The following is a 128022-nucleotide window of genomic DNA, read 5'->3' on the forward strand; positions in this document are numbered from 1 at the left end:
TTTGGGAGATGTCAGACTGAGCCTTTGACCGGAGTGAAAACATCGAGCCCAAAAGCGAAGAAAACATCAGAATAGAAGTAGAAAAAAAACCCACCTCGGCAGTCTCCAAAGACAAAGATCCCCCCACCCCGTGTAGCCTTAACAGACTGTTGGGGCAAGTGCTGTTAGCGAGCACCTATGAATAGCCGGCACGGCACACGAGGGAATAGGTGTCCAGCACCACCTTTGTCTCCCTCGTGGAAATGTTTACACACCACTGCACCAAGCCCTCATTTGAAGTCAGCCTCCTCCCCCCATTCCACCCACATGCCACTTGCCGCCTGCCCGAACAGCAAAACACATAAACAAAAAATACACCTGAAACAAAAGAAAGTGATGACAAAAATGGGTCCAATTTATCCGAGCCCGCAGAGATGACTTCTCCCGTGCTCGGCACGGTCATTTGCCGAGCAGTACACAGAACAACAACACAGGGAACAACAACACGGGGTATTACAACACAGATCAACAACACGTGGAACCACAACACACGGAACAACACGGGGCATAACAACACACAGATCAACAACACGCGGAACAACACCACGTGGAACAACACGCGGCATAACAACACACAGATCGACAGCACGCAGAACAACAATACATGGAACAATAACACAGAACAAGACACGGAACCAACAGCGTTCAGAACAACAACACACAGAACACACACACACCGGGGATTCTTGCAGCACGGCTACTAAAAGCCGGAGATTACGACGCGAATTTGCATGCGAACGCAAATTTGTCTGAAGGTTTGAGCAGTGTTCACAGACTTCCCCCCCCACCCCTCCCCGCACCGCACCTGCAGCCCTCGGTGATACAACGGCTCATCGATTCGCGTTGTCGCTACATTTATTTGCACTGAACACAGCAACGTCCAAGGGGGTTTCATGTCACCCGCACACAGCGTGCCCACAGCAGCCTCAACAGCCGCAGCCCCGTCGCCAGTGGACCGCGACCAGCAAGGAGAAGAGCTCCGACTGCCTCACGTTGGTTCCAAAAGAGGTCCCCCCCCCCCCAAGTCCGCCCCATCTCTCTCTCTCGTGTCTCTCTGGTGGCACGCCTCGCCAAATTCCGACACAAAAGCACGCGGCAGTGGCGCACGTGGAGGATGCGGTTGGGTGGCCGGTGCCGAACCAGGCTCGCCGCGACCACGCGCACGCCACCTTCGACGTGACGACGGCCTACTCGGAAAATATTCAAACTATTGAAACAATGCGCGGAGGGCGCGTAAGTCGTCGCCTCATTCATTAAACCCAGCGGCGCGTTTGGCTATTTTCATCGCGCGTCGGAAAGCCGAACGCCACCCGGCCGAGACCGACGGGGATTTGCGAGCCCGCGAGACGAGTGGACACGACAATGGGAGCTTCTGATCTCTGCGACGACGGTCTCGAAACAGTGTCGGCGAAGTGTTTTCGCTTCGCTCAGTTTTTTCACGTTACTATTTGTTTTGTTGTTATTATATTTATCATATTTCGAGGTAGTTTCCATGGCCGTGTCACTCGTGATAGCGGCTTTCAGGTGTTATGTTGAACCCCCGAGAATGTGAAAGGTGCCTCCTGAATATTTGAACCACCTCTATTCTTCTGCGATAAACCACTCAACCATTTCTTTGCAGTCAATTCTCCGTGCATTTTCAACTTAAACCCTGTGAAACAGTCGCTCAGTTTTATTCCAGTAAAATTTTAAATGTCCATACCATCCGTTATGCATCCTAGGTGCTGACCAACGCGGTGCTTAACTCACACCCATCGGCGTAGCTGCCGAGTGTGCATGTGGCTGCGATTGCACAAGGGCCCGGGGGCTGGAGGGGTCCAAGCGTCGGGCCCGGACAAAAGGGAGCTCAGTTTAAATCCTTGTACCATGGCCAATGCCAACCACATATGTATTTGTGCGTGTACGTTGAACTTCTTTCGCACCGTGCGTAGCCATCCGTGCTAATCGGAGGTGGAGGGGAAGGACAACACACTTATGCACAAAAAAGCCAGCACCGATCGCCCGAACTATAACTATGGGTTTGGGGGATTGGGTAAAAATCGTACGCACGCATGCAGAACTCCCCCGCGTGTCTCAAAATATAAATGAAAACATGTTTTGAGTCCGTCAGCCAATCGGCATTCCAGACCAATATTGTTCAAAAGTGCGTTTTTAAACGAGCAAAATACCGGACCGGTTTCCACATTCTGGGTCACGTCAACAGAGTCAGGCTGGCTAAACAGCCTGGGGCTCGCTCTGGCCGTGGCAGAGGCAGGCGGTTAAGATGGAAGAGGGGAGCGTGAATAGCTGGGGACTGCAAAGCCAATAGATATGAGCAGCCTTGGTCGAGGGGCAGAGTGGTGCAGTGGTAACCGTTGCGCCTCACAACAAGAATCGCCTGGGTTCCACTCCTCTCTGCGCTGAATGTGTGTATTCTCCGAGATCCCAGGTTTCCATCCGTAGCTGTGAAAACATTATAATGTCATTTGATTGTCGACCCAACATCCCAATGCAACAGGGCCCTCCTGGTGAATAAGATAGTTTTCAGACTCAGTGGTGGCTTTCCCTGGGTAATTAAGTAAATAAGTAGGAGTAAAACAGTTATAATAATAAAAAAAATATGCGAGACACTGGGGCTTGGCGGATCGCAGCTGTGCGCGCCGGCCCCTGAGAGCTTGAAGTTCTTCAGTGACCCTCGAGGGATTCCGTCTCTAATGAAGATGAAAGATCAGTCTGATCCTTTAGTTAGAAGGCACTCGGCTCCCCGCCACGCCTTATATCAAAGCGCCTCGGCCCCGAATACTCAAGGCTCCACCAAAGCCGAAGATTACTTTTTCGAAGGCTTCAAAGCCTCCCATGGGCAGTAATTACAATAAATAGGTGTTTCTGGTATCAAGTGCATTGTACGGTAATAGCTTGTTTCATTTTTTCGGAATGTCGTTTCATCAGCGAGAAATGTAAGAATATGCCACGATGGATGATGACATTGTTTAATTACTGGAGGCTCAGCAGATTTGTAAACATGTCGCGGATTGCACCTTGGGTTTTACGTGACCACAGCTTCGCGAAAAGAAAACGTAAGCGCGTATAATATACATCCTCTCACCAACATGTAAAACTATGTTTTGATCGGCACTCTGTAAGCATAGAAGTAGACAATATATTTTGTATATATTTTTTTTACAAACAATGCCTTTCCATCTTTTTGTTGTTGTATAGGTTTAATATCCGTCCTTTCGCTGCCAGCGCGCGGAGTTCACAAAAGTTCCCCAAACAAGCCGCCAGCACCCGATGCGAAACGTCGGACTCCGTGTTGTCGAACGACGCGGCCAGACACCGCCAGCAGGCGCTTGAACCCTCCCGGCGGTTCTCCCCCCCCCCCCCCCCCCCGCGGCGGTCACGTGGGATTTTCTCCGGGTCCTCCGGGCTTTTTTCCCCTCCGCATTTAGAAACAACGTCACGCGTTTAGAGCGTTTGGCTGCTGCGACAAAGTTCCACGTGATGATGATGATGACGATGACGATAAGCCACTTCGTTGAAGCTGTCATCTGTGGCCAGGTCGCTTCTCAAATAGAGCTACATAGCTCAGTGGGGCCTTACCTGTTAAGATAAAAATAGTGAATAACGTTTTGCGAAGAATGAAAACAGATACAAAGCTACACCTCAGCTCAAGTGAGAAAAGAAATACTTGCGGTTACAATGATCTGACAATTCTGACAGACGTCGAGTGGGTTCAGCTGAATTAGGACAATAGCCACTGCAATGAAACGTGCGAGGAGGATGTGGCGGTGGTGGTGGTGGTAAGCAGCGCACGATCAGCACGATCCCCAGCTCAGCAATGCAACATGCGCTGCAGTGCACAGGGGAGGGGCGAGCAATGGGGTGTGGAATGACAGCAGAGACTAAACTAAAAACATGTGTTTTTTTATTTTACCAGGTAAGGGCCCCCACTGAGCTACGTGGCTCTTTTTCAGAAGCGACCTGGCCACAGATGACAGCTTCAACGGAGTGGCTTATCGCGTGGAAATGTATCGCAGCTAAACACTCGAAACGCGTGTTTCTAAACGTGGAAGGAAAAATCATAGATCGCGGAAAATTCCACCCGACCACGGGAAGAACGTACAAACGCCACTTATACAGCAGGCAGTCAGGGTCGAGATCAAACCCACCACCTCCTGCATACCTGGCGAGGTAGTTAACATATCACCACCGTGGCATCCACAAACCACCGACATTTTTTTAAAATTTAATATGGATTATATTTGTGCCCTGATTTCGATTCTTTCTGTAGCGTGTTTTTTTCTGTCTTCTAGTTTGTTATTTTGTTTCTTGTCTCTTGAGTTCTCACTCAGTTAAGCAAAATAAACTTGAAACCTAAACTATACAGGCGAAACCACGACCTCCTGCATACCAGGCGAGGAAGTTAACATCTCTCCACCGCGACACCCAGTGTAGCAACAGCCCCACACTCTGCTGTGGTGTGAGGTATGGGACCAGGGCTAATATTCCTCGATCTTCACGCACCTGCACTGTGGAGTGGTGGAGCAGTTGTTAACGCACTTGGCTATGAACATGCATCAACTCACAAGACTGTCACGGCGTGGAGATTCTCTCATCCAGCAGTGGATTGACAAAAGGACTGTACATCTGTATTCTTAATGCATCCGTTGGCCTTCGTGTAAACACAAACACGCTCGTGGTGTTTACGAACGGCACTTGCCCGAACAGTCTGTTAAAAGGCTACATGGGGATATTTGTCTTGAGGGAGCGGTCGTGTAGCGGTTAGCGCCACGCTGCGCTACAAATCCGGCGACCCAAGTCCGACACCGGTGACGATTATCTGAACCGGTACTGGGCCTCCCCTAGATCGACTCAGCCTCAAATGAGTACCTGGTGCGGTGTGTAAACATGAGCACTGGGGAGACAAAGGCGGCCAGGAGTGGTTGCTGGCCACCCACCCCCCCGTATGCCGTGCCGCACCTGTGTAGGTGCTCGCTAACAGCCCTTGCCCCAACAGTCTGTTAGAGGCTATAGGGGAATCGTTGTCTTTGTATGTGTGTATATAGAAACACACAGTTATGTTAGGGAGTATAAAATAAATAAGTACTTGCCGAAGCGTGCCGGTCAGACAGATGCTCTGGATAGCAGCCAGCACCTCTTTCTTATACCACAGCAGGTGGAGAGAGAGGGAGAGAGAGAGAGATGAATTAAATATAAAATATAAAAGATGGAGCTTTCAGCAGGTGGGAAAAAAACATTTTTTGACGTGACGCTGGAAATGGGCCACGACGCTTTCACCGAATAAAAACACGGCCGGCAGAGACTCGGCCCCAAATGTCCAGCGCCGTGGCGAGGCCCTTGGCGAGAGGGAACCCCGCGGCCACCATTCTCTCGGTACCGAACGCGGCAAGCTGGTTGCTCGAAGCTGCCACTATAAATGCTCTCCGTCGTAAAGGAGGTTACTATTACGGTGGGGGTGAGAGAGAGGAGGGTGGGGGGGTGGTTGGCAGGGCGGAGCTGGTGGCGCGGGAATAACCAAAAAAAAATTACAAACAAAAAATCCATCGACAAAAAACCTCGACGCGGTGACGTCTCATTTCGGAGGCATGAGTCTGCACGCGGTGGCGGTGGTGCGTGCCACCCCTTGTGGTATTTTGGCTCGACTCTGCGTCGCAATGGGCAAACCAAGGGCATTAATTTACATCGGCCGCTTCGCGTGGGCGACGTTTGACGGAATTAATAAAGAAGTGAGACGTCTTTAATTATCCGCTCTCTCTTTGGTTGTTTTTGTTGTAGCTCACCTTGAGAGCCCCCCGCCGCCCCCCCCCGCCCCGGTGCGTCCATCCACCGGGTGTTCGCTGTCACAGCTTTAGCACTCGCCCGTTTAACATTACAGGGACCTTCATGCTAAACTTGCTAAAGTGTTCATAATATACGTACAGACCGAACAAGTGAAAGTGCTTTTACTTGTAAACTGACACAACCTGCAACGCTACTTCGGACAGACGGTGCCAGAGCCAAATCAGATGTCCGCATTGGCGCGGGAATTTAATTTCGAGCACCAGAATCGCAACGCAGATTCGGCTACACCGCTCACTGTTATAACACCCCCCCCCCTCCAAAATGCACATGTGAAACAGTGGTGGTAATGGCTTTGCTGTTTGACAAGTGTGGGGTGTGTTCCGCCGCAGAGGTGGCCTGTCAGCAAACGGCGGCTGACAGAACCAGCAGAGTGGGATTTCACAAATAATGTTTACAGCTCTATTTGTCAATCCACTGCTGGATGGAGGCCTCCCGACACCGTGCACGTCACGTGCACCTCCGACGAGCACGGTTGGCTACGTACGGTGCGAAAGAAGTTCAACGTGCATGCATGCGGGTATTTGACCATACCTCACCACACCAATGAGTGTGGGTTGTTTGTGAAGGTTGGGGAGCACACAGATTGGGGCTTAGTACAGTATAACGAAGGATGCGTGCTCTACTGCCCTCACTTGACGACGTATACCCAGAAGCACACCTACAGCGCCAATGCAAAGCACTTTTTTCAGACGCAATCACACGTAGCTTTCGAAATCTGGGGAGATCAGTGCATTGGGGGCGATTTGGTAACGGACACCGGGACGGACACTCTGTTGGGGTTTGTGAAAGATCGCAGCGAGCAGGCTAACGGAGCGATCACTTAAATAGCCACGCTTTAATCTGGCGTGAGCATTTCAGGAGACGTGGGTATTCACGTATGAACTCATTAATGCAGTCACACTCAGCCACAACCGAACGGTATTATTGTGACTTTCTGCAAATTTATGCAACGTATACATTGGTAAAACGTTAAAACAATTGACAGTACCGTTTTTTTTGGGCTGGGGGGGGGTGGGTTAGATTGTGTAAATATATAAATGTGTCGTTAAACCCGCCACCACCCGACACAGCCAATTAGTTAGGTTTGTCACGTAAACAGAACGTGCCGATTCATACCGGCATCATCAGGCGGCAGACAGAATGTAATTACTGGCGAAACGTCGTACTGGGATTGTAAATGTTGTGGATTTGCTCTCCAACACACCGGTGTGCTGTACTAGTAACGAATTGTCATGTTAGGTGATAAACCTTACTAATCGTCTGTGACGGGTGGTGGCGGGTTTAACGACACATTTATATATTTACGCGATCTAACACAAAATAACCTGTCTTATAAATGCCATTGGTCGCGAAAGCTTACTACGTGTTAAACATAGAACCAATGATATGTAAAGCTGAATGGCATACCAGCATAATAAAAGCACATACTTGTTACGCGTTGTCAGAGGCAAATTACCAGCAGATTACTCGCTACTTCAGCTTCAGAACATCGCCCGGGTTCCCTTGCTACTTCTCAAACAATTGACAAATATTTTGGCGGTTTTAATTTCAATGAAGAATCAGGGCAAAGGAGTGGGTTGGGGTGGGGGGGGGCGAGTGGCGGGTGGGGGGCGAGGGGGTCTGCGTGTTGGGTGTTCGGGCGTTCCATTCGCAAAGCCCTTGGAAGTGCGGCACTGTTAAAATGCTAATCCCGGGTCCCAATCGCTTCAATTACGCGGTGCAAGAGTAACGAGCCGGTGGATCTTGGCAGGGACGGAGCGCTCCCGCCGAGAGGCACCGAGGCAACCTCATACATTATTCAGCGTTGGCGCCTTTGGAAACACAAAACAGCGAAAATAAATCTCTGGTTAAAATGTGAGATTACAAGGACAATCCTCGCCCCTGTTCCCAGCGCCTCAATTCGGCTTTTTTTCTTCACCCCTACTGAAATGCATCGGCTTTTCCGTTCTGCTGCCGACACACAACATCTCCATAGCAGCCCCCCCCCCCCTCCCAGATCTGGTCGGGATATTTTTTTTGGTGGGGGGGGGGGGGGGGAGAACGGTGCTCAGGGATTAAACCAATAAAGTCGCCGAAAGAAGGAGAAAGCATGAACGACGAGAGTTTTCCGTGTCCCTACCCAACTGGATGCTCGGCGAAGAAAAGCCGCCCTCTGACCCCCAGCCCCCCCCCCCCCCTCCGGCAAATCCCACATTGGTGATTACTCGCCGCGTCTTGCGGTGCCGCGAGAATGGATGATCGTGTAACGATTTTAATGTCGACCGACGCCGCTGTGGGCCGCCACCCACGCCCTCCTCCTCTGCCACCGCCGCTACCTCACTCCAATGCCACCCCCATCGTCCACACTCACAACGTTCCCAAATACGGTAACGTGCAGGCCCCCCCCCCCCACCCCCTCCGTGCTTACCCCTGTGTGGGATCGTGATGGGTTGGCGGGGCGGCGGGAAGAGAAAGACATCAAATTGTGTGGAGCACCGATGTTCAACTGGGTGATGGAGGTTCTGTTCATTAATGTCAGACTCACCATCATCATCATCATCGTCATCAGCTTTGTCGATCCACTGCTGGATGGAAGCCTGCCCAAGCTGCTGCCACCTGCCACGATCCAGTGCCTTGCACACAATGCAACAATCCATCCAGCGCCTGCAAAATCAACAGATTTCCATCGCTCCATCTCCCCCGGTGCGCATCCTCTTGGACGCGTTCCTGGCCGTCACTGCGTCATTATCTCGTCTGGTGGCGTGCCCGACCCAAACCCACGTACTTACAGTGAGGGAAAAAAGTATTTGATCCCCTGCTGATTTTGTACGTTTACCCACTGACAAAGAAATTATCAGTCTATAATTTTAATGGTAGGTTTATTTGAACAGTGAGAGACAGAATAACAAAAAAAATCCAGAAAAACGCATGTCAAAAATGTTATAACTTGATTTGCATTTTAATGAGGGAAATAAGTATTTGACCCCTCTGCAAAACATGACTTAGTACTTGGTGGAAAAACCCTTGTTGGCAATCACAGAGGTCAGACGTTTCTTGTAGTTGGCAACCAGGTTTGCACACATCTCAGGAGGGATTTTGTCCCACTCCTCTTTGCAGATCTTATTCAAGTCATTAAGGTTTCGAGGCTGACGTTTGGCAACTCGAACCTTCAGCTCCCTCCACAGATATTCTATGGGATTAAGGTCTGGAGACTGGCTAGGCCACTCCAGGACCTTAATGTGCTTCTTCTTGAGCCACTCCTTTGTTGCCTTGGCCGTGTGTTTTGGGTCATTGTCATGCTGGAATACCCATCCACGACCCATTTTCAATGCCCTGGCTGAGGGAAGGAGGTTCTCACCCAAGATTTGACGGTACATGGCCCCGTCCATCGTCCCTTTGATGCGGTGAAGTTGTCCTGTCCCCTTAGCAGAAAAACACCCCCAAAGCATGTTTCCACCTCCATGTTTGACGGTGGGGATGGTGTTCTTGGGGTCATAGGCAGCATTCCTCCTCCTCCTCCAAACAAGGCGAGTTGAGTTGATGCCAAAGAGCTCCATTTTGGTTTCATCTGACCAAAACACTTTCACCCAGTTGTCCTCTGAACCATTCAGATGTTCATTGGCAAACTTCAGACGGGCATGTATATGTGCTTTCTTGAGCAGTGGGACCTTGCGGGTGCTGCAGGATTTCAGTCCTTCACGGCGTAGTGTGTTACCAATTGTTTTCTTGGTGACTATGGTCTCAGCTGCATTGAGATCATTGACAAGATCCTCCCGTGTAGTTCTGGGCTGATTCCTCACCGTTCTCATGATCATTGCAACTCCACGAGGTGAGATCTTGCATGGAGCCCCAGGCCGAGGGAGATTGACAGTTATTTTATGTTTCTTCCATTTGCGAATAATCGCACCAACTGTTGTCACTTTCTCACCAAGCTGCTTGGCAATGGTCTTGTAGCCCATTCCAGCCCTGTGTAGGTATACAATCTTGTCCCTGACATCCTTGGAGAGCTCTTTGGTCTTGGTCATGGTGGAGAGTTTGGAATTTTGATTGATTGATTGCTTCTGTGGACAGGTGTCTTTATACAGGTAACAAGCTGAGATTGGGAGCACTCCCTTTAAGAGTGTGCTCCTAATCTCAGCTCGCTACCTGTATAAAAGACACCTGGGAGCCAGAAATCTTTCTGATTGAGAGGGGGTCAAATACTTATTTCCCTAATTAAAATGCAAATTAATTTATAACATTTTTGACATGCGTTTTTCTGGATTTTTGTTGTTGTTATTCTGTCTCTCACTGTTCAAATAAACCTACCATTAAAATTATAGACTGATCATTTCTTTGTCAGTGGGCAACCGTACAAAATCAGCAGGGGATCAAATATTTTTTCCCTCACTGTATCTTGATACTTTGGATGATGCTACTTGTATTGAAAACGCCCGATGTCTCGGGAAAAGCACCGAGTCCAAAGTCTCCTTTTTTTCACGAGTGTCCTCCATGGGCACGTTTGGTCAATTGACCGACACATGTTCTCTAATCCATGTGCTTCTCTTTCCATCTCTCAAATCATCATCGCCATCGCCATACGGTACACCTCGAGGCGCTGAAACAAAGGAAGGGGTGGGGGTGGGGGGTATTTGAGATGGTACCAGGGTTCATCACTCAGCAAGGGAGATCGATTGCAGACAACAATTACACGATGCAAAAGCAAAACAAACAAAACTGCAAAGCGAAGACCGTGCTCGAGACGATCCTCTCGCTGTCGTTCTCTTCGTTCGAGTTATCCGTACGCGATCGGATTTGAGGATATAAACACGAGGGCGATATGGGGAGCAGGAAACAAATGTTGTGCTGCGGTAAATAAACTATGAACTGAGCCATTTTTATTTTACCAGGCATGGCCCCACTGAGCTGTGTGGCACTTTTTTTTAGAAGCGACCTGGCCGCAAATTATAGCTCAACGAAGTGGCTTATCACGTGGAAATTTAGATCAGCCAATTACTCGAACCGCGGGATGTTGATTCCGAATGTGTAGAGAGAAAAAAAATCGGAGGACCCGGAGAAAATCTACGCGACCACAGGGAGAGACACACGCAAATCTGCAAATATGCAGTTTTGCGTCAGGGTCGGGATCGTACCCACGACCTCCTATATATCGGTCGAGGTAGTTAACGTCTTGCCACCGTGATTCTTCTACAGCGGGCAAAGCTTTTGTCAGCAGCACCCACACAGGTGTTGATACTAAATACAATGTTGTCGAAAAGCCATCTAGTCCCTATGCACACACAGCTCACAGAGCGATGCCAGAAGAGTATAACGAGACACCGGCAACTTAATACAAGCAAATGAAATTATTCTGAACACTTATACGCAATGAAACAAAATAATAATAATAAAAACATACGCCACCGACTATTACTGGTACTTTACTGGTAGATCGTACCAAACAGCCACTGACCAAATCATGTCGTGTCTCGTCTGATCTCAAAAGCTAAGCAGGTTTGACCCTGGATAGTGCTTGGATGGGTGACTAACCGAGCGTTAAGCCAGGAGCTGCGGGCAGCCAGCCAGCGGGGCGATGTGCGGGCAGTAGGGGGCATCGTTGAACTCCACTAGCACGCACCCACGTGCGCGCTCACACTACCGCACACCCACTACCGCACACCCACTACCGCGCTACCACGGCTATGGTCCCCCCCGCCATCTACCATCCCCGCACCTCTACCAACCCCCTAGGGCCTCGTGGCCGTGCCAGCGGCCACGTCCGCACGTTGCGCGGCGCAGGGCGCGTTCACGCGCACGAGCAAATGAGCACTGAGACGTGGGTCTCCTTCATTTTGGCGTTGTCGAATTTGGAAATGATCGCGAGACGAAGGTGGCACCACTCGGAGGTCCGCGATGGCCACGTAACCCTCGAACCGACGGCAGAGGCACAAGGGTACACCACCAACAACAACAACCGCCATTCGCCACTAAGTGGCGGTGACGTCAACACGACGCTTGTGCCAGGCCATGTGCACGTTGAGGCCAGGTGAAGTGTCAAACGCCCGCTAGCAGGAGGTCACGGGGCAGACCCAGGTGCCACGGGTCGACTGACTGAGATGACCGGCAGATGCACGACCTGTGCCCCCTACTGTGCTAACTTGCTGTGCTTTAGACACCCGGCGCTCCGCTCGTTGTTGTGAGCGTCGCTCCTCCGCCCTCCGTTGTTGTTGGAAGGCGACTGCCTCCAACTTCCCAGTAGCGTCCTTCACGAGCCTCCTCCACAGAGGCCGATCTTGACACCGCTGGTACCAGTCATCGTCAAGTCCACTCAGCTCCACATCCTTCTGCACCACATCACTCCATCTCTTCTCTAGCCCGTGCCACACCCGTTAGCCCCCTCTATCCTCTGCTGTCAAACCGGAGCCGGTCATGAGCACACTGCCCAGGTATGGGAAACTCTCCAAAACTGCCACATCGCCAATTGGGAGTTGTGGGAGTGGAGTGTCCGATGGTACAAAATACCCAGGCAGGTGCTTAGTTTTGGTGGGGCTGATGGTAAGGCCCCACTTCTTAGTGGCACGCTCCAGGTTCAGCAGCAGCGCCTCCAACTCCTCCTCTGAGTGAGCGGCAATAACCAGACCATCGGCATACATAACGTGGTTGACGAATAGGGAGCCATCCCGGGCATCGATCAGCCTCCCATTGTATCTGTACCAGATGGAAATTTCTCCAGTACAGCAATCTAAGGCTTCACGAACTACGTGGTCGAAAAAGATGTTAAATAATGTGGGAGCCAGAGGACATCCCTGTCGCACCCAAAGGTGAACAGAGAATGGCTCTGACTCCCGGCCACGTAGTTTTACCCGGGCCCGCTCACCATCATGAAGGTCCTTAATGATCGTGAGCAGAGGGTCAGGAACTCCGAAAGCACGAAGAATAACCCAGAGCCCAAGCCAGCTGATGGTATCATAGGCCTTGACCCGGTCACTAAAGCAGAGATGTAGGTTTTGTTGGAATCCCCTACACCTCTGCTGTAGCAGACGGACATAAAATGTGGCATCTGTGAATGACTGCCCTTTTCTGAAACCGTATTGGGGCTCCGCAAGCCTCTCCTCAGCGTGCCTGGCAAGGCGATGTTGAATAATCCTTGCCAGAACCTTTCCCGGCACACTGATGAGTGAAATGCCCCTGTAGTTGTTACAGTCCGTGCGGTTCCCCTTCTTAAAGAGGGGGACCACCAGGGCATCCTTCCAATCTTGCGGAACCCGTCCAGTGGTCCAGACTATTGGTATGATGTCATGTAGGGCAGTCTGTGCACAAACGCCACCCTCCCTCAGCATTTCGCTTGGGATATCATCTCTGCCCGGTGCCTTTCCTCGTCTCAGACTTTGGATCGCCTTTAGTACTTCCTCAACAGATGGCACCTCAGCCAGCCCATCGTAGGGGGTGACGTCTTCTTCCAATATTTGAGACACCACCACCACGACCACCACCACCGCCGCCACCACCACCACCCTCCTCCTCCACGCAGGGCATCAATCCATTTCCTACTCGCCTTTGTACGGCCTGTAACAGATTAACTCTTTTATTTTAAGTTTTTGTTTTATTGTTCACTTATTTATTTATTTATTCAACCGCTGCATGAGAACCGCACGGAGTCTAGAAAACGGGAGGGACTTCATTGCAAATACACACCGATAGCAACAAGCTTCACGTCCGATTAACTCTGAATGAGGCGGGGAGATTTATGTGGAGCTGGAATCATCTCCCGGACAAAGACAAGCATATTATAGCTGACAACCCATTCCGCTAACTCCAGGGCTCCGTCTCGTTGCCTTTGTTTGCCCGACATAAGTAATGCTTGATTCGGAGCCAGCTCGTGATAAATAGACATTCACGTCTCATTCGTACACAGATTACACATTTTCTCGCCTGCCTGCTAATGGTTCGTGCACTTCCGCAGGCCCATAATGTTTTTTTTCTTTCGGGAAAGGGGTGGGTGACGGTGGTGGTGTGGGTGGGGGGTTAGCCAAAGTATTCTAAGACTTGGCTGAGAGAGAGAGAGGAGAGAACAGAGTGAGAAGTTGAGGAGTGGGGGGTGGTTGTTGTGGTGGTTGGTGGTGGTGGTGGTTGGTGGAGACGATGTTGCAGAGACTAAGTCACTGCCGCACTGTGTGAGGCCCGCGTGTTGACCTCATTAGTGCTGGCCCAGTGGCGCACAATGAGCACGACGCTCCGTGATGGACTTGTGACACAAGAACTGGGGGGTCGGAACGGGGGGAAAGGTTTCTTTTTTTCCCAAAATTAAAAAATATATTTCTTACCAATCGCCGGCGGCGGGGGCATGAATTTGTGCGGCCTCATCTCCGTGCCACCCACAGGGCCAGACGATCCTGCTGCAACTGCTGCCACTGCTGCAACTGCTGCAACTGCTGCCACTGCTGCAACTGCTGCAACTGCTGCCACTGCTGCAACTGCTGCCACTGCTGCCACTGCTGCAACTGCTGCCACTGCTGCAACTGCTGCAACTGCTGCCACTGCTGCTACTGCTGCCACTGCTGCCACTGCTGCAACTGCTGCCACTGCTGCCACTGCTGCAACTGCTGCCACTGCTGCTACTGCTGAAACTGGTGAAACTGCTGCCACTGCTGCCACTGCCTAAATTGCTGCCACTGCTCAAATTGCTGACACTGCTGCCACTGCTGCTACTGCTGCCACTGCTGCCACTGCTGCCACTGCTGCCACTGCTGCCACTGCTGCCACTGCTGCCACTGCTGAAACTGCTGCCACTGCTGCAACTGCTGCCACTGCTGCAACTGCTGTCACTGCTGCAACTGCTGCCACTGCTGCCACTGCTGCTACTGCTGCCACTGCTGCCACTGCTGCCACTGCTGCAACTGCTGCCACTGCTGCAACTGCTGTCACTGCTGCCACTGCTGCCACTGCTGCAACTGCTGTCACTGCTGCCACTGCTGCAACTGCTGCAACTGCTGCCACTGCTGCCACTGCTGCTACTGCTGCCACTGCTGTCACTGCTGCAACTGCTGCCACTGCTGCCACTGCTGCAACTGCTGCCACTGCTGCTACTGCTGCAACTGCTGTCACTGCTGCCACTGCTGCAACTTCTGTCACTGCTGCCACTGCTCCAACTGCTGTTACTGCTGCCACTGCTTGTCTGCTGCCACTGCTGCTGAGAGACAAGACAGCAAGCAATCGCAGGACCAGCAGCAAGCGGTAGACGACGAGGACGCCAGCGGCCCGTGGCTTTAGCGGTAGCAGTCGCGCGAGCGCCTGGGTGGTGTGTGGTGAGCGAGGGGTCTGGGTGGTGTGTGGTGAGCGGGCGGTCTGGGTGGTGTGTGGTGAGCGAGGGGTCTGGGTGGTGTGTGGTGAGCGGGCGCCTGGGTGGTGTGTGGTGAGCGAGCGGGCTGGGTGGTGTGTGGTGAGCGAGGGGTCTGGGTGGTGTGTGGTGAGCGAGCGGTCTGGGTGGTGTGTGGTGAGCGAGCGAGCTGGGTGGTGTGTGGTGAGCGAGGGGTCTGGGTGGTGTGTGGTGAGCGGGCGGGCTGGGTGGTGTGTGGTGAGCGAGCGGGCTGGGTGGTGTGTGGTGAGCGAGCGGTCTGGGTGGTGTGTGGTGAGCGGGCGGGCTGGGTGGTGTGTGGTGAGCGAGCGGGCTGGGTGGTGTGTGGTGAGCGAGCGGGCTGGGTGGTGTGTGGTGAGCGAGGGGTCTGGGTGGTGTGTGGTGAGCGGGCGGTCTGGGTGGTGTGTGGTGAGCGGGCGCCTGGGTGGTGTGTGGTGAGCGAGCGGGCTGGGTGGTGTGTGGTGAGCGAGGGGTCTGGGTGGTGTGTGGTGAGCGAGCGGTCTGGGTGGTGTGTGGTGAGCGAGCGGTCTGGGTGGTGTGTGGTGAGCGAGCGGGCTGGGTGGTGTGTGGTGAGCGAGGGGTCTGGGTGGTGTGTGGTGAGCGGGCGGTCTGGGTGGTGTGTGGTGAGCGAGCGGGCTGGGTGGTGTGTGGTGAGCGAGCGGGCTGGGTGGTGTGTGGTGAGCGAGGGGTCTGGGTGGTGTGTGGTGAGCGGGCGGTCTGGGTGGTGTGTGGTGAGCGGGCGCCTGGGTGGTGTGTGGTGAGCGAGCGGGCTGGGTGGTGTGTGGTGAGCGAGGGGTCTGGGTGGTGTGTGGTGAGCGAGCGGTCTGGGTGGTGTGTGGTGAGCGAGCGGTCTGGGTGGTGTGTGGTGAGCGAGCGGGCTGGGTGGTGTGTGGTGAGCGAGGGGTCTGGGTGGTGTGTGGTGAGCGGGCGGTCTGGGTGGTGTGTGGTGAGCGGGCGGGCTGGGTGGTGTGTGGTGAGCGAGCGGGCTGGGTGGTGTGTGGTGAGCGGGCGCCTGGGTGGTGTGTGGTGAGCGAGCGGTCTGGGTGGTGTGTGGTGAGCGGGCGGTCTGGGTGGTGTGTGGTGAGCGAGCGGTCTGGGTGGTGTGTGGTGAGCGGGCGGTCTGGGTGGTGTGTGGTGAGCGGGCGGTCTGGGTGATGTGTGGTGAGCGGGCGCCTGGGTGGTGTGTGGTGAGCGAGCGGTCTGGGTGGTGTGTGGTGAGCGGGCGGTCTGGGTGGTGTGTGGTGAGCGAGCGGTCTGGGTGGTGTGTGGTGAGCGAGCGGTCTGGGTGGTGTGTGGTGAGCGGGCGGTCTGGGTGGTGTGTGGTGAGCGGGCGCCTGGGTGGTGTGTGGTGAGCGAGCGGTCTGGGTGGTGTGTGGTGAGCGGGCGGTCTGGGTGGTGTGTGGTGAGCGAGCGGTCTGGGTGGTGTATGGTGAGCGAGCGGTCTGGGTGGTGTGTGGTGAGCGGGCGGTCTGGGTGGTGTGTGGTGAGCGAGCGGTCTGGGTGGTGTGTGGTGAGCGAGCGGTCTGGATGGTGTGTGGTGAGCGGGCGGTCTGGGTGGTGTGTGGTGAGCAAGCGGCCAGGCATCCTTTATTGTAGTGGCAGTCGAGTTGACGACATGCGGCGGCAGTTTTAGCACTGCGGATTTCGTCTTCTAAGTCAATCTCGTATGCTGTTCAACTAAAGCAGACTTCCTGTGGAATGTTAGCGAAGTCTTAATCTGTGGATGTCATTCATTCATCCATTCCCTTGTTCTATTCGGCGAAATCAGTCAAAAGTTTAGTGAAACACTCTCAGCTATTTAAATGTCGGTGTGAGGGATGAGGAATTTTGTCGCCACCGATATAATGTAACAAAGCCAGTCAACTCACTGAATATGATTCTGCACGTATTAGTTCAGTGACTTAATCCTCTTCATTCCCCATCTGAGTCGCCGTCTCTCAGCTATTTAAATGTCGCTATATATATTTTAAAAGCCAGCGAAGTCACTGAATACGATTGTGCACGTACTGTCGCTACATTAACATCGACGCTCCCCCACAGCCGCAGCGGTTTCTGATAACGTCCACTGCGATCTGACGTCAGTCAGCAGCAGCCTCATGCAGACGCGTTCACGTCCTCTCATCACTTTCAATCGCGTCTGGGTGTTTTGGTGGCAGGCAGACAGGCAGATAGATATATCGTATTTACTTCAGCAGGAAGGGCTGTTCGGCGGCCACGGTACAGATTATATCCAGCACGGTTGTTCAGTAGTAGTTGGACAGTACAGCATTCGCCCGATCTACGTTCCCCCCTTTAACGTCGTTTCGCCAACGCGTAGTCACTTCCCACCACCTGGAATTGCGTCGCCTCAACCCCGCACGTTGCGTCGCTGACGGCATCGTCGTCCGTCCTGTCTCGTTATCCGTCGCCTCTCAGCCTTTCGCCTCCGCCACCTTCCCCCGTACACCGCTTCGGCTCACGTCGTTTCGATATTTGACGTCGCATCTTTCAGGAGAGCATCCCCAACGTCAGCCGGGCTTCTTGCTGTGGTCGCAATCATCGTCACGCTCGAAGGTTTTCCACCGCTCGGTAGTCACCGTTGACTAAAATTATTATTTTTTTAAACCAAAGGTGGAAAAAAAAGAAAAAACCCGCCCACGACGCGGATGAATATTGCCGTCACCGACTCCGCCAGCCACATTGGCACCGCCCGCAGAGACGACGCGATGTGTGCCCGGTGTGCGGGCGAGCGAGCCAGCGATTCGGCGTGGCCAGAGTGACCGCTGAGCCAGCCAACTTCGTCAGGGGTGGGGTGTCGGGTGTGTGTGTGTGTGGGGGGGGGGGAGACAACCTCCCACCCACCCAGCCCACCCCGGCTCCCGCTGTCGGCGTGAAGCGCTCGGGTCGCGACGCACGGCACTAAATTAGCCTGACAGCGGTGCCCGCGTGTAACGCTGGCGGACTCTGCCAAGTCAATTACCCGGGGGAGCGCTGGCACTGCGCAAGCTATCGCTTTCACACGCCCTGCACTCGTTGTGCCGAGTCGTGCGTTCTGCGTTGCTATAACACGACGCGATTGTTCATAGGCCCTCGCCATGGAGAGCGGTGTGCCCCCGAAAACAAACGTTTTCAATCGGTGTGTTATTTACGCTGCTCTACTATAAAGGCGCTTATTTAGTCAAGCTTTTTAAATTATTATTATTATTGTTATTCAAGGGGTTGTCTGTTACTCGACAGCTATTTTTAGGTAAGTGTTCGTGTGCCAACTAAAAAAGAAAACTAGTCATTGGAAAACATATTTTGACATTTTATTCTCATCGAGCCCAAGGGTGCTGAGTGCAGTCTCCGACTCTTATTACATCTCTATTTACGTGCTTTGAAGGAGGGCCATTGCGATCACGTATATTTTTTCTTTAAAGACCACAGAGTGTCATTGATGAATATAATGAGTGTCTTGATTATTTGTGCTAGTGCACCCCTGCCAAAGCAGCAGCAGCAGAATCACCAAATAATACGTGTAATTTCATGACACATGGGTCAGAACCATGGACATTGGCAAAACAAAACGGAACAAAGGCTGAAAAGTCTCCAAAGCGGAACCGCGGGGAGGCGCATGCTTTGGAAAGACACCGGGAGACAGGAAGAGGGAACTTGGGCGCATTGGCCGTTTGAGCAAAGCGAGTTGATGGTTCTGTAAGTGCTGATGGGTCCCCATGGTGTGGAAGCGACGTCTCGCAATGTACGAGATGCCCAGAGGTAGACTTGGCGGGCGGTGAGCATTGGTGGCAGTTTCTCTACTGATGAGTCCTAAATAAGGGTGAAAGCGGTGTGAAAGTTGTCTCTTTATCTCACTGCTGCCCGTCGGTTGATCAAATTCTGCTCAATTTGTCACTCGTGACGAGGTGACCAACAACGCAGTTCCGCAGGAGTCGGTGGTTTTGCATAAAGCATCGGCTGAAGAGCTCCCGGATGTGCGTCACACGCTTCTGTGCGTTGGTGAAGCCAACAATAATGTGGGATTGGGTCAGGACGTGTCACGAGAAGGGATGATGACCGGTGGTCAAACCTAACGATGGAGTGGCAGCCAAGGGATCAACTCTAACTAACAGGACGTCCACCACGCAGATAGCTCGCGTGTTAGATGGATTTTTTCGTTTGCATCTTTGGAACTGCTTGAGATGGCGACAGCTAATTGGGAAAGGCTTGATCTAGCAGTGGATAGATCACGTGTTAACGATGATGTACATGGAGCTGCGTCACTTGGCAGCCACCCAGCCCCCCCCGTTCGTGGTGTCCAATTGGGGCATGACGATTCACCCCCGATGGCGATTGGATTGATCGTCGTAATTCACGGCCACGATTGATTTCGACAATAGACTAGAGGCTTTTTGTTGTTGGCACTTTACTAACATTGTAATGAATGCAGCGGCCGCAGCAGGTGACGGTACACTGACATTTATTCTCCCTCGTTCTCAGAAGTCAAATGAGCATTGAGGCACTAAAGCTGCTGCTCATCTCCTATTCACAGCCTAATTTACAGCAAGTGCGAGAAAATCCCACATGCATATGGCGGGGATGGGTCTAGCCATAGGACAACCATTGCATTCTTGATTTGAAGCTTTCGTGACTGCAGGAATCCATACTCTTTGGTTCTTTCGGTAACGTCACGTAGATAGAAAATAAAATAAATTCACCTACGTGACTTTACCGAAAGAACGAAAGAGTAACCATTGCATTGTCGACTTTACCACAAAGTGGTTCCCCCAATGTATCGACCCCGGAGGGATGATGGGGCTGAAGTAACCCCCAAGCAGGATTGGAATTTACGGACCTTCCCATTGCGGGCCCCTCACCCAACCACTGAGTGACCTAACTGGTTAACGGATGGTAGATACCATTTACTTACAGGCATTGTAGTTGCTATTTCATCTCGTTTTGAAGCATTCTACGAATGAGCCTTCTAAAGTCCATTGTTTACTATTTCAAAGGATTCCCCGGACTCTGGAACTCAATCCCACGAGATTTCAGGATCTCCGAATCTGTGGACATTTGTAAATCTTGTCTTGAATCAAATCTATCCATTTCAGATTCTGCAACATTTTGCCGATTCAGCGAATTTGCCGTTAGTATTAATTTAATCCTTTGGACGTGTCTCAGTTTCTAGTTTCATGAGCTATCGTCACGCTAAGTGTCTGCTGATGTGTCTTGGGCAGCGCATTGAGGTACTTCATAAAAGCACTTCGGAAATATAGTAAGCGCTATTATTATTATGATTCAACCGAACGTTATTTCATTAAAGAGTTGACGGTATATTTTTTATTACGCTGCGGTAATTAGAGAAGCATCTAGTGCCAACATGTCGGTCACGTGAACCCATTAACTACAACGTATAAAAATAACGATTCCTCCACGCACGATTCGATGACGCACGTGTCGTTTAACTTTATAATTAGCATTAAGCAATTCAAATGATGTTTCGTCACACGCGTATTTATATATAGGCATTGTGGTCGCAACTCATTGCACACAAAGTGCTTGCAACAAATGAACCGCAAAAATCCTCGCTGATCTCGCCAAGGAGCATAAACCATCGGCACGCAAACTCCGCAACATCCTCGCAGCAGCAGCGGCTCTGGGCTCGCCATCGAACAAAGACGGTCACCGCATCGTGCGATCTCAGATGCGCTACTGTGGCCGTCTGGAACGCTCTTCCTTCCGCTATTAGGAAGCCACTGGAGCTGTGCACTTTGAAATCTCGATTGAAAACTCATTTGATTTAGGACTGCGTTTTGTCTTTAGCTTGTTGTCTCTCCCCAACGCACCTCCGATGAGCACGGTTGGCTATGTAGGGTGCGAAAAAGTTCAACAAACGTACATACTTAAAACAAAACACATTTTTTTATTTTACCGGGTAAGGTCAACTGAGCTATGTAGCTCTTTTACAGAAGCGACCTGGCCACAACTGATAGCTCAACGAAGTCGCTTATCACGTGGAAAAGTATGGCAGCCAAATACTCTAAAACCCGGGGCGCACCCGGAGAAAAACTCCACGTGACCACGGGGAGAGAAGATGCAAACTCCAAATATGCAGGCGTCATGATCGAACCCCACGACCTCCTGCATACACCAGGCGAGGGAGCTAACATTTCGCCACTGCGGCGTCTACGTAAACCTAACGAGCACGGGTGGACCACCCGAAAAGTAGCCGGAGCGGTCGCGATGGCACGAATCGCCGTCGCCTTTTCTGTTGACGCCGCTAACGCAAAGAGCATCGCGTGACACGAAATAAAGAGAAAGGAGGCGTACGCGCAAAATGACCACTCGCAAAGACCGCTCGGCTGAAGTCTTCAGTGGGGAATAACAGAACGCACGCACGCACACACGCACACACGCACACACACACGCACACACACGCACACACTCTCTCGCAACACTGCCTCTCTGAGCGTCAAATAAGATCACCGGATGAAATTATCAAGCAGAACAAAAAAAATTGCTCCAATGTCCTGAACCGCATTGGGAGGCGCACAATCCAGAGGCATTTCTTACCTAATCACCCATGAGGATCATGCCAGGGACAAAAAAAAAGGGCTCAGTCATGCAAACAAAGTCGATTGTCAGATGCGACCAGTCGTAGGTCACGCCCTCCAGTGACCTGAATGAAGGAGGAGGCCAGCTGAGAGGCCTCAATAAAAGCTGTCACCTTTGATTTTCCCTCGAATCTCCCAATCCGTCTCGGGCCAAATACCTCTCGCTTCGTCTCGGTGATGCGCGTGAGGTTGCGATGACATGCGTCCGTCGGTCCGTCCGTCAAGACGGGGCTAAATGTCGCGTAAAGGCCACGATTATAATGGGCACCTTCGCGCTCGACACGAGGGCGAAACTTCTGATTTACGCTCTCGCTTCGGCACTGCACCTTCACTCGTTTCGCTTTTGTGATATCGGCGAGCCGCGTTCATCACGCTTGCAAATGATTCTATCCCGGGGCCTCGAATGTTCACCTGGTTAGGCAAATTAACTTGAAACCTGAAACCGGTCCCTGCAATTCTCACTCAATCGCTTTCTCCACCGTTTTTCAGTGACCACATTAAAACCTTTTAGGTTTTTTTTTTTTACAATCATAATAGCAATCGTTAATTTGTACAGCCCCTGGCCGATCCACTGCTGGATGGATGAACCTTCCCCCACGCTGTGTTGGTCGCGGGGGGTCTCCCACGCCCCGTGCGAGAGTATTTGAGGCATTACTGGGGAAGAAAAGTCGAGGTTGTTTCCCCATGCCTTCCTCAACTCTGGTATGTTGGTATGTACGTATGCTGAACTTCTTTCGCACCGTACGCAGACAACCGTGCTAATCGGAGGTGCGGGGGTAAGGACAGCAAACTAAACACAAAGTGCATTTCTAAAGAAATGAGTTTTCAATTTAGATGTAAAAGTGCATCGCTCCGGTTGAGTTCCCAATATCGGAAGAGCGTTCCAGACGACAGCAGAAGCGCGTCTGACAGCGCGCGATGCAGTGACCACCTTTGATCGATGGTTAGCCTAAACCGCTGCGAGGATGACCGGAGTTTGCGTGATGGTTTGTGCTCCTTGACGAGATCGGCGAAGTAAAAACTGTCACTGGGTGCAGTTGAATGCCACACCCTTAATTCCTTGCCAGTCCACTGCTGGATGAAGGTTGTAAGTGATGGGGGTTATTTTGTACCGCAATTCACTGTGCTGGCCACTGTGAGTTGCTAAATGGGTGGTGTGGTGAGGATATCACTCGCCACTGATGTCAGCAGCAGCCAGGAATCGAACTCGGGCCGCTGTGTCCCTCGTGCCGTGCGTCAACGACTGCCCTACTGCTCCACTCTTAAGAATGACGATGCAAACATATTGAACAAATAAAAGCGTATCATTGTCAAATGGACACATAACAAACTACAGGATGTGTATATGTACACCACATAGAGTGTATGTATTCAAATCGTATGCACACACGAAACAAGTTGGATCTTGAATAATACTGTAATAATAATAATGTTATTAGATCGTGCAGGTTTTTCTGAGTCTCACGACTTTTTTTTCTGGAGGGTCCCGCATTGGGATGTTTGGCCGGTTCCGTTTTGCTGGACATGTGTGACATCTGTGAAAAATAGCTTCATAGCTTATCGGATTTCTCCAGGCTAAATGAAGATAGAGAAATCAATATTAGTTGTCATGAGTGTTACGCGAGCGTGGAGAAAATAAGAGTACCCGCACTTAAAGAGAGGTCCAAGCGGATGGGAAGCGCGCAGGCCAGCGATATGTTAACTACCTCGCCTGGTATACAGGAGGTCGTGGGTTCGATGCCTCTCTCTCCGTGGTCGCATGGTTGTTTTCTCCGGCTCCTCCGGTTTTTCTCTCCACCTTTAGAATCAGCACGCGTTTCGAGCATTTGGCTGATAAAAATGTACACGTGACAAGCAACTTCGTTGAGTTATCATTTGTGGCTGGGTCGCTTCTGAAAAAGAGAGCTATATAGCTCAGTGGGCCTTACCTGGTAAAATACAAAATAAAAACTGCACGATCCATCAACCATCGCCTCTGTGGTGCTGGGTTACATCCAAGTGTCGCTGTGCCTGGCTGACCAAACAGATGATTTTTTATGCACCAGGACCAGGTGAGAACCCATTTTCAGGTCTCCTCCTTGTTTTTCTTCCAGAGGTAGGCACGGTTAAATAGGTGCTGCAACACAGAACGCACATTCCACGCGTGCAAACTTTCGAACATCCTCAATAGGAAACTAATTGTGGGATCTCTGATGGTACACGTGTGGAATGCACCTCTAAACCCCGACTCATCCTCACATTAAACTTTATTGTCACTGACTGAGTGGAAGATGTGATCATTGAAGAAGTGCCCGCTTGCAAAGTAAAGGCAAAGCCCTGCAATTTCTTTCTCATGTCAATATTATTTGACAAGGGCCTCCCCTCTCCTGGTGGGATCTCTATGCAGCCCCTCTCGAAGATATGTTTGGTCTATTCCTCCACGCTTGCAAGACGTCTTGGAAGAGGTGGGTGTACCCACACTTTCCCATACCACAAGCGACCTTAAGATTGACTGCGGTGCATGCCGTTCACACTTGTGCGCCAGATCTTATTTATTCACGATGTACTTACAGAAAAATCCGCAGACTACCTACTGGATCTCCTCTCTGTATCAAGAACAAATTTGACCTCAGGTCTTCGCTCATCTACCAGCTTCACATTCCCTATTGCCGTACAACAACCGGAGGAAGGGCCTTTGCTATTGATGCCCCCAGGGTCTGGAATGCTATTGCCAATAAACTGCAACTTGAATCATTACCTATGAGATCTTCACTCAAAACTGCTCTAGAGGAGTTGTACACCCCTAGCTGCCACTGCTATTCAGTGGCCTAAAATATGGCTCTAGATTTTGGTGTTATAATTTATTAATGTAGTTTATTGCAAAAAATTTGGTCACAGTCCCTATGATCACTGTTACATTGCATTTATGGCTTTTATTTTGGTGATTTCGATAAACTTTTTTTTGTTTTGGCCGTGTTTTTGTTTATTGTATACGGAGTTAGACTGATGTCCTCATCTTAGTTGTCTTGTGGTTGTTGTTGCTATTTTGATTTGCATCCCACTGTGATTTTTTGCACACAGGGTTGGTGCACGGTGCTATTTCAGGAATATTTGTAAAAAATTTTCCTGGATTTTCTGTTTGCACAGTCACATAATCACTTTAAAATGTTTTCTTGTTCATGTTTTTTTTGTTTGTTGCGGTTGCACCCGATTCAAGAGCCAAATGGCTCACAGGGCTATACCAAATAAATGAACTATGAACTATTAACTCAGCGGGCAGAGCTGGGTGAATTTGTGAACATTTGCGCCGACGCAGATTTGTACCGGAATGGCGCCAGATTGTTTAAGGAAATAATAGAATTGACTCGACCTGACCGATTTATTTTTCAACCGCCACGCCGTTGCGATTGAACTGAAGCAGCGGCACTGCGGATCGCAAGCCCAATGCGCTCCAACCATTGCACATCAGCAGCCCTCCCTGTTGTGCGGAAGGATGCTTACGGATGAACGTAAACAACAACAACAAATACCTCCCCCCCCCTCCCCCAGTCTTTTCCGAGATTAAAAAAGTGAACTTTGGCGGACGGCGCTGTTGGGTACGCAATGTCCGGAACATGGAGACACTCGCGGCGAGCAAGTGAGCGGGTGGTCGGGCGGTCGCGATGAACTCACGACTCTCGCCAGCAACTCGAAGCGTAGCTGGAAGCACGCGCCCACTGCCGTGACACCGTGGGGGGTGGGTGAGTGGGGGGGGGGTCACCCCCATCCATCGCTCATCCACTCGCTCGCTCACAACCGCAGCGCCACTTCTCAGAGTCACGCCCAGCGGGGGGCGAGGGAGGTGGCGGTGCAAAATGAGCACCCGTGACCTCTCACCCACCTCGAAATATTCAGACGGTCGCCGTTCGTCAGCGGTTACATTCTGAGACATTTCGTGGCTCGAAGGGTTGAAAAGCAAATAATTCAGGATTCTTCACTCATTGTGTCATGCAATGTTTGTGATTTGCATGTACGGGTCTGAATTTAAGATTGATTCTCCCGAAATGAACCACTCTGTCCACCCCGGAGTTGCAGCGCTCCCCGCGGTAGGTGCCAGCTAGGTCGACACATTGTCGGAACCCGTCGGGGATGGCGGACGGCTCTCGGGGGAACGGGCCTTCGTCCAGCGGTGGAAAGATCACGGCTGGCGATGTGTAAACCGACAGAGGCGCGACCTCAACAAACGCCGTGTCAAGCGGGCGGGCCGGGGAGCGTCACTGTGGGAGCTGGCCGAGGGATTTTCGTAAACATTTCTTTACAAAAAAAAAAATCTGCTCGTGTGTGACAGGAACACTTGTCTCGGCTGACAATGGGCCCTGTACCGGCTACAAGAGACAGGGGGTTTATCTGATCAGGTCCAGGAGCCTCGGACATAGTAATATGCTGGCAGAGCCAGAGGGACATCCCAAAACACACCTTCACAATTAAGACCGATCCGATAGTGCCTGACCTGTGTACGACCCCACCGCACACGAACCACCGCCGCCACCGCCGCCACCACGGCAGCCCCCCACCCACAACCACTTTCATGCCGAATAAACCCTAAATTAGGGCCCTAAATACTTAAAGTGCGTCACCGAAATGATAAGTGTTCTCTCCTGAACGACAAGAATGCTGGGGTATCGCGTGCCAGTCCCCTGGAAAATTTATCCCAAGTCGTCTTTGCCTGCGGCGTCCACTTAGGTTGGCTAACGGGTCGCTGGGCAGCTCGCGGAATGATATAGATTTATCACACGCCAGGTTAGGGTGATTTTGAAACGATAATAATAATAAAGCAGCACTGTGCCACGATGAAAGACGGAGATGGAGCGATGAAGTGGGATCACGTGCAGTGTGGGACAACCGATAGGAGACTAGCCAGCCGCCAGCCACGATTGCGACGTGAAGGCTTGACTTTGATGTGAACAAGCAAACACGGCTGAGCGAAAATGTGTCTTGAAAAAAATTCCTGCCTGAGAACGGAAAGATGCAGCGAGAGCCAGGTGAAGCACTGGAGCCATGGGTGAGTCGAGTGTCAAGTTGGGGGTGCCCTACTCGCAAAAGAGTCCCAGTGGTTATTCGATTAGGAGGTAGGATCTGGGTGAAGCGGTGGTGAGGTGTTAACTACCTCGCTTGGTATGCAGGAGGTCGTGGGTTCGATACCGACCCTGACGCCTGCTGTATATTTGGAGTTTGCGTGTTCTCCCCGTGGTCGTGTGGGTTTTTTTTCTGGGTCCTTTTTTCCCCTTTCACATGGGTCTCGAGTCTTTGGTTGCCATAAATGTCCACACGACAAGCCACTTCGTTGAGCTGTCATTTGTCGCCAGGTCACTTCTGAAAAAGAACTGCATAGCTCAGTGGGCCTAACCTTGTAAAAGAAAGAAATAAAAAGCCGTCGTAAACAGTAATCTGTAAAGTGTTCCACAATCGCCCCACTTTGTATTGTTTCGGATAAGATGAGTTCTATAATTACGGCTTAATTTCAGCTGCAGCTGTCAGGGGCTGAGCTCCAGAAAAAAAAATCCTGGCTCCCTCCCCCCGCCACAAGTGGAGAGGGAGGGAGTCCGGATTGTTCGTGGTTGGGGGGGGCATAAAGATATTAAATGATAAATTAAGGCCTGCCTATTACTTTACTAACTCGACACCGCTAATGGCTACCAACTCAGTTGCCGAGCCTGCTGTTCATGCGCCGTTGTGTTATTGGAAGGTCCCCTTGTCATCACAATCAGCCCTTTGTCAACAGGTTGAAGGGAATAAAAAAAAACGTGGACTCAAAAAAAGACCACGAGTGTTTTTGTTCAACGTCTTGATGCTGTCTCTAAGCCCCATGTAAGCATTATGAGTTTGTTTACCGTATTGCTTTTTCTCCCCCCATTGAACAATACCCCACGTTTTACGTGGATCGCCCTTAACAATAACATCTGTTCATCCAGCGGAATTTGTTTTGCATCAATAACAAATCCGGCTCTGCTGATGGGATCCAGAATGCCAAAAACCGGTCCAGAGTTTGGTCGCTTATATGAATGCTGCTGTATTTATATATACGCATTGACCCAGAAAGCAAATAGGCTGATGGTTCGTGAACGAGAACATTTGTATTTTGTATGCTGAGACGTAACGGGAGATATTCTCTTCAACGAATGTGGCGATGTTTTCGGAGACCCACGGCACCGGCAGTGGCTGAGCTTCTGGTGCCATGCCTTGCTCGGAGAAGGGGGCCTATCCCAGCTGATCTGCATTTTCCGCTTGGGCGACCAACTGTGCTCGCTCGCCCAGCACGGCAGCCCAAAAGACATCTTGTTCATCAGCGCCGCCAGATAAAGGTGCGGCGAGGAGAGAGAGAGGGGGGGGGGGGGAGACAGAGAGGGAGAAAGAGAGAGGACAAGGGGGGAAGGCAAAAAAATAAATGTGAAAAAAATCCGCAGGCAGACTTTGGTGTGTTTTGCGAAACGCTTACATTAATAGTTCACGAGCCGCTCGTGTCCGAGATGGGAGAGGCCTGGCAAAGTTGTGTGCTTAGGAGAAAAGTGCTCCTCTCACAGAATGCAAAAGATAACCGAATTCTTCTCTACCAATTCCACTGAAGCGCGCCAACGAAAAGTTTGTTCTAGATTTATCGAGCCGCACATAGACGAGACGAGTCCGCATTGATGACAGTTCGCGTCGCCCACCGAAGCCAAAAACACCGCGGCGCACTTCCAGCGCCGCGTGCCAAGAGGGGCGAAACTGGCAAAGGCGCAGGCCCTGCAATTACTCGCTGGCGCCAAATGCTGGCGGAAGCGGTTCCAACTGCAGAGGGAGCTCAAGAGAACCACCCCCACCCCTGTTCTCTCTAGGATACGTTGGCCTACTCCTCCACACTTCCGTAAAATCAACATGGATCGTTGCATCGGCCATGAGAATCCTAAGTGGAGGGCACACCGGCCGGGCGGTGCAGCGGCAGAGCGAGCGGCTCGCAGTCGGAAGGGTGCGAGTTCACATCCCGTTTGGGGCGGAGGGGGGGGGGGTGTTGGTTGACTCAGCCCATCATCCCTCCGGGGGTGGATAACATAATTACCGCTTTATCTGAAAATCGACAGTGGTTGTCCTACGGGGGGATAGTCGCTCACCCCCTCCGCCACAGCAATGTGGAATTCCCACCACGTGGCTCAGGGCTGTAAATGGGAGACACACGCCGCCACCACCGCCGCCACCACCGCCACCACCGCCGCCGCATCAATACTCACTGGGAGGAGGAAATCCGTGCCGACTCGGCGGAGACGCGTGGCCACGCGTGTGATCATACGCGTGGCCACACGAGTGGCCACGCGTATGATCACGAGTGGCCACGCGTGTGATCTCACGAGTGGCCACACGAGTGGCCACGCGTGTGATCACGAGTGGCCACGCGTGTGATCTCACGAGTGGCCACGCGTGTGATCACGAGTGGCCACGCGTGTGATCTCACGAGTGGCCACACGAGTGGCCACGCGTGTGATCACGAGTGGCCACGCGTGTGATCTCACGAGTGGCCACGCGTGTGATCTCACGAGTGGCCACACGAGTGGCCACGCGTGTGATCTCACGAGTGGCCACGCGTGTGATCTCACGAGTGGCCACGCGTGTGATCTCACGAGTGGCCACGCGTGTGATCACACGAGTGGCCACGCGTGTGATCTCACGAGTGGCCAAGCGTGTGATCTCACGAGTGGCCACGCGTGTGATCACGAGTCGGCGACGAGAACCCTCACGTCGCTGCGGCCTCTCGCGAAATGACGGCTGGCGACGGCGGCATTGTGCGCGGCGGAGCGGCGTCGCGCGGACAATGCTTGTTTGGTTTCGAGGTCAAGGGTTTATGACTGGCCCTGGCTCGCCCTTTCTCTTTGTTTCGGATGTACAGGCAGCAAGAAAGAAAAACACATCTTTGCACGAGTGGGGAGGGGGGACGTGGTGGTGGGGGTGGGAGGGCACCGGTGTTGCGGTTGCACCCTCGAACGCAACCCGTGAACCCGGACGAGGAAACCTGCCCCCTGCCGTGCGTCGCACTCCTCTCGCGGGAGCAGAGAGAGAGAGAGAGACAGAGAGAGAGACAGAAAGAGAGAGAGAGAAGACGCGGAGAAGGGGCAAGAGAGCAAACACACACACGCAAAAAAGCGGTTCCATCCCAACATCTATTTGTGTGGAAAAAAATCTCGAGCGTAAGCCTGTGGTTTATTTATTTTTTTGACCCAGGTGAGCTCCACCTGCAAGCACGCCAGCAATGTTGCAATCGTTTGTTAATATTTTGCCACGACAGCCGAGTACAGGATTCCGTGGGTGGTCTATCCCCCCCCCCCCCCCCACGGGAGGGGCCACTTTGGAGAAGATCTTAGCCGATAAATGAACTACTGCTGGGCGCGCACACAGCGAGGGAACACAGGGAGCCGCAGGCAGCATCAGCAGCAGCAGCAACGGCATGGGCCCCTACCCACGCCCCAACCACCCTGGCGTGAGATTATCGTGGAGGGGGGGGGAGAGAGACAACGAGCGAGGGAGCGAGGGAGGGGAGCGAGAGTGAGTGAGTGAGGGATAGTGGTGGTGGTGGTCGAGAGAGAGAGAGAGAGAGAATGAGGGAGAGAGTTGGAATGGAGGGGTGGGATTTAGAAAGAGGGAGGGAAAGATTTAGAAAGGCGGAGAGGGGGAAGAAAGGTGGTGAGAGTGAGGGAGTGAAGGAGTGGGGGTGTAAAGGTGGTGAGGGTGAGGGAGTGAAGGAGTGGGGGGGGGGGGGAAGGTGGTGAGGGTGAGGGAGTGAATTAGAGGGGTGAGTGAGAAAGGCAGAACGAAGGGGATGGAAGTGGTGAAAGTGAGGGAGAGATTGAGGCACAATGACGGAGCCAGGAAGGTAGAACGATGCCGAGAGAGAGAGAGAGAGTGCGGCAGGGAGGTAAGGTGATATCGAGAGGCAGGGAGGTCGAGGGAGAGAAGGTGGAAGGCAGACTGAGAGAGGGAGGGATGTAGAGTGAGGGATGGAGGTAGGGGGAGGGAGAGTGATACCAGCATAGAAACAGAGGGGCCCTTACCTAAAACGAGTGTCAGTGCAGTGCATTCACAGAACAATGCTGGGGCAAGCAGCCATGCAATAATATTCCCCGAGTAATCCCAATATCTGATCGGCACCACTTAACACACGCACGCACACGCCGGCAGCAGCAGCGGCTCCAACAACAACAACAGCAGCAGCAGCAGCGATAAACAATTCAGGTGTGGGGTGGGGTGGAGGGCTCGAACATTATTTTCGTGGGACGATTTCCAAGCGCGTGTGTTTTTTTAAAAGTGTGTTTTTTTTTAACGCGTAATTGGCCGCATCACTTCGCCGCGCGACTGAGACGGAGTTGATCTCGTGTCGAACGCGAGCAGCAAGCAAAAGCAAACGAGCTACTGCGACACCAGAGATACGGCTCGGGTCTCTTTGAAAGTCTGCCTCTTGGCGAAGAGCGGGCGGCGCTGACAATTCCTGTCTCTGCCTCCACACTAACCGTGCACCACCCCCCTCTCTCTGTGTCTCTCATCCACACTCTCTGGGAGAGCTCGCAGAATCGGGGCTTCTCTCTGTAAGATCACCCCCCCCCCCCCACCACGAATCGCTCCATCCTGCTTCTTAGCCGCTGCACTTCAAAGTCGAGGGACAATGGAAACCTTTGAGGTGGCGCACCGAATGTTTGGGGGTGTGGGGGGGGGGTAAAAAAGTTCGGCGTGGGAATTATCTAACTGGAAAATGAGACCCGGAGAAACGTATTGCGTGAGCGGTGTGTGGGTTCGTGTGTGTGTGTCTACATATGTGTGTGTCTACATATGTGTGTGTGTCTACATATGTGTGTGTGTCTACATATGTGTGTATATGCGTGTGGAGAGCGATAGTGTAGCGGTTATCGCGCTGCGCTATGAACCCGGCGACACGGGTTCGATTCCCGCTCACGGCCAACACCAGTGACGATTATCTGAACCGGCATCCCCTAGGTCGACTCAGCCTCAAATGAGTACCTGGTGCGGTGTGTAAACATTGCCACTAGGGAGACAAAGGCAGCCGGGCGTGGTGCTGACCACCCACCCCGTTCGGGCCTTCATAGGTGCTCGCTCACAGCACTTGCCCCTACAGTCTGTTAAGGCTATACGGGGGATCTTTGTCTTTGTATATGCATGGGCAGTCGTAGTGTAGTGGTTAACGCACTGCGCTACGAACTCGATCACCCGAGTTGAATTCCCGCTCAGTGCCAACATGGGTGGAAAATATCTGAACCGGTAACTGAGCCTCCTCTAGGTCAATTCAGCCTTAATTGAGTACCTGGTGCGGTGCGTCACCCACCTCCTCGTATCGTGATGGACACGTGGGAACTGTGGTAACACGTGGAGGCGGTGGGGACACGTGGGGACGGTGGTGACACGTGGGAACGGTGGTGACACGTGTGAACGGTGGTGACACGTGGTGACACGTGTGAACGGTGGTGACATGGGGACCGTGGTGACACGGAGAACGATGGGGAGATATTTAAAGCTCAATTATTTGAACGCTCTCCGGTTAGTCGAGTAATTGGACCGACGCTCCGCGCAGTAACCGATCACTTATGAATCGGATAGCCCAGATCTAGACACGATAATCGTACGTTCGCAAACCGGCAGCTACCGCCTAAGCTCGTGGTGGCGTGAACCTTGCGTAAAGGAGGGTGGCCTGGAGGTCACGGCACAGTCAATGTTAACCAAATTAACGTTAAAGCAATGTTAAGCGCTAAACAGAATGAGTATCGTATGGTATTCACTCTTATAATCATAAGCCGCACGACCCCCTCCTATATTTTGAAGTAAAAGTTAGTGTGACCAAATGTGTATGTGACCAAAATGTGTATAACTTAATTGACACACCGGGCCCATGATAATTTGTGGGTGCGTCTTACTTTCCAAAATATTCTGACAATCTGGAGATTGCCGTTGGTGTACGACCAACACTTTTTCGACTTCGCTTGCGGATTTGCAGCAACAACAAAAACGAAGAAGCCCCGTGCATTCATTCACTCAACTCGGCTCGCCCATCCTGTCCCTACTTGCTTCGCACCGCACAGCCAGACCTGTCTGTGGCGGGTGTCAAGAGAGAGGGGGGAGAGGCGAGGCAAACCGAACATCACCTAGGGGGCAGAGAAACTACGCTCCAGACTGCCAAGTGCCGTGGGACATTACCGTAACGAGTGCCACTCAAACGTTGCTGCCATTGCCGAGATGCGGAATTTAAAACCGACATCGCTGCCTCTACTGGAAATCTCACGGGTTAATGGGAGACGTGGTGATCATTTAGTACTTTTGGTATTGGCGCTATCAAGGAAGACACTGCTGTTTTACCGACACAGCCTGCGGTGGGTTTTCAAAAGGCGGGCGATGTTGCTGCTGTCTGAAATCCCATTTGAGTGGCTCGTGGTGTAAATTTTCTGCAAATTCGGAAAGTTTTGCAAATTTGGAACGGCGCACACAGTGGCCTTCCTAGTTTTTGAATGCCATCGGGAGATCATTGACGTCCACCGAGAGTGAGTAACAAAAAAAAAATAGCCCTGATATCGTTTGTGTTTATACGTGGCGCGCGCACCGGCCGCATTCACCAGGGTGGCCTAGAGGAATCCATCCGCGAACCTCTGCGGCAAAGCGGCGAACGCGGCTGCCCCTGGGCCGTGTCACCGCCCGACCAGTGAAACGTGAATGAATGTGGAGGTGATGACGTCAGATGCGGCGAGCGATCGTGCCATGACTTGCACCTACAGCTCGAGGCCACCTCAAATGTGACCGGTTACCAGAGTTCGATTTCCAGCAAAGGTTAACATCAATGGCGAGTGGTATCCGAGCCGGTCCTGGGGGCCTCCCTCGTGCACTGACCAGGGTGGTGAAGTAAGGTCACCCCCCCTCCCCCACCAGCCCGCCCCCCCCCCACGCTTCTTTCGCAACGTACGGGGAGGCCTTCGTCCAGCAGTGGATTGCAAATGCACACCCACACTTTACAGACACCAACACTTTATGTCCACACGCACGCAGACAAACCACACGCAGACGCAATTAGGCACACAGAGACCCACCACATATACAAAGACAAAGAAACCCCGTATAGCCTCAGCATATTTTGGGGCAAGTCCTGTAAGCGAGCATGTCTGAAGGCCGGGACGGCACACAAAGGGGGTGGGTTAGCACCACGCCGGGCCGCCTTTTGTCTAACCAGGTACTCATTTGAGTCTGAGTTGACCTACGGGAGGCCCAGGACCGGTTCAAATAATCGTCACTGGTGTTGACCATTTGCGGTGAATCGAACTCGGGTCGCCGGGTTCGTAGCCAAGCGCGTCAACCACAAAGCCATCGCTCCCCACCATCGCCACGTATACAAGACGAAGACACACACACACAATCACCAAACAACCCCACTGCTGTGTAACCATTCCGCCGCCGAGTGCACGCAGAGACGAATGAAAATATCCGAACGTTTCAACTCTGTCAAAATGTACCGTATAATAAGACGGGGAGGAGAAGTGTCTACATGTTATGTACGGGTGAGTGTCCTCCTCATGCCTTCAATTACACTGCGCCCTCCTGGATGGCTTGCCCTGCAAGTCACACGAGTCGCCGGTTGTAATGTAAGAGCGCTTGTACATGAGCGAGTACAAGGGAAAGTTACGTACTTGCAAGTGACTGATTATAGGGCGGGGCGGGAGGGGGGGGATGGGGGGGGGATGGGGGGGGGATGGGGGTGGGAGGTGTGGGGGATAGGTGGGGGGGATGGGGTGGGGGGTGTGGGGGATGGGGGTGGGATGAGCCCACGGATGTGTCATCTCCAGGTCAGAGTACCGGTCAACCGAGAACAAAGCTCCCCCGTATAGCCTTAACGGACCGTTGGGGCAAGTGCTATAAGCGAGCAGCTATGAAGGCCAAAACGACACACGAGGGGGTGGATGGCCAGCACCACGTCCGACCGCCTTTGTCTCCCCAGTTGCGATGTTTAGACATCGCACCAGGTACTCGTCTTTGAGGCTTAGTAGACCAAGATAGAGGCCCAGGACCGGTTCAGATTATTGTCACCGTTAGTGGCCGTGAACGGGAATTTAAACCGGGTCACCGGATTCGTAACGCAGCGCGCTAACCGCTACACTACCGCTCCCCACAAACACACACGGACCCACATACATACACGTGCATACATAAACTTACATATTCTGTATACAAAGATCCCCTGTACAGCCTTTAGCATACATACATGCGGACCCACACATACGCACAGACCCACAACGTCACTTACACATTAATTCACTCACACACATACACACACACAAACACAGCATGCAGCACAAACCCACAAAGGTAGAGATCGTCCATACAATCTTAGACTGTTGGGGCCGGCAAGGCACACGCGGGGGTGGATGGCGTGCACCACGCCCGGCCGCCTTTGTCTCTCCAGTGTCGGTGTTTGCACATTGAGACTGACTTATTCAGATAATCGTCACGGGTGTTGGAATCGAACTCGGGTCGCCGGGTTCTTAGTGCAGTCCGTTAACCGCTCCCCATGTCCACCCACACACACACCTCTATCCCACGTGCTGACAGCACAGAGGGGTGGCAACACGTGTTAGAGGATGGAGAGGGGTTGGCTCTCAGGCAAAGCATAGATTGTTCATTGCACGTGCCACCTGTTTGTGTTGCTGCTTTACTTAATTTGTTTTACATTGCCGATGCGATCGCCGTCCCGCGATCTCTTTCTTAGTCGCCGACTCCTCGACGAGTGAGGAGCAGCGAAATGTGCGGGCAGTGCGGCGTTTCCCCCGTTTGTTTGCGTCGCTCGCACTCGCTCGCACTCGCTCGCGCCGATAACCCGGAGAGGGCAGCCCCGGCAACAGACAAACCCTCGAGTGAGAGACGAAACGCCAGCGCTGCGCCTCTATCTTTTGCCTGAGATGGATTGACTTTCAGTTGTGACGGCGGGGTGAGCGAGCGCGGGTTTACGTCCAAGGAATGCGGCAAAGAGCCTGCGAGGCGAACTCGCAAGTGCGAACTCGACTCTTCCACTCGGCTCGCGCAGCCCAGGAATTGCCCTTAAACCAAAATGTGTAAACTCCGTGTTCAAACTCGAGAGGACACAGTCGCGCCTTCTGCATCTGCCGCGCGCTGTGTGCCAAACTTCGGTGGCTATAAACACGTTTGCGATGTGCTATGAAGAAATGTAATTTCCCAAATTGTCGCCTATTGTATATATGTGTGTGTGTGTTTGTATTCCTCTTAGGGTCCGACTGTTATTGAGGACTGTTATATATTTCTTTGTGTGTGCCTGTGCATCACTGTCAACGTAGTGTCATACAATAAAAACAAAACTTGACTTGTTTGGTTGGCTGGCCTGTGTGGTGAGCGAATCTTTATAAAGACAAAATATAATTAGAATCCTGTGAAATTTCTGGACTCCGCTTCAAAATATGTTCCAGAATCAATATTATCAAGCAGCTTTTGTTTGAAGCAAGTAAACTCTCGTCTGGTTTTGACCTACTGGGTGTCATCGGCAGAGCCAGGGTCGCAAGATTAATGCCGCTGAATTATTAGATGTCATTGGATATATCCACTCCATTTAAACTATGGGACCCCTGCCCAACGCTAAAAAGCAAGAGCGTGCAACACGGGCTCGTTATGCGCTACCGTGGTAGCATGGAATTAACATTCGTAAGAGCAACAATTAAAGCATTATAATTGGTCACGCAAAGATCTCCCCTGTAAGTTTAACAACGGATGAGGGGTGGGGGGGAGAGGGATTCGTCCAAGTGGCGTTCTGCACAACGTCGTTTTGTTGTTTATTCCAAATGCCCCCACATATACCCTGGGACGAGAAAGTATGTCTCACAACATGCCACGTCGCGTGGAATGCAGCCGCAATTCATCATCTCTTCCCCCACTTGCTCCTCGGGGCGCATTTCCAGTCGGAAACGATAGCGGCGGCACATTGCAGACATCCCCGCCCGCTCGTGAATAGGCGTTGGGCATTAATTACGAATTGGATGCGCAATGATGAACGCTGTTCAAGCGTTCTCTTGAGAAGCACACATCGTTCTTTCCAAGGCCACTGTGGATTTGCGGTCGAGTTGGTCGCGGGAGGGGGGGGTTGTGGTTTTGTTTTCCCTCTAAGCATCGACCATACTTCACCACGCTGGTCAGTGCGAGTTGGTACGGGGGGGGGGTGGGGTGGGGGGGGGGCACCCGGGAACGGTTCAAATATAATTCCTTCACCGATGTCAGTCGTGACCGGGAATGCAACGCAAGTCGCCAGGTTGATTGCGCCGTTGCGCTAACCACACTGCCACCGCCACACCCACTTATGATTGAGTGCAATGCATAATACCGAATACGCGTGATAGCGTAGCGTGAATTCGTCTAGTAAATAGGTGGACCACCGACATTGCATTCAATACGATGTCTCGAAGTGTTACATTCGGTCCTCCGACCCACGTGCTTCTCTCTGTTGTCTCGGTGTATTTGTTTTAAAGAACCGTTGCGCCATAGCACCACTGGAGAATCAATGCCACTTTTCTCTCTGGGTATTCAGGTTTATTCTGACATTCAACAACAACAACTACAAGGGCGATACACATCTCGAAACGGAATTGGCCAAACATCCCAAGCCGTAACCTTTCTTGTGTAACAGAATAGATAAGCAGACGATCCGTCTCCTCCGTTATCATCTTCGTGTCTTCACTTATAAAGAAAATGTACACAACCCAACGGCCCTACTTCCTTCCGGGAGTGCATAATTTCTGCAGCGTTGATTCAACCCAGGCAAAACTCTAGACCCGGTTCGACACACAGTGTCTCATCAGCAGTCAAGCTCGCTTGATTCAACGCTGGTGAACTGCCCAAAGGTCCTAGTTCGACACAAGATGATATAGTAATAAGTGACTCATAATAACTATGAATGCCGTCGTTATGACTATGACACAATTCATTACATCCTGGGTGACAAAGCGTCTAAGTGCATTGTGTCTGATGCCGACAAACTTACAGTTTTTATGATTTGCAACTAAGATGAAAAGCATGTGTACATTACTTCTTGCTGTGCTTCCGCTATGAGGACGGTAATTATAATGATGCAAGTTATAAGACGCACAATATTCCACGGACATAAATGAAGGTGACTTCAGTAAAACACCTGTCAAATTTATCAACGCATTCGCGTGCTCTTCCAATGTCTGTCTCTCTGTCGGAGGTGGAGAGGGGGGGTCCACATGATAACTCTCTTAAAAGTGTATCCAATTTATATTTTTTTTTAAACTGTGCTATGAACCTGTGTAGCGAGTAGACACTGACCCAATTCAAAAGCGGACACTTTGATCAAACTGTTACCCAAAACTTGACGACGCAAAACATAATTACTTAAAGTACCGTACTATTTGTAAAAATGCAAAGAGATTTTTTTTTCTCCTTGACAGCTGTCCCGTCAACTTCCGTCCTGCATAATTAAATACTTCCCATCGACAAGTGCACGTTGGAGAGCGTTGCATAACAAGAATCATCATCATCATCATCCATGTGGCGTGTGCGTAAAATGTCAAACTTTTTTTTCATTTTTGGCCCTCTTCGCTTTTAATTAATAGCTCGTTGCGTCGTCCGCTCCGAAAACCCTGTACCGACAGGACCGAAGAATGCACGCAATGCCGGCCGCTGGCACGGAGACAGCGAGTTCAAGGTCAGCGAGCATAACAAAAGCGCGTCTGCGCTGCCTGTGGCAGTTCACGGGGGAGGCCCAAAGCCGTGAAAGTTTGAGACACCCAGGGGCTAACATCATCCGGAGCTGTCCGAGGCTAAGCTCCGGAAACTAACCACCCCAACCCCAGTGCCGGATTAAGCTAGTGCTGGGCCTGTAGCATATGCTATAAAGGGGTCCTAAATATAATACAAAAAAAACATACATATAAAAAAAACATACATGTTTTACTTGTATAGTAAAGTAATTATATTTTTTAAACACCCAGTCGTTCATAAAAGTCCAAGGTAGTAGAGTACTATAGTAATAGAGCAAGTGAAGAATCACTGAACCGGAATTGATAGCTTGAAAGCATTTAGCGCGGGGCCCTTGAAAGTGCGGGGCCCGTAGCATACGTAGCTACTTTTGCTACTCGGATAAACCGGCGCTGCTGCCACCCCACACGCTGCAGTGCCCCCCCCAATCCCCCCCCCCCCCCACCCCCTAAGCCTAGGGTCGGCAACCTGCGGCTCCGGAGCCGCATGAGGCTCTATAACGACTGCTTCGTGACTCGTTATTTATTAAGAAATGTCTCGTATTCACCACAGAAGTGAAATGCTGAGTTTTGTTTTACCGAATTCGATTAAACACTTTTTATTTTACCAGGTAAGGCCCACTGAGCTACGTAGTTTTTTTTTTCAAAAGCGACCAGTCCACAAGTGACCGCTCAACGAAGTGGCTTATCACGTGGACATTTATTGCAGCCACATGCTCTAAACGCACGTTTCTAAATGTGGAGGGGGAAACCAGAGGGCCTGGAGAAAAATTCACACGACCAAATATACAAGTGTGCCTCCAACTTGTTTTATTAATTTGGTAATAGCATGTGCGTCCAATATTTGATTCCAATTGGAATCTCATTTTTACGTGTTGGAACATTATACACAGGGCAACGTATCAGTTGGAGCTGTCCATGGCTGAGTGCTGGAAAGTGTCTCCCCCCCTTCCCCCAACCGTCGCGATATTTTTTTGTTTTCTTGGTTCTTTCGGTAAAGTCAAGTAGAAGGGAAATAATAAAATAATAAAAAATAACATTTTCTTGCTGTGGTTTTCACATCTGATGATGATTGCTTGTGTTGCAATCGAATTTTATTGTTCTATTTTTATCATTTTATTATTTCCCTTCTACGTGACTTTACCGAAAGAACCACGAAAGCTTTAAATCGAAATGTTTTTGTTTACTACTTTAAACTAAGGTATTGAGGTGTAACATTATACACAGGGCCTATAATTCCATTGGAGGTGTCTGCGGCTGAACTCCAGAAAATGTCTCCGCGCCCTTCCTCCCAGGGGTTGGAAAATAATCCATGGAGACCTCAAGCCCAGGCATACTGGGATTGGAGCGGCAGACAAGTGAGGCTTGGCAGAGCGAGCAGGAACGTGGAGGGACACGCGAAGGCAAAGTCTGTCCCCGCCCTGCCACGTTTACCCTGCGCGTTCCAGTGGCGCGTGGCGCGTGGCGCACGCCTGTCGAGCCAAGCGCCTCGCGGGCAAGGGTTGGTGGATCACACGGAGATTTGTGAATGAACTCCCAGACTCGCTGGGCTGCGGTGGAAGTATAAGCACTGCACGGCGATTGATTCGTGAATCTGCCCGTGTGGATCCTTGAGCGCTATCCCTTGAAAAGATTTCGTGGTGAACGTGTTTCCCCCTCCTAGGACTCTTACGTTTCCTCTGCCCCGAAGCAAAATGCTCGTTTAAAATAATTGGTCAAGATTCCCCAATGCAGGACCCTCCTAAACACGAGCCTTGAGACTCATCGAAACTGTTATGGCTAAATGGCAAGTACTGAGACTCAGTGAAGCTTTGCTGGATAAAAAAAATGCCATTCCAATGATTTTAAAGAGAAATGGTCAAACAGCCTAAGACACGATCCTGTTGAAAATGCGTCTTGAGACGTAGTGAGGTTTTCATCGACAAAAAAACCGATCACGTTAACTACCATCAGCTTGCACCAGGCGACCAGATTGCGCGCGCGTTGCTGTTTGTTAAGTTGTAAAAAGGTCGACTACGCAGCTGGAGAATCACGTGAATTCGCGAACACACTCACGTTCGAGACAGCATATTGACCGTCCAGAAGAGTCGCCAGAAGGGATGATGGCCGGCCGTCGAGACTAACTTGGGAGTGGCAGCCAAAAGGAGGGCAGGTGGAGATCCACAGCGGACACCCAGAGAGGAAATCAGCTCGCGTGCAGGTGCTGGACGAATCGTCGCATCGCGGGACCGTGAGAGATGGCGGCGGCTTGGGAAAGCCTTCATCACAGCAGTGGATAGAACATGGCTGATGAGAATGATGACGACGACGATTGTGACTATGCATAGCGGACTTGACTCGGAGTCGAGGAGCGCTGTAAATGATCACCGTGGAGAGTTCCCAAGCTGGGGGGCTCGTGCACTGCCAGCGGTCGATCTGGGACAGCGTCGCAATCGTCGTCGTCATCATCGTCATCATGGTGGCCGTGCACGTGGCCTATAATGAATGCATAAATATGTTGAACTTCTTTCGCACCGTACGCGCCCAACCGTGCTAATGGGAGGTGCGGCGGGGTCGAGTTGCAAGTTGAGCCAGCGCTGTGGAGGCAGCAGCGAGGGTTATTGGATCACACAAATGCGTGAAACTCCCTTCGCGTAGGCATCTAGGTGTGCGATACCCTGGCTTGTCTGGGGGAGAAGGCAGTACAGCAAATGTGTACGCCACTGGCTCCATAGGGAGAGAATACAGTGCTCTCACCTCGCACACGTGGGTTTTCTGCGGGTGCCTCGGTTACCTCCGATGTGTAAAAACTCATGAATTGACTGATAACACCTTAATATATAGAGGATCGCAGAGCTTTGGGGGGAGTGGCAGGGGCGATGAGGGGGAATGTGGTGCCGGCTTTCTGCGTGGCTGCTGCTGCCATCCCGCTCGGAATCAGAACCAGAATATTTGTTTGATGAGCTTCGAAGCTTTTTTTTCTTCCCACAAATGTCCAGTAGCCCATAATAGAGGGTTTTTTTTGGGGTTAGATGGATATTGGTCGCGAAAGTCTACGTGTTCAACTGACTCACGTCCAGTAGTCGCCCGTAGTTTTCCTTGCTCCTCCGAGTCGCCCTCTATCTCTCCAGAATCGACGAGCGGACACGGTGTGTGGCAGCGGTGGTGGAACCGCAGCTTTTCAAGTCGACGTTATTGTTATTTTTTTATTATTATTATTATTGTTTTGTATCATTGGCCAAAAAGCACGGGGGCTCGAAGCATGCCTCCGCAGGGGTTGTGAGTCGAGCTCCAGACAAACTCTTCTCAAGTCGCCCTTTGTGTTCCCAAAAAACCACCACGTACTTCTGGAGCACAGGTAAACGTTAGAGGGTGTTGGGGGGGGGGGAGGGAGGAAGTGTCTGTTAATATTTTTTATTTTTTGTTCAACAATCCGCGGTGTAATTTAATGAGATGAAGGATCGCCGGCTCCGGGTCTTGAGTCTCAGGGCATGCTGCCTCGAACAGCGCCCATCAATCATCGGCCTTAATTATTGCAGCCCCAGCCACACCGCGTACCCAAGCGCCACCACCGCCACCACCACCGCCTCCACCACTCTGCCCTCCTCCACAGCTCCTTCCACAACCAACCCCCGACTCACCCAACCCGGCCGCTCCTCTTCCCCTCCCCCCGCCTCGTGTTTTATATAAACATGCCAGAGAGCGTTGTTGGCTTCACGTGTGATAGATGCATGGCCGTGCTGAATGTGACGTCTCCTGCCGTGTGATGGTGATGATGATGATAGGCATGATTTGTACGTCAAGTTTAGATGGCACAACAGGTGTTGTAGGCGTTGTGTCGGTGTAACTTGGCGCTGCACGGTCACGTTGTGTGCAGCAAAAGGGCAGCGCTGCAAAAATCGGTTGCTGTGATTGTAGGGTCTGTGCCCGGAACATCTTCCGCTCCACCGCCTTCACCAACATGCGCTCCCACTGACCCAGTGTGGTGAAGTATGGTCAAACAACTCCCACAACCCGATCGGTGTGAGGAAGCCCTCGATCTAGCAGTGCTTTGACCAGAAGCAACTAATGGCTGTACACGTACTTTATAAACACTTGGCTTAAACGTATTAACAGGACAGGGGCTCGCTTAACATATGCCACACGGTGTGACTTCGGAGTCCAACAACCTCAGCTGTGCCAACGGACGCGTTATCAATATCATCGCCCCAGTGCATTCTCGCACTCTGCATGGGCTTCGCTTATTGCTTGGAAGTTGCCAGCGTGGATCCTGTTGCTGCCGTGAACTCAGAGTCACCTTCCTCCCCAGCGACCAGGTGACCCCCCCCCCTCCCCCCCCCAGAAAATCAACGATACGGAGCAGCAGCTGCGACAGATAGGGCTCCAGTTGACGCCTGTTCTGAGCTCAACGGCCGTTAGGACGTCTGTGGCTGGTGTGCTCGCAATCGGGCTCGCGAATCGGGCTTATCGCACACTTACCTGCACCGGACACACCACACGGGAACACGGGTAGCCTGATCCCCTTGATCGCTATCAACTCCCACCGACAATTCGGTAAGCGAAATGCTGGGAGGCGCTGTGTTAGAATAATAATAAAAATATATATTGGAAGTCACCCCACCGCAAATACCCAGCGATGATGGCGCGTGTAGGCTTACAACGGGCGGATGAGCTTGCACCGCTGAGAGCCTGGGTTCGATCCCGTGTTTGAGCCACCTATGATCAAACAGGGGCTGTCGAGCGAAGAGAGCCGATGGTCTCAGCCCGGTCACCAATCCACTGCACAAATAAAAACCGTCGCATCACATTTGGTCCCGCGGGTAAATTGCCTAAATTCCAGCTATGATAATTAAACCAATTTGTCGTTTTTACTGTCACGAGATAAACTTTATTCTGGGTGGCAGAGCGGGTGAGGAAGCGCTGCCCCCTTACTGAGCTGATCAGAGGTCAATCACTTGCAGAGATCTCAGAAGTAGTTCTGTGACTTCCACTTCCACGGGTCTGTTATGCAACATGAATGGCCGCGCTGCTCTGCGAGAGATCCGAGTGGACTCTTCGTCTCCCGAGGCGACGTCAGTAACAGTGGGGATGAAACTGGGGCGGATATAGTCAAGGAGAAACGAGCAGCTGTCTTCTTGAGCTTTCCAGATGGAGACCGGCGATGGGACGCCAGGCTCGTGAAGCTCGTGCATCCGACTTGGGGACCACGAGCACAGAGCTATGGCGAGACCGTGTGATTGATGTGGACGTTTGCACAAACAGGAGCGTACACTGCACCAGCGCGAGTTACACAATTAGTCAACGTTTTTATTGCTTTGGTCTGAATATTTTTGCTCATTTCGTTACATTTGACTTTCCCCTACGACACGAAGCCAGCTTCCCTTATCCTACTTATCCGACAATCGCCCCCCCCCCTTCCCAGACCCGGATAACCTGGATCCACATTCACAATCCCCACAACCCTACCCAGAAAACGCCACCGTTCAAACTCTATCGTGTTTTCCACGTTATTATTTTTCACGTTAGGCTACAGTAATAAATTCAACGATATAAAGATTACCTACACAGGATTGGGGAATGTCCGGCCCGCGGGCCGTATGAGGCCCGCAAAATCATTTGGTGTGGCCCTGACAAGGCAACCACAGGCGGGACTCGAAATTCAATAAATCTAGGAGCAAACCTGGAAAAGCAGTTGCGAGTAGCAACATCATCAATACCAGCTAACATCATCAATACCAGCTAACATCATCAATACCAGCTAACATCATCAATACCAGCTAACATCATCAATACCAGCTAACATCATCAATACCAGCTAACATCATCAATACCAGCTAACATCATCAATACCAGATAACATCACACGCCTCGCCAAAGAGAAGCAGTTCCAGCGATCGCATTAGGGGTGAGTTAATTAAATGTTTCACCAAATAGAACAGGCTAATTTTTAAGTTGATAATTTTGTATGGCCCGCGAATGATGTTTTATAAATATCCAAATGGCCCTTGGCAGAAAAAAGGTCCCCCACCCCTGGCCTATCACGACGACGTCGTCATATAACAACCGTACCATCAATTTATTCATGGAGAATTCTACCACGAACGTCAGTTATTGTTATTCCAGACGTATTTTGTCAAGAAATAAAATACGTATATATAAAAAGTAAAATGGACAAAAATAAATCACCATGTGACGATCATTTGAAAAGCGGACAAGACGATTATCGTTGATCTTGTACCATACGATGTATCGCAGTATCGCCATACCGCGGCAACCACAGTATAAACACAACTTCCGTCCTCAGGCTCCACAAACACAACAAATACAGTCCTAGGTTCATGCCTGTTTTTTTTTTACATTTTAAATGTTAAAAAAAAGTTGTGTTCATCTTAGTAAAAAAAAAATAAGATACAAATAAAGTTTTCTTTTTTTTTAAAGTGAGTATAGACGAAGGGCATTTATTTTCTCTCTTGCATCGGGGGGGTCGTCGTAATGTCCCCCACTATCGTTTCACATCGCTCACTCGCCCGCATTGCTCACTCGTGTCACGGTCAAGGCCCGAAGGGATAGAGGGCAAGAGGAAGGAAGCGGTTCAGCTGGTGGCACAGCGTGAGCAGTCGGACTCTCGACGAGAGACGCCGACGATCATCGCAGATGGTTATTCGTCTGTCATGCACATCGCCCCTCGGTTATGAGGATGACGCTAGATGGATGGATAAGACTCACCCCCGGCACCCCCCCCCCATCCACTCCCAGCAATGATCGCGAGCACCAATTACAACTTTTCATCCGTCTCCGGGTGGACAACTGTTGCTCTCCGCACACCCGGAGCTCATCCCCGCGGCCTCATCCTCCCACAGCCGACAACTGCCGCCCCCCCCCCACCTCATCCCCTAACCACAGCCGGGCACGGGGGACGGCTCATTGGAGAGCGACCGAGGGAGACCGGCCGGCTACTCCAAAAAGTACGTGGTGGTGTGCGTCGGGAAGGGGCTGGTGGTGATGAAGACGAAGATCTTGGCCACGAAGCTCGTGACCGTGCCCTGGCGGAAGAGCTTCATCTCCGCCTCGAGCAGGAAGTCGTGCGCTCCGCCGACGACGGGCCGTCGGAGCAGCACGACGCCCGTGTGCGAGTTGAGCTTGCGCGTCGCGAAGTAGCCCAGCTCGTTGCCCGACGGGATGGACAGCAGGATACTGTCGCCCACGAAGGCTGGCGAGGGCCCGATGCGGAAGATGTTGGCGGGCGTGCGCACGCTGTCGGGGAACGTGAGCGCGTAGTGGGTGATGCGCGCCGGAGCGTCGGCGCAGCCCAGGTAGTCGTGGCACGAGATCCGCTCGCAGCGCCTTTCGGGGTCAAGCATGGGAGGGTGGTGAGAGAACCGGTGAGCAGGTACGGCTAGGTACGGTGTGAAAGAAGTTCAACATACATACATACCTCGGAATAGTGCTTGGATAAGAAACTAGCACCATGCGCACTTTTCTTAATGACCAAATATCTTAACCTTTTTCCAAGCCTGTATCTGAACTTTAGGCTGCTCCTGGGGCTAAGGTGGCAGAAGAGGGCATTGCAGGAAATACATCCATTGTTGCCCTGTACAGCAGCGCTCTCCAACCTTTTTGAAACCAGGGACCGGTTTCATGGAAGACAATTTTTTCACGGACTGGGGGGGGGGGGGGGTTCATCTTTGGGTCTTTCCCTCTTTTCAAAGAAGCTCTCCAGCGTCGTTTATTTTTTACTCATTTTGGCTAGGGGTTAGAGCTTGTGGGCTTTATACCAAGACTGTGACTGAGACAAGTGCGCAGTGCGGGAAAGAGGCGCGGATGGAAGTGGTAAATAATAAAATAATGGGCGGGCCACACGCGGACTCACCGCTCACCACCTGCTGTGCGGCCCGGTTCCTAACAGGCCACGGACCGGTACCAGTCCGTGGCCCGGGGGTTGGGGACCCCTGTTGTACAGCGATAACTTGACTTTCGTCCACCTGACTTCCGTCGCTTCGCTCTTTCGGCCGTTTTCAACTATAACCACAGTTAAAATTTCGTCCACGCGGCTTTCTTCATTCGTCCGATTTCATCCAAAACCTTCCACGACGTTCGTGCCACGCGCCATCTTTTTCGTTTTTGAATAGAAGTCGTTCAGTGAGCATCTGTTATATTTGTGTTTATTCATATATTATTAATACTGTACTTATTTCTGTGATTATACTGTAAACAATTCTTAGTTGCTACAGTGATTGCTTACGCAATAAAAAAAATATTTCACGGTATCATTTTGTTGATTTATTGAGCTTTGTTTATTTATTTAGTTTTGTTTATTTATTGTTTATTTTTATTTTATTTCTGTTTATTAAGGTTTCGCGCGCATGTGTTATATAGTATTTACTGTAATCATTTGCGTGTACGTTTTTCGCCGGGCCAAAATAAATTTGCAAGCTGAATAACGGCTCTGCTTTGACATTCGTCCATCTTTGACATTCGTCCATGCTCTGGTCCCTAACCAGACGAAAGTGCGAGGTATTCCTGTACTATGTTCAACGCATACTGCTCCCTACCTTTAATAACCCGCAACGCCCAGCACGGTAAAGTGATGTGACCCCATGCGGTAGCACGTTCGCCGCTTGTTGTAGAGGCTCGCGGTTCGAATGCAGCGGCCTCCCTCATGAACACAGCGGGGTGCACTAGTCGCCGTAACGCTACGCGCCGTCTGCTTCACAGCAGGACATTCGCCAGAGTGGGCCATCGTCTGCTGGCGTCGCGGTCCGACGTTTTGCCAAGTGGAAGAAAAATTGACCCACGATGTACTCGATTGGAATATACACGTAGCGATAATTATCATCAGCCTGGGCTGAAAACTCGGCTGCACCCTCCCGAGGACTTCCCCGGGTAAACACGCGTCAATAAATAGCCCCCAACGACCCGGAGGCCCTCATGCCCCAGCAGACTGACAAAAGGGCCGCAGATCACACAGCAGCACACGTACACACACGTGCGCACGTACAATCTCGGGTTAACTCGCACACTCACGTGTCCGACGCCCTGCGGTAGTTCGGCGGGCAGTCGTAGGAGAGGCACCGGAAGCTGCCCTGGATGTTGTAGCAGGTCTGGTCGGAGGAGCAGTTGTGGCTGCCCAGCGCGCATTCGTCGACATCTGCAGAGCGGGAAGAGCGGCAGTGAGTCCAACGTTTTTAAAAACAACGGCGCTACGCCTCTCTAAATAAAATTAACGCTGAGCCGCTTTTACGTTCCAAGATTGATAGGTGAACGGGACACCCGCCCTGCAACCTGCAGACCTCTGGGAACGGGAAAGGGTTAAGTTAAAGGGGCCCTCTTCTCTTTCTAATTTCTATCTTTGTAGCCCGGCGCCGGAGCCCTTCCGGATCTCAGTGCAACCGGTGTAGTTGCACTGAGATCACACGGGAGGGACGTGCCGGCTATGCCACAGGCCGACAGCAGGGCCTGTGCCACGCGCAGCCGAATTTTATCTCGGCCGATCGTTATCGTCTGCGATGTCATTCGTTCAGACTCGAGGCATTCGCCTACGTGTACGTGTTAGGAGCGTGACGAGGCATCAATTCGTCGATTGAAATTGAATCTCGCGCTCGCGGTGCACTAGTCGAATCGCAAGCGTGCCAGCCGACTACTTTATAATGAATTCCTGGACTCTTCATGCAAACGTTTCGTTCGGAGCAAATTGTGCGAGCTAAATGTGCAAGTGAGACAGGGCAATAGAAACGCAATACAAATGAGAGGGCACAAATGACACGAGAGAAAATGGAAGTCGCGAAAACGTGAATCGTGACAATTCCTCAACATTGCTGAAGACGCGTGCTCAGATCGGAAGCTGCCTAATGGGAGCGTGGGAGTACGGACCGTTCCACCAATGCGCGAGGCAGACCTGGGAATAATCAAGGCTATCATCGCAGCTTTTCGGCACTGCAGCTAAATCGCTGGCACGTGTCCACTTGCTCCCCATTGCTCGGCGCCTGAAAGCGTTTGTCTCCGTTGTCCAGGCGTGCTGCTGCAGCTGCTGCTGCTGCTGCTGTGCCACTTGCCAAAGGCGAAGAAGTCGCCCGATTATGAAATCCACCGCCCCCCCCACCGCCCCTCTGAGTAGTTGTCGTACCTCACGCGGTTTGCTTTATTACGTTTCTTTGAAGTTTCCTGCCCAAGGGCAGGTCCCTCCATCCTCCCCTCACCAGCATTTATTGGGCAACGCTGTCACTGGATGCAGCTTGACGTCATAGCCTCCATACCCTCAAGCATCCAACTTGCTCTGGCTGAGAGCTAGAGATCATCGTCATCATCGTCAGCCGTGTTGAATCCACTGCTAGATGGCGGCCGCGCCATTCCGTGTTGGTCGCGTGCGCTCATTCGACCACGTTGGGGAATGCATGTTCGTGGAGGAGAATGGGGCAGCACAGTGGTGCAGAGAGGACCAGCCACTGACGTGATAGCCGTGGCTGGGATTCCAACTCGGGTCACAACAGAGCGCTTCGTGAATCACGGGCGGTGACGCGTTCCCTGCTTGTTGCAGAGGTTCGCCATTCGAATCCCAGCGGCCGCCCTGGCTATCACTGCGCTGTGAAATGACCGTAATAATACGACTACACGCCGTCTGCATCACAGTGCCCGTTCAGGATTGCCCTGATTTCATTAGCAAAATATTGTACCATCGTGGACCATCGTGTGCCATCGTGTGCCGGCGTTGGCGGCCCAAATTTTGCCAAATTTGAAAATTACCCAAAAACTCCTCAACTGGCATTATACACAGCAGCAATAATTGCCCCCCTTATGAGTAGACTAATACCCCAGGTCACTGGAATTCTCACCTGGTTAATTAACATAAACTTGAGAACTCAATAAAAAGAAAACATAATAAAAATTGTATTGTTTTATTTTTATTTTATTATTTCCCTTCTACGTTTTTTTACCGAAAGAACCAAGAATATGAATCCCTGCAGTCACGAAAGCTTTAAATCGATATTTGAGAACTTTAACCACTGCACCACCGCTCCACCCATATTCACATGTCCATATTAGCCTTTCTGAACAGCGCTTAACTCAATCAGGACTCTGATGCGCATTTGCCAGTGCGTGCCTGAACTAGAGCTAGCAAAGGTGCGTCGCTCACAAACAGCTCGATGGCAAGACCCTCACAGTGTGGCATCACGGTGGTGAGATGTTAAATACTTCGCTTGGTATGTAGGAGGTTGTGGGTTCGATCCTGACGCCTGCTGTATATTTGGAGTGCATATTCTCCCCTGTGATTGCGTGGATTTTTCTCCGGTTTTTCCCTCCACATTTAGAAACATGCGTTAAGAGTATTTGGCTGCTATATTTTTCCACATGATAAGCCACTTCGTTGAGCTGTCATTTGTGGCCAGGCCATTTCTTAAAAAGAGCTAGGTGACTCAGTGAGGCTTACCTGATAAAATAAAAAAAGAGTTTAGTTGAGAAAATAGACATAGTTATTAGTTTTAGGACTCCCATCATGCTTTGCATGCGTGTGATATAACCACCGCATTGCAGGCACAATGCTTCCAGTCTTGTCTAGACCACCGACTCAAAAGAGTTTGTTTCCACAACCTGCACGTATTTTCCCAACCTCGCTGAGCTTTCTCATCATTAAACAGAGAGAGTGCCCGATTTGCATTTTGCGCGCAGACTATCCAGCTACGGCCACATTCCCGCGCTGCTTCCCGCCCAACCACCGCGGCTGTATTTTTTTTCATTTCACCGCGGACGTGCAATACTTTCCATCGCTGCACGTCGTACGTGACAGCCACGCCGGCGCGTAAATCATCGCCCGTCTCGCGGCCGGGGGGGGGGGGAATGCCTAGGACGGCGCGGGCAACGGGTGGCAACGACGGCGCGGTGTTGTGTCTGCCCACGACAGGTTTATTACGCCCCTCGCAGGGGCGCGCTGCGTCAATGGCCTTTCCAGTTCGCGGGGAATCTGGAATGCCGTGCAGATGTTGTGCCTGTTTTATCTCTCCGCTATCGCGAGCCAACACTTCCTCTGATACCATCACAATGACAGGCTCTTTGGTTTCAGGTTATAATCTCAGATTTCGCACAATGCGTTTAAAAAAAAATTTGGACATGCTCAAGACGATGGCATTTTAAATAAAACAATGCCGTTAAGCGTGCGTTTTCATTTAAACGTAAGGCAAATCAGCTCGATGTGTTGCGGATAAACTAACAGCATGGGTGTTTCCGTTGTGTAATGGTTGGTGCATCAGACTTGCAATTCAGTGATCGCCGGTTCGATCCCCTGGCGCAGTAATTGAAACAACCTGGCGCAAGTTTCTTAAATCACCCCTCCCCCCTCTCTCCTCTGTCCACCCAGCAATGTTAATGAGTATTAGGCAATCGGCAGATCGTGTGTGGTGGGGTAAATCGTGGGTAATGTAACCGCTTCCACGATATCTGGCAAGCGTGGAAGAGTAGGCCAAACACACACTAGAGACCATTCAACCATCAGAAGCATGGGCACGTAATTGCAGGGCTGCACCTTTATAATTTTTAAAAAAACTAATCGTAAGTGTATTTTTTTCAGCTTTTTTACGTATTATAATAATAACATCCTTTTTTTATTAAGCTTGGCACACACACGTAACTTTCTTTGTATTCGCTGCGCGGGGTATCATTACACTGCCAGTTACAGTCAGGGCAGTAAGTGACTCGGGCTATTGACACACGAGGAGGGCTTAATAGGGCGCTTAGGCAATTTACAGCACGTTGAACAGGGGGGGCAGGGGGGGAGCTAAAGCGGGAGCCACACACGGCGCGGTGTATCATGTGGCATGATCGCACCACGCGACGACGCTCACCTAGTCCATCACCTGCCACAACATCCTCCCTTTACCCCCCTCCCCGCCGCCGCGCCTCCACAGCCAATCTCTCAACTGCCCCTCCCCACACGCACACAACTCCCGTACAGGCACCATTATTACCACTCCTGCATCTACCCAACACCCCCCTCCTCCCCACCGCCGTTCCAGCCACTTCACCCCAACACTAATCTACCCAACCGAGCAACCCTCATGCCCCCACGCCACTCACCCGACTCATTCCCCCTCAACCTCCTCCCACCCCCCGCCTCTCCAGCTCGTCTCTGATGTTCACCTGTACTGTAGCTACCAGGGGTGGAAGGCACATTACTAATTTGGGATTACACGGGCAGCACCTCCGATTAGCACGGTTGGCTAACTTTAGGGTGCGACAGAAGTTCAACATACATACATACTTATAGCAATCACCGCCACCCCCCGTTACTGCTGGACTTGTGTCCGCTTGCGGGCCATGTCCTGAGTCACCGTGTGCCGCGCAGGGACAGCTTCCACTGGGGGTGCCCTTTCGAATGCGATGTGAAGTCGCTTGTCGCGTGTGACTCGTTCTGATACGCCCCGGCGTGAAAGGCGTTTGATAAACCATCACGCAAAGCACAAACTCCGGTCATTCTCGCAGCGCCTTCTGGCTCGCCATCGAACAAAGACGGTCACAGCATCGCGCGTTTTCAGGTGCATTTCTGTGGCCGTCTGGAACGCTATTCCTTCCGACATTAGGAAGCCACCGTAACTATGCAGTTTTAAATCATCCAGATTGAAAACTCATTTGTTTAGAACTGCTTTTTGTATTTAGTATGTCCTTCCTCCAACACCTCCGATTAGCACGGTTGGCTACGTATGGTACGAAAGGAATTCAATATACATACATTGATAAAAAAACAAATCATCTTAATTTTCATGAATGATCTACTGACTTCCAGCGATTCAATTTATTCGCCCCGATTCAGGGTCAAGATTCGATTCAGGAAAAAATATTATTTTACATTGTCGTGAATTGTAGCGGCCACCAGTAGCTGCAGGAGTCAAGTAAACCTGTTGCTGGAGTGGAGAGTGTGTGGTTGGGGGGTAGAGTGAGATGAGAGGGGAGAGATAGGAGAGTGTGTGGAGGGGGGTAGAATGAGATGAGAGGGGAGAGATAGGAGAGTGTGTGGTGGGGGTAGAGTGAGATGAGAGGGGAGAGATACGAGAGAGTGGCGGGGGATAGAATGAGATGAGAGGGGAGAGGTAGGAGAGTGCGTGGAGAGGTGTAGCGTGAGATGAGAGGGGAGAGGTAGCAGAATGCATGGAGTGGAGTAGAGTGAGATGACAAGGGAGACGTAGGCACGTCCGAGTCGACGGAGGTGCTTGCACACTGTGAGTGTGATGTAAGTTAATTTGATTACTTTAGGAGCCAGTGGAGGGATCGGGTTATTGGGGCGACGTGGCCTCATTTCAAGGCATGTTGGGTCACACTGCATGGGCTCCCGCGTGGCGAGGCAGGGTGGCAGCAACCTCACCTCGGCAGCCTCGTCCGTTGGGAGAGAGGGTGTAGCCACTGTCGGGGCACTCGCACTGGAAGCTGCCCTCGGTGTTCACGCAGCGGAACGCGCACAGCCCCTCCGCCTCGGGCAGCGAGCACTCGTCCACGTCTACATGGAGAGACGCCGTGCATGTTGACGTCATCGTCATCGTTGCGTCATCATCACTGACAGCAATAAAATCGTCTTCGTCGTTGTCATTATCCTCTTAGTTATACATGTAAATATCGTCAACACAATCGTATTGATCGTCATCACCACCACCACCGACGTTAACATTTATCAACGTCATCAACTATCAATGTCATGATCATCAACACAATTATCACAATCATCAGTCTAATTATCCAACATCGCAATTGATCAAGATCATTTAGTATAATCGTCATCGTCGTCATCAATCAACACCATCATGAATCTCCATTATCAAAGCCATCGCCCACATGCCATGCCGGTTTGGAGCCGCAGGGATCTCTGCTAGCTCAGCATGGAGGCATCTCCCACCTGCCTGCAGGTGTTCTGGGAAACCACGATCTGATAAGTGAATAATTTACAAACCCAGAGATCATCACAATACCTCCCTGATCTCATAAACCATCACGCGAACTCCGGTCATCCTCGCAGCGAATTTTGGCGAGCCATTGAATCAAGACGGTTACCGCATCGCGCGCTTTCAGATGGCGCGTCTGCAGCCATCTGGAACGCTCTTCCTTCCGATATTAGGAAGCCGCTGGAACTATGCACTTTTAAATCTACATTTCAAAACAAATTTCTTTACAACTGCTTTTTGTGTTTAGCATGTTGTCCTTCCCCCGCACCTCCGAGTCGCACGGTTGTCTAGGTGCGGTGCGAAAGAAGTTCAACGCACAGTACATCTCTCGTGGCCCCAGCGCATCCCGTTCACGGGCCCTGACCAGACACTGACGTTGTCGCTGCCACCTGATTGTGATGCAACATTCGTGGTAGCAGCAGATGAATCGGCAGCATTTTATCATCAAAGTTGGCCAAGCATTCCAATGTGGCAGGACCCTCCTGAAAGAAGAGTCTCAAGCCTCGGCGAGCTTTTTCCTGGGTACACGAATGGCAACACCATTGCTTCATCGGTGGGAGTGAATATATATTACTGGAGGAACATATTCTGGGTGGACAAACAGTACATACAGGGTGGTCCAAAAGTCACGATGCATAGAGTTATTCTATTAATATTAAGAAAAAAGGCCAAACTTCATTCCCTGGGTGTTTATGCATGCACGAAATGTGTTTTGAAAGTTAATTTAGGACTTTTTTTTTAAAGACTACAACCTCGTACTTGAGTGCACATAAGAAAAAAGCGAATTCATTTCGTTCGTCTTTAGTCAATTTAGTAAAAAAAGAATTATACGTCACCTGAAAAGGAAGCAGAAAATATATATATACGACAGCGTCTTGTGATGATCTCTGGGTTTGTAAGCATTAACGTGAGGAATAAACAATCAAATGTGCTAATACCAGTGTTAAAATAACTAAAATAACCCGGCATATTCTCTTGAGGCTTGGTGCACAGAAACGCGCTCGGTGAGGAGTGCAGTGAGGGAGGCAGCGGTGAAGGAGGGCGCGGTGAGTGGCGGTGAGGCGGGTGGAGGTTGGGTGAGCAGCATGCGGTGAGGTGGGTGAGGTGAGGGGGGGAGACGGTGAGGAGCGTGAGGTGAGGAGGGTGAAGTGGGGGGGGGGGGGGTGAGGTGAGGAGGGCGAGGTGAGGGGTGGGGGGGAAAGGGGACGCCACGAGGAGCGTGCGGTGAGGAGTACGCGTTGAGGTGAGCGGTGGTGAGGCGCGGATGGGGGCGCGGTGAGGAGAGGGCACGGCTAGCGCGCCGCCACCTTGGCACGTGGTGTGGTCGGCGGTGCTGAGCTCGTAGCCCTGCAGGCAGTAGCACTGGAAGGAGCCGTACGTGTTGCTGCACTCCTGGCTGCACAGGCCGCTGGAGCACTCGTCAATGTCTGCGACACAGCGGTGGGGGGGGGGAAGGAGGAGGAGGACGACGTTCAACAGAGGTAAGGTCGTGGGAGTGGAACAAGAGGGCCACCTTGTGGCAAGGGAGGGAAAGAAGCGCCTGGACCCGAGATGGAAACGCGAAGGAAAACCAAACATCACGGCATCCCAAGTGGATGTATGTGCATAGTTTACGAAAAAAAGCTCTGCTCGTTTCCATGAACAGCCACCCAAAGACAGGCATTAGCAGGCATTGCCCAGTAAACATGCAATGTCGAGACAGCATCGGGTGACATGAGAGCAACGTTGTAATTTCATACGACTAACCCTCGACACACCCAGCTAACCCTCTATACACTCAGCTATCCCTCTACACACTCAGCTAACCCTCTACACACTCAGCTAACCCTCTACACACTCAGCTAACCCTCTACACACCCAGCTAACCTTCTACACACTCAGCTAACCCTCTACACACTCAGCTAACCCTCTACACACTCAGCTAACCCTCTACACACTCAGCTAACCCTCTACACACCCAGCTAACCCTCTACACACCCAGCTAACCCTCTACACACCCAGCTAACCCTCTACACACTCAGCTAACCCTCACACACCCAGCTAACCCTCTACACACTCAGCTAACCCTCTACACATTCAGCTAACCCTCTACACACCCAGCTAACCCTCATACACCCAGCTAACCCTCTACAAACTCAGCTAACCCTCACACACCCAGCTAACCCTCTACACACTCAGCTATCCCTTTACACACTCAGCTAACCCTCTACACACCCAGCTAACCCTTTACACACCCAGCTAACCCTCTACAGACTCAGCTAACCCTCTACACATCCAGCTAACCCTCTACACACCCAGCTAACCCTCTACACACCCAGCTAACCCTTTACACACCCAGCTAACCCTCTACACACTCAGCTAACCCTCACACACCCAGCTAACCCTTTACACACCCAGCTAACCCTCTACACACTCAGCTAACCTTTTACACACCCAGCTAACCCTCTACACACCCAGCTAACCCTCTACAAACCCAGCTAACCCTCACACACCCAGCTAACCCTCTACACACCCAGCTAACCCTCTACACACCCAGCTAACCCTCATACACCCAGCTAACCCTCTACACACTCAGCTAACCCTCTACACACTCAGCTAACCCTCTAGACACCCAGCTAACCCTCTACACACTCACCTAACCCTCTACACACCCAGCTAACCCTCTACACACTCAGCTAACCCTCACACACCCAGCTAACCCTCTACACACTCAGCTAACCCTCTACACACTCAGCTAACCCTCTACACACTCAGCTAACCCTCTACACACTCAGCTAACCCTCTACACACCCAGCTAACCCTCACACACCCAGCTAACCCTCATACACCCAGCTAACCCTCTACACACTCAGCTAACCCTCTACACACTCAGCTAACCCTCTAGACACCCAGCTAACCCTCTACACACTCACCTAACCCTCTACACACCCAGCTAACCCTCTACACACTCAGCTAACCCTCACACACCCAGCTAACCCTCTAGACACCCAGCTAACCCTCTACACACTCACCTAACCCTCTACACACCCAGCTAACCCTCTACACACTCAGCTAACCCTCACACACCCAGCTAACCCTCTACACACTCAGCTAACCCTCTACACACTCAGCTAACCCTCTACACACTCAGCTAACCCTCTACACACTCAGCTAACCCTCTACACACCCAGCTAACCCTCACACACCCAGCTAACCCTCTACAGACCCAGCTAACCCTCTACACACTCAGCTAACCCTCTACACACTCAGCTAACGCTCTACACACCCAGCTAACCCTCTACACACTCAGCTAACCCTCTACACACTCAGCTAACCCTCTACACACCCAGCTAACCCTCACACACCCAGCTAACCCTCTACAGACCCAGCTAACCCTCTACACACTCAGCTATCCCTCTACACACCCAGCTAACCCTCTACACACTCAACTAACCCTCTACACACCCAGCTAACTCTCTATTCACTCAGCTAACCCTCTACACACCCAGCTAACCCTCTACACACTCAGCTAACCCTCTACACACCCAGCTAACCCTCTACACACCCAACTAACCCTTTACACACTCAGCTAACCCTCTACACACTCAGCTAACCCTCTACACACCCAGCTAACACTCTACAAACCAAGTTAACCCTTTACACACCCAGCTAACCCTCTATACACCCAGCTAACCCTCTGTACACTCAGCTAACCCTCTACACACCCAGCTAACCCTCTACACACTCAGCTAACCCATTACACACCTAGCTAACCCTCTACACACTCAACTAACCCTCTACACACTCAGCTAACCCTTTACACACACACATCTAACTCTCACCCTCTGCACACCCACCAACCGCAACCCTCACCCTCTACACAATCACCAACTCCGTGCGTCACCTTTTTGCTCGAGTCCACACATTTATTCTCAAAACACAAGCACCATAACACGAGATCACACACATCGCCTAGTGCACGCACGCGCGCACACGCAACACCACGAGGCTATCTCGTGTGTTTTCGACTTGTATTTTTCTCCCCGCATGCTCCTTGAGCGACGCGCGGCATCGTCGGCGCTTGGAGACCGCGATGTTTTCCTCAAACAACTCGTGCGGTGGATGGCCATCGCGACGGGCCCCAGCCGCCGGGTCACAACAAGGCGCGCGAGCCCGAGTCACGACGGCGGCGCGGTTTTACTCACAATGAAATGGCGAGGCTTTTAAGAGTTTAAAGACAACCGAGAAGTCGCCCACATTTAGTTTAGATATAAAGCAGCGCCGGGGCCGACGAAAAGGTCACGATGATTTACATCTAAAGGGGATTTTCTTTCACGCAAGTTGTAATGCCGCCTAAAAGCCAGCTGATAATATAATGGTGCCGCTGCGAGGGCACACTGGCCCCGCGCGTGACCTTTACCACGGCGATAATTTTCTCGCCAAATGAGGGCATTTTTTTTCTTCCGACAGGTGTGCACGCGATAATAATAATGAAAAACTTTTGCTGATCTGCATTAATGTTAGAAAAAAATGGAAAAAAACCTCGCCGCTGATCTTTCGCCGTAGAACAAAAAATGTATAATGCCTTAAATTCCGTATATGTTTCGCCCTGTCACGTCGCGGTCACTCAAGGCTCGTTGACCGGGCTAGAAAGTGGAAAGTGGCCTGGGGTCTCAGGGATGACAGGCCATAAATGCTCAGAAATTGACTGAAAACATCTTGAACTGAAAAAAATGCAATGTAGAACCCTCCTGAAAAACAGCCCTAGGACTCAGTGTGGCAATCCTGGATAATTAAGTAATTATAATATTGCGAGGGAGACTGAGTTCGGCTTGTGTGGGCAACCAGGATAAGTAAGTAAGTGATGATGCAGCGATTCATTTATCTAAGTAAATTATTACGCCTACGATGCTCGCAGAAAATTGTGCATGTAGCACATAACAAATTAAACGATGAGTTACAAACGAGTCTGAACAAAATGAGAAACAATATGAAAGAGAGATTGAAAATGAGACGCAAGAAGTTATTCTTGGATCATATCGCAGCGCAGAATTGTGGCGATCCATCGCATTGCTGGGGGAGGAGTGGTGAATGGTTACATACGTACAAGCTGGTGTGGTTCAGGGTTGGGTGGCAAAAACCGGAGTGACCCAGGATAGCCGAGGAGTGACCAGGATTCCAGGATTGGAGTACCCAGCGTTTGGTGAATACAGACTAAAGTAGCCCAGGCTGGGCTAGGGGTGACTAAGGTTTAATGGCCCAGGGTTAGGTGGCCCGGGCTAGGCTAGGGGTGACTAAGGTTTAATGACCCAGGGTTAGGTGGCCCAGGCTGAGCTAGGGGTGACTAAGGTTTAATGGCCCAGGGTTAGGTGGCCCGCGCTAGGCTAGGGGTGACGAGAGTTTAATGACCCAGGGTTAGGTGGCCCAGGCTGAGCTAGGGGTGACTAAGGTTTAATGGCCCAGGGTTAGGTGGCCCAGGCTGAGCTAGGGGTGACTAGGGTTTAATGGCCCAGGGTTAGGTGGCCCAGGCTGAGCTAGGGGTGACGAGAGTTTAATGACCCAGGGTTAGGTGGCCCAGGCTGAGCTAGGGGTGACTAGGGTTTAATGGCCCAGGGTTAGGTGGCCCGGGCTAGGCTAGGGGTGACTAGGGTTTAATGGCCCAGGGCTAGGTGGCCCAAGCTGAGCTAGGGGTGACTAGGGTTTAATGGCCCAGGGTAAGGTGGCCCGGGCTAGGCTAGGGGTGACTAGGGTTTAATGGCCCAGGGTTAGGTGGCCCAGGCTAAGCTAGGGGTGACTAGGGTTTAATGGCCCAGGGTTAAGTGGCCCAGGCTGAGCTAGGGGTGACTAGGGTTTAATGGCCCAGGGTTAGGTGGCCCAGGCTGAGCTAGGGGTGACTAGGGTTTAATGGCCCAGGGTTAGGTCGTCCGGGCTGGGCTAGGGGTGACTAGGGTTTAATGGCCCAGGGTTAGGTGGCCTAGGCTGAGCTAGGGGTGACTCGGATTTAATGGCCCAGGGTTAGGTCGCCCGGGCTGGGCTAGGATCGATCTGGCAGGGGTTCTTGGCCCCTCGTGGAGAGTGTGCATACCCTCGCAGTTCTTGCCATCGGCCGCCAGCCTGAATCCCTCGCCGCACGAGCACTGGAAGGAGCCCTCGGTGTTCTCGCACGTCTGTGCGCACAGCCGCCCCGGGTACTTCCAGCACTCGTTAACGTCTGATAGGCAAACAAACACAAAGACAAAAATAACCTTTCACAGACTGCTGGGGCATGGGCTGCTAGCGAGCACCTACGAAGGCCAACATGGCACACAAGGGGGTGGGTGTCTCCCCAATGAAAATGTTGACACAGTGCCCCTGGTACTCATTTTAGGCTGAGTTGACCTAGGGGGAGGCCCAGGATCAGTTCAGATATCCATCACCGTTGTTGGCTGTGAGCGGGAACTGAACTCGGGTCAGTGGATACAGGGGCTGGTAGATTATGCTGGCAAGAAGGGTGCCGGTGGTGTGTAGATGCATACCGATGGCTTGCCAGGGACACAGGAGAAATCCTGATGGCTTATGGGTGCATTTGGGAGTCGAGCCGGCAATTGCAGCGGTGCCGGTTGGTATCAACACGGGCGCCCTCACCGACGCAGGCGCGCGTTCGCACGTCGAACTCGTAGCCCGTGCGGCAGTCGCAGCGATAGGTTCCCGGAGCGTTCTGGCAGAACTGGTCTTCGCCGCACGTGTGCACGCCCGTCGAGCACTCATCCACGTCTCCGGAAAGAAGAAAAAACAAAGACAAAAAAAGTGCGCAATTAAAAAAAATTCCGTGGATGCCGATTCTGCAACGCGACCCGATGCACGCTTGTGCTCGGAAGTGTGTGTGCGTGACACTCGGTCACCGTACCCAAGCATCTAGCCCCATGTGTGTGGTGTGCGTGACACACGGTCACCATACCCAGGCATCTAGCCCCGTGCGTGTGTGGTGTGCGTGACACGCGGTCGCCGTACCCACGCATCGGACTCCATCGGGGGAGGCGTGGTATCCGCGCCCACACAGGATGAGCGTCCTCTGGCAGGTGAACGATCCCACCGTGTTGATGCAGTTGAAGCCAGGGCGGCACGGTGCCGAGCCGGATGAGCACTCATCAATGTCTGAAGCAAACGATGGTGACGATGAATAATAATATTAATATTGATGATGATCATTTCCAGCCATTTGTCAATCCACTGCCGGAGGAGGGCCTCCTCAATCATATTTCAGCCGTGGTGGTTCTTTGACCATACTTCACCAAGCGGACCAATCTGGGTTTGGTGAAATGGGATGTCACTCGCAACTGATTTATCAGTCGAGGCCAGGAATCAAACTCAGGTCACCAGGTTCATAGCGCAGTACGCTAACCACTGTGCCACTGTGCCACTGATCCATGATGCTGCTGCTGCTGATGATGATTAGAATATCAATGGTGTTAACAGTTTTGACAATGATGGCAATGATGATGGTGACAACGATGGAACACTGGCGCACTGCTCACCGGCACAGTTGCCCACGAGGTCTTTGGTGAAGCCTTCTCCGCAATGATTTCGAGATCGGCACAGGAAGGAGCCCTGCGTGTTCTGACACTCGGTGCTGGGGTCGCAGCTGTGGCTGCCTGTCAAGCACTCGTCCACATCTGCGACGAGAGCAGCGGCAATGATCGCAATCACTCGCTCAAACTCAATGGCGTAGCTATCGAGGAGTGTGTGCAGGTGGTGCAACTGCCCCGGGGCCCGCAGACAAGAGAGAGGCTCAGGTGCCGGCCTACGAAGAGGAGAACTAGGCAGGGGTGAGTGCAAGTGGTTGGCTGGGGGCACACATTGAAGTCGTTAGTGACCAGGCTAAGACCATTAATTCACTAGAGCAGAAAACCCGATTAAATCGCACTTGGTTCTGGATTCGAACCCAGAATCTCGGCGGTTTCAGCTCAGCGCTCTGACATCTGAGCCACCTGGCCACCTCCACCAAGCATCATCTTAAAACTCTGGTAAAACATCGGTGGCTGCAACAACATTATATGTCTGGATGCCCCATAATCCAGTATATATTTACACATATACACATAACGTGGTTCATGCAAACTGCATCTCAATACACCGCAATGATGCGAGCAGGAAGGCATCAAAAAATGTTCCAAACTCTATGGTCCTATATCTATTAATACTACTTAAAACTATTGAATAATTTATATTTTACCAGGTGAGGCCCACTGAGCTATACACATTTCTTCGAAGTGACCTGGCCACAAAAGATAGCTCAACGATGTGGCTTATCACGTGGAAATTTATAGCAGCCAAACACTCGAAACACGTTTCTAAATGTGGAGGGAAAAACCGGAGGACGCGGATAAAAATCCACGGGACCACGGGGAGAGAGCAACAGGAGTCGTCAGGGTCGGGATTGAACCCACGACTTCCTGTATACCAGGCGAAGGAGTTAAGATCTCGCCACTGTGGCACCAATATCGTCATGTTTGGCCAACTGCATGGGTGAGAAAGAGAAATATAGGAGGCTGTGGCTCCGGCCTCTGGCTTCCGTACCCATGCACTGGTTGTCGAAGCCCATCTGGAAACCGGGAACGCAGGGCACGTCGCGCTCGCACAGGAAGGAGCCCACCGTGTTCACGCAACGCTGGCCAGGAAGGCACGTGTGTGACTCCACCAGGCACTCGTTCACGTCTGGCGAGAGAGAGGAAGGGTGAGGACGTGGCTGAGTGCAAGCACATCTGTTAAAAACAGCATTATAGCTCATCGGATTCCTCCAGTATAAATAAATATTTTGATTCTGTTGCCACCTGTCCTTGCCTTGCCCCTGCCCTCCTACCTCGCCTTTCACTTCTCACCTTCGTCTCCGGTTCCGCCTTCTTACAAAGCGCACGGTCAACCTTCGTTCCCTCGGAGGTCGCTCGGCTTCTGCTCCTGAGGGTCTGGAATTATCTTCCCCTAGAACTCCGTGCGGTTGAGACTCTGCTGCTGCTGCCCTTGTCCAAGTCAAGACGTAAGGGCCCATTTGTTTTCATGCTATTTTTTTCTTCTTCCTGTGAAGCGCCTGCAGATGCGGTTAAATTCAGATGATGCTATATGAATGTAAAATGTACGGTGTGATTGTCCTGGTTTTCCAAAGGATCGTCATCTTGTTGGGGTATCAGCTGTTCTGGGAAATCTGTATTTCTTCCCAGGACATCACATTAAAAGTCCCGGGTTTTGTCAATTGCGTAGGAATGTGCCACTCGAGACGCCGCAATTCCGTGTAGTTCTCCCCTCTCCTGGCAATTGTGAGATACTCTTTTTCTGAACCCGAGTGCACAAAAAAGATAAAGGCAGAGCGTGGCCCGGGGAGTTTAGTGCTGGATACAGCAGCCACGTTTTCAAATGTGATTGATTTGTAACTTTGACCCTTACCTGTGTCTATCGATAGTTCACTGTTAATGTGCCATTCTATCGAGGGACTACTGCTGTGTGTAGTCATGGTGTGGTATGGGTCTGTTATGTTGTTGTTTTTTCTGCCTTGCCCACGATTGATAAACCGGGGTTATATAAAGTATTTATTGTGTATTTTGATTTTAGTGACCTACTTACCTTTGTCTCTATTTTGCATTCCGATCGGGTTTTTTTTTGCATCGTTTGCTGTTGTTACCTGCTTGACCCGCCCATACTGGACAAGTGTGAAAGAGCTTCACAGCTCATCGGATTCCTACCCGTGGCCTAAAGATTCCGATTCGAGATTCTCCGTTTTGTTTTGCCGGCCGCGCGGGGCCTGCCGCACCGCTCAGGGGTAAGAGTTGCACGGGGAATTTAGACTTTCTTACGGCTGACTGCCGATTGGCCGGATGCCAGTCACCGGGGCAGTGCGGGGTTCAGGTTGGGCACGCCACACTGATTAACTCATATTTGTTAGTTTCCTAGCTCAATTTGAGTCCTTTTGTCAGCGCCTCCACCGGCCGCCTTGGAGAGATAGCATCGCGAGCGTGCGCGCGCTCTGAATGGCATCCAAATCAGCCTGCAAAATGCGATTTAATGAGTCGTGTGGACAAAAAAAAATTCAATTGTCGTTCCGTGATCAGAGTGAAGGGGTGCGGGGGATGTGGGGGTGGTCGCCCCTTGGGGTCGGTGTTCGTGGTTGGGAAAGGTCACCTTGGCAGGTGTGTCCGTCCTCTTTGAGCTCGTGGCCCGCGAAGCATGAGCACACGGGGGCTAAGCCCGTGTCGTGGCACTGCTGCGAGCAGGGGCCCCCGCCTGCACGCGACGCCCACGCAAACACACGGAGTGAATGCAAAGACAAAGAACCCGCCGCGGTGGCGAGATGTTAACAACCCCGCCCGATATACAGGAGGTCGTGGGTTCAATCCCAAACCTGATGCTTGTATATTTGGAGTTTGCATGTTATCCCTGTGGTCGCGTGGATTTTTCTCCAGCTCCTCTGGGTTTTCCCTCCACATTTAGAATAAACGTGCGTTTAGACTATTTGGCTGATATCAATGTCCACGTGATAAGCCACTTTGTTGCGCTATCATTTGTGGCCAGGTTGCTTCTGAAAAAGAGCTATATAGCTCAGTGGGCCTTACCTGGTAGAATACAAATAGTTTAGTTTTAACCCCCGCCCCCATAAATAACCTGAACAGATAACTGGTGTAAGTGCTGTTAGCGAGCACCTATGAAGGCCAAACACGAGAGGGTGGGTGGCCAGCACCACGCCCGGCCGCCTTTGTCTCCCCAGCGAGGATTTTTTTCTGTACACACCCGATACTCATTTTAAGGTTGAGTAGATCTAGGGGAGGCCCAATACCAGTTTCTAATAATCGTAACTGGAGAGAACAAGCCCAATGGGATGTTTCCTGCGGAGATGGAGCGATGATATCATTCCCGGGGCAGGACAGAACGTGGATCGTGGCACTGTAGGGTGCTAAAGGAAGCCACTGGTGTGAGGAAACCTTCATCCAGCAGTGGATAAACCCATGGATGACGATGATGATTGTGTGTTCTGAACTACTGGACATCCGTGAAAAAGAGCTGTATAGCTCATCAGATTCCTCCAGTACAAATACATATTCTGAATTGTCTCCCACTGTTATGCAGTGTGAGTGAGTGGAGTTTGTATGTTCTGATTCTGAATGAGGTGTGTGCACCTTGACATCTGTCCACGTGGTTCTGCCCCTGATGCAGCTCCAGTCGGTCCCCCCGATCCTCATTGTCTGCAAAGAGGGGGCCCTCTCAAACGCGAGCACCGGGTATTCTCTCGTCGCACACAACCCACCAAACGCCGATCGTTTGAAAGCTCTCCAAAAACTTCGAAAGCTTTCGTGCACAAGCTCTCCGTCCGTCACCAACGGCGAGACGCTGTGACTCCCTAAAACCTGACCGGATATGAACAAAACCTCTCTGTAGAGTGGCTTTGCTATGAGGGACGTGCCATGTTGAAAACCGGCCAGATTGATCAAAGGGGGATTGGCCTCATACTTGGAAGACACAAACCAGAGTAAAACTAACTATTTGCAAATATGCGAATGGGTTGTGCCCTGACAGCTGCCCGTCGGCTTGCGTTACCAATTAAATAATTCCGAGGGCAAACACACAGTGGATTGCATTACATAACCCACGCATATCCTTAATTGATGAACAATTATTCATAGTAAGGAGGGTGAGGCGGGAAGCAGTGGAGCGGCGGTTCGCACACTTTGCCGTGTGCCAGGGCCGACTGAGTTCGAACCGCAAACCCACCGCCACCGCCCCACCATTCACGACGTCGCGGCTCACCGGGCAAGCAGGAGCGTCCGTCGGCCTGCAGCCGGTGGTGAGGGAAGCAGGCGCAGCGGTACGACCCGGCGGTGTTGACGCAGAGCTGCTGGCACAGCTGCCCCGGGTAGAGCGTGCACTCGTCCAGGTCGTCGGCCGCCCCCGCCCCCGTGTCGCCGAAGCCGGCGCCGCCCGCCGGCGCTGCGACCGCGGAGGGAGAGGAGCGTGCCACCACCGCAGGTTCATCGCGAGGAGCACGACGACCGAGCGCGCTCGCCTCGCTCCGTCGTCGTTGATGAGAGACGTCATTTGCCGGCCGCCGCCAGGGATCGTTTTTAGTTCGTTAAGGTGAAGTCAATTGAACGCTTTCTGCTGGATAATCGCCTCGAGGTGGAGCGCCTCATTAGCGAGCGTGCCCGGTGCGTGGATTGACGGCGCATAGCAAACGCAACGACACGTGTGCACACATTTTACATTCGTAACGGACGGAGAATGCATTTATACGCATTTATATTGAACTTCTTTCGCCCCGTACGTAGCCAACCCTGCTGATCCGAGGTGCGATATACAAAGAAGATCTTAAAATCCCTGCGGTGTGCGAGTGTCGTCACCCAGGAGTGTGTAATGACTCACTGGCCGATTCACAAATACGAAGAAGGCATCACAGCGATACAATCCGATACTCTTCTTGGTTCTTTCGGTAAGGTCACGTAGAATGGATATAAAATAATAAAAATAAAACATAATGAGTCAATGAGTCATTGAAGCGCTGTCGTCCCGACAGTTCTGTTCCTTCACCTGAAGAAGGCTACTTGTGTTGTGGCCGAAACGTCGTGAGAATTTTATATTTTTCTTATGTTTTATTTTTATTATTTTATTTCCATTCTACGTGGTGACTTTACCGAAAGAACCAAGAAGATGAATCCCTGCAGTCACGAAAGCTTTAAATCGAAATTTAATCCGATACACCTGACACAATTATCTGGCCCATAACCACCTCAATGTAAAAGTACAGCTGTTTTGCACTTCATCAGCATCAGCCATACGAAGAAGACTGAAGATCACATCCAGTCAGAAACGCTAATAAGTAAATAAATACGAAGTTAGAGTTTATAAAAACCGCTGCTCTGGTGAATGTAACCCTTTCCCGGTGCAAGAGGTCTGCGAGTGGCAGCGTGGGTCCCATTCACCGCTGAATCTCGAAATGTGCAAGAGGTTAGCGTACATTTGATCGAGGGGGCGCACGGCTCCACTGTTTTTTTTAAAACATTGCACTCACCACAGAGAACTGTAGCGACACGACCGCGCTCTACGCTAGCCGGTGCCAAAACTGTGCCACACGCCCTCCCGCGTGGCCTTTCACGAAAAAACGTCGACGCACGCGTCCGGCAATCGGAACGGGGAAAAGGGTAAAAGTGGCGCCCGCCGGCGGTAAAACGCGAAGGCCGCAATAACCACGGGGGGGGGGGGGGGGAGACGTTGCACCAACTTCGGGGCCACCAACGCTGGCGTGTTTCCCGGGGGTGTTGGCGGACGTCCCGGCGAACCGCACCTTGCGCGTCCGTGGCGGTCTCGGGCTGGCGCGGTCGGCGTGGCCCGGCGCCCTCCCCCGGCGGGGGGATCAGGTTCTGCGCCTCCTCGCAGCAGCCGCGGAACGCGCGGCTGCACGCGTGGCCCAGCGCCGGAACGTCGCCGCAGCCGTGCCCGCGGATGCGGGCGCGCATGCCCAGCGAGCAGCAGTCGCAGCATTGCTGGTGCCCGGGGGGACCGGCGCGATGTGGGGGGGGGGAAGTGGAGGGGACAGAGAAGGCGGACGAACAACGCGGACGGTCAGGGCGCAAGGTTAAAAGGGAGCGGTCAAGCGGCAGCCACGAGCACAGGTGAATGTGCACTGGGCAAGGGCGTGGACGTGTTCGCGTGTCACCCGTTTTTTTAAAGGCGGTGGTGGCTGTGGTGGTGTTGAAGGTGAGCATCGTGCTATAGGCGAAAGCGGTGGAGGTGTCGGTGATGAGGTAAAGGTGGCGGCTGTGGTGGTGATGGTTTAGGCGATAGCGGTAGCACACGAGACGGGGTAAAGATAGTGGTCATGGTGATGTCGGCGACAGTGGTGTTGTTGTTAATGAGGTAAAGGTTGCCGTCACGTTGTCGTGTTGTAGGCGATGAGGTAAAGCTGGTTGCTGTGGTATTGTTGATGAGGTAAAGTTGGTTGCTGTGGTGTTGTTGATGAGGTAAAGTTGGTTGCTATGGTGTTGTTGATGAGGTAAAGCTGGTTGCTGTGGTGTTATTGATGAGGTAAAGCTGGTTGCTGTGGTGTTATTGATGAGGTAAAGCTGGTTGCTGGTGTTGTTGATGAGGTAAAGTTGGTTGCTGTGGTGTTATTGATGAGGTAAAGTTTGTTGCTGTGGTGTTGTTGATGAGGTAAAGCTGGTTGCTGTGGTGTTATTGATGAGGTAAAGTTGGTTGCTGTGGTGTTGTTGATGAGGTAAAGCTGGTTGCTGTGGTGTTATTGATGAGGTAAAGCTGGTTGCTGTGGTGGTATTGATGAGGTAAAGCTGGTTGCTGTGGTGGTATTGATGAGGTAAAGCTGGTTGCTGTGGTGTTGTTGATGAGGTAAAGCTGGTTGCTGTGGTGTTGTTGATGAGGTAAAGCTGGTTGCCGTAGATGCATAGAACTGCCGATGATAGTGCTAGCGTCGCTGCTGAGGTAAAAATTAAGTTGCCCGTGATGCTGTATATACTGTACGTTGAACTTCTTTTTCACCGTACGCAGCCAAAACCGTGCTAATCGGAGGTGCCGGGGCAAAAGGACAACAAACTAAAACACAAAAACGGCAGCTCTAGGCGACGAGGTAAAGCAGCGGTGCCGCTGACCACAGCAGTGGCACAGGCGATGAGGCGAGGTCGCCAGTGCAAAGTGATAAGCGCGGCGTGCCGATGGGGAAAACGTGGCCTCGCCGTTGCGGCGCAGGCGATGGCGGCGCAGGCGACGGGTGTAAAATGACTTTTGGTGACGGCTGCCAACCTTGTAGAGGTTGGCCTCGCACACGTCGTTGGCGAGCGACGCGCAGGTGCCCCCGCCGCGAGCCGCCACCACCCCCGCCTGGCAGTTGGCGTCGTGCAGGAAGGCCGAGCAGCACTGCTCCTGCGCCACCCTGCCTCGCAGGCCGCCACACGAAGATCCCCCACCCGTGAGAGACTTCCAACAGACTGCCGAGGGCAATTTGGCTGTTAGCGTGGTACCTACGAAGGCCGGCCAGGCGTGGTGATGGCTGGCCAGCACCGCGCGCCCTTGGCCGTGCTTGGTCTCCCGAATGCTGATATGTTTCAGCCTTCAACGAGGTAACTCGTTGAAGGCTGAGTCAGCCTAGGGGAGGCCCAGCACCGGTTCAGATATTTTTGGTCACTGAGGTTGGCCGCGAGCGAGGATTAAATGCGGGTGTCGCAGTTGCGCTAACTGCTTCCGCGACCTCGCGGGCCACACACGTACCAGGGCACAAGACGCCTCTTCGCTCAGCTCAGGTCAAGGTGTATTTGTGTAACCAGACGAGAACCCAAGAGGATGTCTCATTTGCAAGAGGGTTACCTTTGGCTATATCGACACCGCGCGACCTGTGGCCCGATCTAGAACATTCGAGCACCAATGAAAACAACAAGTGTAATTTAAAGCGAGTAAGTGGACATGTGGCGCATAGGTCAGAGCGCCAGGCTGACACTGTTGAGATCTTGGGTCCGAATCCAGACAGGTGACTGTAATTTAACCGGGTTCTCAGGTCTGGTGGAGTTGATGGTCTCCTCCCAGTCACCAATGACTGCGAAAAAATATATATCACACTAAATTTGGTGCTGTACTTAATTTGACTAACTTTCATTTTTGAAAGGAAAAAAATATCGATATTGATTTGAAGCTTTCGTGACTGCAGGAATCCATACTCTTTGGTTCTTTCGGTGAAGCCACGTAGGTAGAAAAAATAAAATAAAACAAATAATAATAAAATATCACGACGTTTCGATCGCAACACAAGCGGTCGTCCTCAGGTGGAAAAAAATTACACAGCAGTGGAACTGCTGAAACGTCGTGATATATTATTTTTTGTTTCATTTAATTTTTTTCTACCTACGTGACTTTCCCGAAAAGAACCAAGGAGTATAACAACGTATAAAATTTTACTTTAATGCGACGAACATTACTTTTGGTGGCAGCGCAGATGGGCACGTGCTGCCCCTCTCCCCTCTATATCAAACAGAAGTCACTTGAGCACATTTCAGAGGTCGCGCCGTGATATCTGCTCATGAGGGCCGTTATCTAATCATGGATCTCTGGGAGAGATGTGAATGGAGACTTGATCTCATGACCTGATGCTCGTATCACAATCCAGGATTCTGTAGTTCTCGCCTGCCATGTCCCCTGCCGTTCAACGAACTGCCACAATTCAAGAAGCAACGTTTGTCTTTACTCTTTGGTTCTTTCGGTAAAGTCACGTAGGTGAAAAATAAATTTAAAATATATAAATTAAAAACCAAAAATATGAAAATAAATAAATTGATCACGACGTTTCGATTGCAACACAATCAATCATCATCAGGTGTGACAACCACAGCAAGGAAAATTGTGGTTGTCACACCTGATGATGATTGCTTATGTTGCAATCGAAACGTCGTGATTTATTTATTTCTATTTTTTTATTATTATGTATTTTTTCACCTACGTGACTTTACGGAAAGAACCAAAGAGTATGGACCCTTGCAGTCAAGAAAACTTCAAATCTAGAATGAGCGTTTTTCTTGTTTGTATTAGTATTATCTGGACTGTTCCGTCTCCTCTACACTGACTTCTGCTTTGTTCCGTCAGTATGGTTTGCGCCATGTCAGTTCATCCGTCTCGTTTGTTCCATCTCGTTCTAAAACAACAGTCTAAAGGACAATGTGCAGAACGTTAACACAACTCAGACTACCCAGCAAACACGGGATGGTGGGACATTGGCCCAATATTGGTCCTACGGTTGCAACCATATGCCAACGTTGACACAGCATTGGCATGCTCACTGTGTGATCGACTCTAATACGCACGATGCAATGCCAATGCATGCATTGTGGGCTTGAGGACTGATGTTAATTCGTGAATCAATGATTAATTGCATTGCCAGAGGAGCAATGCCATCAAACAAACACCGGAGTGAGATACAGGAGCCCACACAGCCCATCCATGCGTCTTCTCAACCTGGCCAGAAGATGGTGCTATTGGTCCACAATCAAAGAGCTCCCCACAAACCTAAAACGACGTACTATACACAAGGTACTTCAAAAACATGTTAACACTTATATGGGACTAACGTTGTGAATTGAAAAAGAACGGATAATACACTGTAACATGATAACAAATGTATGTTACTTAGTTTAACACGTAGGGTTTCGCGACCAATATCCATAATAGAGGTTTTTGGGTTAGATCGTGTAAATATATAAATGTGTTGTTAAAACCCGCCACCACCCAGCATAGCCAACTAGTAAGGGTTGTCACGTAAACAGAACGTGGCCAATTCGTCACTAGTACAGCACGCCTGTGTGTTGGAGAGCCAGGCCATAACATTTACAATCTGAGTACGACGTTTCGCCAGTAATTACAACTAGCTTCATCAGGCGACAGCCAGATTTGTGGAGAAGTCTTACTGTTTCGTTCCTTATATAGAGGCGTAGATGTGGTGACCACGCTTCTGCGCTCTTGCACAATGTGGGGAGTGGCGGGGATCACTGAGGCAACGTACATTATGCATGTGCATTATGCGAGCCCTTTGAACTTGTCCTTCCTGTCTATTGTGTTTTTTTAAATAGCCCTACCAACGGTAATCCCTATTGAAGTACGCTGCCCTTTGTAGGCATGCATTTAAATAATGTATTATTTGATGACTCGCTTCGACGCAGCACTAAGGCGGTAGCTATCCAAACGGTTCAAGTTATTTTGATTTCTTTAAATTTCGATAAATTATCGAATTAGTCTTGGCCAGTAGTAGCTAGTTTTGCACAAAACTTCAACATTATCAAAATCAATAGAGTGTCCTTATTGGCACGCGTGTTCTGCTACTGCTGACAGTTGTATTTTGGATAAGTAAATATGTTTCTGATGTTCTTTTAGTCTCGTGCTGATCATTCGTCCTGTTTGCCCAACATAACATTTACCACACCTGCAGTTAATCCTGTACACACCTTCTGTTGATAGCTTCGATAATACATATTTTGTACCAGACATTTTTTTCTGTATTTAATGTACTGTGCCAAATCTGACTAGGATGTTTTGTTTTTCCAAAGATCTGGCTAGTTTATCAGTTATTCCCGCAATGTACGGTATTTTGATCGTTTTCATTACTTGGGCAGTTTCAATGCTCTTGTTATTTATTGGGTTTTGGTATTCAATACCCTGTTGATTAGTGCATTATTGATTTGTGCATCATTGTAACCATTCATTTTCAGCGCTTCTTTAACATGATGAATGTGCTGTACTAGTGACAAATTGGCATGTTCTGTTTACGTGACAACCCTTACTAGTTGTCGGGTGGTGGCGGGTTTTAACAACACATTTATATATTTATGCGATCTAACCCAAAACCCTCTATTATGGAGTCTCCACTTGTTGGCAATCGTTGTCAACACGTGGCCTGGAATCTTCTCCAGGTGCACTCCAGAGCCCGGAGGCAGCAGCACATGTCACGTGATATTGTTGGAAATTCTCGGAAGTGTTTTTTGAAGCACCCTGCATATAAAAGTGAGCTTCGCTAATTTTCAGAGGGGAGCCACTTTCACCAATAAGACATCAATGACAGATGCGGATACCTGCTGCACAAAATGTGACATTTTAAACTCTCCAGGAGTGTGCGACTGTGGTCACCCAGGACAGACCGTATAACGACGCAATACCCGATCCACAATGCGGTTATCTGGCTCGACCAACCTGAACGTGAAATTGTAGTGGTTGCTCTGCATCTACGTGAGCCGTACAAAATAAGAAGCACGCGAGGGCCGCCACACATTTGAAACCATTGGGGTTTGACAGCATGATGGGGTGTTTTCACATTGCGTATTTGTCGGGGGCCGCACTAAAGGCCATCAGGGGCCGTCAGTGGCCCGTGGGCCTTGCAATGAAGAACACTGATATATATATACTTCACTCCGTAATGATAATCAAAAACAATACTCGTTTACAGCACTTTGTCAAAACAGTACGCTTCTTGGTGAAGGTCTCCTCACGCTGTGTTAGTCATGGACGGTTGATTGTGTGACCATACTTCAGCAAGCTGATCAGTGTGAGTCGGGTCAATCGGGCATCCAGGTCCGGCTCAGATATCACTCACCAATGATGATAGCCCTAACTGGGAATCGAACTCAAGAAGCCGGGTTCCAAAGCGCAGCATGCTAAACGCTGTACCACCACTCCTTCATTCTGTATGCCGAGTCTAATTCAAGTGAGCTAAGCAGTGAGTTGAATGTTTTTTTATTGTCTACAGATGTCTAGCTACAGCGTGTAACGTTTTAATAACATACTGTACAGTATACATAAGCCTGCTATAAAGCAGCAGGCTCTACTGCCCACGTGAATGTAATACATTGGCATTGGATGCTTCATACAGCAGTGCTTTTGGCCCTAATGTAGTGGCATGGCGTGGTTGGCATGGGGCCCTGGGCACAAGCAATGAAATGGGCCCCTGTCCAATGTGAACCCCTTCTTCATAGCCCAGCACCTGAGCCGCTTTGGCCATTGGGACCCGGTGCAGTTGCACCGCCTGCACAAATGATAGCGAGGCCACTGTCCCTAACACTCAGGACATTGGGCATTTGCACTTTTTTCTCAGCTTTGTTTTAATTTTCTTTGGCTCCAAATTAATCCCGGACACGGTGTCTAGAAACGTCGGTGTTTATTGACGATTCGCACGGCAGTTGCAGACGTTACCGGAAGGAGACGCTGCTACCGACGAGACGTCGCATTCAAACCCAAGAAGATCTCAGCAGTGTAAGCTCAGCGTCTCTCTGATCCCCCTAAGCTACCCGGCCAGCTCCTGGATGTTGTGAGGTTTTTTTTCTTGGCCCTCATACATCGGGGTGTTGTCTTCGTGGCTGCCGGCTCCGTGTGTCTGTGTACGTACGAACCCGGCGTCCCGAATTCTAATCCCGCTCACGGCCAACACCAGTGTGACGATTATCTGAACCGGTCCTGGGCTCCCCCTAGGTCTACTAAGCCTCAAATGAGTACCTGGTGTGGTGTGTAAACATCGCCACAGGGGAGACAAAGACGGTTGGGCGTGGTGTTGGCCACCCACCCCGTCGTGTGCTGTGCCGGCCTTCATAGGTGCTACTCGCTAACATCACTTGGCCCAACAGTCTGTTCAGGCTATACAGGGGATCGTTGTCTTTGTGCCACTCTGCTCTTCATTTCCATCGGGTATCGTGTTTTTTTTGGCCGACGATGAAACTGGTGCAACCTTATCCTCCTCTCTGTGTCTGGTCAGGGCGATCGCTTCTTGCGGTGCTGCTGTTTCCTCCCTCGAGGCCTTCTTTAAACCATCGTCGCCGCAGCACGCGTTTACTGCCGTGCGTTCATTTAATTTCTTGGTAAGGTGGTGGCAATGAGGGGCGTGTGGTCTGTGCGCGGTGGAGTTCTCTGCGCCTGCCGCTGCTAGGGGGGTGTGTGTTAAACTTCTTTTCCACCGTACATAGCCAACCGTGGCTAATCTGAGGTGCGGGGGAAGGACAACAAATTAAACACAAAAAGCAGTTCTAAACAAATGACTTTTCAATCTAGATTTAAAAGTGCATAGCTCCAGTGGCTTCCGAATATCGGAAGGAAGAGCGTCCCAGACGGCTATAGAAGCGCATCTGAAAGCGCGCAATGTAGTGACCGTATTTTTGGGGGGCTGGCGGTGGTGGTGAGAGATGAGACAGAAGTGGTGGGGGGGGGGGGGGGAGTGATGCTGCACCTGCAGTCGTCTGCCCCCTGTTCCCCGGACATGGGGATGTTCCCGCAGCGACCCGTCTCGGCTGCCCATTGCTGCCCCGCCGCGCAGCAGCTGTGGATGAGCTCCTCCGGTGAGGATACTGGCAACACCGCTGCAAGCAAACACACATACACGTGTGGGAACACTGTCATATGAGTAAACTCATGCAGCTATAATAACCACGATGCTTATTTACCCAGGAAGGCCACACTAAGTCTGGGAACTGGATGAAATGAAAATACAAACTCCGCGCAGAGAGGTGCCAGAGTCAAGAATCTAAACCAGACCCTTCTTGCTGTGAGGCACAACAAGTGTTACCACTGCGACAACCCGCACTCGTTTAAAGTTAGGGAACAAACATTTACATGAACTCAACACATTCGCCAAGAACCTGGCCCTAAATATGAAAATAAACATATCATAGGTGACGTTTCAGAGAATATCCCCTCTTTATAAGGCTGTGGCCCTTCCCATTTCTGGTTGTTATTTGTGTATGTGCACCACTGCCAAAGCAGGATCGTGCCGCGGTGGCGAGATGTTAACTCCCTCGCCTGGTATGCAAGAGGTTGTGGGTTAGATCCCGACTCTTGACGCTTGTATATTTGGAATTTGCATGTCTCTATCCCCGTGGTCACGTGGATTTTTCGCCAGGTCCTCTGGTTTTTCACTCCACATTTAGAAACATCCATTTCAAGTATTTGGCTGCTGTAAATTTCCACATAAGCGACTTCGTTCAGCTATCATTTGTGGCCAGGTTGCTTCCAAAAATAGCTATATAGCTCAATGGGCTTTACCTAGTAAAATAAAAAATATTTTCGTTTAGTTTTTCATTTTTGCACCGTGGTTCGAATCCAGGCAGCTCCCCATTATGAAACTGCGTTCTTGAGTGGAGTGAGTTTAAGATCTCTGCCCGGTGACCAATGACTGCACAACACAAAAAAACCTACCATATTAAATCTAATTCAGCTGAATTCCTAGCCCTGAGAATTAAAAACATCGCTCGGGATGTCAAAATGTGACGAACATTACTCTCCATGCCAGGGCGGGTGGGAAATTGTCGCTTCCTGCTGCTATGTAGAACAGAGGTCACTTGAAACGGGATGTCAGAAGTACGTGTGTTCTTGCTGTGGTTGTCACACCTGATGATGATTACTTGTGTTGCGATCGAAACGTCGTGATCTATTATTTTTCTACCTACGTGACTATACCAAAAGAACCAAAGAGTATGTCAGAAGTAGTTTTGAGATATTCTACCGCTCCGCGAGGGATGTGAATTTATTTTGCGTTTGATGACAAGATGTAGCACAATCATAGTACATTTCAATTGGGAGGGGGGGGGGATAAAGAGGAGGGTGGCTCTTGTCTGACAAACAAGACCTGTAAAAGAACACACGTTTGTAATTATTATGTTTAGGCTTGTTTACCCAGAAGGTCCTCACCGAGTCTCAAGATTCCTTCACAGGAGAGTCCTGATAAGTGTTTGCAGCAGTAGGTGACGATGTTGCTCAGCGTGCAATCTCAATTGAGTGATTTTTTCAGGAAATCTTTTCGGCACTGGGATATTTTGGTCAATACCGGTGACATTGTATGGTGTTTTTTTTCCATGGAAGAAACCGGTGAGCCCGGAGGAAACTCGCGCAGAGCAGGGGGAGAGAGCACGCAAGCTCCACACAGAAAAGGCACCCGAGTCGGGAATCAAACCTAGGCCCCTTTATCCTGCAAAGTGTTATCACTTCATAAAAATGTTGTCGTTAATTTGACATTAAACAAAAATCAACCACCTTCAATATGAACACTATCTTATCACGCACAAAACAACACAGGGAAGGAGCAGAAGTGATTTCTCCACTCTGATGGTTGTGACAGGGAAAGTCACTTATGGTGCCCCTTTCTGAATACTCCACACTCATATTTCAGGCCCCTCTACTCCACAATGGAAGAGATAAATATGCAGCGGGCTAACACTGCCTCCGCCATCCTTCATAGCGGAAGGTTCACTGCTTGAAATGTCAGCCGGCTGACTGTATTTTTTGTGGGGTTGCAAGGCAGTGTTAATATTAAAGGAAATTATTTTTGTCGCGATCATATACCACTGCCAATGCAGGAGTTTTTTTTTAAGTGACATCATCTTACAATTGCTTTGGAATGTACAAGTTTTACCAATCGGGTTTCGGCACTATCTCATAAATTGGCTAAGATTACTGCCTGGTGGGAGGGCTAAAGGAGTGAATGTCTATTTTAGCAAATGATGCCCTTAAAAGTTACGAATGTTGTGAAGAAGGGACATTTCCTAAAACTTCGCCTGTTACATTATTGTTCCTTTTAGGGCCACAGTGTTATTGATTGTGGTGTTGAGTTTTTGTTATTTGTGCTTATGCACTGCTGCCAATGCAGTATCACAAAAATATTCTCATAATGTAAACGTAGCGTGGTCTCTGAATGAGAGACCCCATGTAATGTTACATGGCCTTACATGGGATTAAAGTCTAAACTTTAGTAAAGAGGAAAAGATCACATCACAATGAAAAATATAATCAAACGTTTTTGAACTTTCCAACATTGGCAACCACAAACGTGGAAATGAAATCGCTTACATTTAGAGTCTTTTTTTTCAATTGTCTTTGTGGAATCTGCCAAGGGTTTTGTTTTCGAATGGAGAGCTGAGCAAGTGCTTCTAAAGCCCGAATACATCTCAAAGACGGATTATGTCCTGAGTTTTATTAATCGTGACCTGTACCATAAAATTGAAAATCACGGTCCAAAGTAAAGTTAATTACTTTTGGAGTTACTACGAGGAAGTCTGGCCAGGTCTCTCTTTTGTTTGCTCTCAATAGGTTTTTTTTTTTGTAAAACGATTTGTCAACCGCTCCGATAAATTACGACGCTCATGCGCAACACAGTGTGGGGCCCTCTTAGGCCGAGCGAGCGTTCCAGCGGGACACAAAAGCCAGGCTGGGCTTTGAAAAAAAAAACGCTCCTCAAAATTAATTTTTCATTCGGCTGTACGATATTTCTGCAGAAAAAAAGTGCGCACGTGGTATTTTGTTTTTTTGCAACAAAAAAAACACCCCAGCTCCACACAAAGCCCGACTGAGCTTCGCGAGTACCCAAGCCAAGAATCACAGACGGAAATGAAAAAAAACAGAAGGGAGTGCAGATCTGCTGCCTTGAACACGACAGGCATTATAACTTGACGGAGCCCCGATTCATCCGTGAAAGTTAAAAAAAAAAATTAAAGACGACTGCAGTAAAAACTAAGACCACCCACGTGTACCTCCTCTACCTGAAAGGCCCTTGGCCACACAGGTCAGGGCGCTTGCTCTCACCGAAGCAGCAGCTTGCCAAAGAAACACATTGCCGGGCACTTCCATAATTCATCAAACTGCCACCTTTGCCTCGTAGCAGCCCGCGTGACCCCGGCGTCTCACAAGGGACCGCCCCGAGGTCGACAGCGGTGTGTCTGCGTCCTCTCAGGGTGATGGCGCTCGAGCGGAGCGCGATAAGGTTTGTAGAGTACGTGAGGGGGGGGGGGCGCGGGGAGGGGGGGTGTGGGGCGCCTTGGCTAGAAAAACCACCACGTGCTCGTGTCACTTCGAGTTTCCCGATTCATCGCCGATGACGATCAAGCCAGGGGGCATCTCCGTTGCTCGCGTCGTAACCGCTAAAGACGAAGAGAAAATCAGCAAAGTCATCTGAGAACTTTCACTTATGATGACAAAGATCGCCCGTATAACCTGACACAGACTGTTGGGGCAAGTGCTGTTAGCGAGCACCTATAAAGGCCGGCACGACACACGAGGGGATGGATGGCCAGCACCATGCGCGGACGCCTTTGTCTCCCTCGTGGCGATGTTTATGCACTGCACCAGGTACTCATTTGAGGCTAAGTCGATCTAGGGGAGGCCCAGGACTGGTTCAGATAATCGTCACTGGTGTTGGTCGTGAGCGGGAATGGAACTCGGGCCACCAGGTTCGTAGCGCAGCGCGCTAACCGCTACACTATCACTCCCCACTTCTGATGAGATCGCACGCCCCGCACACGCGCACAAAAGACAAAGATCTCCCTTATAGCTTTGAACAGACTGTTGGAGCAAGTGCTATTAGCGAGTAGCACGTCTGAAGGCCGGCACGGCACACACGTGGGTGGGTGGCCAGCATCAGGCCCATGATCTCTGTCTCACCACTGCACCAGGTACATGTTTAAGGTTGAGCTGATCCAGAGGATGAGCAGGACTGGTTCGGTCGGATATCACAAGCCACTGGTGATAGCTGTTGCTGAGATTTGAGGTCAGGTCACTGGTGTCGTAGAGCAGTCTGCTGACCACTGCGCCATCGCTCTCCACAAACGTACATACGTACATAGGCACACACGTGTGCATTGGGCACCATTACCGTTTTATTACTTTGGCAGCAACTGTTCTTTACAGACAGCACTACGGGCCAATAATGTTTCAGTTTTTTTGGACTGTTTACGTGAGTTTGCTACAAAACCAAACAAATCTGGCCTCATTCGTTGGCTAAAACCCATCAGACTCCGTCGGCCCGTTCGATCCATCTCCCCCTGCTCCCTGTCAGAACGCGTTTTATTTCTCTCCGCTTACGAAAATAAAATCTGGCCGCAAAAAAAAGGACACTATAACGGTTTATTTGGTGAAGAAACTTCTCCAAAAACATATTCCCACATTCTTCTATGCAGCCGCGATCTGCGTAATCCACGTGCCCCGCATCATCCGCCAGAAAACCGTAGCCACTGACGCGCCGAGGACAACATCGCTACATCTAAGCTACTGACACCGCCGTCAGATACGCGGCCACAAATACCACCGCCAATACCACCACCACCGACACCGCCGTCAGATACGCGGCCACAAATACCACCGCCAATACCACCACCACCGACACCGCCGTCAGATACGCGGCCACAAATACCACCGCCAATACCACCACCACCGACACCGCCGTCAGATACGCGGCCACAAATACCACCGCCAATACCACCACCACCGACACCGCCGTCAGATACGCGGCCACAAATACCACCGCCAATACCACCACCACCGACACCGCCGTCAGATACGCGGCCACAAATACCACCGCCAATACCACCACCACCGACACCGCCGTCAGATACGCGGCCACCGATACCACCGCCAATGCCGCCACAGACGCCGTTACCTGCACACGCGAGAAGGAGCTGCGAGACCCAGAGCGCAGCGAAGGCCTGCGGAGCGGGACCCATCTTGGCTACGTTTGTTCTGAGCTTGGGGCCGCGAGAACGCAGAACGCGTGACGGAACGCCGGGTTCTGCTGCTGCTGCTGCGGTGGTGCCGCTACTGAGCCAAAGATCGGGAGGAGGGTGGGGGTGGCGGAAAGTTTTGCGATGGGGGATGGAGCGAGGATGCCGGAGGGTAGAGGGTGGGTGGTGGTGGGGGACGGGACTGAAGGGTGAATGGTGGCTGCTGCAGGGGAAGTAGGGAGGGAGGGAAGGTGGCGGGAGTTGCTGGAGTTATTTTTTTTAACGATCACCCACAAGCGGCCAATTGCCGACGAAGCCTCGAGGCTCTACAACTAGCACGTCAGTTTCCACGAGAAACGCACCTCCCTCTCCTCCCACGGTCTGGCCAGTCCATCTGGTATGCATAAGCAGCAGCAGTTGTGAAGCCAACGGAGAGAGCTTTCGAGCACTAGGAAATCCATTTGGTTTGACACCTACCCCACCGGCCACTGCTCGCAAAGCCGTCTGCAGTACAAGCCACGGCCTCCCCCCTTCAACCCCCGCAGCCTCCGAGCAGCAGAGTTCCACACAACACCCAGCAATTTCCCTGCTTCCCAAAGCACCGTCCTGTCCCCCACCATTATGTCATTTCACTTCTTGAAGCGGCCTGAAAACTTGGGCAGAGACGTCGCTGCGAATGCAGTTCAAGTTTAGTTAAGCACAGGTGTGCCTCAAATCGGCAAATATAATCTCGGCTATTTTATGGCCCAAGAGAATGGTTCAAACTAATTTGTTTTATAAAAATAAAAATTCGAAGACTGAAGATATGACGTGGGCAGACTTGGGTATGTGGAGTTCACAAGGGCTTAAGTCCATGGCTGCGTCTCATTATTCACTCAGTTTTCAAGACTAAACGATTCAAATAATGACTGCAAAATCAATTTCGGGCCTTGTTGCAACTTCAAATGTGGGTATTATTATGATTACTTTGATACGTATGAATGGGAAAACATTTTTAACAACCCAAGGGTTACCCCGGTAATGGGTCTATAAATATTGCTTTTACAACGCGAAAATAAACAAGTACTTGCATAAATAAAGACAGGCTTTGATGTACAAACATCGCACGTCGTGGCCCTTTGGTGGCGGGCCAACAGGTGGTCCCGTTAGGTTGCGATCCCCGCACGCCTCGCTAACTCGCCAAGCACGGCGTCCGTCGAGCGTGCGAATGAGCGAACGCTTGGTCCACAGCGTCCACACAGGGAACAAACCCCCTCTTCTCGTGGGGCGCACCTCGCCGCACTTGAAGATCAAACGACGAAATACTTGGTGACGCTGCTGCTGCTGCGTTGGTAGAGCGGTGCGTGAGCACGATTAACAAAAAAACACACAAAAAATACTCAACACATCGGTCAGTAACACTGTGGCCTTAAAATGAAACAAATGTAACAAATGTAATAGGTGACGATTCATTCATAGCACATTGCCTGAAACACGCTGTGTTATTGACGAACGTGTTGAGTTTTGTTCACTCGCAATAGAGTTGTTGTTGTTTTTAGTCAGATACGTGCCAATTAGTAACAACTTCAGCACACTGGTGTGCCGGAAAATAAACACGCAACATTTACAATTTGAGTGCAGTTATCTTCACTATTTGTATCGTACACCGATTTTACTCTAGTCACACGCTCAGCGGCAGGCGGGCGGTCAGCCACCACCGGATCACTCTTCTATCCAAAATATGCATTCGAAGGCAATGGTTTGGGTGTTATCTGCAAACCGCCGTCTCTCAGACAAAGCAATTGAATGACTTAGTCGCTCACAACTCAAGCTCCCCTATCACTATGTATGTATGTATGCTGAACTTCTTTCGCACCGTACGTAGCCAACCGTGCTAATTGTAGGTGCGGAGGAAGGACAAAAAACTAAACACAAAAAGCAGTTCTAAAGAAATGTGTTTTCAATCTAGATTGAATAGCTCCAGTGGCTTACTAATATCGAAAAGGAGAGCGTTCCAGACGTCCGCAGAAACCCATCTGAAAGCGCGTGATGCAGTGACCGTCTTTGCTCGATGGTTAGCCAAAAGCCGTTGCTGCGAGGTTGACCGGAAATTGTGTGGTGGTTTTTATGCTCCGTGATGAAATCAGCAAGGTACTGTGGTTCATTTGTGGCTACTACTGTGGTGACTATTCTCGTGAACGTCACTCGTTGATTCTTCCACCTACGTTGAGGCCTTGGTCTACCAAGTCCAGTGTCGTCTCATCCGCACTGCGTTCAACCACCACCACCACCACACTGGAGGTCACAACAACACTTCTCCACTTAGGAATTCCCTCCCATCGTCTGTTTCCCCAAGCTCCGACAAATAAACTTTGCTCTAGCCAATAAACGTACCAAACAAATGCGCACCTTCAAAGAGTGCTGTTCGTTGCTGCCCGCTTGGCGTTTTTTAGGGCACGCCGGGCCCTCGGTTCACAGGCGGTGGTCGCGTCTGTTTTCTTGACGTCACCCGGAGCGACGTGCGACCCGGGGACGGGATAAACGGGTCCTCTGAAGTCTGCAGCTGCAGACCTCGGCCTGGGAGAGAGCGGCTTGTGCAAGCTGGAACTCAACACCGGTTACGCCCGGTCAGTACGAGAAGCCATCGGTGCAGAGCCCACGCCCAGCGAGCCCACGCATCCTCGCGGTCTCCCGCTCGCCCACGTGGCTCTGCTGAACAAAGATGCCCTGTGGAGCCGTGCAAGCTGACGCGGCTCGGGCGGCGGTACGTTTTTGCCGTTTGGTCACGGAGGTTCCGCGGGTTCGAGCCCAGCGGCCGCCCTGGTTAGTACTGTGGCAGGGAATTAAGTGAAACTGACCACCGTCCGCTTCGCAGCGGACGTTAAAGACAGAGTGATGTTGTTCAAAACGGAGTAGGCCATGCAGTGCTGGCGTCATGGCCCAAGTTTGCAATAATTACCCACAAATGATCGAATTGGGTAAAGACCTCTGCTGCCCCCGACATTGACATTTTCCCCTACCGTGAAACTATTGCAGACTATGATCGTGCTGAAACGTGCTCATTCAAGGCTGAGTCGACCTAGGGGAGGCCCACGACCGGTTGAGACAATCGCCACTGGTGTTGGCCATCAGCGGGAATCGAACTCCAGTCACCGGGTTCGAAGCGCAGCGAGCTAACCGCTACACTACAGCTCCCCAATCACACACCGCACACACACACACACGAACGCATGCCAGCACGTACAGGCGAACACCACACACACATTCACACGCCCAATACACACACGCACACACGTGGAGGTGGAGCACACGCACAGACATCCATCAACCCCCTACACACACACACAGCCGCACACGTGGACACATCACCCACCCATTGCGCACACAGCACAATGCACATGCACACATTCACCCACCCAATGTATACACGTATCACATGCACACACACACAAACACTCAAACACGTGCAAGCATGTACAAAAAATGACTACATAGACAGAGATCCACCGTATAACCTACACAATCTGTTGGGACAAGTGCTGTTATCGAGAACCCATTCAGGCCAGAACGGTATACGATGGGGTGGTGTGATCGCCTTTGTCTTTCCAAGTGCTGATGTTTGCACGCTGCACCAGGTACTCATTTAAGGCTGAGTCAGCCTAGAAAAGGACCCCTGGGCCAGTTCATATATACTTCTCTGACATTGGCCGTGATCGGCATTCAAACTCGAGTCCCCGGTTTTATAGCGCGATGCGCCAACCACTACACCACCGCTCCCCGCGTGAGGAATTTGAACACTTTACAACAGCACGGACACTCACGTTCACACGCCCGAGAGGCACACATCACGAGCACTGACCGTTCGATTAATCAACCAAGCCAGCGCAGAGTTCAGGATGCAGATTTTTAAGATGCACGAGACACCATAACGTTCTGCACAAATGTTCGGCCGCTATCAGGATCCCAATGCTTGCGGCTTTTCAGCCAGGCAATAAATCATGCGATGATAATACAATGATAATACAATGGACCTCTGCTCGTATAACTATACGGGCACCCAGGTGGCAAAACGCTCAAGAATCAGCATGCAACGACTGCTCCTAACATTCTCGGAAGAAAGTATAACAAAAGTAATTCTGGGGAAAAGTAGATTTTTTTTTCCCAAGAGTAACTGAGCAATATAGAGACCAGATTTTCATTTTAATGGAAGAGAGGCCGCTTCTAATGTGTCACTTGTGTGGTCATATTGCCCATGGAGGGAGTGGTAGTGTCGTGGTTAGCGCGCTGTACTATGAATCCAACGACCCGAGTTCGATGCCCCTCTACACGGCCAACACCAGTGACGATTAATTATCTGAACCGGTCCTGGGCCTCACCTACATCAACTCCGCCTCATAAGAGTACCTGATGCGGTTTGTGAAAACATCGCCACAAGGAAGACAAAAGCGGCCGGACGTGGTGCTGGCCACCCACCTTCTCGAGCGCTGTGCCAGCCTTCATAACTGCTACTCGCTCGGAGCATTTGTACCCTATACAGAGGATTTTTTTGTCTTTGGTGAAATTGCCCAGTGGTTGCCCTGTGGCCAGGTACTGTGATCTCGTATCTCCGCCGTGCGATGAATGTGTCATCAGCGTGACTCGCTCGCCCATCGCACACTCACGCAGGGGGAACAAGGCCAACAGGAGCCAACGCAAGCACACAGCAGGCTCGCACGCACGCGCTCACACATATAGACAAAGATCCCCTGTATAGCCTACACACAGATAAATGGGGAAAGTTCCGTCTGCGAGACCATTAAGCGTGGCATGGTACACGAGGTGGGTGGCCAGCACCACGCCCGGCCACCTTTGTCTCCGGAGCGACGATGTTACACATCGCACCAGGTACTCATTTGAGGCTGAGTCAACCTAGGGGAGGCCCCTTAATAGTACAAATAATTAATCGTTACTGGTGTCGGGTCGCGAGTGGCAATCGAACTCGGGTCGCCGAGTTCGTAGCGCAGTGGGCTAACCATTGCGCGACCGCTCTCCCACGTATACAAAGACAAATCTCCCCCGGATGAACACGCAGGGACGCGCGAGCCGAAGGGAACCGCACATTCATGCCCAGGAATCAGGAGCCACAACTTCTCGTCGCAGCTGCAGCGCGGAGATCACACGCACCGCGCCGCGCTTGTGACGCGCACAACGCACGGCACAAACAGCGCCCGTTCGAGCAGCACGGACGGGACTTGGACTTGGCCCCTTTCCCCCACCCTCCCCCAACCTCCTCCCCACCCTCCCTCCTGCACGCAGCGGCAGCGGCAGCAGGGTGCGACGCGTCGATTGCCAGAGGCCGTTGTGCGGCAGACAAAAGAGCTCTCTCATCAAAAACCAGAGCCACTTTGCTTTAACAGCCCACTTTTGGTCACAGCGAGCCCTCCAGAACCAGCCTCTCCTAGGTGGCCGTACTCGGCCCAGAGGGACCAGAATAAATTCCCCAACCCCCCCCGTCCCCCGGCTGTCCTTACAGATGGTCCCCTGTGACCCATCGTAATGGGAGCGAGCGTGGTAGATGTGCACTGGGTTGCCCTGAAGAGGTAGGATGGATCACTTAATTAGAATCCAAATTGCCCTGTCTTTATTTCGTGTGAGTAAAAATAATAATGTCCCTTTCCACAATTTAATTCCGTTGTGGCATCATGCGACGAATTATACGTTCGAATCTCTCGCAGAGCAGTGAAACAAGCGTGTCAAAGGACGGCCCGTGGAAGCAGATATTGCAGAGTTACTTATGAAATCCCTTTGAGTGACCTGTGTGATGATGATAGCATTTGTTTTGTTGGATAGAACATGCATGATGATAGTGATGATGACATTCATAACATCCAAGGTCAATGTTTTCCGATGAGCAGATGGAGATGGGGCTTATAAATAAACGTCACATCAGGCTGCACAACAGCAGTCGCACCCTTCTCAAAAATATATTGACATCCCATCATGCAAATGTAAACGCACGGCACTATTGTAAATCTCCTACTGAACGAGGGCCACCCTACACGGTACAAGTCATAGGGGTTATTTGACCATACTTCCCCATGCCCGTCAGTGCAGGTAGAAGGATGGGGGCACAGGAATTTGAAGCATAGTACAGTCCAACGCATTTTCCTGCACGGTCCTCTGCTGTTCACAACATAGCTGCTCAGCAGCCTGCAGTGTCGGCTTTCAGCGAGGTGGACACCCATCCAAGCACGATCTAGGCTCACATCTGCTTAGCTTCCAGCATCTGATGAGACCGTGAGGGCACCACGGTGGCGAGATGTTAACTCCCTTGCCTGGTATACAGGAGGTCGTGGGTTCGATCCCGACCCTGACGCCTGCTGCTGTATATTTGGAGTTTGTGTCTCTCTCCCCGTGGTCGTGTGGATTTTTCTCCAGGTCGTCCGTTTTTTTTCCCTCCACATTTAGAGTATTTGTCTGCTATAAATGTCCACGCGATAAGCCACTTCGTTGAGCTGTCATTTGTGGCCAGGTCGCTTCTGAAAAAGAGCTACATAGCTCAGTGGGCCTCACCTGGTAAAATACAAAATATCTTAGTTTAGATGCGGCTCTTCTCCAGGTCAATGCGTCACCGGCGTAGCATACGCAAAATCTGTTTTAACCACTCAACATGAATTCCTTCTGTTCCCACCGCCTAAAAGTTCCTTGTGCTGTCAATAAACGGACCACGATTGTCATGTTTATTTATTTAGTTACCCGGCACAACCACCTCCCTTACAGCGCTGACGTCCATCGGAACCCACAATTACGGCAATTCCATGTCACGCGTCTCTCGTGCCATTACACAAACACGCGGCGGGGTGGTGGTGGGAGGGGAAAACGTGCGGAGAGACGACAAGACCCACATCGCTGTGTTGTTCAACTTCAACCAGTCCTTAGGTGGCTTTTTGTTTAGAAACTAATAATAATACAGCTCCGTACCCCAGTAAACACACAATGCATGGACCAACGTTGCACCAACGATAGCCCAAATGTTGACCCAACGTTGCCACGTTGACCGGCTAAGTGCACAATTCACTTGAAGGCAAAGAAGACGGAGAGGTGGGTCGCGATAGCACGGACCGTGCGCAAAGCACTCATGGAGCTTCGCGATGTGGGGGGGGGAGGCGAGCGCATGTTTGTTGTTGGAAGTCCGAGCCCGAGATGAGTGTCGCGTAACCAAATACTTCCCTGTGTTCTCAGCGCCTGCTCGCATTTCAGGAGGCTCACGCTGGCGAAAAAAAAATGTGGAAGCGCGCGGCGCGAGAGAAACGGGGAGAGAGGAAGAGCAAAAATGATGCGGGGTACGGAGTACCCGGAGTTAAGGAATCATTCTGCTCGCGCTGCCCAAGCCGCGGAGGAAAGTGACGATGAGCCGATGAGTCGATTCCAATCAATTCTTGCGCGACCCATGAATTCATCGAGCATTGTGAGTGAAAGGTAAAATGGTAAAGGCGCGGCCCAGCACTTGCTTGCTCATGCCATTGCCGCCTAAAGGGCCTCTTCCCGTGATCTCCAGATAGCCTCTTTAGAAGACATGGCCTTCTCTTCCACCACGCAGGCCAGACGTCTTTGAAGATGACGGAGGACGCAACCACATTTGAACCTACCACACACGACCTGTAACCGCGGGGTGAACGCAGGAGGATCGATTTGGAAGGAAAAAAAAACCGTATCCTTCGTTCGAACCGCCGCGAACAAGAGAGAATCGCGCTCCCCTCTGCGCCGTCCCACCATCGGCGCTCTCAGTCGCTCATTGCTTTGCGTCAGCGACTGTCATGGACACAAATAAGTAAGCCAACGTGATGTTCAACATAGAGCCCCGTCCAGACATACGAGCCACTCGGCTTCCCCGAGCTCCACACCCAGCCACCGAGAGATGAGCGCTCAACCGTCCACCGCCGAGTCGTGCCGAACTCTCGTGAGCGCTCATCACACGAGCCAGCAGCCTCCAGTTCCCTCCCCCGCAAAGGAGAAGCCAGTTAATGTTTTACAGACACCGCAATAAATTTGACACGCACTTATTCACAGCTGGCTTTGATTTCGACAACTGCCAGGGGCCTTCAGGACAACTTATTTTCATTGTAATATCGCCTGTTTAATGGTTTGCGCTAGGGCCCCAGCAAACATTTAAATGCATCCCCTAACAGCCCCAAGGGCGCAGCTCGGCATGGAGTGAATCATAATGGCCTCCCATGTGGTGGTCTTGTGGAAGCCCATATGGACCACGCGGCTTCCACTGCACATGGCTAGTAAGCGGTTATATTCAACGGCGTTCTGACGCCGCACGATCGCGCTGCACGGTGATGTCGCCCAGGAGGGAGCGAGCCCTGATGATAACCGCAGCAAGGCATCTGGGCTGTGAGCCCATCATGAAGGTTCGTCCCACGCCAGATGTCACAGAAATTGGCGATGCGAGGAATCAGGAATGAGTGACATTTGGGGGATAATTACCAAATGCCTGCTTCTTTCCAAGCCGTTCGCAAGATCGCAATTTTATTCCCCCTCTTCTTGTTTTACGATTTGGCGTCATGTCGACAGATGAAGTGTCGAATTGGAACTCTTGCAGAGGAGTGCATAGCCGCCCAGTGTGTGCAAAAACAGCCCGCAGAAGTAGATTTCGCAGAACTAACCCAGAGATGCCTTTAAGTGACCCTGCTAAATAGGATACATTTCCACATGACAGTCAAACCAATATTTAAAACTTTAACCAAATGAAGTGAAATCACTCATTTAACATGATGGGGTTTTTTGTTGTTTTAATAAAGTCATTGATGACCCGGAGTGAGACCACCATCCCACTGCAACTTGACTGAAACCCAGATTCAAACCCAGGTTCTGGCCCGTGCCGGCTTAGCGTCTCTGACCGCTGAGGCACCTCGGCCACCTCCCCATAGTGGGCGTCATCTGGCTCCTTCGCGTGACGATTTCTGGTGGGCTCTGCGTGAACTTGGCAGCCACATTTCTCCACAGAGTCCATTAGCCCTCGGGCAAGAATGAATCACCTCCAGGAGGCCCCACGGACAGGCTGCCCGGGGTCGCACAGCGCGCGAGTGTTGTACAGCTAATGAGCCAGCACTCATACACGGTTTGCTAAATTGGTCACATTCGTCAAGGATTTGTTTATAATACTATCGGCCTCAACACCCGTTTCCCTGACCGCCGCGGTCACTAATAACGCCCTTGTCGTACGTCGCGCGAAAGCCAAGAAAGGGTTTCAACTTCAAAGCGAAACACTCGACCGGAGTACAAATCGCTCAACAATCCTTCCATTTACTGCTCCTCCCAGACCCCAGGCTTTCGACTTCTCGAGCCGAAGCAGGGCTCTCGTGACGCTTTGAAAAAAAAAGTCATTCCGTTGGCGCTCCACAAGCAGAGGCAGTACATCACCGCGTACGCTCAAGCACACTCGAGGGCACTTGTTGTTGTTGTTGGAGCAGCGCGAACTCGCGAGACACGTTCACCGGTGGCCACGTTAGCAATGAGGGAAGGGACGGCGCGTGCGGGTATGGTGAACTTCTTTCGCACCGTACGTAGCCAACGGCGCTAATCGTAGATGCGAGGCAAGGACAGCAAACCGAACACAAAAAAACAGTTCTAAAGAAATACGTTTTCAATCTCATTTCTTTAGAACTTCATAGCTCCGGTGGCTTCCTAATATCAGAAGGAACAGCGTTCCAGGCGGCCGCAGAAGCGCATCTGAAAGCGCGCGGTGCGGTGACCATCTTTGTTCGATGGCTCGCCAAGAGCCACTGCGAGGATGACTGTAGTTCGCATGATAGTTTGAGGCAAACCCTTTCATAAATGTGGCCAGTTTTCTACGGGGTTTGGTTCTTAATATCATAATCGTGTTCCCTTGTTACGGACGGCTGGACGGGTAGAGCAACATGCGTTACACCTTTCAACATGAATTGGACAGTGTTTTAAAAAAAATAATCAACAAACGATGCGTGGCGACCGTCCCACCAATCCCCCAGAGCTCACCGCACGACACCGACCCTCTGTCCGCCCGCATCGCTCGCGCCGCGTGGCCAGGGCTGGGTCAAGCCGGTGGCTCGTGCAGCAAACACGCGCAAAAGGCTCTGCTGGCATAAACAAAAAAAGAAAATAGACGTCGGTGGGAACATTTGCGGTCGGCAAAAATTCCGTACGTCGCACGTTCCCCCAACGCTGGGGACAGGCGCACGCGTTCATGTCGCGCGGAGTTCTTTACACGACGGTGTTTGAATGACGATGGCGGCAAAGAGGTTGTCCCACACTTTGAAACCGATCGCCCCGGAGTGTAACGGACATCGAGTTCAGGCCACCGGCAGCTTTCGGTGGCACCGATGAAATGACGGGGGCTGTGGTCAATGAAATACGGATAAGCGAGATGAGAGCGAGATAAACGCGAGGCACGGGCGAGAGAACCTGTAGGCACATCGACTAGTGGGTCACGCGCACAGATGTCACGGTGGTGAGGTGTTGACTACCTCGCCTGGTATGCAGGAGGTCGTGGGTTCAATCCCGACCCTGACGACGCCCATTTGTCGTGGGTTCAATCCCGACCCTGACGACGCCCATTTGTCGTGGGTTCAATCCCGACCCTGACGACGCCCATTTGGTGTTTGCATGTGCTCCCCGTGGTCGCGTGGATTTTTAGAGTATCTGGCTGCTATACATTTCCACGTGATAGGCCACGTCGTTGTGGCGCAGGTCGCTTCTGAATTAAGAGCTACAGTGAAGGAAAAAAGTATTTGATCCCCTGCTGATTTTGTACGTTTGTCCACTGAAAAAGAAATGATCAGTCTATAATTTTAATGGTAGGTTTATTTGAACAGTGAGAGACAGAATAACAACAACAAAATCCAGAAAAAGCATGTCAAAATGTTATAAATTGATCGGCATTTTAATGAGGGAAATAAGTATTTGACCCCCTCTCGATCAGAAAGATTTCTGGCTCCCAGTTGTCTTTTATACAGGTAACGAGCTGAGATTAGGAGCACACTCTTAAAGGGAGTGCTCCTAATCTCAGCTTGTTACCTGTATAAAAGACACCTGTCCACAGAAGCAATCAATCAATCAAATTCCAAACTCTCCACAATGGCCAAGACCAAAGAGCTATGCAAGGATGTCAGGGACAAGATTGTAGACCTACACAAGGCTGAAATAGGCTACAAGACCATTGCCAAGCAGCTTGGTGAGAAGGTGACAACAGTTGGTGCGATTATTCGCAAATGGAAGAAACACAAAACAACTGTCAATCTCCTTGGGCCTGGGGCTCCATGCAAGATCTCACCTCGTGGAGTTGCAATGATCATGAGAACGGTGAGGAATCAGCCCAGAACTATATGGGAGGATCTTGTCAATGATCTCAAGGCAGCTGGGACCATAGTCACCAAGAAAACAATTGGTAACACACTACGCCGTGAAGGACTGAAATCCTGCAGCGCCCGCAAGGCCCCCCTGCTCAAGAAAGCACATATACATGCCCGTCTGAAGTTTGCCAATGAACATCTGAATGATTCAGAGGACAACTGGGTGAAAGTGTTGTGGTCAGATGAGACCAAAATGGAGCTCTTTGGCATCAACTCAACTCGCCGTGTTTGGAGGAGGAGGAATGCTGCCTATGACCCCAAGAACACCATCCCCACCGTCAAACATGGAGGTGGAAACATTATGCTTTGGGAGTGTTTTCTGCTAAGGGGACAGGACAACTTCACCACATCAAAGGGACGATGGACGGGGCCATGTACCGTCAAATCTTGGGTGAGAACCTCCTTCCCTCAGCCAGGGCATTGAAAATGGGTTGTGGATGGGTATTCCAGCATGACAATGACCCAAAACACACGGCTAAGGCAACAAAGGAATGGCTCAAGAAGAAGCACATTAAGGTCCTGGAGTGGCCTAGCCAGTCTCCAGACCTTAATCCCATAGAAAATCTGTGGAGGGAGCTGAAGGTTCGAGTTTCCAAACGTCAGCCTCGAAACCTTAATGACTTGGAGAAGATCTGCAAAGAGGAGTGGGGCAAAATCCCTCCTGAGATGTGTGCAAACCTGGTGGCCAACTACAAGAAACGTCTGACCTCTGTGATTGCCAACAAGGGTTTTGCTACCAAGTACTAAGTCATGTTTTGCAGAGGGGTCAAATACTTATTTCCCTCATTAAAATGCAAATCAATTTATAACATTTTTGACATGCGTTTTTCTGGATTTCTGTTGTTATTCTCTCTCACTGTTCAAATAAATCTACCATTAAAATTATAGACTGATCATTTCTTTGTCAGTGGGCAAACGTACAAAATCAGCAGGGGATCAAATACTTTTTTCCCTCACTGTACATAGCTCAGTGGGCCTAAGCTGATAAAATAAACATTTAGAATAGTTTAGTGTATAATGCTGCGATGCCACGCGACATCGCAGCGCCCGCACGCGTCGTGACGCTCGGCGTCACGGCACTCGACGACGCACAGCTGAGTGCATCGCTGCGGCCTGCCGGTAAAATACAGCTGAAGTGCTCCTCCCGCGCTGCACCCGTTCAAAGAAGCCGCGCGCAACCGCGAGACGCAACTGCCCTTGTTGGCGACGGTGACTTGAAGTTGGCCTCGCCTGAATTCCCCCAACAAAAGATCAACCGCCCGTGATTCTCAAAGAGACGCTATCCTCTGCTCTGCGATTGTTGAGCAACGGAATGCAGACTCGTCCCCAGATGGGGCTCATTTTCTCGTGAGCTCCGCCGCAAATAACTAACACATGCACGGGGAGGTACACACAAAGACAAAGATCGCCCGTACGGGCATGCAGACCTGTGGGCCAAGTGCTGTTCGGGAGCACCGATTAAGCCCCGCACAGCACATCGTACGCACTGGTTGTGGGGTCAGAACCACGCCCAGCCGCATTTGTTTCCCCAGGGAAAATGTTTACACACCGCCCCAGGTACTCGGTTAAGACCGAGTCTACAGGACCGGTAAAGATATTCGTAACCGATGCTGACAGTGAGTGGGAATCGAAGGCAGCTGGATTCGTAGAGCAATGCGCTAACCACTGCACCCCCGCTCCCCACACACAACACGTAGACAAGGACACTTGATGCAGCACAGGTTTGAGCTCTCCCCTTCCCGCAGGTGTGAGACAGGTTCACGGATCGCCGTGCTGCAGTAGAAAACTGGCGCCTTGAGACATTAGTGGAAGGCGCCTTACAAATAAATATTTATTATTATTATTACCCCACCACACCAAAGAGTTTACATTCACCGTGGATTTATTGGGTCTGCCTGTGTCGATTGATTCCATCTGTGCTGAGCCTTGAGTGTTGTCCGCTTGCAATACAATGGTGGGTTTTCTTCAGGTACGGTGCTCGTGGCATTGATCAAACATCCCAGTGCAGCAGAACCCACCTGTATGAAGAGTTTTGAGACTCGGTGGGGCTCCCCTCAAGTAAATCATTTGCATTATCACCATAATATTTCTCCGAGTTTCAATCTGCTCTAATTACCAATTTATGAGCAAGCATCCAGCATTACATACATAGCGCAGGTGGCATCTATCGGTAATTGCTGTGCACGTGTAAACATACAGCCTGTTTGTCAATCCACTGCGGGATGAGGCCCTCCCCTTGGCACGCGGGCCGTAGGGGTTATCTGACCACGCTTCAGCGGTTGTGAGTGCAGGTTGATGAAAGTGGGGAGCACTGAAGTACAACCCAGGGTCTTTGCTGCAATGCCCTCTGCTGTCCACAGCGTACCCACAGGCTAGCTCTGTTCATGCATACCAAGCACCCGCAATCCAGGCTCAACCCCTGCTAAGCTTCCCTACAACCAAATCGCCCGGGATGCGCCCACATCTCGTGAGATAATCGTCGCAGCTGCTGCCTTATTCGCTCGAGAAAAAAATCGGCACTCGCGATCCTTCGCTGCTTCGACTGGTACCGTTTCTCTCTCAAAAAAAAGTGCCCTCGCAGGGCCCGCTAGAGCCTCCGCGAACTCGTCCGAGATCCCCCAGGAGAACCAATCTGGGATGGCGGAGCGAGAACGATCGGATGAGAAGCGGGGCCAGCGGAAGGGCGCTGGCGAACGCCACCGTGGAGTTCCGCCGCCGACGTTCCGATTCAAAGCCTCATGGAGGGCCCCGCCGCTGTTCCGCACACCCTCCAAGGCAACTGCGGTGGCAGCCGTCACCAGCCGCTTTAGAACGGGGACCGCTCGCTGCCGGACACTCCTCTTCGATGAGTGTGGACATTAAAGATGAGCACCCACACCTGCACCGACCCCTCCACAGTGACTGTGGACACCCGAGCCACACAATGGACCACGTCGCGGAGAATCACTCTGCGCTCTGCTAGACACGCTTTCCTGCGGGCTGGACAGTGTTCGTCGCACTCCCCCCCCCCCCCCCCGAAGCTCTCGCGTGGCTCACAAACGTTGAACGTGGGACGTATAATCTCGACGTACTTGGCCATTCACGGTGCCGCTGCATTGCGGGTTAACGCGGTAAGTTCTGTGGTCCAAGGACACCTGACCAGGTCCACGCTGATTGTTGGATGCGTTAATGATGTATCAATGAAAAAGTGACCCATGTATTGAATCATGCAGGTATCGATTGCATGTTTCCCACTCGAGGAGTTTGTAAAACCCAGTTGAAGTCACACTTCTATATTTTATTGTCCACATTGTAATGTGTTTATCCAGTATTGCATTCATTACATGATCTCTGCATTGCATGCTTAACTTGTTTATTTGCTGTATAATTGTTGACTGTTTTTATTGCTTATTTATCACTGTTGCGTGGTGCTTGTGAAGCACCTTGCTCAAAGGTATTATGAAGGGAGCTATGCTAACTACATACTGATTGATGATACTCATTACTTCATGCAAATGATATGCTCACGTTCCATTTCGGCTAACGGGTCAAACATAAACCATGCAAAAACGCGACTCACAAGCTACCAAGGAAGAGGAAACCTAATGAACCTGCTGAAATGAATGAAATCTAACGTATAAACCCAAGTCGAATTGTGGCCACGAAACGTGACAATTCATAATATAGATGGAAGGAGTGGATCATCCTCAGAGGCCTGCAGGTTAAGCAATGAGTCCTGTCGGCAGAACACCCGGTCAAGTACAGACGACTTAATGTAAATAACTATTTTATATTTTACCAGGTTGAGGCCCACTGAGCTATATAGCTCTTTTTCAATACCCAGTTAGACTGAGCCCCTGGGAGATCACATGGACGACAGAATTCCTTAGTCCGGTGGAACAGTGGCAGCGAGTCATGGTTAAGGGTCACCGTGACCAGTGCTGCTGATTCCACCACAAACTCCCCCATCGCTTTCTTCTGCCAGATTACGCCAATCGTCGCGATCGACACTCGACCTTAAACTTCTGAACAATTTGGCGAGGGGGAGCTTGGGGGGGGGAGGGGGGGTGTCACGCTGACTAATCACGCACGCTTCAGAGTAGCCGCTCCGCATCTATGCACCATTTAGAACAAAAACAAGGACCCATTCACCGCTCCGAGTGAGTGTGGACCGAGGGCGTTGCTCACACCGCTCGGCCAGGAACACGGCGAATCAACAGCGCGGTTGGGGCTCTTGTTTTTACCCCCCAATTTTTATTTTCCCCACCACAGCCGGTGCCGCAGTCCAGGCTGCCACGGTCGGTACCGGGAACGGGCGAGCGCAAGGGGGCTTCATGTGCCGTGAGCAACGAGCCAGATAATCAGTAGCTAGATAACGAGTAGCCCGTTAGAGAGTAGCCAGCTAACGAGTAACTAGATAACGAGTAGCCCGCTAGAGAGTAGCCGGCTAATGAGTAGCTAGATAACGAGTAGCACATTAGAGAGTAGCTGGCTAACGAGTAGCTAGATAACGAGTAGCCCGTGAGAGAGTAGCCAGCTAACGAGTAGCTAGATAATGAGTAGCCCGAAAGAGAGTAGCCGGCTAACGAGTAGCTAGATAACGAGGAGCCCATTAGAGAGTAGCCGGCTAACGAGTAGCTAGAAAACGAGTAGCCCGCAAGAGAGTAGCCAGCTGACGAGTAGCTAGATAATGAGTAGCCCGCTAGAGAGTAGCCGGCTAACGAGTAGCTAGATAACGAGTAGCCCGCTAGAGAGTAGCCGGCTAATGAGTAGCTAGATAACGAGTAGCACATTAGAGAGTAGCTGGCTAACGAGTAGCTAGATAACGAGTAGCCCGTGAGAGAGTAGCCAGCTAACGAGTAGCTAGATAATGAGTAGCCCGAAAGAGAGTAGCCGGCTAACGAGTAGCTAGATAACGAGGAGCCCATTAGAGAGTAGCCGGCTAACGAGTAGCTAGATAACGAGTAGCCCGCTAGAGAGTAGCCGGCTAACGAGTAGCTAGATAACGAGTAGCCCGCTAGAGAGTAGCTGGCTAATCAGTAGCTAGAAAACGAGTAGCCGGTTAGAAAGTAGCTGGCTAACGAGTAGCTAGATAACGAGTAGCCCGCTAGAGAGTAGCCGGCTAACGAGTAGCTAGATAACGAGTAGCCGGTTAGAAAGTGGCCGGCTAAAGAGTAGCTAGATAACGAGTAGCCGGTTAGAAAGTGGCCGGCTAACGAGTAGCTAGATAACGAGTAGCCCATTAGAGAGTAGTCGGCTATTGAGTAGCTAGATAACGAGTAGCCCACTAGAGAGTAGCCGGCTAACGAGTAGCTAGATAGCGAGTAGCCCGCTAGAGAGTAGCCGGCTAACGAGTAGCTAGATAATGAGTAGCCCGCTAGAGAGTAGCCGGCTAACGAGTAGCTAGATAACGAGTAGCACGCTAGAGAGTAGCCGGCTAACGAGTAGCTAGATAACGAGTAGCCCGTTAGAGAGTAGCCGGCTAATGAGTAGCTAGATAAGGAGTAGCCCATTAGAGAGTAGCCGGCTAACGAGTAGCTAGATAACGAGTAGCCCGTTAGACAGTAGCCGGCTAACGAGTAGCTAGATAACGAGTAGCCCGTTAGAGAGTAGCTGGCTAACGAGTAGCTAGATAACGAGTAGCCCGTTAGAGAGTAGCCGGCTAACGAGTAGCTAGATAATGAGTAGAACACTAGAGAGTAGCCGGCTAACGAGTAGCTAGATAATGAGTAGCCCGTTAGAGAGTAGCCAGCTAACGAGTAGCTAGATAACGAGTAGCCCGCTAGAGAGTAGCCTGCTAACGAATAGCTAGATAACGAGTAGCCCGCTAGAGAGTAGCCGGCTAACGAATAGCTAGATAACGAGTAGCCCATTAGATAGTAGCCAGCTAACGAGTAGCTAGAAAACGAGTAGCCTGGTAGAGAGTAGCCGGCTAACAAATAACTAGATAATGAGTAGCCCGATAGAGAATAGTCGGCTAACGAGTAGCTAGATAACGAGTAGCCCGTTAGAGAGTAGCCGGCTAACGAGTAGCTGGATAACGAGTAGCCTGCTAGAGAGTAGCCGTCTAACGAGTAGCTAGATAACGAGTAGCCCGCTAGAGAGTAACCGGCTAACGAGTAGCTAGATAACGAGTAGCCTGCTAGAGAATAGTCGGCTAATGAGTAGCTAGATAACGAGTAGCCCGTTAGAGAGTAGCCGGCTAACGAGTAGCTAGATAACGAGTAGCCCGCTAGAGAGTAGTCGTCTAACGAGTAGCTAGAAAACGAGTAGCCCGTTAGAGAGTAGCCGGCTAACGAGTGGCTAGATTATGAGTAGCCCGCTAGAGAGTAGCAGGCTAATGAGTAGCTAGATAACGAGTAGCATATTAGAGAGTAGCTGGCTAGCGAGTAACTAGAAAACGAGTAGCCCGTTAGAGAGTAGCCAGCGAACGAGTAGCTAGATCACGAGTAGCCCGCTAGAGAGTAGCCGGCTAGTGAGCAGCTAGATCACGAGTAGCCCACTAGAGAGTAGCCAGCTAACGAGTAGCTAGATAATGAGTAGCCCGTTAGAGAGTAGCCGGCTAACGAGTAGCTAGATAATGAGTAGCCCGCTAGAGAGTAGCCGGTTTACGAGTAGCTAAGATAACGAGTAGCCCGCTAGAGAGTCGCCGGCTAAAGACTAACTAGATAACTAGTAGCCCATTAGAGAGTAGCCGGCTAGCGAGTAGCTAGATAACGAGTAGCCCGTTAGAGAGTAGCCGGCTAACGAGTAGCTAGATAAGGAGTAGCCCGCTAGAGAGTAGCCGGCTAACGAGTAGCTAGATAACGAGTAGCCCGCTAGAGAGTAGCCGGCTAGCGAGTAGCTAGATAACGAGTGGCCCATTAGAGAGTAGCCGGCTAACGAGTAGCTAAATAACGAGTAGCCCGCTAGAGAATAGCCGGCTAACAAGTAGCTAGATAACGAGTAGCCCGCTAGAGAGTAGCCAGCTAATGAGTAACTAGATAACGAGTAGCCCGCTAGAGAGTAGCCGGCTAGCGAGTAGTTAGATAACGAGTAGCCCGTTAGAGAGTAGCTGGCTAATGAGTAGCTAGATAACGAGTAGCCCGCTAGAGAGTAGCCGGCTCACGAGTAGCTAGGAAATGATTAGCCCGCTAGAGAGTAACAGGCTAATGAGTAGCTAGATAACGAGTAGCCCATTAGAGAGTAGCCGGCTAACGAGTAGCTAGATAACGAGTAGCCCGCTAGAGAGTAGCCGGCTAACGAGTAGCTAGAAAACGAGTAGCCCGCTAGAGAGTGGCCGGCTAACGAGTAGCTAGATAACGAGTAGCCCGCTAGAGAGTAGCCGGCTAACGAGTAGCTAGATAACGAGTAGCCCATTAGAGAGTAGTCGGCTAGCGAGTAACTAGATAACGAGTAGCCCGTTAGAGAGTAGCCGGCTAATGAGTAGCTAGATAACGAGTAGCCCGTTAGAGAGTAGCCGGCTAACTAGTAGCTAGATCACGAGTAGCCCGCTAGAGAGTAGCCGGCTAGCGAGCAGCTAGATCACGAGTAGCCCGCTAGAGAGTAGCCAGCTAACGAGTAGCTAGATAACGAGTAGCCTGTTAGAGAGTAGTCGGCTAACGAGTAGCTAGATAATGAGTAGCCCGCTAGCAAGTAGCCGGCTAATGAGTAGCTAGATAACGAGTAGCCCGCTAGAGAGTAGCCGGCTAACGAGTAACTAAAAAACGAGTACCCCGCTAGACAGTACCCGGCTAACGAGTAGCTAGATAACGAGTAGCCCATTAGAGAGTAGCCAGCTAACGAGTAGCTAGATAACGAGTAGCCCGCTAGAGAGTAGCCGGCTAACGGGTAGCTAGATAACGAGTAGCCCGCTAGAGAGTAGCCGGCTAGCGAGTAGCTAGATAACGAGTAGCCCGCTAGAGAGTAGTCGTCTAACGAGTAGCTAGAAAACGAGTAGCCCGTTAGAGAGTAGCCGGCTAACGAGTGGCTAGATTACGAGTAGCCCGCTAGAGAGTAGCAGGCTAATGAGTAGCTAGATAACGAGTAGCATATTAGAGAGTAGCCGGCTAGCGAGTAACTAGAAAACGAGTAGCCCGTTAGAGAGTAGCCAGCGAACGAGTAGCTAGATCACGAGTAGCCCGCTAGAGAGTAGCTGGCTAGTGAGCAGCTAGATCACGAGTAGCCCACTAGAGAGTAGCCAGCTAACGAGTAGCTAGATAATGAGTAGCCCGTTAGAGAGTAGCCGGCTAACGAGTAGCTAGATAATGAGTAGCCCGCTAGAGAGTAGCCGGTTTACGAGTAGCTAAGATAACGAGTAGCCCGCTAGAGAGTCGCCGGCTAAAGACTAACTAGATAACTAGTAGCCCATTAGAGAGTAGCCGGCTAGCGAGTAGCTAGATAACGAGTAGCCCGTTAGAGAGTAGCCGGCTAACGAGTAGCTAGATAAGGAGTAGCCCGCTAGAGAGTAGCCGGCTAGCGAGTAGCTAGATAACGAGTAGCCCGCTAGAGAGTAGCCGGCTAGCGAGTAGCTAGATAACGAGTGGCCCATTAGAGAGTAGCCGGCTAACGAGTAGCTAAATAACGAGTAGCCCGCTAGAGAATAGCCGGCTAACAAGTAGCTAGATAACGAGTCGCCCGCTAGAGAGTAGCTGGCTAACGAGTAGCTAGATAACGAGTAGCCCGCTAGAGAGTAGCCAGCTAATGAGTAACTAGATAACGAGTAGCCCGCTAGAGAGTAGCCGGCTAGCGAGTAGTTAGATAACGAGTAGCCCGTTAGAGAGTAGCTGGCTAATGAGTAGCTAGATAACGAGTAGCCCGCTAGAGAGTAGCCGGCTCACGAGTAGCTAGGAAATGATTAGCCCGCTAGAGAGTAACAGGCTAATGAGTAGCTAGATAACGAGTAGCCCATTAGAGAGTAGCCGGCTAACGAGTAGCTAGATAACGAGTAGCCCGCTAGAGAGTAGCCGGCTAACGAGTAGCTAGAAAACGAGTAGCCCGCTAGAGAGTGGCCGGCTAACGAGTAGCTAGATAACGAGTAGCCCGCTAGAGAGTAGCCGGCTAACGAGTAGCTAGATAACGAGTAGCCCATTAGAGAGTAGTCGGCTAGCGAGTAACTAGATAACGAGTAGCCCGTTAGAGAGTAGCCGGCTAATGAGTAGCTAGATAACGAGTAGCCCGTTAGAGAGTAGCCGGCTAACTAGTAGCTAGATCACGAGTAGCCCGCTAGAGAGTAGCCGGCTAGCGAGCAGCTAGATCACGAGTAGCCCGCTAGAGAGTAGCCAGCTAACGAGTAGCTAGATAACGAGTAGCCTGTTAGAGAGTAGTCGGCTAACGAGTAGCTAGATAATGAGTAGCCCGCTAGCAAGTAGCCGGCTAATGAGTAGCTAGATAACGAGTAGCCCGCTAGAGAGTAGCCGGCTAACGAGTAACTAAAAAACGAGTACCCCGCTAGACAGTACCCGGCTAACGAGTAGCTAGATAACGAGTAGCCCATTAGAGAGTAGCCAGCTAACGAGTAGCTAGATAACGAGTAGCCCGCTAGAGAGTAGCCGGCTAACGGGTAGCTAGATAACGAGTAGCCCGCTAGAGAGTAGCCGGCTAGCGAGTAGCTAGATAACGAGTAGCCCACTAGAGAGTAGCCGGCTAACGAGTAGCTAGAAAACGAGTATCCCGCTAGAGAGTAGCCGGCTAACGAGTAACTAAAAAACGAGTACCCCGCTAAACAGTACCCGGCTAACGAGTAGCTAGATAACGAGTAGCCCATTAGAGAGTAGCCAGCTAACGAGTAGATAGATAACGAGTAGCCCACTAGAGAGTAGTCGGCTAATGGGTAGCTAGATAACGAGTAGCCCGCTAGAGAGTAGCCGGCTAGCGGGTAGCGAGATAACGAGTGGCCCATTAGAGAGTAGCCGGCAAAAGAGTAGCTAGATAACGAGTAGCCCGCTAGAGAGTAGCCGGCTAGCGAGTAGCTAGATAACGAGTGGCCCGTTAGAGAGCAGCCGGCAAAAGAGTAGCTAGATAACGAGTAGCCCGCTAGAGAGTAGCCGGCTAATGAGTAGCTAGATAACGAGTAGCCCGCTAGAGAGTAGCCGGCTAACGAGTAACTAGATAACGAGTAGCCCACTAGAGAGTAGCCGGCTAACGAGTAGCTAGAAAACGAGTATCCCGCTAGAGAGTAGCCAGCTAACGAGTAGCTAGATAACGAGTTGCCCGCTAGAGAGTAGCCGGCTAACGAGTAACTAAAAAACGAGTACCCCGCTAGACAGTACCCGGCTAACGAGTAGCTAGATAACGAGTAGCCCATTAGAGAGTAGCTAGCTAAAGAGTAGCTAGATAACGAGTAGCCCACTAGAGAGTAGTCGGCTAATGGGTAGCGAGATAACGAGTAGCCCATTAGAGAGTAGCCGGCTAGCGAGTAGCTAGATAACGAGTGGCCCGTTAGAGAGCAGCCGGCAAAAGAGTAGCTAGATAACGAGTAGCCCGCTAGAGAGTAGCCGGCTAACGAGTAACTAGATAACGAGTAGCCCACTAGAGAGTAGCCGGCTAACAAGTAGCTAGAAAACGAGTAGCCCGCTAGAGAGTAGCCAGCTAACGAGTAGCTAGATAACGAGTAGCCCGCTAGACAGTAGCCGGCTATCGAGTAGCTAGATAACGAATAGCCCACTAGAGAGTAGCCGGCTAGCTAGTAGCTAGATAACGAGTAGCCCACTAGAGAGTAGCCGGCTAATGAGTAGCTAGATAGCGAGTAGCCCGCTAGAGAATAGCCGGCTAGAGAGTAGCTAGATAACGAGTAGCCCGCTAGAGACTAGCCGGCTAACGAGTAGCTAGATAACGAGTAGCCCGTTAGAGAGTAGCCGGCTAACGAGTAGCTAGATAACGAGTAGCCCGTTAGAGAGTAGCCAGCTAATGAATAACTAGATAACGGGTAACCCGCTAGAGAGTAGCCGGCTAGAGAGTAGCTAGATAACGAGTAGCCCGCTAGAGACTAGCCGGCTAACGAGTAGCTAGATAACGAGTAGCCCGCTAGAGAGTAGCCGGCTAACGAGTAGCTAGATAACGAGTAGCCCGCTAGAGAGTAGTTGGCTAACGAGTAACTAGATAACGAGTAGCCCGCTAGAGAGTAGCCGGCTAATGAGTAGTTAGATAACGAGTAGCCCGCTAGAGAGTAGCCGTCTAACGAGTAGCTAGATAACGAGTAGCCCGCTAGAGAGTAGCCAGCTAACGAGTAGCTAGATAACGAGTAGCCCGCTAGAGAGTAGCCGGCTAACGAGTAGCTAGATAACGAGTAGCCCGCTAGAGAGTAGCCGGCTAATGAGTAGCTAGATAACGAGTAGCCCACTAGAGAGTAGCCGGCTAATGAGTAGCTAGATAACGAGTAGCCTGTTAGAGAGTAGCTGGCTAATGAGTAGCTAGATAACGAGTAGCCCGCTAGAGAGTAGCCGGCTAATGAGTAGCTAGATAACGAGTAGCCCGCTAGAGAGTAGCCGGCTCATGAGTAGCTAGATAACGAGTAGCCCATTAGAGAGTAGCCAGCTAATGAATAACTAGATAACGAGTAGCCCGCTAGAGAGTAGCCGGCTCATGAGTAGAACCAGCTCACAAGCACGTCCCAAGGCTTAATTTCGCGTGCGTAAGCTCGTGTCTGCGCACGCAAGAGGGTCGCCAACGCGTGTAAGTACACGTGGGCTATCTTTGTCTTCATATGTATGATTATGTACGTGAGTATGACCGTGTACAGGGCTGAATTTTTCACTGAAGGTTCTCCGGGTCACTGGTTCGACTGGAATAGGTGGCACGTGACCCGTGGTAGCCTCAGCCAGAACCAGTATGACATACTGGCAGGTTTTCGGCCCGAGGGTGGAAACATTTTCCGGATCACCGATCCAGACAGACCCCCGGGAAAAATGATGCCCAGAGTACGCCAAAGAGCAACGAGGCTTTTGAACACAACAAGGAGAGACAACGTTGAAAGTGAAGATTTGAGAATTAAAACCAGAATCACAGCTGGAATTTTCTTAGTGACAAAAAAATAACGGAGTTGGGGCAGGAGAATCAGATGAGAGACGGGCGAGGCTCACACTGGGAATGGAGGCCAGTACAGAGAGGACGAAGTACAGAGGAAAGGAGATGGCGAGACGAGATGAGAAGGTGGCAAGGAGCTCATGAAAAGTGGAAGACATTCGCGGAAGCTTTTCCCCAGCACTGGCGGGGGGGGGGGCAGTGCGGAGGCAGGGGGGTTGGGGAGGGGTGTCTCTCGACTATTAACGTCTTTACTCTTTGGTTCTATTGGGTAAAGTCACGTAGGTGAAAATAAAATAACAAAAAATCTAGAATTATTAACGTCTTCCTGTGGGAGTGAAACTGAAACACTGAGAAAAAAAACCCCACGCAGTATAACGAGGTAACACTCCTGACTTAAAGCTTTCTTGACTGCCGGAATTCATATTCCTGGGTCTTTCGGTAAAGTCACGTAGGTAGGTTCAAAGAAAATTACAAAAAAATAAAATGACAAAAAAATCTATATTTTTTTCTCCTGATGACGATTGCTTGTGTTGCGATCGAAACGTCGCAGTTTTTTGTTATTTTCTTTGAACCTATCCACATGACTTTACCGAAAGACCTAAGAATATGAGATAACACTAACAGCTCCGCGCGCGTCCAATCCGTACACTGACCCCAATAACTTTCGCCGCTGATGCTGCGCTGTGGTCATTTGGGTTGTTAACGGCTAAGAAAGCAACAACGGACTCGACCACAAAAAAGGGGCCTTCTGACTGCCTTAATACAACATTTGCCGGCAAAAATTGCAGCTGTGAGGAGACGCTCGGTGTGCACGGCCCCAGCCTCCCGCCTGCCTTCTCTCCAAAAACAACCGCGTGGACGTCAATACTAATAACAATTTAGAATTCGTAACGTGCACAGTTTTTTGCGTTCACTCTCAGAAAGAGAGGGAAGAGAGAACGATTCAGCGGTGCGGGAAAACGCAGACTAAGTGGGAATGCAGCCTGAACCGGTGCCATTCAGTGCCCAGGCTCTGTGTCTCGATGTCGGGATGTTTTGGCAACTCCAATGATGAGTTGTTGTTTTTTTGTATATATATACATGTTGGAGGAAAACCGGAGTGCTTGGAGAGAGAGAAAAAAATATCCCACACGTGCTAATGGGTGGGAACACTCAATCGCCGTCGTGATGAAACGCCGATGGAAATTAGCTGTACTGACATCGTACCCTGGCAAAGCCACGAGATTCCGACCCTCCGCACCCACGGGTACGGAGGTAAGTTTTGCAAACGCGTGTGTGATCCGTCAACCCCTCGCTGCCTCCACAGCGCTTGCAAGGGGTAGGCCATCAAGCAAATGTCCCGTGTGCACAGCAGGGTATGCATTAGAGCTGAACGATTAATCGATTTCAAATCGAAATGGCATTTTTGAAACAATGCGATTAGTAAATCGCAAAGGCTGCGATTTTTTGCGAATTTAAAAGTCCTATTACTTTTCGATTTAAAGCTTTCGTGACTACAGGGATTCAACTTCTTGGTTCTTTCGGTAAAGTCACGTAGAATGGAAATAAAAAATAAAATTCTCACGACGTTTCGGCCACTACACAAGTGGCCTTCTTCAGGTGAAGAAACAGGTCTATCAAGAAGACAGAACATGAATGAACGCTGTTAACAACGAATGAACGCTGTTAACAACGCTGTTAACAGCATCATTCAAGTTCTGTCTTCTTGATAGACCTGTTTCTTCACCTGAAGAAGGCCACTTGTGTTGTGGCCGAAACGTCGTGAGAATTTTATTATTTTATTTTCATTCTACGTGACTTTACCGAAAGAACCAAGAAGATGAATCCTATAACTTTCTTATTAGAATTGTTTATTTTTTTATTATTATTATAAGTTTTTAATTTATTTAAATTAACAATTGTTCTATGTTTGATTGTTCTATTTCAATTAAAACATATTGGAAGCAATTAATATCGTTTAAGTTCTCATCCCTGCATTAGAATATATAGAGCAGTTCATATTTTGATGGTACCACGTGCTAATGCTCCATCACATGTTTTAAATATATCACGCAGTGAATATTGACCTGAAGCTTGACTTTAAAAAAATGTAATCGCAAATCAAATCGCAATATCTGTCAGAAAAATCGCAATTAGATATTTTCCCAAAATCGTTCAGCCCTAGAATGCATTAGACCGGCACAGCTGTGGAGGAGGGGGTGGGGGGCCCTGAGTTTGAGGAGAGCGTGAGGAGGTGGTGGCCAGGTGGTGGTGGTGGTGGTGTGGGAGCAGGGTCGACTGAGGGCGCCGCCATGGGCTATTTCGCACCGTCTCAACAAACACCGCTCCTCGCCGCAGCCGCCGAGTTCTCACTCCGCGCTGTTATTGCAGTTGTCGTCATCGCGGGGTGTGACGCCATGGACGGGGCGTGCTGGCCCCTTGGCGTGTCACGCCGTGCACGTGTGTGCGATAGTGTGGAGTGGGTGGTGCAGCGGTCAGCGGCGCGCTGCGCTACGAACCTGGCGGACCCGGGTTCGATTCCCGCTCACGGCCAACGCCGGTGACGAATATCTGAACCGGTGCTGGGTCTCCTCTGGGTCGACTCAGCCTCAAATGAGTACCTGGTGCGATGTGTAAACATCGCCACTGGGGAGACAAAGGTGGTCGGGAGTGGTGCTGGCCACCCACACGCTCGTGTGCCGTGCCGGCCTTTATAGGTGACCGCTAACAGCACTTGCCCCTACAGTATTTTGAGGCTATACGGGGGATCTTTGTCTTTGTGTGTGAGAGGATATGCAGGGATCGATGACGTCGTGGTGGTTAGCTCACTGCGCCGCAAAACCCAAGTGACCCAAATTCTATTCCCAGCCATGGATAGCATCAGGGGCGCCGCAGAGGCGAGATGTTAATAACCTCGCCCGGTATGCAAGAGGTCGTCGATTTGATCTCGACCCCGACGCCTGTAAATTTGGAGTGTGCGTGTTCTCTCTGTCTCCCCGTGGGTGCGTAGATTTTTCTCCGGGGCCTCCGCTTTTTCCCTCCACATTTCGCAACGCGCGTTCAGCATCTTTGCCGGCGAAAACATTTCCCACGTGATAAGCCACTTCGTTGAGTTATCATTCGTGGCCAGGTCACTTTTGAAAAAGAGCTACAGGGCTCAGTGCACCTTACCTTGTAGAATAACAATTGTTTATAGTTGTATAGTTTTTTTTATACGAATGAGTGATATATTAAACGGTCCTGGCCCTACCGCCCTCATCATATTGTACTGACCATCACGGTGAAGTATGGCTAAACAACTCCCACGACTGGCACAGGGTGGGGTGGCCTTCCTCCAGTGGTCGTCATTCGAATGTGTTCATAGCTGTTTTCCAATTCACACTGCTCAATGTCTCCTAGGTCGACTCAGCCTTAGGTATATCAACAGCATTGGGAAAATAAAAGACGGGCAGGCATGGTATACTGATAACACCAAGCCCTCATGCACCTTTGCTGGCCTGAATAGGTGCTCGCAAACAGTACTTGGCCGAGTAGTTTGTTAAAGGCTATATGAGGAATTCTAGATTTGAAGTTTTCGTGACTGCAAGGATCCATACTCTTTGGTTCTTTCGGTAAAGTCACCTGATGACGGGCGCTTGTGTTGCGCCCGAAATGCCGTGATTTTTTCTATTTTTTTTATTTTTTTCACCTACGTGACTTTACCGAAAGAACCAAAGAGCATATGAGCAATCTTTGTCTTTTATAAATGGATTGTGTAATGCTGCTGCTGTTGCGTTGGCAGTGGTGCAGAAGCACCATGAACACAACTTCAACACATTCATCAACACCGTGGCTTTAAAATAAAAAAATATATAATAGGCGACATTTCAGGCAATGGCTTTTCTTCATAGCACATAGAGACGCCAGAGAGATGGAGTTGATGATGAGGGTTAGAGGCTGCACCTAACACCATGGGGACTTGATGATAATTACTTTTTTTTTAAATCTGGTGACCAGTCTTACAAATTGGCACGTGAATAACCACTAATACAGGGTGTTTCAAAAACATTTGAACACTACCGAGAATTTGCAACAATACCAGGAGAAATGTGCTGCCTCCGGTCTCTGGAGACCACCTGGATAACATTCCAGGCAATGTGTTGACAATGATGGCGAACAAGTGGAGACTCTTTGACTTTTTGAAGTTATTAACATACATTTGTTATCATGTTACAGTGTATTATTTTCCGTTCTTTTCCCATTAAACACGATAGTCCCATGCAAGTGTTAACATTTTTTTGAAGTACTCTGTATTCGCAATTCGCACCTCCGATTACCACGGTGGGCTACGTACGGTGCAAAAGAGGTTCAACATACATAGACACAATTGAGAAACAGGCAAACCCTTCGAGGATCAAACAAGTATTACTCCCACTGAATAGACCCCATTTATATTTTAAAGTAAAATTGTAAAAAGGTGCCTCTCGTGACACACCTTTGTGCGAACATTCTCATCGCGTTGAACGTCGCGAGCTGGAGTGCCACGCTTTCTCATGACCCCAGTGACCCCAGAAACACGCGGCGATGTTCTTGCACGCGCGGCAAATACCTAAATACATAAATACATCGGTGGGGCTTTTTGCCTTTCCGCGCAAGCACTTGAGAAGACGTTCCTCTGTGCTACGGTTTCCAAACTTTGAAGAAGTGCGTTAGACAAAACCTGTACGTGGCACATTCACCCACGACTGATGGCATCATCATTGTACTCGTAATAGTTGAAATTAATCAAGCTACAACTGCCAATTGCATCGTGGAAAACAGATGTCCCATATATGCAATTATGGTTCATTGCATTCCTGTTGCCTCACGTACGTTTTAAAACCCGAGTGCGTGTTCAACCTACACTCGGGAGCGGTGGTGCAGTGGTTAGCGTAATTTTATGATTGCAGCCGCTTGAGATTGATTCCCAGCCACGGCTCAAATCAGTGGCGAGTGATTTATGAACTGGTCACAGGTCGCTCCCTTCACCAACCCGCAATGGCCAGGGTGGTGAAGTATGTTCAGCGTGGTCAAGAAAGACCCCACACCCGATGTAGTGCGGGGCAGTCATTCATCCAGCAGTGGATTGGCAAAAGAGCTGAACGCGTTAAATATATAATACACCACGAGCTACGTAAGTCGTGTAATTGATGTACCACATAATCAGTTGTGCATCCTGGCAAGACTCTGCGTAATTAATTACCTAATTAAGTTACTGAATTATCGAGCCACCTCATATTATCCCAGATGCCTAGCACAAAATTGTCTTTTCCTCGTGAATAAGTAGCAGTGTTAGCCGTTTTTAATCAGGTAATTAACAGCTTATTTACAACTGGCTACAATTACAGTGTGCATTTATACACGAGGAGTCTAAAGGGACAGCTGTGTCTCAGGATGAAACAGTGGGACATAATCATCCTGGGCAAAAATGATTTATTCGTTATTTTGTTTGAAAGAAACATTCAGTCATGGGCAGCATTACTGAGGATGGTCTTCAGTCGGGATTTGTCCGAGGGCAGGGAGCCAACAGCCCAGAATGCTGAGGGAAGGGAGTTCCAAAGTCCAAACTATGGGGGCAGCAGAGGGGAGGTCGACAGCGCGGGCTCTAACTGAGCAGAGGCTGACCGGCCTTTGCCGTTCGCATGCGTGGTTGCGAGTGCAAAGATTATCTTGGAGGCGAGTAGGGTGAGATGGCACATAAGAGGTAGGTGAGTGTGAGGAGGATAGTGTAGTGAGGTAGGAGAGTACGTGGAGGGGAGTGGAGTGAGATGAGAGGGGAGAGGTAGGAGAGTGTGTGGAGGGGAGTGTAGTGAGGTAGGAGAGTACGTGGAGGGGGGGAGTGGAGTGAGATGAGAGGGGAGACGTAGGAGAGTGCGTGGAGGGGAGTGGAGTGAGATGAGAGGGGAGAGGTAGGAGAGTGCGTCGACGAGAGTAGTGAGATGAGAGGGGGGAGGTAGGCAGGGCAAGTAAATGGAGGATTGTGAAGATTGCAAGTGCGACCCTGCGTTTGATCTCGGATTGAACTGGAGGCCAGTGGAGAGCTTGGATTATCTGGGTGGCGTGCTCCTGTTTATATGTGCAAGCAAGGAGTTTGGTGGGATTTTAGATCAATTGGAGTTTGGAGATGAGAGATTTGGAGAGAAAAGAGACTTGAGGGATTTGGGGAGGCCGTAGAAAACTTGCGGTTGTCGATTCTGGATGTTATGAAGGCATGAGTGCGGTGTATGTAACGGGTTTCACGTGAATCCTGCAGCCACAAGTGGCCGCTACCTACAGTTATAACGATTGCAAACAACAATTATTTATTGTTTAATCGAATTGTGACCCTGAATCGTGACAATTCATCAAATCACCAGGTGGTGTAGAGGGGGCCGGGGGGATGTGAATGTTGACATCCATACTCAGTAGGGGAGCCACAGTGGTGATATGTTAACTACCTCGCCTGGTATACAGCTGGTCGTGGGTTCGATCCCGACCCTGATGCTGAGTAGGCGCTGCTGGAGTTTGCATGTGCTCCCCATGGTCACGCGGTTTTTTTCTCCGTGTCCTCCGGCTTTTCCCTCCACATTTAGAATCAACAATCACGCGTTTCGAGTATTTGGCCGCTGTAAATTCCCACGTGACAAGCCTGCTGCGCTCGGCTACCATTTGTGACAGCCAGGTCGCTTTTGGCAAGGTGCTGTATAGCTCAGTGGGCCTTGCCTGGTAAAATAGAAGTAGCAGTAGCACGCTGAATGGGCACGAACGCTGCTGCCCTCACTGAGCAAATGGACCGTTTTTTTTTTTTTCCGAGCGGTTGGTTGCTTTCCCTTTAGGGTGACAACGACGGCTTTCACCGGAACAAAATCTGCAGCCCGACTTTCTGAGAGCCAGCGACGTCAATCCCACCGCGTGGAAATGTCCCCGCGGCCACGAACGCAGCTCGCTCCCTCCGGCACTGCTCCAGCTCAAGCCACGACGTGCGAACAACCGCCCCACCCCCCACCCCCCCACCCCCCCCCCACCACCCCCCCACCATTCCCCCCCGACGAATCCTCGGCGAGCCCTGCAGCTGCGACTGGGCCACCGATAAAAACTAAAGCAACCGCAAAATAAATAAATGCACAAATAAGTAAATAAATCAAAGGCAAACCCGGGGGAGGTGGGGGTGGGGATGGAAATGACACCACGACCAGGAAAAAAACAAAGATGAAAGAAAATGTAAACGTGTTTGTTTCCCCACATCCGCTTGAACTGCGATTTAAGTTTGCTGCCGCTGCAACGGGTTTGCATGGAGGAGTACTCGGAGGAGAACGATGGCACGCAGCAACGTGCAGCGCCGTCTGCCAATGCACCGCTGGACGGTGGTCACGCGAATTGTCTTGGCGGCGCTTCACCACGAGCCAGTTGGTCAAGAGGGGGGAGCATAGGGAGTACACTGCGCAGCAGTGGAGATCGCTGCGTTGCCCTCTGCTGAACCACCAAGTAGCCCCGCAGCAGCCCTGGCAACGCTCTGATGTGCATGCCGGTCTCTAAACGAAACTTCAACTTTTTTTTTATTTTACCAGGTAAGGCCCTCTGAGCTATTCACCTCTTTGTCAGAAGCGACCTGGCCACAGGTGATAGCTCAACGAAGGGGCATATCGTGTGAAAATTTATGTCGGCCAAATACTCCGAACGCATGTTTCTAAATGTGGAGGGAAAAAATCAGATGACCCGGAGGAAAATCCACACGACCACGGGGAGAACATGCAGACTCCAAATATACAGGCGGCAGAGTCGGGATCGAACACACGACCTCCTGTATCCCAGGCAAGGTAGTTAACATCTCGCCACCGTGGCGTCCCAAAGGCTTAGATGGAAAGTTCTTGGATAGTCACCCATCCAAGAACTCAACAGGCTCAAACCTGCTTAGCTTGCTTTCGAGATCTGGTGAGATCTGGCGGGGAGAGAGGTTATTGAACAACTCGAGGCACGAGACGAGAGAGGGGTACTGTTCGTGCGGCTTTCGAGAAACAATGCCCCACTGTGCTCACCTCCATCGCAGGAAACCTCTGGCAGTGGAATACTCCCCTTCTGAAGTTTGTCAAAGTAATTCATTGGATTTTTTTTCACCCTTTTTTTTACCCAGAGGCTATGGTTTTGGTGTTTCGTTTTTGTGAGCAAATGGAAATGTTTTCCCGCTCCGGCTTGGGCCTTTCCTGCGTCATCGAAACGCAAGCCGCCGCTCAACGATGCCATAAAGAAACGGAGGGCTTTAAATTTAAGGATAAATAAAATAAACTGTACATCAAATGGGAGCTAAACTGCCTACCTAGCACGGTAATTGCCAAGACAAACATTCTAAAACAGCTCCCAACGCGACGTAAGAAAATAATTGCGCAAAGTTACCGAGCTGAGAAATTGGGTGGCGTGCTCACCGATGTAAACAGGGCCCTCCACCCGCGAAAATTTTGTATCGCTCTCGCGTTACCCTCACCGTTTACAAAAGAGCCTCGCTCAAAACTTATTACGGCCCAGAGGGGCGCCGGTCAGGATTTGGTGGTGGGGGGGCGGGGTGGGGGGCGGGGTGGGCGCCGCTGCAACACTCACCGGGGCTGGCTCCGCTTGGCGGTGGTGCGGTCACCTCCGGACGGGGAGCCCCCGTCGGAGGTGGGGGCGGCCTCATGGGCCTCCACGTGCCTCGCTGTCCCCTCGCCTCGAGCTGGGCCCTCGCCTCGGCCTGCTTGCGCTTGTTGCCCGGCGCGCCAGCCTTCCGCTCCCTCGCGTCGTGAAGGTCGCCGCGGCGCGCCTCCAGGAGGTGCTTTTCCCCGTTCGCTCGCGACCTTTTGGGCGCCTTGGTGGCTTTGAACTTCGACGGTGATTTCGGCGACGGTTTAGACGATGGTCTTGACGCCTCCTTGTTGCCGGCTTTGACGGCGCCGACCTTTTCAGAGAAGGTTCGGTTCCTGCCTCGCTCCAGGGCAGTAGTCTTCTCTTCCACGCGGCCAGCCTCCTCCTCCTCCTCCACACTCTGCCCATCCTCCCCGCCGTCCCCACCGTGTTGCGCCTGCATCCTGGGTGCCGTCGTTCCGTCTCCGTGCAAGGGGAGAATAACCGACGCGGGCGTCGGGCTATACCTGAGCGAGGTCTGCGACGCGTGCCCGCCGTCGCCGCTGTCATTCAATCCTCCGGCCGGCACCGGCGGCTCCGGCGTTGGTGTCACGCTCTCGACGGCACCTCTCGGTTCTCCATCGGGCGCCGTGCCGCCCTTGTAGAGTGGCAGCACGAGCGGCGGGAGACGTTCCGCGCTCGCCTGGGAGGCTCTGCCAGCCGGCGAAGCCCCGCCCGTGTGACCGCCACCGTTCCTGCCATCGCTGCTGCTCTTGTCGTCGCCGTCACGGTCGTGGCCGCCGCCGCCGCCGTCGCCGCCGCGCTCGGTGCCATCTCCGCCGGACCGGCATCCGGGCTCCGGGTAGCACAGGAGCTCCCCGCCCGCGTCGGGGCAGTGGCACACGCCGCAGCCGCGCAGGCGGACGGTGAAGCCGGCGCCGTACTCGCGGCCGTCGGGCGCCAGGCAGCCGAGGCGCGCGCACTCGGGGCACGCATCCGGCGGCGCCCGCACGTCCACGCAGCCCGACGGCAGCTCGGGGCACGGCATGAAGCGGCAGTCGATGGAGCCGCCTCCTGCCGGGCACCGGCACTCCGTACTGCCGTCGTCGACGAAGTAGGACGCCCCTTCAGGGACCTTGGACGCACATGCCGGGGAGGAGGCAACGCTCCAAGAGGTTCACATTTCGTACGTACATGTGCACGTTGAACTTCTTTCGCACCGTACGTAGACAACCGCGCTATTCAGAGGTGCTGGGGGGGGGGACAACAAACTAAACACAAAAACGAGTTCTAAAGAAGTGAGTTTGTCAATCTAGATTGAAAAATGCATAGCTTCAGTGGCTTCCTAATATCGGAAGGAAGAGCATTCCATGTGGCCGCCGAAGCGCATCTGAAAGCGTGCGATGCAGTGACCGTCTATCATGCACATTTAATATGCCTGCGTGATAAACAGGGTTGTGCGTGGTATGGTCAAATAATCCCTGAGGCCGGCATAATGTGAAGAGACCCGAGTATCTGGCAGTGTGTTGACAAAAGAAGGCTTTACCTGCCCATGTAAGTTGCAAGAGATGTAATGTGTCTGTAATTGAGGAAATATATATCACATGATTCACGTGAATATTTTTTTGTCACACAGAGGTGTGTTAAGGGCCCATTCTGACCGAAAGGATCTATGGGGACCAACCATTTGTTCTCCTTGCTAATCTCGAGGAGGAAGACTTTCCTGGGGACTGCTATAGCCGCGTAGGTTTTGAAAGTGGTGCTGCTCTACGGCTCTCCGATGTGTTTTCTGGTTGCGCCACGCGCTGTTCAGCAAGATGGCAAACTTTTCGATGCATGTGCCGAACTAATATCCAGTTCCCGAAGAAGCTGTGGTGGCTATTCACGCGGCCTGTAATCCAGCACTGTGGAGGCCGCGAGGGTTGATGGATCACCACACAGATGTTGTGAAACGCCCCTCCCGTGGGGATCGAGGAGGTGCCATATCCTGGCTCACCAGGGCAAAGCAATAACCACCACCTGTTCCATCTGTATGGGACAGAGTGTATCCTCCTCTCATCGCAATATGGGGTTCATTCTCATTAGTAAGGGGATTGATGGTGCAGTGGTTATCGCTGGGTTATGAACTCTGACCTACGATTGATTCCTGGCGCTCGTTAACAGTGGTGACTGATATCTGGACCGGTCCTGGGCTCCCCACCCCCTGCCTTTACGAAACCCTACTGACCAGTGTGGTGCAGTATGGTGGAAACAACCCCCACAACCAACACACGCGGAGCGGCCTTCATCCCGTTGTGGCGTTGACAAAGGGCGAAACATTCTAATGGGAGGTGACAGCGGCTCGTTAGTGTGGCATTTGTTGTGGAGTGAACCCAGCAGTATGGGGTTCAGTCTCGTTAGCAATTCACACGGACACCCACACGCAGGGGTGTGGGGACCCTGCCCTGTGGAGGTGTGCGAGGAGACGGCCAGGGCCCAACTCCTGTGACCACCAAGGAATCGTTTATCCCCGGTTGAGAGTGAGCGGCGGTGGCATCGGAAGACTTGCTGCACGCCGAGCTGAATTGTCCAGCCATTTGTTGATCAAATTCCTGGTGCTCCGGTTTCCTCACACATGTGTAAACCGTCATTAATGGACTAAAAAAAACATTTTTATATATTGAGGACTGCAGAGCTTGGGCAATTGGTGGTGCCGGCTCACTGCGTGGCTGCTGATGCTGCCTTCCCGCTCGTCCAGAGTTCCTCCTCGCATTCTCTCTCTCTGAGAGCGAGCGAATACTTGTGCACGTTGTAAGTTGAAAGTATATATTTACGTAACGTTCATCATGAGCTAGATTACCCTGGCAATGGTCATATGTGACTGCTCCAATGAGTCACCCATGCCAAGGTCTACGTCTAGAAACCAAGTGCCTCGACAATGCATGCCAACATTGCATTATGCAAGGTAATAAAACACCCACTCCGTACCTTTATAGGATCTGACCCCCCAGCATTGGCCGCCTTGCTATCGGGATACTGCAATTCTCAATTATATCAAAAAATCATAGAAGTCACCGTGATACTGTATGTGTATGGGTGTAGGGAGCGGGAGTGTAGTGGTAAGCGCGCTGCGCTACGAACCCGGCGACCCGAGTTCGATTCCCGCTCAAGGTCAAAACCAGTGACGATTATCTGAACTGGTCATGGGCCTCCCCTAGGTCGACTCAGCCTCAAATGAGTACCTGGTGTGGTGTGTTAACATCGCCACTGGGGAGATAAAGGTGGCCGGGTGTGGTGTTGTCTACCCACCCCCTTCGTGTACCGTTCCGGCCTTCATAGGTGTTCACTAACAGCACTTGCCCCTACAGTCTGTTAAGGCTATACGGGGGGTCTCTGTGTTTGTATGGGTGTTTTTCATGATGACAGAAATACAGAAAGCCAATATGGGGATATGAGCTACGGTGATGGAATGGGCTCGCACTGGCCCTGCTGGTTAATATTTACAGCCCTTTTGTCCATCCACTGCTGGATGAAAGCCTCCCCCCATACGTGGGTCAATGCATGTCGATGAAGGTGGGCAGCGTGGATGCGGGAACATAGTGCAGTACAACAATAGATGTCACCGGACTGCAAAAGGCAATGTCGTTATGCATGTTAGTCGCCCATCCGAGCACTAAGCAGGCTCAAACCTGCTTAGTTTCGGAGATCTTACAACATCGAGCACGTTCCGGGGTGATTCGCTGGTCGTGCACGAAGTGGCCAATCACATTTTCAAGCTACGAGAGCCCAAATGGCGCTCATGTTCAATGTTACGGTTTGCCGTGTTCTGCGTGCCATGCTGTAGTCCCGTAAACCGTGAAATTGGCCACGTTTAATCAGACAGGTGACGGCAGATATTTGCCACGCGTGACAAAACGCTGGTCAATTCTCTCAGCACAGCCGAGACGTGCAGGCCAGCACAAATCCTCTTCACGATTGATGCGCAAAATACATCTGAACACTCGTCATAAACTGGACGTCTGTGAAAAAGAGCTTCAGGGCTCGCTATTCCTCCACCATAAATAAATATTCTGATAAACGCATGCCCTCCCGGCAACCCACAGGATCGCCAGCCAACGTTCTTAACCACTGCCGAACGAAGGCCCTCTCAACGAGCGTCCTCGCTGATGGGCGGGGGCCGCACGTGCCGCTGGCTGCAGGGGGTTCGGCGTCGGCGTTCACCTTGCCGTTGGTGAACCCGGCGGCCACGCAGTCATAGTACTGGTAGCCGCGGCAGGCGCAGCCGTGGCGCAGGCACGTGGCGCAGCAGGCGCCGGGCTCCAGCGTCTCCTCCACGCAGCGCTCGTCCTCCACGCACTCCACCCCCGTGCAGTCCCCGCCGCCGCCGCCGCCGAGCGCTGGACCCCCGGCCCGGACACCGTCGCCACCGCCGTCACCGTCAGCCGAGTCGCCGAGCGCCAGCGCGCAGCAGGGGCGGAACGCCGACGGGAGCACGAGGAGGTGGAGGAGGAGGAGGGAGAGCGCGGCGCCGACAAGGGGGCCGGCTGGTTGGCGCGGCTGGCTTCTCATCGCGCTTGGGCGGCTAGGCAGCCTCAGGGGCGTCCCACCTGTTTGCGAGTGGCGTCCGTCTGAATTGTCCAGGGCAGAGGGAAAGCCAAGGGGATGGCGATCAGTTCAACACTGGTGTTGGGGACGTTAAGTCTCTGGCCTCTGCGTCGACTTTGACGATGTTGGTTCGTTTTGATTTAAAGCTTTCGTGACTGCAGTAATTCATATTCTTAGTTCTTTCGGTAAAGTCACGTTGAAGGGAAACAATAAAATAATGAAATATATATAAAAACAATAAAAATTCTCACGACGTTTCGACCATAACACAAACGGTCGTCTTCAGGTGTGTCGACCGTTTGTGTTGACCGTTTTGTGTTGTGGTCGAAACGTCGTGAGAATTTTTATTGTCGGTTTGCATAAAATGTATGCAAACCGACACACCTGAAGACGACCGTTTGTGTTATGGTCGAAACGTCGTGAGAATTTTTTATTGTTTTTATATATATATTTTATTATTTTATTGTTTCCCTTCAACGTGACTTTACCGAAAGAACCAAGAATATGATGTTGGTTCGTCTCCACGTGGAATTGCGTCCGTACGGCTCCATGCCAACCCGCTGCCGGGTGAGGGTTGTGCGACTCTACTTCACCACGCCAGTCAGCGCAGGTTTGAAGTACAATAGCGTGCGAGTGCAGTACAACAGTGAGTTATTCTGCACTGCCCGCTGCTGCACCCAGCACGTAGCCCCGCGGCTGCCTACAGCGACCTTCCACCGCACCTCCGATTAGCACGGTTGGCTACATATGTTGCGAAAGAAGTTCAACATGCATACAACGTGGAGTCCATGGCACCCAACCCCACTCAGCTCCTGGCATCAGACGAGATTGGGCACGTTTCGAGTGATTTGGTCGCAGGCTCTCTGTGTGTACTGGGATTTAGATGGGCACGGGACCCATGGTTATAAGGCTGCAGGCGAGTAGATGCAGCCGTCCTGTGTATGTGCACACAAAAGGCAAGGACAAAGATCCACCGTATAACCTTAACAGACTGTAGGAGCAAGTGCTCTTTGCGAGCACCAATGAAGGCCGGCCCGGCACACGAGGGGGTGGGTGGCCAACAACACGCCCGACCGCCTTTGTCTCCCCAGTGGTGATGTTTTTACACAACGCACCAGGTACTGAGTCGACCTAAGGGAGGCCCAGGACCGGTTCGGATAATCGTCACTGGTTTTTACCTTGAGCGGGAATCGAACTCGGGTCGCCGGGTTCCTAGCACATCGTGCTAACCGCTACACTACCGCTCCCCACTTTGTATGTATGTGCACACATACGCATACACACATGCATAAATTAGTATTATTCTTGTGCTTGTATTCCCAGAAAAACCTCACTAAGTCTAAAGACTTTTTTTAAGGAGGGTCCTGCCAGGTTTTCACAGTAATAGGCGATGTTGCTGCAGCTGCTGTATGTAATCCCAATTGAGTAATTTGCAGGGTTTTTTTGTATAATTGAGATGTTCGACCAATACCAGTGACATTGTGTATGTGCCACGGTGGCAAAATGTTAAATACCTCGCCAGGTATATAGGAAGTTGTGGGTTCGATCCAAGCCCTGATGCCTGTTTATTTGGAGTTTGCATGTCCTCCCCGTGGTCGCATGGATTTTTCTCCGGGTCCTCTGGTGTTTCCCTCCATATTTAGAAACATGCGTTTAGAGTATTTGGCTGCAATAAATGTCAACATGAAAAGCCACTTCGTTGAGCTATCATTTGTGGCCAGGTCGCTTCTAAAAAAAAGCTACTGTATATGGCTCAGTGGGCCTTAATTGCTAAAAATAAAAAAAAAATGTTTTTAGTGTTTGGTTTTAGCTATGGGAGGAAACCGGAGCCCGGAGGAAACAGAGGTGGGGGAGAACATCCAAACTCCGCGAATTAAAGGCATCCGAGTCAGGCATCGAACCCAGGACTGTAATACTGCAAGGCACAAGTGTCACTACTGCGTCACCCTGCCTTTCATTAGCGCGTATGTGTACTTGATTACTAACGTATGTGTACTTGATTACTAACGTATGTGTACTTGATTACTAACGTAAACACTTTCAAGCATGTTGTGTTTACGATGCCCACAGACGTTATAATCAGTGGTTCAGTAGAATCCTTTAATCTGCCATATGACGACCAATCGGATATATATCTTGGAGTATTTAAATTTGACTATCCACACGAACATCCCACTGCTGTTGGACACACGAGCCTCAACATAAAATGCAATGCAGACTCTGCAGAAAGGCGCCTGGACGATAACTGTCTCAGAGTTCTTACAGATATTCAATCTCAGCCAATAACCCTCAGCGGATTGCACAACAGCACTTTCACAAACACTCGACTTTTTAAACAACGCCATCCACTTGAGTAATTAGACACGCGCGGAACCCATCCCGTTGAAATTTCGCCATCGAGACGTTTCGCGAGATATATTTTAGGTTTATTTATTTGCGAATCATTAATAGGAACTTACCCAAGGCTGCGCGCGGACTCCAAGATCGCTCTTTCAGACGTGAAATATTAACTGTGCCTTGCCATCCTTCACAAATGCCAAATCTGAAGCCATCTGCAAGACTTATGCACCAGTGTGAAATGCCTGTTGTGTTTGGCTTTGCATTTTGAGCACATATTACTCGAGCCGGTGCAGAATTTATTTCTGTCCGTCTTTCTTCACAGAGACAGACGGCACGTGAAACGAAATGAACTCGGAGCATCTGAAATACTGAGCAGAGACCTCCGATACAGCAGCAAATCACGTGGCGGGACAATATGAAGCCCACATGAGTGACCAAGGTATATATATTTTTTAGACATCAACTGAGCCAACAAAAGGAAAGAAACAGAACACCACTAGGGAATGTCAACACTCCCCATCAACTAAAATTAAAATTTTATCTAAGATTAGATTAAATCCAGCCGGCTCTCGACGTGACGAAAGCAAAATTGATCTTGGGCATTTTTTTTTCCCTCTTTCACAAAACCACTTTGTAAGTCAGCAAATTTAATTTCTCAAAATGCCTCGTGTATATAATGCGCCGCGAGGAGGGTTGCTCTTTTTTTAGAACCATCTCGTTCAAAACGATCGCACCAAACCAGTTTGTTACCTTTTGTGCACACAAGCTCCTATCAGCGGTGGCTGTTGACGGAAAATAATATTTTCTTACACACCCTACCAGGCATTCATCGGACAACAACGCCAAAGCGAGAAGCGGCATACCGGTTAGGAGAAGGCGCCGCAGTTCAAGCGTCCCTCCACCTCCACGGGGCTGCCAGCGGGTGCTTCAAAAAAATCTGCTTCTGACTAAAATCCCCTCTGAAGAGGCGCAGACGAAGCCGTGACGAGGAGGAAGCAGCCCGCGCCACTGCCGCCGTGCGCTTGGACAGATGACGGCGACTTGGCGGCCCGCTGGACACCCGAGGCGTACGTCCTGGCGAGCGCAAAATATTTTCAGTGCGACGGGGTGGATGTGTCACTTCCCTCCCTCTCTCCCATCCCACCCACCCAAGACGTGGTTGCTCAGGAAGGCCGGCCAGCTAGGTGCGGGGAGGGTGGGGTTCCGAGCGAGGGCTCCAAAACGGTGGTTGTGGTGGTGGAGTGGTGCGGAAAGGATTTTGGGAGCTGGTTTTTTTTTTTGGGGTGGAGCAGAGGGCGTGAGTGCTCACCCGCCGTTGGGATTTGCCGTCCACTCGCGTCATCCCCGCTCCACCTCCTGAATCCCCCTCCCCGCCCCAACCGACCACACTCCTTGCTCGGCGAGTGGAACAAGATGACCAAACGTGAGGCCTGGCACCCAGTCGTGGCCCTGCAAGGTGGCACGCCCAGAGGGTCAATTGTTACGTACTTTCAATTAGAGCAGCGTTGGTATCTGAAACGGCAATTACAGTTTTGAATTGCAATTCATGACCAACGATGTAATGAGAATTGTCATTGATCCCTGCCTTGCGAGATGCCTGATGGACCAGAAGTTGGTTAACAAGAATCCACAAATTATGTAAAAAACAAATTCACAGCTGAACTATTTACTGGAAACATTACTGCGTGGGTTTTTTGTGTGGTTGTGCTGTTTAAGTGTCCGACGTGTTTATGGGTTCCCAGTCAAACATTCCAACGTTGGGTCGACGTTGGCATATGGCTGGAACAATTCGGCACGACGTCGATGTTTCGCTCCGCATGATGGGAGCTTCTTCAACTCAATTCAGGAAGAATCTCCCGGGACGTGGCGCAAAACGTCGGACATCGTGCCGAAGAACACGCGGCTATGACCCGAAAATGCTTTGAAAGGTGCATGCTAAAACTGCTGCAGCCTTCTAGCAATGCGAACGTCATCTTTAGTTTTGCACAACAGCCTTCTTCAGTACAACTTATAAGGCTGCATTATTCCTTCGCCGAACCAATGGCATCTGTACCAAATCCATTCAATCTTTTGAAAGAAAAAAAAAGCTTCTCACGTGGGGCCACACACACACGCACCACCCAGCACACAGGAACGACTGGCAGAACACACGGCGCTTTATGTACACTAAAAGTACACACACACACAGCCCCGTTCTGTATTGTGTGGCGCGTACAGGTAATCGGTTTGCAGTGCTTTAAGTGAGAACGGGTGTATTTGTGCGTGTAAGTTGTACACAATGCGAGCTAATGTGGCGAGTGTAGCACCAGAGCCCGGCGCGTGCGAGCACAGACTTCACTCCGCCTCCCAAATGTTTATTTGCGTTTCCTTCTCTCCCACAATTAAAGGGGGCGCACGCGTAAACAAGCCTCTTCCAGAGCCCATTAATAAAAAAAACTCCGTCCCTTGGGCTAAGTGGATGTGTCGCTCTCTGGGTACACGGACATCTTCCACGTAGAGCAGCCCTTTTCTCCCTCCACTGCTGGATGACAGCCCCCCCCCCACCCCCCAGGACGTAGAGTATCATAGGGAATGGTAATTTGACCATAATACACAACGCCGAGCTCGTAAAGACCAGGAATATAGCCATGATGATGATGGTGATGACAATAATAATTACTTATTTATCCAGGGAAGCCACACTGAGTTGTATGACTATTTCAGAAGGGGTTTTATTCTGAGATGTATTCTGCCAATTCACAAGTGGGAGAAACCGGAGGACCCAGAGAAAACCTGTGCATGCGAGGGGGCAACGCTCTATCGTCGTACAGATGAAAACTGATGGTGATTAGCCCACTTGCTGTACCGTCACCTCTTGGCTAGCCAGGGTATGATACCTCGACGCTCTTGGGAAGGGAGGCTCACAACATTGGGGCGATCAACCAACCGTCATCTTCACAGTGCTGGATTACAGGCCACGTGCGGAGCCACCACCGCATAGAAGTATAGCACAGCAGTTGATTTTGCTGGCCCATCTTCAACTGCTCACTGCATAACCCCGAAACCCCATGACAACGCATTTGTGTACAGTGGTCACCCATCCGAGCGCTGTCCAGGCTGAGACCTGCTTAGCTTCCGATATCCGATGAGCTGGCGTGCATTCCAGGCGATTTGATCATGGTCTTTTATAGCGCTGTGTACACATCGTAATAAGCAACATATATCAATGTGCTGAAAGAAAAACTTTTAATAAGTGTATCGAGTATTACCTGCTATGACACACGTGGCCCCAGACACATGGACGCTGGCAAAGCACTGGGAGATAGAGAGAGGAACAGGCAAGTTAGAGGCATCGTATTGACTGGGCAGGATATGTCCCTGGAAAGGATGATGTTCCCGGTGATCGAGACTAAATCCATTGACAGTTAAAGGAGGGAACACGCCTGAAAAGACATCCACCGAGAGACGGATTAATGAAACCACCTTGGGTGCAGCAGCCAGATGGGTTGTTACTTTGCAACGGCTTCGGCAGGCCTTTATGAAGCAGTGGATAGATCGTGGCTGATGAGTATAATTATCGCTAAATATGTATGTTACGCTAAAAAAATACGTACAGGTACGTATGTGCAAATTCCTTAATGTGGGATGAAAACGTATTGAACGCTCAACAAATTAACTTTACAACATTCTCTGGAACAATCCCCAAACATCCACGCAGGCCCTTCCCATGTCCCATCCACACCCAAATCAGATAAAAGAAAATTACACTACTGTACACATACATACATTCACCCAGTGATGGCCCGATACGGACAGCTGCAACTGGACGGGCCCCAGAAACAAGCGGTCCCACTGCTGGAGTTAAGCAATGGAATATGCGCCCCTACACAAATATTAAACGTTAAGAGCATTCATCACCCGGCTTGCTGTACCACGTGGAATTGTGTTCATGATTAACCACGTACAGCCAAACGGACTTCAGCTTTAAAGATGCTGCCAGGTTCCCCACGCCGGTGCAGTGGAGGCCTTTAAACTGTACATCGCTCACGCAGTGGCTTCACCCCGAAAATGAGAGCCAGGCATCGAGCGCATTGAAGTTGAACTCGGTGTTGTGTCCGCGCATATAAACAAAATATGTTTAGGTCCATCAGCCTATTGGCTTTCCGGGTCAATATCAGCCGGCAGCAAGCAGTTGTTTAAGCAAACGAACTCTGGACCATCCATAATACAGGTTTATTTTTGGGTTAGATCGCATAAATATATAAATGTGTGGTTAAACCCGCCACCACCCGACACAGCCAATTAGTAAGGTTTGTCACGTAAATAGAACATGCCAATTCGTTACTCGTACAGCACACCGGTGTGTTGGAGAGCCAGGCCACAACATTTACAATCTGAGTACGACGTTTCGCCGATAATTACAACTAGCTTCATCAGGCGACAGCCAGATTTGTGAAGTCCTCCTGTTTCGTTCCTTAACTAGAGGCATAGATATGATGACAACACTTGTGCACTCTTCTTCTTCTCCTCTGGACCAGTTCCAACCTTCTGGGTCTCATCATCAGCAGTGTCAGGCTTGTTAAACAAATGCTGCTGGATCGCCAGATGGTACTTTATCAGCAGCATAACTAACGTGGGGGCAGGGGGTGCCTTGACCCCCCCCCTGCTGGCCAAAGTTACGAGTTGGGGCCCCATTGACAACCACGATGAGTGCCCCGACAGCGTTAAATATTCGAGACCGTGAGCGTAACGATGTGATTAGGCAAAAGGAGCCGCGATATCTAGCCTAGGTGCGACCTTGCGAGACAAATCTAATATTGGGGCCCCACCTAAGCGATTGCCACACCCCCTGAGTTGATAATGTAGACATGTCACTGTATGGTGTGTATATATGTTGAACTTCTTTCGCGCCGTACGTAGTCAACCGTGCTAATCGGAGTTGCGGGCAAGAGCATCTAACAGATTGGATCGCGTTCAACAAACCCCCCATAAATCCCATCACGCTTGGAGGTAGCTCAGCAAGCATGGACGTCCAACTCGGAAGGATGACATTGTTAGAAAGGGGGGTGGGGGGGGGGCGTGCAACAGACTCAGTGGAGGTGGAGAACACAGGACAGTAAATGTTAAACAAACTTTACAGGGTACACATTTTACAGACACGCTTATGAATGTAATGCTGAGTCGCAGAATATTAGCACATGCATATGTGCACATATTGTTCCCAATTCTGGATGTTTGCAAAGATTGTGAACTTTGATAAATATCACCACTGGTATTACATATGGGGCACTGCAGTGGCGAGATGTTAACTCCCTCGCCTGGTACGCAGGAGGTCGTGGGTTCGATCCCGACCCTGACGCCTGCTGTATATTTGGAGTTTGTTCTCCCCCGTGGTCACGTGGATTGTTCTCCGGGTCCTCCGGTTTTTCCCTCCACGTTTAGAATCAACATCACGCGTTTAGAGTACTGTATACGGCTGCTATAAATGTCCACGTGATAATCCACTTCGCTAAGCTATCATTTGTGAGCAGGTCGCTTATGAAAAAGAGGTATATTGCCAAGTCGGCCTTACCTGGTAATTTTTTTTTTAAATATACCAACATTTTTGTCTTCATGAATTTAGAAGGTGGCTCAGCTCCTACCAGGCCGCCAGTAACACTCTTCGCCTGCGATTAATGTTCCACGTGATAAGCCACTTGGTTGAGCTATCATTTGTGGCCTGGTCGCGTCTGAAAAATACCTTTATAGCTCAGTGGGCTTTACCTGGTAAAACAACAAAAGTAGGAGGGTTCCACTCAGCTCCTCCAGGCTTGCCAGCCAGGCAGCCCATCTCTCCCCGCTGCAACAGATGAGCAAAGCTTGGCGTGGTCATCAGCGAGGGAGAAGCGTCTTCCTTGCCTTTGAACGGCTGGAGTGAGCGTGCCAGCACCTAAGCACTCATCTCATCGGTGTGCGAAATCGCAGAAGGGAGTGTGTCGCGAGATGTGGGCAGACGCGGCCCTGTGACCGCAAACAAAATGCGGCATTGAAACCACACTGCTGGCCAATTGGCCAAGCCGCTTCGGGCAGTGGTGTCACTCACACGCCCCCCACCCCCACCCCTTGCCCGCCACTCCGTTCATTGCCAGTTCTCAAGTCAATCAAGGGAGAGGTTGTTTAAGCGGGCCATTAGTATCAGGGCATTGTGGGGGGGGGGGGTAGCGTAATTGGGGGCTCTACTGACCGGCAGCAGCTGTGTAACTAGTCACTGAACGGGTGACATATGAAAGGGGCTCAGTGCGACGGAGTGTGTGCATGCGTCACGGCCAAGAGGCAGCAGCAGCAGCAGCCTCGCACTGTGCGCCTGGAACCTCCGCGGATTGTGAAACGAGTTCAATTCATCACACCTCCCAACCCAAGCCGTCCGCCCCAACCTCTGTGATTTTTCCGTCCGCGCGCGTTCCACGTGCGCGCGCTGCACACGTGACGCTGCGTTCGAGTCGTCGCCCGATCGTGCAAGATCTTGTTAGCCTCATCAATAAAAGGGGGGCGTCGGGGGGGGGGCATTTCGCATGACCCTATACGATGACCAATGGGGTTAATCGATCGAATGGATCGCTTGCAAATGAACCGACGCGATAGTTGACCCTCGATGAATCAGAACTCGTCAGAATCAGAATCTTTATTTAGACTGGAGGAATCCTATGAGCTATGCAGCGCTTTGTCACAGATTGTCCAGTAGGGGCGGGTCTAACATGGCTGTCGAAGCCGTGACTGCGGTCACAATCGTCAAAGCCGAAGTTGATTGTTCCTTCACTAAACACAAATAAAATACACAATAACATGATTTTAAAATAAACAATAAATATCCAAATAACATAATAAAACAATAAAAGCATGTTATTTCCCTTTAATACTGAGGAGTGAGGTCAACGGTGATGACGATGACATTGCTGATGATGATGAAGTAATGGGGGAGGTGGTTGTTAGAAGGAAGAGGCGTTTTGCCCATCCTCTGGGTTGCACGCTTAGGGGCCACGTTTTAGGGCACAATGAATGCAAATAAACAATAACTAAAGGTCAAGAAACGCGGAATAATACGTAGCTGTACGACAACGTGCACGCACTACAACAGTCGCTATGCGAGAGAGAGAGAGAGATATGGAAGAGAGTGGTGGCGGGAGCTGGGAGATGAGACGATGCACGGAGGGGGTACAGATGCGGGGTGATCTGAAATCACAAGTGCCGGTCGCCGTGCTAAACCGCGGATACACAAAACTCCACACCGTGATTAGCAAATTGGTATGCCGAAGGAAAACCGTGGATACATAAATATCGCGGATGCTAAATGCGCCGTTTGTGAGAGATTGCCGTATATAAAGGCGACGTTTGTGGGTCAATGGGCCTTCTTCATTGTTGTGCAGAAGGTCCATTACCTGAAACGTCCCATATTGCCATATTCTCTATATTTTAAGAAACCTCAGAGAGTTTGACGCACCCCAAACTTGTGGCCGTTGGCAATTAAACAACGCAAATTCGGTCTCGCACACACACGCACACAGCGACCGGATTATCAGCAGCACGCCCAACTTTGACTTTAAAATCCAGGGGGTCGGTGGGGCGGTGTGTTTTATCATTCGGAAGGGCGGTGTTATCGATTAATGCGTTAAGTTATTGTTATCGGTCTATGGGGCCGTCCATAAATGACGTCACGCACCTGGGGGGGGGGAGGTCAAACATTTGTGACGATGTGTGACAAGGGGGGGGGGGGTTGAGAAATGTGACGTCACATGAAAATGCGCAACTTAAAATAAACATAGACAACACGTTCTACTTAATAATAGGGTTTTTCCCCTTTTTTTCTGGCAACAAAACTGAAACCTTTTTACAAGGTTTCATGTCTGCATTAACCACAATACCTGCAGTCAAAATGCAAACAAAAAACTGCATTTTGCCTGCAGGTATTGTGGTTAATGCAGACATGAATCCTTGTAAAAAGGTTTCAGTTTTGTTGCCGGAAAAAAAGGGGAAAAACCCTATTATTACATTTTGGTACTGGCAAAGGAGGTCTAATGATGTACGTTCTACTTAATTAAATATACGTTTTAATAAATGTTTTCTCCTACAACATCAGAGTGCAGCGCCACATTGAATACGCACTACAATAACACTAGTTTAAAGCGATTTGAAGCATGTTTTTTTTTGGGGGGGGGGCAGAGTTTTGTGACGTAATATTTGAGGGGGGCTCTGACTTTTTGTGACGCCGTGTGACGAAGGGGGGGGGGTCAAAAATCGTCCAAAATCGCGTGACGTCATTTATGGACGGCCCCTATGGGGATAGCGTGAGGCACAGTGCAGCACGGAGGGGCTTGTTGCGTGCCCCAGTCGCCCCCTGTCCCCCACCGGCCCTGGAAACTAACGGGGGCTCCTTTGCTTCTCTCGCGATGCATAGCCGTGCCCGGTATAGGGGCCCGCTGCGGCATCTGGTTTTCATTTAGAGGAGTCTGCAAAGCGGAGTCTGCAAGCGTGGCTTCGTGAAATTAACTTTCGCTCCAATGCCGAGTTCAAAGAGAACGATCTTTGTGGGAGGATGAACTCGAAGACCCACTTAAGAGTGTGGTCGTAAAAAATATTGTGGGTTCCTTTAAGTGTCTTCGTTGCCTTTAAATAGACGTTCATCTAAGCTCGTCTGTAGATTCAGCCAACTGTGATTCATCGATGGGCGTATTCTAAAGGCTGGGCAGGCTCAGGTGACTTTATTCACACATTTAACTTTCTTACTATATCCCCATGTCATATTTTGGGTATTCCTCAAATACTTAGCATCTTACATACAAAGCTTCATGTTGATCAGTTAACAAGCATCCCTTTGGTGGAGTCATCCCCAATTTAAGACCAGAATGCGTCTCCTGCTGACAAAGCCAAATATTCACATCTCCTTTAACTCGTTCGGCTTGATTCATCCACTTAAGCCAATTTGTTCATTAACTTTAACTCAGCACACCTACGATTTGACAATACTTTCAACTGCTAAAGTATTTCGTTCATCCTCGACGAGAGAGAACGACTCAAAGGAACCAGACAAGAGGGGAGCCATGCGGCGAGCTGGCACCAACAGTTGCCCAAGCTCTGCGGTCCTCTAATATATTAAGATATTTTCAGCCAACTAATGAGTGTTAACATTGTGTAGTCACCTAAAATATGGGTGGCGTGATGATGTAGGGAATGGTGCATTGCGACATGAACTCGGCGGCCTAGATTTGATTTCCGGCCACGGATAACATTAGTGGTGATATTTAAACAAGTTGCGGCCATGCTCTTCACCAACCCGCACTGACCAGCGTGGTGAAGTATGATTAAATAACCACCACGAGTCGCAACGATGGGCCAACGTTGGCGCGTGGTTGGCAACTTTTGACGAACGTTGGCCCAACGTTCCATTCGCCAATGGAGGGATTAATAATAAATGATATGTACGTGTACAAGTACCGAAGATGCAAATTCAAGAAACGCTCCGCATACCACCACAGCTCTTACCGTGTATGTGCCTTCCTGGACTGTGTCCAGCACAAGTGCGACGTTTCACGAATGAGAGGGAAAAAAATATGTTAAACGTTTTACCAAGCTCGTTATTATGTTTTTGTAAATACCGCTTAGACGAGAGCGGGTTGGCGTACTTTGTGAAGATGAACTTGACAATGAAAGGTAAACTTCCTCATGTTTACAAACAATACAGTTGCTTAATAAGTGTCTAGCATTTACCTGCAGTGACATATGGTTCAAGTCGTGGTAGTTACGACCAAGTGATGTTAGGATGAGCTCGACCAAGTGCGGGTGAGAAGAGAGGGAATTGTAATGACGGTACTTTTCATCGGCACCAGTAGCGATG

General features: G+C 50.8%; 1 protein-coding gene across 1 annotated transcript; it reads right to left on the reverse strand.

The window, feature by feature from the left end:
* Nucleotides 1-43772: 43772 nt before the first annotated feature.
* FBLN2 (fibulin 2) lies at nucleotides 43773-119269 on the reverse strand. Its single transcript, XM_032966475.2, has 18 exons — nucleotides 119039-119269; nucleotides 115452-115858; nucleotides 111252-112386; nucleotides 74094-74223; nucleotides 68153-68282; nucleotides 66684-66882; nucleotides 65153-65332; nucleotides 64525-64590; nucleotides 63533-63634; nucleotides 61940-62077; nucleotides 60898-61035; nucleotides 60374-60517; nucleotides 60008-60136; nucleotides 59469-59594; nucleotides 54712-54831; nucleotides 52834-52965; nucleotides 47511-47634; nucleotides 43773-45830 (listed from the first exon to the last, which is right to left on the reverse strand). Exons 2-18 carry the CDS (start codon nucleotides 115797-115799, stop codon nucleotides 45440-45442), a joined length of 3732 nt encoding a protein of 1243 aa, XP_032822366.1. The 5' UTR covers nucleotides 115800-115858; nucleotides 119039-119269; the 3' UTR covers nucleotides 43773-45439.
* Nucleotides 119270-128022: the final 8753 nt, after the last annotated feature.

Source organism: Petromyzon marinus, chromosome 36 (assembly GCF_048934315.1).
Source record: "Petromyzon marinus isolate PM22_M1 ecotype Great Lakes invasive population chromosome 36, UKy_Petmar_22M1.pri1.0, whole genome shotgun sequence".
In the NCBI taxonomy this organism is placed as follows: domain Eukaryota; kingdom Metazoa; phylum Chordata; class Hyperoartia; order Petromyzontiformes; family Petromyzontidae; genus Petromyzon; species Petromyzon marinus.

Excerpts from the sequence above, each read along its gene's own strand:
- FBLN2 (XM_032966475.2), bottom strand. The coding sequence starts at position 115,799 with ATGAGAAGCCAGCCGCGCCAACCAGCCGGCCCCCTTGTCGGCGCCGCG. Across the intron at positions 65,333-66,683 it reads GACCGCCACGGACGCGCAAG|CGCCGGCGGGCGGCGCCGGC; the intron begins GTGCGGTTCGCC and ends CCGCGGTCGCAG. Across the intron at positions 54,832-59,468 it reads CGATGGCAAGAACTGCGAGG|ACATTGACGAGTGCTCCAGC; the intron begins GTATGCACACTC and ends GCTGTGTCGCAG.